This window comes from Mya arenaria, chromosome 13 (genome assembly GCF_026914265.1).
Source record: "Mya arenaria isolate MELC-2E11 chromosome 13, ASM2691426v1".
NCBI lineage: Eukaryota > Metazoa > Mollusca > Bivalvia > Myida > Myidae > Mya > Mya arenaria.
The window spans coordinates 61,455,239-61,599,417 of NC_069134.1; the positions used below are offsets into that span (position 1 = coordinate 61,455,239).

Consider the following 144,179-nt stretch of genomic DNA (forward strand, 5'->3'; position numbering starts at 1 on the left):
CGGTATATTTGATCGCGCTACATCCCTCTCTGGCCAAACAATTAATTGTTTCAAACATTCAGCTAAAATTGGTACCCATGTGTTGCAAATTGGAGGAACTGTTTTGAGTGATAAACCTTGAACTACTTACTAAATGATGTAGTTATGAAAAATATTCATAACTGATATCAAGACTGTAACCGTGTATTAAATATCTGAAAACGCAAAAATATTAAATGATTGGTGAGTGCTAAAAGATACATTGCGATCTACTTTTGTCTATTAAGGTACAAATCCCGTGTTTTCCGCAACTTTCTTTCAATTTCAACTCGGTATCCTTCATAATAACCATTGTTTTCGACATGCATTTATCTTTTTTTGGTATATTTAAACATTTATATTAGTTGTGGTAAATCTTATTTTGGAGTAAGAGTGCAACTTTAAGTTCATAGGGTTCTATCTGAGTATATATCCACAAACAAAATCACGTAAAAATGTCACCTTGGTGTTGTCTATATTGTCAAATGTTACTTTAGGATCTTTCTTTTTTCTGTATTGACTGCAATAGCCTTCTCATGCCTTCAATGTGTTTGTCTCCACAATGGGTATTTAGGAAATCTGTGCAAAGATATTCCCTTTTCTTTATTTTGTCTTTTTCCACACCCAACAACACAGCAACTATTAACCAAATCACCAATTTAACTTACAGAAAACATGTATAAACTGACCATACAAACACCAATGTATTGAATTTACTACTGGGGGCTTATCAGCAGCAGAGCGTTCTTGCCCCTACTAAATAGTTCATGAGCTGCTCAGTCAGCCATGGTCTTAGTGAAATCCATCTATAAGATACTGACAGTGCTTGTCGAGATTAATATGGATTGAAAAACCATGGCCAGAGATTTGTTCGAACTATTGCTGTGCTGTCTTGAAAAGTATTTATTTTAATTGTCTTGTGTTATTTTGTTTGCTTTTATTTGAAATGTAGAGAATTTGCCGGATGGGTTTGTCCCCGTAGATTTAATATAACTATTTTCGCAATTATCGTTAAAGTGCGGTTCAGAAATCACTAACATAATATGTCTCTTAGAGATTTAATACAAATGGAACTCTCTTTTCGGGATCAGTTTCGCTTCGGGATAGAAGCAAATTTAACTGTTATCAATAACATTGTTAAACTGCAGATCGTTCGAGCAAAGATTATGTTGACAATATGCAAGATATGTTTACTACATTAATTCGTTAGTATTTATGATACATTTCTTACTTAAAAGGTTACTATAAGGATGAAGTATGATTTAAAAACTGTACAATTATTGACAATATATGGTTTGGCCATTAATGAACTAATGCAAAAAGCTTGACTTTAAAGGCAAAGTTACTTAATAATGACAAAACAAATGCAAACAGGCGTTTTTTTTTCTGTGGCCGAAAAAAAACACTTTTAAGATTATTGTTCGAAAAAAGAAAAATGAGGATTACAGAAAATTAATAACATATATTGAGAACATGAGCAAACTTAGACCTAGCGAGTCTTGGAATATATTCTTATCATCTTAAGACCACTTGCTTGAAACTCAAGATGTGGTCTTTGTTTCAATACCATTGAACTGGAAGATGAATTTCACCTTAATAGTGTTTGCATTTCTATTTACAATAGACGAAACAAATGAAGTAAAGAAATTAATTACGTCAGACTATCTGTGTTTAAGCATTAACATGTTTTACAAATGATAGTAATGAACTTCTAATACAATGCCTGTTTGTTAAGGATTTTCTAAAAGAAAGATGTAGGAACGATATTGTGTTTCAATTATTCAACCTCTGATTTGAAAAAAAGATATTAAAACAAATACAAAAATTTGATAAGCCGCATGCATTTGCAATATTTTGTATATGTCGTGTCTTGTATTTTGTTTTGTTATTTTGCATGTATACGTTGACGTAATTTATTGTAAACATACGTGTTGTAGACGATGGACATTGTACGAGGCAAACATAAATTATATGTCTGTCTGTCTGTCTGACTCACCATAAATCACGTGATTATTTCGATAAAATATATGATCTTCCCACGTATTTTTTTTTTCTTTTGAATTGCAATAACATAGTAAGGTTTAGTTTTGTTAGTTTGCGATAGTAACCGATAGGAACAATTCCACTAGCTATGTTTTAACAAGTACAAGGTTTCAAGGCACAACGCTAAGGCACTAAAGACACTAAACGAGTAACACACGACGTAAGTGGGAGGATATCTGGATCGGAAAATCAATAGAAGGGTGTTTAGCGGCGCCACAATTCAAAACTAACCAACAAAGTGCAGCGAGAAATCACATCATTCTCTAAAGAATAAGCTTAATTTCAGTGCATGTACACTGAACACTGAGCGTATGCTAAAATGCGCATATGACATATGGTTGTAACCTTATCGTTTTCATCATTCGCCAAACATAGTGTTCAGTGCAAAACGGTGTCATAAGTCATATGTTACCCTTTTCAACCAATATATTTTATGTGTCATATCACATGTAGATATAATGTATCTGTTTTAAATACGCCAAAGTTCTTTTTTGGTTAGTTGGCACCTTTCTGGACTTAACGGGTGGAAATTCCTTTGTTTATGTATTTTTCATCTAGTTGAATCTGATTTCTCTGAGTAAATTACAATTATCAAAAGACAATTTCAATACCACACTAAATACATAAAAGTGTTTCTTGTGCAATTTGTCAGCTGCAGAAGGCTCAGTATTTCCGTCCTGATTAAGGCCCGTTTGTCTTTAGTATCCATCTTAATACTGTCTTCCTGTGAGATGATTTGCCGTTAGATCCCTCCGTAGCAGTCATTCAAACATATGCTAAACATCTTTTGAGAGGTATGTTCAAATAAATGCCCTGTGTGAAACCGCTTAACATTTGGTTAAATGAATTTTAACTGTGAACGATGCACCTAGTAAGTTGTTTGCTACAAGTAATCAAGCCACTCAGCGTAATACTCAAACCACAAATGTGCATTTTTGGACGATTCAATTAAGGAATGAATTGCGGGCGTGTTGTCATTATCGGGGTATGAACACAATTGGGCTGGTCAAAGTGTGTGGAGTCCGAAGGACTCAACGAGTACTTTGACCAGCCCAATTGCGTTCATATCCCCGATAATGACATCAAGCCCGCAATTCATTACTTATATTTACACCAATAGTTCATTATTTTATTCAAGAAAAAAAACTTAAAAAACTTTCAGTAACCCATTCCTACCCATTCTGTAAATAGAACGACCCGAAAGCATTTTTAATGACGTCACAATATCGCGGGAAAAGATCAACCACTTGAAATCACTTTTAAACGTAAAATTCAAACAGTTATGGCAACTATACATTTAAAATTTATATTTTACGGGACCTTCTGACACAATACAAACAATAACAAGATAAATATGTTTCATGTGTATTGTTATGCAATGAATTGCGATCCGAACATATCCGAAGATGTTGCGTTCATCGATCGATGAACGCAATTGCCGAAATGACGTTCATTTAAGGAATGGAAGTTGAGGTGTAAATATCAACAAATACACAGGTTTGAATGCATTTTCTTACCTGTTCCTTAAAGCAACGGTATCCGAAATCGAACACCTCATGGCAGGTAATTTCATGAGGTGTCTCCGTCAAGATCTATTTATCTGTTAACGCATCATTTGATCCTATCATTGCATCTCCTGATGTTGGTGCTGTAACATAACCTGCGTTTAGGTCGTCAGTTCATATGAATGATCGCTTCAAGTAGACGGTGGTAATTTGAATTTACTTTGATGATGGAGGACGCCATTACGAAAACAATGTCAAAAACTGCACCCTACTGTACAAAAGTTTAAAAGTTTATTTATACGCTTTATGCAAACAGAGTTAACAAACATAAGGAAATAATAACTACTAAGTAAAACTGGGCTTTATGCAGGTTCATTATGAATACAGATATGAAAACAAAGTATTCATTGAGATTAAAATTGTCTGAAAGGAATCATAAATTGAGCTTCAAATGCTGTCAAATAACAAATATAATATTGACATTATCAATAACAAGAATTTTAATTATGGCAATATGAATCATTCTAATACAGATTATGCCAATTATCAAAATTCTCCGGAAGAGAATGAATATATCATATGTAAGTAAATAGCAGGTGAGAGTTCTCCATTTTTAATACGCAAAAAAAACCGAGTGATAAACAGTTACATAATAAACAGTAGTTAACACTTATTGGTAAATGATTTTTAAAAAAGAACTGACAATAATTTTAACGTCAGCCTGTTTGCGCTTTTTGTATTATATTTTATTTTTTTCGAGTTTAAAAGACAATTTCGCGGCGGATCCGATAACCAATTTATTAAACAAAAAGACCTTAAATGCAATCATTTATATATAAAACGGTTTATAGGTCCGTGTCGCAATATAACACTATTCTACAAAATTGTTATCCAAATGTGAGCTAGTGTTTCTAAAAATATAATGACAAATATCTGGGTCATGGTACCACAACGCGCCCTGACACATTTAAAACTTAGTGATTATCTTGCATTGCGGACATAATTATTGCTTCAAAACTCATATTTGCTGAGTTTAAATTGGTTCGATTGAATGTCACATTTCAGGTTGAACTTCAAATCTTTGTTAACTGCACAAACATTCATGAAAATTAACTTCCTGCAAACAATGGTGTAGCTACATGCGGTTAGGAAGTTTATCATCTTCGTATGTAAATTCTTGAATTAAACTTATGTCATTACAAGCCATCTATACAGTCAATCGCACGCGGTGTTTTGTCATCAAAATACTTGAAATTCGCATAACCCTGCATTTGACCCTCACGTTCCCGAAAGTCCTTCCATTAATACGCAGGTGCTGATGTATAACTCAGGACGTCTTGAAACATATTGTCTTTTCAAACATACATTTCGGATAGAAAATTACCTTTATGATGTAAAAGATTCAAAATTTAGAAAAGCAATGTCAAAATTTAGAGTTTCATCACATAATCTACAAATTGAACGTGGTAGATACGTTAATACACCTAGATCTCAAAGATTATGCATCTACTGCAACCAAAGAATGATTGAAAATGAATATCACTTTTTACTAATATGTCCGAAATACGCAGACTTAAGAGCCAAATATATCAAAAGATATTACTACACGTGGCCAACAAAGCAAAAGTTTATTAATTTGTTATCTAACAATTCAAATAAATCTCTAATTAATCTATCAAAATTTATATACTATGCAAACATCTTAAGAAACTAATAAGTATGTTGTTATTTGTTTCCATAAACAAATGTTCTGCTCTTCTGTTAAAACAATTTGTGTCTAAATCCATGCTTTGCACATGTATTTATTTTGTATTTGCTATAAACATGTCTGATATGTTTAATGCAATAAAATGTTGAATTGAATTGAATTGAATTGTATAAATATTCAAATGTTAATCTTGTAGTGGCAGATACTCGTCGCGTTTTCGAAATGTCGCTCTCCGGGAACTGTTGGCCAGTCCAAAGAACATAATGAGAGCTTGTATTTTATTAACTCGTTTTTTTTTAAATTAAAAACACTGTCTACTTGAAAACTTATACAGTTCAAGCTTAAGAGCAAATTCCCTTTCATGGTCAAAATCTTCCTTGTTTCTGTTTATTCACAGTGGAAGAATACGTATCAGTCGAGTGTTGAGGAAACGTGTGACCGATGAACTAGAAATTGAAATACCAATTGTAGACATACAGTTTGAAGCGACAATTCTGGATTATATTTTTATGGTAATGTATTTGTGTTATTAAGTGAAATTCCTAACCTTCATAATGTATTTTCATTGCTAATAAGAACTAAGATTTCAAACTATAATATAAAGATGATGTTTTATTCCGTGTATTAACTTTAATGTCGGATATTGTATTAATAAAATGTAACTTGATAACGTTTTAATTGAGCTATATATTTATGGAACACTTACTTTTGCAGGACATTATTTAAAGCACCCCAATTTATGCACCCCAAATGACAAGTAGGGAAGAAGAGAGAATTCGTCGTGAACGAAAACTTATCTGCGATTGGAACTTCGAAAAACAAGCCATGACATGGGCAATATGGTCTCTCTTCTTGTTATACTCGGTCCAATTCGCAAATGCATCCGGTGATGTAAGAATTACGGACGTGTCAGAAAAAGATCGAGATATTTTGAAAAAAAGCAATTTACCTGAATGCAACTTCTCTGTGTCTAATTCTTCAATTGAGTACTTCCGGTCAAAGTTGAAAGTGTTCGAATCAGAGTTCATAAGATTTCGAATCTCCTTTAAAAATTTGACAGTCGTGAAGAACACGTCACCCGGGGTATTTCAGCCTGACCTATGGGTGTGGACCGTTCGTTCTCCGCATGGAAACTATTCCTACCTCAGCTGGAACTTAGAGTATGGAATTCTGAGCTTTTCGCTTCTGGAAACTAAAGTATACGTAATACGGTATGTTGACCTTGTGACGAATCAAATCGAATGTTCAGTCCAATTTGGGAGTGACGCAACAACAAGGAGTATTTCAAAAGCTCTTATGCAAATCATCGACATGATTAAAGAAGGGGTTCCTAAGTACGAAAGAAATTACATGTGTTACCTTTCCGAAGTGCCAGGTATCAGAACTACCGTCTCCTACACAGCCGCGCTATACTTAAGCTTTCCGGTCACATTCATTAATTACAAGTGTTGTATGTACGTGTACTCATTTGCCAAAGGACGTTTTCGTCCGTTTAATTGTAATCGGTTTGTCGAGAAGTGGAAACTGCTTACGCATGGTCCATATTTTCTTGGAGTAATTATTCTGTTGTTTTTTCCTATTGTTCTGTTTGGCATTGGTGCATGCATTTCTAAAGGCGACCAATTGCTTTCAAGAGATATTCAAATAGAGTCGCTTTTACCAAACGAAACACCCAAGCACGATTATTGGGTTTACCTTGATGGAAACTCGCCTATTACCGTCTTAAACGTTTTGTCACAGCCACTCGATTGCTTAAGACGTAATCATCCAATCTTAAATTCACGTCTCCGACGTTTGATTTGCGTATGTTTTGCACCTATGCTTATATATTTACAGTTGTATATGTTCAAAGATGGGTATGTTCATTCATATAATGAACCCTTAACGACTATTTCCGTCAGAGATCTGGTTAAAATTGGTAAACCTTTAGGGTTTCTTGCTCTGTATGGCGATATGTCAGACATGAGTAAAACATTTGTGCCTATTCTAGGTGGTCCAATTGGTGTCATCATACTGTACTTTTCACTTGCCCTGGTTTTTATAGTATGTCCTAAAAGTTTAAAGGAAATCGTACATAAAGGCTTACCGCGACAAAGCGATGTTTCACCCTTGTTTGACGGCCTTGGGGAGATGCCGAGGTCGGGAGTGTGTTATCGTGCCCTGGACACAGGGTATGAAAGAGCATCAGAAATATGCAAGCAGAGAGTTTACTTTCTATTTTCTCCTTCTCAATGGAGAAAAGTCATCAGAATTCAAAGAAAACGATTTGAAATCAACTCAGTTCACACGAGTTTAATGAGAACTAAAATAAATCCACTGATGTTTTTATTTAAACTAATTTTATGTACGATTGAGGTTTTTATTTACGTTCCATATTTCCTTTGTCCGTTTTTCTCGTTTTGCGCAATACTTTTAAAAGGAACTGTTGTAAAAATAATGGATACTAGAAATTCATTCAAACGATTTGGGAAGATAGTCAGTAGCCCTGTAGTTTGGTTATTCGGTACAGTCTTAATTTTAGGAGCCATTGTTGTTTTTGGTTATTGTGTCTGTCTAGTATTTCTTGAAAGCTTTATTTACCTGGCTCAGATTGCTATATACTGTTTTGCTGCACTCATACTGTTTCCTACCATAGCATTTGGCTATCTATTCTTCTTTGTGACCCTCGTATACTACTTGGCGCATCTAGTAAGAGATTTTGGGGATGGGTATTCGCGACTGTTGGAGATCGCTGTGAACAAATCTATTGAATTAGAACAAGCTGTAAATGTTGTGATTGACAAAGATAAAACTTTGCAGGTTATGAATGTCAATCAACACTTTGAAACTGTACGTGTGAACGGAGAAGAAATCGCTGTTCTTACCGAAACACAAATTAAAATCCAATCACGATTTCAACGTAAACAAATGGTTAGGCACAATAAATTTGCTCCCGGAATTCCACGGGAACTGTTCAACAACATTGTTAATGAAAAACGCCAAGTATATGCGGAGATGGTTAACTTACTTATCCACCTTACTGTTATTATGACTTTGATATCAGTGACATTGACTTTAGTGTACACGTTCAACTCGGAGTTTAATACAGATGAATCTGAGGTGCTACACATTGTATTCACTGTGATTGTTGGATTCATACCCAAACTGGTAGAAATGTTTCTTAAAGGAGGGAGTGACGCTGGAAGAAAGGAGATCGAGGAAAAGGAGATCGGCGAAATCGTTGAATATTACTGGAAAAATAGAGATTGAACCTTGAGAATATTCTGTTTCATGAAGATCCATACCCCGACTATTTGAGTAGATTTAAGGTTCTTAATTTCATTTAAACGAGCTACTGCGTGGCTGTGCTCACCTGAACGTAACGTTCTTTGAACAGGCGGGTTCTGAGAGTGTCATTCTATCAGTTTCTCTTTGCGCGCTTAGCAGGATAGTAAATTCTTGTTTAAATTCACACCAAGTTTCTCTTCATGTATTGTTTCATTTTTGTTGTTGTTGTTTTATGATGATGCTCAGGACGATTATATCCATTCATGCATTCATTAATTCATTTTTGTTTTATGATTTACTATTAATTTGTTATGTGTTGTTATGCTATTAAATATGCTTGTTTATCAGTTACTTTCAATTGTCAATTACTTATCTGGGTTTCTTATATTGTTATTATGTGCGCGCTTACTCTTACTTAGTTTAGAGCTGTAGATAGCTGTAGAAGTAATAAAGCTCTCAGTACTTCTCATATGTTTAGTGATTTTGTGTTTTATGCTGTTGTTGCATGTTTCTTGTTTGTGATATTTTGTATTTGTGCTCTATGTCTTTGGCATTTACCTTGTGCTATTAAACAGGGTTTATGTTTAAAGATGCATTTTACTCCCGAATAAGATTTACCACAATTAATACAATTGTTTAAATATACCAGAAGGATAAATAAATGTCGAAAACAATGGTTCTTATGAAGGATTCCGAGTTTAATTTGAATGAATTATGCAGAAAACAGGGTATTCCTACCTTATGAGACTGTAGTAAAGCACAGTAAATCTATTAGCATTCACCAATCAATTTATTTTTTTTCAGCTATTAAATACACTGTTACAACCTTGTTATCAGTAATGAATATTTTCCATAAATGCATTATTTAGTAAGTTGTTCAAGATTTGTCACCGAAAATTTATGATTGTTAAACATGTGTATATACTGATTTTGAATAAGAGTGTCACTTTAAACTTTTGGCTACTGGGCTTGTTTCTGTAGTTTTTCACGTAAGTATTGGAATTACCAGGCTGATGCAAATGCCTCATTTATAACTGTGTTTATTTAAATGCAATCTGTGCGGCTTATCTTGTTGTGATGTGTATCTTTAAAGCTGCACTCTCACAGATTTACCAGTTTTACAACTTTATTATGTTTTGTCATGGAAAGAGCATTTATTGCGTAAATATATGTAAACCAATGATATAAGATTGCTCACAAAAATCGAATTGTAGATTTTCATCCTAAACCGTTCGTAGTGGTTTAAGAAAAATGAATAAAACCTCAATTTTGAACTTAAATATAAAAGTCTGCGATCTAACTTTTTGTCAGCTGTCTAATTTAACTGGTTTTCACTGATTTTCGCAAAAAAAATGACCCGTTCAAGACAAAAAAATAAATAAATAAAGTTGTCAAAATGTTCAAACTGTGAGAGAGCAGCTTGAAAGCGTGTACATAAGCTTATACATGCTCGCACTCGGGCCTTACCCATTCGGCGAGAGCTCCGTTAAGTTGTTTGTCATTTTTAGGTTGTTGGAGCATAGTGCACAGACAGAATGTAACCCTGGTTAGAGCACCCCTGGTTCTTTAACGTGCACCAGTGTAAACCACTGTCACACGGGAGCTACCCTGGTTCTTTAACGTGTACCAGTGTAAACCACTGTCACAGGGGAGCTACCATGGTTCTTTAACGTGCACCAGTGTAAACCACTGTCACACGGGAGCCCCATTTAACGTCCTTCCCGGAAGACGATTAGTGATGCGACGGGGAATCGAACCTGCGTTCCCTGGATTGATAATCAAGTGTGTTACCACTAGACCATGGATCCGCCACCTTTAAGGCGTATGCTGGGAGTTGTGCTTTTGAACAAGTTCATTGACAACAAGACTGTTGGACCGTTATTGATGAAACATCTTAAGTAATTTCTTACCTTAAGTTGATTTCCTGAACTTTTCAAAGGCAAGTTTTAAGAAAAGTTTTAGAGATCTAACATAAAGTATGTTTAATACATAATATTAATTGAAGTAAATGATTATAGATCTTATTTAGTTAGTTAGGGTAGGTAGGCTTATTATTTTTTATTAGGCTTTATATAAGAATGTCATTTTCATCATTGGTGTTAAAGTTATCTTCTGTATATGCACTTGAGGTTGTTGTTTTTTTTTGTTTTTTTTTAAAACTGACTATAAAAATGGTAGGGTCGGCGCCTATTCTTTAAGCCTTAGTTAAGATGTTTTATGAATATCAGGGATGGTGGGTGGTGTAAGTAGTTTATACTCCGGGTCCCGGCGTGATCACATTGAAGGGTCACAGAGTGGCACACTTATCTAAGCAGACTATCAGGCGGATAACCAGTACAAGGTGCCTTCACCTCTGCAAAAAACTGACAACTTCTGTACATGCCAGGGGCAGTGGTACAATGCAAATGTTCGTAGAAAGGATTTCATAACCTATCACAACAAAAGTAACATTAACCTGAACCCGGGTTGTCCGATTCACAGTCCAACGCTCTACCGATTGAGTGGTCATACATCATTGACTTCATTAACTCTATTGATCAGTTATAACAAGTAATAACAAGTAATCCGATGAACTAAATCGTTCTTATATCCAATTAAGACAAATATTGAATACCAGTCCAGCCCAGGCTACAATTTTTCGAAACTTCTTAAGCTTAACAGGCTTAAATAGCTTATTTCAATTAGCCAAAATACGTACTTAAATAGGATTTTGATTGGTAAATGGTTAATCTTGAAGATAATTCCTATCTTACGTGTAAAATTCTTAAAAAAGTTAATATTACGCAAATAATTGAAAGACAAAAATAGTGAGCTTAGCTTAATCCTGTTATAAGTTTCGAGAAATTTGGCCCAGGACTAGCTCAGCTGTATTACGGTTTTAGCATGCATACAAATGAAGTGACACTGGTCAGTGTAAATATACATATGAAATAAAATAAGAATGAATTTGTCTTGCATAGCACTTTATTGTAAGTAAATGTATGAAAACCGACAAGGGATGTGACAAAAGTACATTTACATCGATGAATAAATAACATATGAACAATACGTGATATATAACATTCATTAAGCGTTTACCAACAAATTAATAACAATTTCATACAAGCACATTCTACTTAAATTACTTAACATCTATGGTTCATTTACAGAAACCAAACAAATAAACTTTTAAAGTACTTAGAAAAGGATGTTACATCTTTCAATGTCTTTCTCCGCAATGTGTTATGGAGTGGTATTTAAACTTCATACGCATTATTTGTATTAAAATTTACCAGTTGGTTTTAGAAATATCTCACTTGAAAAAAGCAGTACGAAAACTTAAACTTCACGCAAATATAAATCAAAACAATAAGCAACACTATGTTTGGTCAAGTGTTCTGTTAATAAAGATGACGTGGCCTGTCAGTCGAACTAGCCGGTCGATACCCGACTGACCTAAACGCGCGTCCAGATTAGGCGGGGCTTATCAGTTGCCCTTTGCTATCCGCCACGACCGCAGACAATCGGCACTTATCAGCAGTAGTGTATTTACGCTCTTTTCTATATATTTTACACAAAATAATATCTTATAACTGAGAGAAAGTTAAGACAATTAAGGAAATCCCAAATACGGACATTTTCCCTTAATGCTGCTCAAATTATGCATTGGTTTTGCAATATTTCGATAACAAAGTGACCTTTCAGAAGACTATTTTAACCTTCCAAATGCCTTAATGTAACCGTACATAATATACGTATATCTTCCGTTAGTCTTAAAACAATAACTATCATTATGACTGTAAGTGTATATTACATGAATATTGACGATATTTTGCGATTTATTTTTATTTTGAAATATGTCTCCTTCATGTGCGAAAAGTTTTAAATCTGAAGCATAATATACAATTGGTTTCAAGCTTGTTTGGAAATATTGTTAGTGAAAATGACAACTCAGCTAATTTGAGTCACATTTGTTTTTAATTTAGATAAAATATCTAATATCATATAACTAAAGGTCACAAAAATGATTTACGACGTAACAAAATTATCTTCGTAAATGACCCAAATCAAAGTATAAACCTGTGCATTTATAATGACTATGATCATTTGTATTATATACCCATCATAAATCCACACTCAATTCATGTCGCAAAAACATTAGTCCGTATTCCACTCCAGTGCAATACGGCCGTATTCCACTCTCGTGACGTCACGTCATAACAAGTATCGTTGCGCGATGTTTAAATGACGTCATAAAACAAAATAGTGCTTCGTTTAAATGACTTTTATTATGAAAACATGTGGCTTTTAAGTGATCTAACAAGTAAAGTATATATTAAAAGGGTTATTAGTACCGCGTTTTGATCCGGAATGTCACATTAAACTCTCGTGGATTTTTGCAGATTTTGATTTCACTCGGCTTGCGCCTCTTGAAATCCGATTCTGCAAAAATCCACTGGAGTCGAATACAACCTCCCGGATCAATACGTAGTACTAATAACCCTATTTTATCTCCTATGCTGCTTATTAGAACAAGTTTGCATTTCATTTAATGAGAGGAAAGTTATATCAATAATAATAACTCGTTAAACTTGTATAAAACAGGTGATTCTTCAAGATGCACTCTTACTCCCAAATAAGATTTACCACAATTAATTGCTTAAATATACCAAAAAGGGTGTATAAATGTTGAAAACATTGGTTCTTAATAATTATACCGAGTTTAATTTGAAAGGTTGGTGCAGAAAACACGGTATTTCTACCTTATGGTATGGTAGTATATCGCAGTAAATATTTTAGCACTCACCAATCATTTAATATTTATGTGTTTCCAGCTATCAAATACACGGTTACAATCCTGTTATGAGAAATTATTATTATCCTTTAATGCATTATTAAGTAAGAAGTTAAAGTTTTATCATTTAAAATATATGTTTGTAATATATGTGTATGTATTGATTTTGAAAAAGAGTGTCACTTTAATGGATTAAGGAAGACAAACAGCAACATACATTGTGTTTTGACATTTCATCTAAACAAACGTCGTTTTTTTTGTTGACTTTCGTAAAGGAAATTAATACTTGTTTTGTTTTCCTTAATGTGGGAGCTTGTGTCCACCTAGTCAATAAAGACATGGGTGTTTTTATACATGGGATCTTTTGTCCTACATTCTCACAATAGGTTTACACTGATTATAAGGTTCATAACTTTCTATCAGTTCAACGAAGCACTCTGGTACAAAATCAAAATGAAATATCTTTTTTATCAATAACTGATTATATGCTTTCAGGAACATGCAAAAAAACAAATTCTAAATATTTTAATACTAATTTTGATTCTATTCACCATCTGAGAATCATAGCACAGCATGGAAGTGGATATGATCGTATGATGAAACAACAGTCGAACCCCGTTGGCTCGAAGTCGCTTGGCTCGAATTCTTCGATGGCTCGAATTGGCTGTAAATGGCCGATTTCTTTAAACTTAAGATAGTAATTTTAGCTTGGCTCGAAATTTCCGAGTCTCGATGTATTTTCGACGGTCCCTGGGAGTTCGAGTCAACGGGGTTCCACTGTAGACTATTTGTGCAACCAAATATAAATTGTTCCAGGATTTACTAGTCAACCTCAGTTTCGGCGTATTGCCTTCACACCGCCTCCATTTCACTGTCAAGAGTCTCATTAATCAGCGTGGGTGCCACGATGCTGGGTGTGTCAGCATTGTCTTTGTTAATATAGTCCAACACGATCTCGTGGCAATACCGATACTGTTCCTATAAAATAGAGAAATATAATTTATATGTTTGACCTTACTATTCAGCAACACTACATAATTGCGGAAGAGTTAAAGAAGTTGTCTTATGATTAAACATTTTATTTCAAGTATGCATTGTTAATACGCAAGGATCCCTATGCTTGCTATAGAGGACCGTAAACAATGCTAGAAAGAGAGGTCTTATTGCCTCAATGCTTTCATTAGGCATCCTCGGCACCGAGCGTATTCATAACCCATGTGATATCATATACAGTCGAATCTCAATGGCTCGAGCACTTAGGGACCGGTGAAAAAACCTCGAGCCTCAAATATTCGAGCCAAGCGGGAATGCTTACATACAGTATAAAGAAATCGGCCTTTTTAATCTAGTTCGAGCCAACGAGGAATTCGAGCCAAGCTCATTCGAGCCAACGGGGTTCGACTGTAGGTTATAAATACGCTGGGATGCCGAGGATGTCATTAGGGAGCCTAGTGTATAAAAGTTTGAGTTATGATTAAATAAAACATAGTTGTCAGACTTACTAGGTTATCGACGAGATGTGGCCTACACTGACGCAGTTGTTTTACCGTCTGAAAGACGTCTATCTCCTTCTCCAGTTTTAAACGTTCCACCAGAACGCTAACGGCAACGTACAAGCCACTACGGCTGGCTCCGTTCCTGGCAAAACATGACAAGTATATAAAGCGTAAAAAGTCGTCATGCAAGTCTTCTAAAGTGCTTTATTTAGTACTGTAAAATTGACAGTGAGCCATGTACGCATACTGCAAACTTTTGCTGATTTTTTGTCACATTGCACATGTCATACCCAGTGTCATAACCTTGCCGATGGATTATTTCTATCCTGCTGTGAATACGCCGCGGGGTGGGCCATAAAACCATTATCGTACAGTTGAATACACAATTTTCTACAAGTTTTACATAAATATTCTAAAAGGACCAAAAGATATTTCAAAAATCATTAATTTGAAAAGTGCATTTGAAAGAGTGAAAAATTCTGCATCATAATCCGCTGGAAGCTAAGCGATCGGATGTCTATAATAACTTTAAATAGCAAAACAATTCTAAGCTCCTTCTTATTTCAATGTAACTTTTAATGACCAACAAAACCCTTAAAAAGGACCAAAATGTAAAAAGCATACAATAAATTCAAACCATCATCTTCGAGGGCAATAATTATCCTAACATATATGTAAGAAGTAAGTAGATCGGTTGAAAGACTAAGTCGTGAGAACTGTTTAACCATATTTTCCCTATATAACTCTATAGGCACTTTCGCTTCCGCGGATTTCTTCAAAGTTGGCAATGAATCATGCGGACTCAGTCGGGTACTCGCGCATAGGCAGCTACCTAGTGCTGTAGACGACTCTTCATTATTAAGTACATTGATATAACTGCACATGCGCATATACCCACACCTACTGTTTTATATGCAAATGCGTATCTTTAGTGTCAACGCAAATTTAAATGACGTCACAATATATTGGGGGAGGTGGCCATGCAATGGTCAACAGGTCTTTTTGACTGGCACACGGCATAGTTTTAAAGCTGATGCAATTCGGAAGGGGCTAATACTAAGTCGATTATAATTTATTAAGTTATTTCTTCCTGAAAAAAGAAACCAGGGTCGCTTCGCTGCGTCCGGCTTAAATACTTAAGAAAGATTACTGAGAAATTACTTAATGAACCTATACTTGGAAACCACAGGGACATGCCCAGACGCTTAACAATTAACAAGTCCCTGTGTAGGGGACAATTGATACGGCCTAACGGAAGCTGAAGGAGATATACATAACAGACAGACCACTTCACTGGATAATTATCAATATAGCCATATATATTATCTTCTGCTAAACACGGTAATTGTTTTGTTCTCTGAAATGGCAGTTAAGTATTAACGGGCATTAAGGAAGATAATATCAATTACAGTCGTTGCCGGTCCACTTCGAAAAGCTCTTAGAGACCAATAAAGGAAGAAAAAGACTAAAGGAATGCGTTTAAATCTGAATAATTGCAACCCTTATTTGATGAGTCACACACATTGTATATTGTGGTTGCTTCTTACATGCAGTGTACAAGAACAGGTTGGTCCCCGGCCTGCTTCTGACTCTTGTCCACCATGTCTATGAGCTCAAACAACGCTAGTTTAGAGCTGGGAACCGGCGAACCGGAACTCCATCGGTGAAACTGGAACTGCCTGACGACCTTTGGCACCACTTGGGGCTGCGGAAAAAGGACAATAAAGGTGACACACACTGTTCCATATCATGTCCAAGAGTGTGGTAGGTACCAGGTTCTCAATATAATATAAAAATAAGTGTTGTCGATATAAAGTCGACGAGTACCTACTTAGAAGTAGTTACTATCTGATCTTAATGAAGAACTATGTACAGTTTTACAGGACCCCATCATTATATGATCTTTGTGTGCGGTATGCTCAAGTCAAAAACTGCCAATTTTATACCGAAAATGATCCTACAAAATAGTGAACGACTGTTCCACATGCGAATGTAGACAATTTTTATGCAACTTAAGCCGCATTATACTAAAGATGATAGCATTAAATACTTTTTTTCACTTGTAAAAAAATGTCGTCTAAACTTCACTTGTCTAAGATTTATAATGAAAAAGTGTAATGTATGTTACTTACAACGAATGCAATATTATATAATGAATCTTAACAGCTCATGGTTGTTTTTAAAGTAAAGTCGAACACCATTGGCTTAAAAACGATTGATTCGAAGTCCTCGTTGGCTCGAACTGAATGTAATGAACCGACTTTACACTGAAGGTAAGCCTTCCCGCTTCGCTCGAATTCTCCGAGACTCGAGGTAAATTCGCCGGTCCTAAGAATTGCGAGTTCGAGCCAACGGGTTTCGACCGTGATTGAAATAGCATCTCATTGAGAATAATTTTGCAGGACTACAGTGTCGTTGTCTTTGCCATGCAGCAACTTTATCTACATATTTGCTAAAGAGTTAAAAACTTACAAGATATGTGTTGGTGATGGTGAAATCTCGGATTGTGATGCTGGGGTCGGAGATGATCTCGGCGGTCGTCTCCACGATGAATGGGCCGTACTTTTCGCCCGTTGAGGAGAGACTCCAATACTGACATACAGTCTGAAAAATAACAAATTGATGGGATAAGAAACTTTGAATAAGAAACTTCGCAATAAATATGAACCGAAATGACATGTCAGGAGTCAGCGGTATTCAATATTATCATACATCATTGACTTCATTCACTTCATTGGTCAGTTATTAATAACAAGTAATCCGATTAGCTACATCGTTCTTAGATTCAATAAAGACCAATATTGCATACCAGGGACCATATTCAATAGAGGTATTATCCTTACCCTTAGACATGCATCATTGATAACATTCATTCTATTGGTCATCTATTCTATTTAGACATGCATCATTGATAACATTCATTCTATTGGTCATCTATTCTATTTAGACATGCATCATTGATAACATTCATTCTATTGGTCATCTATTCTATTTAGACATGCATCATTGATAACATTCATTCTATTGGTCATCTATTCTATTTAGACATGCATCATTGATAACATTCATTCTATTGGTCATCTATTCTATTTAGACATGCATCATTGATAACATTCATTCTATTGGTCATCTATTTTTACGGTCCAATCAAGGGCGTGTATTCTGATCTTAAATTTAAGTTAAACTTGTTTGATTTTGAATATGATCTCAGGGTAAGAGACTATGTTTGCGGTGGCGTCCACGATAAAGGTGTCGTATATTTCTCCTAAAGAGGACATTTTCTTCCAATACTGTGTCAGACATATCTTCGTTTACCCATGCACTGGTAGACGGTATTAGAAACATTTCATTTTTTTCTACAATTTTCATATTGCAAAATATTTACTCGAACTAAGTTAACTATCCTCAGACAAGAAATACAGACGATAGACAAACATGCCTAAATGATTTAGTAACAGCTTTCACATTAAATTTTGAGTGGGGGGTGGTGGCTTGATGCTTGAACAAACTGTACCACGCGGCGTAAGTCAATATGATTCCTGGTCCGGTATTTACAACAAGAACCCTCCTGGAAAACGCTTTCCATTTATAAACAAAGAACCAAGCCAAAAGCCAGAAAAATAATTCAAGCGTTAATGGAATAATTGGCAGTGTCTAAAAACAAATACCAGAGTGAAATAGCCCCTTTATGGCTAAACATTAAAGCAACATTAAAATGCATCCGTTCATAATACGTACACTTAGTTATTTAAATCCAAAAGGTCTGAAATTTTCATTTTCTGATAGTTACATAAAACCCAGGGACCCGTTTCAATGCGATATCTTAGTCTTTAACATTACGCTGCTAAAGAGTGCACACTACAAATGTTATTTGTAGACAAAACGCAGTTTACGCCAAAACGGGTTACGCCGTGGAAAAATAGGTCCTAAGCCTTATGATCTGTATTAATCGGGGCACAGGTCAGCTTTTCTTTCATGTTTTCTATACAAGGCACATACAATAAAAATAATGCTAAACGGGAATGTTGGAATCTTTGGCAAGGAAAGCAATGGAAATTACATAGACAAGTCCAGGGGTGGTATTCAATATTAATCTTAATTGAATCTAAGACCGATGTAGCTGATCGGATTTCTTGTTATTAATAATTGACCAATAAAGTCAATGATGTATGGCCATAATATACTCTTAACATGAATATTGAATACCACCCTAGGGCCACGTTTTCACTTATAAGATCGTGTGAATCTCAGCATTCTTAAGCAGATTAAGGTTTTCGACTTACATATCTTATTGAAACGGGGTGCAATAGCCTTAACATTAAAGGAGACCCTGATTAAAGACGAAACAGATCAAACGAATACCAAATAAGAGACACCGCGCTAAAAGAAAACTTCTTCCAATGGTAGATTTCCCGTGAAAAAGATCCAAAGAAAGCACCAACCTCATCCTGCGGTTCAAGGTCGTTGAGCATCACGATTGCAGAGACGCAATGGTCGTACACGAGCCTCCAGAAGTCGATTACGGTGTTAGGTAGGGGCATCTGTGTCAGGATGAACCCGTCACGTAACGTGTAGCTCTGAAATAAAACATTTACAGACTGTGTAAACAATCCATATTAATAATATTTATATAGACGCAATGGTCGTAAATAGTCCGCCAAAAGTCGAGAGTTGGGTAATGGCATCTGAAGCAGGGTGAACCTGTCACGTAACGTATATAGCAAAAAGACACGTGTAAAGAACGTGTTAACAACAAAGTGATGTTTTATAGGGTAAGACATCGAAAACAATAAGTAATTTGATGTGAAATATAATAAAATGGTTGTTACAATAAGCATTACCATCAGTCTGAATATACGCTCATTTGTTAAAAAATATTTGAACGTGACAGAAAATGCTAAATTTAGCCGAAAAAACATTAGTAACGCTAATGAAAAACTATTGAATTTAGGTTTTCAAATAAGTACCTGCCAGGAGCTGTTCTTTTTTTTAAAGTGAGTAAAATATCTCATTTTGAACAAATTGAAAAACATATTGCCAGCACGATATCTGGGAACGAGACCCTTACATAATGCTTCTAATTATAAAACGCAACAACAAAGCACAATAATGACTGATAAAAATACTGGAGGCGCTTTTAATTTGCTGTTAAGTATTACTTACATTTGTGAATACTGCGTTGATATAGTCATTGCATCCCTCGTACGGCGTCATTAAAAATGGCCGGTACCGGTTCGCTGAAGAAAAACAAAAACAAGTTAATAATTATGTAAAAAGCTACAGAAACAAGCTCAGTAGCCAAAAGTTTAAACATAAACCCCGTTTAGTGACACAGGGTAAACGCCAAAGACATAGAACACAAAAACAAAAAAATCACAAACAAGAAATATAGCCGGTACCGGTTCGCTGAAGAAAAACAACAAGAGGCCCAAAAGGGCATATGCTCTACTGGCTGGGTTTGTGTGGTCAACATCACGGTTTTCGAAAAGAACCAACCACTTATGGATATCTGAATACTGTAAGGTTCATCGAGATACAATCAAAACTGAAGACTGTATCATGTTCGCAAGCACTTTTTACACAATAGCATTTTTTTATACTTTCAAGGCCCATAATCTAATCATTTTAAGGCCCATAATATAGGCATGCATTGGCAGATCTAGCTGGTTTTCTAAAGGAATCGAGCTCTAATGAATATCCAAATTACTCTACAAGTTTCATCGAGATACAATCAAAACTGAAGGCTGTATCGTGTTAACAAGGAATATTTTACAGACGCACTGATTTTTTATACTATCAAGGCCCATAATCTAGGCATGCATGGGCGGATCTGGCTGGTTTTCAAAAGGAACCAAGCTCTAATGGATATGTAGATACTGTACAAGTTTCATCGAGATACAATCAAAACTGAAGGCTGTATGGTGTTAACAAGGAATTGTTTACAGACGCACGGACGCACATACTACGTACACATTACCATCGCATAAGCTCTTCTGGCCTTTGGCCAGTAGAGCTAAAAACAGGCACAGTGTCAAGTCATCAAATCTACTTATGAAAACAACACCTCTTTCCTCATATATACGAACATATTTAAATAGTAAATTCTGAATGAGAGATTCATATTAAAGGAAGTCAAAAATACATCCAAAAGCTGAAAATAGCGTCCAAGGTGTACATTGACAGTAATGATGAATATGTTTAAAATTTGTAAACGCGATGATAATGTTGTCTAATGGTTTTTGAACATGTTTAAACTCTCTTCCTCTGAGATACAATAAGGGCAAGATGTTTTTCCATCAGTTTTGAACATGTTTAAAATGTATGTCTTCTTATATACAAACCCGGCAAGATGTTTTTGTTCCATTAATATACTATTTGTATTCTGAGATGTGTTTATATTTGTTTTGAACATGTTTAATTGCTCTGATTTCTGAGATACATTCCGTGCAAGATCTTTTTACATCTGGTTCTGAACATCTTTTATCTGTCTTCGGAGATAATACATACCGGGCAAGATGTTTTTACATCTGTTCTTGAACATGTTTTCTGGCTTGTTCGCCACTGTACTGTCCTTCCTTTCCAACGAAGTCGTGATTAGGCGCAGAATCTACAAAAGTTGAGAACATGATAAGGTTACAGGAAGGCTACGGAAAGAAGAAGCCAACTGATGGGTCAATGCATGAAGCCTAAGATATCGTATGACAAAAAACACACTCAATAGAAATGTTAAATGAATACAACAACGCATATATATGAAAGGTAAAGGTTATTAGTATGCATTTCCCAAAATAAATAGGCATGGAGTGCCGCGGACACTCAGCCCTTTTATGTTATAAATGTATACTAATAACTCTTTAACCAGCTTGGGTTTGACATTATATTTTGTCTACTGACCCAGTCTCTGTTTAAATCTACCGATTCACCTTATTCAAATCAAAAACGACTGACTGCTGATTTATCAAAATAAAAATGCGGTAGATTTAAAAAATACATCCCATTTGACAAAATATAATTTCAAACACCACTCTTTGATGCTCTTGTTTACCAGTATAACCAGAACAGAACGTACATTATACTGCTCATGTAATTGTCCAATCTGGATGCTGTTGTCAAACTGACACATTTCCGCAAGAAGCTCCTTGTAATCGGAGTCAAAACATTTCTTTACGGTAAAACTCACTTGCATATAATGTTAAATAGAACATATACGGTACTCACATCAAACTGCTCCTCTAGTCGAGTTTTCTGGATGTTGTTGTCAAACTGACACATGTCCGCCAGCAACTCCTTGTACTCGGTAGCAAGCATGAGAGTGTCGCCGCTGATCAGGGCCTCTAACAGGCAGTCGTATACAAATATGTATTGGTCCTGAAAAATACGGAATAGTAATGTATACATTTTTATTAACACTATAGTAAGGTCAACATGGCATTGTTCTGAAAACTTAATTTAGGGGTATTTTGCCGAGTGATTATTGCTTATCTAAGATTTTGCGATGAATCGTAAACTTTTTTTATTAGTCACTCAATGAAATTAATCGCGCCATATAACACACCAGCGGATCCCCCTTAAATTGTCAAGTGAACTTTTTACGCCAATATCGTAGAACAATTATGCGTATAATACACAAAAATACACCATTTTAAAGATATATTAACCATTTTTGTGCAAGTACCACGCCCCCGCCCCCACCATTAACAGAAGAGTGCCCACTCTCAGCTGCGCCCCAAGTTACGCCCCCTCCCTCCATAGACACAAATAATGGATTCTCCCTGGTTTCGTGTTACTAACACGTATACTAGTACTAATAACTAGTATGAGGGCGTATCCTACCAGAGTTTGAACCATGTTGATCCTCTGCGTCCTCATAAGCTGCACAAAGTTGTGAACATCCACCTTGCCCTCCGTCTTGGCTCGCTCGAGCTCGACGTCTATGGCAATATAGGAACCCGTTCGCCCCACCCCCGCACTGTATCAAAAAGAAAACATTTAGAGGATAATAAGTTCAGTTAAATGTCGCAGTGATTTTCATCGAGGAAGCACTATTAATAAACTCTGCATGCACAATGCAAAATGATTGAAATTGAACGGGAAAAGATGTTGAGTTGAATTTTTCTCATAGACTTAAGCGTAACCAAACAGATGCTTCACTGTTTGTGTAATTTAATGCAGAGATTATGTTTCGACATTTTAACTTCTAAAACATCGATTACAAATCAAACTGTAAATGTTGGTAATGGCAAAGGGAATTCTTATTATCTTCACCAGCGTACCTGCAATGTATGACCTGAGGCCCGGCCTCCAGATTGTCATGAGATCTTATCTTCTGCCGGAGAAGCAGCAGGGAGTTGCTGAAGGCCGGCACTCCGTGGTCGGGCCACGCTGTATAATGGAACTGCTTGACCAACCGGACCTCCTTTTCCTGATGGAAATAAAATTTATATTTTAATAAAAGTACATGGCAACCGGAAATATCTTTTTTGTAATTCATTACATACCAACCGGCTTAAAGCTGTATTGATGCGCATAGGAAGGCTGTCATCTTAACCGCAAGTTGAACACCACGGCTATTTTCTATAGAAAATAACTTCGGATGTATTCCGGTGTATTAGTAAAAGTTGTTCGTGAAAATAATTATAATAATAATATAAATCAGATTATTGTGTTTTTAGCGTGTACATTTTATTACAAAGTTCAAATTGATTTCCAATGAAGTGTTTATTGCATAAATAAATGCGATTGAAAAAAGTAAATTTCTTAGGCATAACTGCTTAATTGAATTACTATGATCTACTTGCAGCCTAGATAAATAGAGATAATTCTGACAGTGTGGAACGTCCATATACATTCGAGGCTGTTTTTGATGGAAAATGGACGAGGTCCTCCGATTGACCCAAACAGGTCACGTGTACTTACGTTTTGGCCGTGTAAACACAACACGAACACATTATCATAATGGAATACAAATACATCTACACAATGCCAATTTTGTTTTATTTTGTATAGCTCGTTGGCTCGAACTCGCTTGGCTCGATTTCCTCGTTGACTCAAACTGGATGGCAAGGACCGACTTTTTCAACTGAATGTTACAATTCACAATTTTCCTGAGGGTCGAAGTATATTCGCCGCCCCCTGAGAGGTCGGGCCAAAGGGGTTCGACTGTATGTTACCTTTGTGAGTTTGAATGTCCTGGTTGTGAAGTCTGGGAGATGATAAGTGCTCATGTGTTCCACTGTAATATCATGGTAGTTTTCTGTATCGTCATTTGGCCAGTAAGACTCGCACTTTTTCTGAAAAGTATTATTGTTGTTGTTTTTTCATTTCACTCATTTAATTTCATAAACATACCGATCTACAGAATGTTGTTAGTGTTTGCAATATTCATTTGATTTTGAATTAAACAAAAATATTCTTTAATCATGACTCAACGCAAGGGGTACGTGGGAAATACTAACACCTCGCCAGTCGTTTTCATCGAAGGAAGATTAAGGGAGTGAATAAATGCAAATATAATCCGGGTCTGGGGATGGGGTGAACATATTTGCCCTCGCCTTCGGGTCCGATTCATTCAGGACTGTGTCATATAATTGTCTTTCCTAACAAATTCGCTGTTGAGTTTTGGTGAGCACACCATTGTTTTGGTATTTTTCTTGCCACACTTTGCGTCATATGCTAATGTCCTTCGAAGGAGATAGGGGATAGGACGGCAATTGATAAAGACGGGGCAGGAGTGATTAGGGACATGTCACACACATACATACGTACCTTTCCCGTCTCTGTGGGATTGGTCAGCATAATAATGGTCCGGGATTTCTCCTGCCACACCATCCGCCATATGTCCTTTAACGTCTCCTTAGTAGGACCTGGGGAGGAGCATATATTAAAAGTGAGACTTTTTGATGACGTCATGTATGACGTAATCATGTTAAGGAAAGCAAGATAAATTGAAAAAAGCAAGAAAACACTGTTTTTCTGGCTTTTTCAGATTTCGCTTTAAGATAAGGGAGAAGAAGTATTTTCTAACATTTTTAGAATTGCCGGTTTCTTAAACTTTGCAATAACACTACTGAAACGTTGTCTGTCAGAATCTTGCAAGTTTACAATTTAGATGTTCAAAAGAACTCACCCTGTGCTGCTATGTAAGCGGCTTCTTTTGAATATCCCTAAAAAAACAGAAGGGTTGTGTTACATTCATACCTACAATCTAGTTGATGTGAATGTATGTTTACGTCAATTTTATAAATATTTACAAACGAAAATGCCACGAAGATATATGATGAATGCGATTAAAAATAAGGAATTTCATATCAAGAAAACATTGGATCTTTAACACCGATTATTATGTAACCTACTGATAACCTGTTCGTAATGTCAAAAGTTAAGATTTATCATATAACTTGAACTGATACAAGTGACATATCGTCTGCTCCTGTGTCAAGTTTGATCAAAGTCGTCTGCTGAATATTCGTGCGTAAGCATAAGTAGGTGTTAATGATTTTTTTTATAAAATCATTTGAGCACCCAAAGTTCAATCTACACCAAATCTTTGAAATCTTGTAGATAATTATACTTCGTCATAGTAAAAAAGAGGCCCATGTGGCCCTATGCTCTACTGGCATGGTTGTATGATTAGGTAATAGGCAACATATTGATAGTTCACTTTGAACAATTTGTGTTTGGGTAAGCTGAAAACAAAATTGTTTTCGGACGCACAGATGGATGCACAGACAACACGCCATCGCATAAGCTTTTCTGGCCTTTGGCCAGTTTAGTAAACATCTGGTTATAAATAGACTACTCATCAAATATCAATAAAACCTCTTTAACAAAGGCAAGGGAGTAACCCATCTGTACTCTCTGAGTACAGGTTGTGTTCCTTAATGTTCAAATTGCTCGTGAGTTTGGACCAAAAAGTAGTTATATTTATTCCAAAAATGCATCTGAAAGCACTCATTTCTAAAAAATGTACTCTTTGATACCGAAAGTGAAAAAACAATACAGATCAAGCATAAAAAATATTCTTGTTTTAACAGAGAGTGAGCCCACGCTACAGTCAAGAAAAAATAGATTACCGAAAGTTAATTACTATGCCACAAGGACTTATACATCAAATGGATATTCTATCCTTAGTTTAAGTCATTCAATGGTAACATTACGTGATCAAGTGTTCAACCAATCACGCAACAATCCTGTGGCGAATCGCTAAGCTAACGTTTTTCAAATAGTGGATTTCAAAGACAACATTTGAGCAAGTACCGACATTTGTTGAACGGTTTCAACTATCAGAATCCTATTTTAAACACTCCTTATGATATGCCACACTTTATGGACGAGATGCTTCAACAATACAAGGGAGATTACAACAACAACCACTGCACTCTTTGAAAACAGGTTGTCTCTCTTAGACTGTAATTATTCATTTGGCTACAATAGCAATTTTGATAATTGCAAAGGCACATATCCAGACTTGTATGGCTGGTTTGAGAACCGAGCTCTCATGGATTTATATAACTACTGTACAAGTTTGATCAAGATACAATCAAAACTGAAGACTAAATCGCGTTCACACGCAATTGTTTACGGACGCACGGACGAAGGACACCACGTCATGGCATAAGATGTTCTGGCCTTTGGCCAGTAGAGCTTTATGAATCAGTGAGATGTAGCACTTACGTCAATATAGTTTGCATTGATATAGTCTTCGTGTTTTTCTTCAATATCGTGTAGAACTACTCTCGTATGGTCATCTGAAATAATTTAAAAAGAAGTTCGTTACAAGAGCGCCACGGAGCGAACGCTTTTCTGTTGTTTCCAATCGAATATAGGACAAAAAACGATGTTATTATTCTAGCCATAGTTATAGACTTTGATTTACATGTGTGCACCAAGTTTTGTTTAAATATTTTGAAATGTAATATAATTATGGCCAAGGTTAAAGATGTCGCACAAGGCATTTGCAGACGACGAGGACATCGAGGATATACAATACCTCGACTTTTTTCACCTTATAACAGACGACCAAAATACGCATCGAAACTGTATGATAATATTAAGGCCAGAGTTTTTTTATCTTTAGATTTACGGGAGATTTTTCAAAAAGTTGGGTAAGGAGGAGGAAATAAAAATAAAAATAAAATGCATAAAATGTCCCAAAGGAGAAATAAATAAAAATAAAACGGATTTTTCTCCGATTTTTTTTATTTTTTAAATCTTCTTATATCATGAAGACAAAACACACCTTACTTGTGTCAGCTATTTCATAGGCTGAAAAAAGGGTGATAGATCACCATAAAGTTTCAAAAGCATAATTAAAAGATCCTTTTAATGACTGAAAATATTGACCTCAACACTGTGAGTTCAAGCGCTCATTGAAATTAATTGTATATATTTGTTTGAATGCATCTATGCATATGAGGTGCATATATTATCAACACATGGATTTTATGAAACATGTCAGTGTAATAAAGAAGTTTAAATGGCCAATTCTAACCTTTTGCCCACAATATAAGCATATCCTTTCCATTGTGAAGTAATCAAACATTGAACACAGTTTCAGACACGGTATAATAAGGAGGTCAAATGTGTTTTTCTGTCTTTTACGAAATAGCACCATGACAATTTACCGTGATGTGGTTTTTATATAGAAAATATAACCAAAAAAGTAGAGGCCCTGATGGAAATTCCTCTTCACTTCAAAGTTTGACAGGGCTTACGGATACACAGACAGTCAAAATCTACATTTATGTACTTCACCAAAGAAAATTCGGGAGCATTAAGATAAATTTTACAAGTGTTATATGTTTCAAAAAACCAGGTCTAAGAACTGATTTTAGAATCAGTCCTGAAAAATATCCTTCTAATAGTCGTAGCCCGGAATTATAGCTATTCTGGTTTTTCCGACCTAATCCTCCGGTACAAACAAAATTAAACCGTTGAAATATACACATGTTACTTAGAAACAATAGAGTCATTGGACTGTTACACGAATTTCAATAGCTCAAAATTCACCTTTTATTTGTACCGGCATGGGAAAACCCTGTTATGTTAATTCCGGGCTATATGTATTCCAGCTATGCCCGTTGGCAATAAGCAACGGATAAGTTTGACTTCTTGCACTGACTGCCAGATATCTTATGTTCAGATTGTTTTCTGTTTTATCGGAAACACACACTATGTTATTATTACATCATTTTCAGTATTCTATAACGATTTAAATTCTAAATCATTATTAAACTAATTTACAACTACGAATATCACGATACCTTGTGTTTTTCTCTTCAAATATGTGATCGTGAAGCAGTGTTTCAATGCTCCCCAGAGTCAAATTCAGAAAAAATATCCATTTTGACTATGATGAACAAGATATCATTTTGCAGTTTGTGTTTGTCCGAAGCTATACATTTTTGCGCTGTAATCCAATTCATCCTTGTTAATATACGACGTGCGCCAACGACTTTTAATAGACAATACAACCCACGAATTTCTGTCTCCTTATTTTGACTGGAAGTTTCGCAATTATTCCACGAAACGCTAACAACATACTGAATCTACAAAAAAAATCACAATAAACACGCTCTAAGTTCACCACGGTTTGATTTAAATAATGAAACATAAACATCGGAACTTTTTTGTAGTAAAACATTTATATATAGCTGCAGAAATTGTGAGAAATAAGGGGTATGACAAAAAGTACTTTCACTTTTGACAGGACGTTGTTATGGTAACGGGTACCTGTTCTGTTTCCCCGCGTATTTCCGACTGGTTTACGTGGTTTGTGCAGTAAAAAGACCGATAATGAATGACAATTGGTACACCAGTTGGTTCTGAGATATGGGTTATAGAACACTAATTTTATTTTTTTCTTAACATTGGAGCAACGTTCGTCGGAAAAAATAAAAATAAAACTACGAAAATGAATTTTATTTTTATTTGGGTTTTGCAATATTTAGGTACGGCGCTCCCGTAAATCTAAAGATATAAAAACTCTGGCCTAAGGTTGTTTGGTCGCATGCAACACATAGACGCAGGGTTTAATCTCAAACAAGTTATAAATGTTTCAAACAAATTTACAATCCAGGTACTTAATCTAATGATTGTATCTAAACATATCGTCTTCTGAGAACGAGGTCTCAAATCGTAAGGAATGATAAGGATGCGATCATAATTTTTTAAAAACACGTAACTTAAAAAATAAGTTAGGTGTTTTGAGTAAATGATTAGCCTTATTTGATACCTAATACAAAAACTGCACTAAATCATACACATTAAAATTACTTACATGCAACGATATTTCCGTATCTGTTTTTGCTTTTATTCTCGTCTTTTCTCGCCGCCTCACACAAGGCCGTGACGCCACATGGAATTAACTGTAAAGTAATGTACAGAATTGAACCAACAATCAATCGTTTAATTTTTGGGCATGCCGTTATGAGGGGCATTTTTGAGTTGCTCTTAACTCCGAAAGGATGAAAGTAAGAATGACCAGCACACAATTGACGGAGGTATCAAGGTTCATACATGAATATATTATTCGTTATTTGAAATAATGCAACTGTTAAAAGTTATGCAAGACGACTTCAACGCTGTAACTGATTACAACGATCATCCAATCAAATTACTTCAACTTTTATTTCAAATCAAAAGTGCAGGCGAAGATAAGAAAGGGTCATTTAAAACAGTTATAAACATTCCAGAAAATCATCACGCTTTTCAAGTTATTTGCACAGATTTTATCTGGACTCAGTCACTGACTAGTATGATAGTAATGCGTCAAGCCTTCAGTACTTTCAGCGGTTTGATTTTACCTTATATTCCCGCTTGAATCCCTCACAGTCGTTACACTTGTTGTTCTTCACATAGTCCCACAGGTCCTCCACACGTACCGAAAGTATCTCGAACCCGATGTTACCGTACACCGGCTCCGAATCTGTGTCCGACACGTGACCGCCGCCGCCGCTCCGTGCTGCCCCTAGAAGCGGATCCACATCCATCGTATCTGTACGTAGGTTGGTTTATTAATGTTTTATATATAAATGAAAATTACAATATGAATCAATCAATCAATAAACCCAACGATTCATCCAGTTTCCGAAACCAGTCGCCTCCACCAGTATGTAACTGTGTACATGCCAGGGAAAAGGCTCTTCTTACCTAGGCTTTGAAGCTGCATGGAGATTACCCTGAATTCCGGTTACGGTAGAATTGCCGGTCGGAGGTTCAGAATCCCCGATCTACGTGTAGTAGTGGCGATATCCCCTACTTGTTTATAAGAATGCAAGGCCAGACCTACCTATAGGCGTAGAGGGCGGCGTAAGTTCTGGTTCCGGTATGATTGTCGGCCCGAAATTAGGCATCTCCGCTTTCTCTCGTTCTGACTGCAGTTTCTTTTTCCTGGGATTTAAAGAATGTATTTCTTTATTTGAGCGCATTTGTCAAGACACTTACAAGACATTTTAAGCAATCCCTCCCGAGTTCGATTCTTTGGAAGAAAACAGCAGGCGCTTTCTTTTTGAGAGGCTAGGAGAGCATGTCCCTTGTTGGGCTTAAACCCATCACCTTTTGGGTGTGAGTCAGACACCTAGAACACTAGAACAGGGTTATCCTTAGGCAGGCCGCAGAAATTGTGTTGTGATTTGAGAGGGCACTTTGTCTTTCTGTTTGAGTTCTCGATTGCTCAGTTTCGAGCGCTATTGACTACTGTCCCGTCGTTAAAGCTGCAATCTCACAGATTGACCATTTTAACAACTTATTTTACTTTTTGTCTTGGAAAGAGCAATTTTTTACGTACATATCTGCAAACCAATGATATAAGTAAGATTGGTGACAAAAAATCAGATCGTAGATTTTCATATTTCCGTTCGAAAATTAATGTTTTATGGCTTAAACCGTTACTAAAGGTTTAAGAAAAGTGCATAAATCATCAATTTTTGGACTTAAATATAAAAATCTGTGATTTTTGTCAGCAGTCTTATGTAACTGGTTTCCAATTTTTGCAAAAATTGGCTCGTTCCAAGACAAAAAAAATAAAAAAAGTTGTCAAAACGTTCAATCTGTGAGAGTGCAGCTTCAAGGATCGAACCTAACCATAAAATTAAGAGAGTATCTGTCACTTCGTCATCTGATTTAAAATGTATCCTTAGTTATATCTTATTCATTTTACATGTTATGGACAAGCCGAAATTACGGAAGTCATTGTCACTCGACGTTTTTAACTGCATTATTTCCCTTACATCATAACAAGAGATTTTGATATTAAGAGAGAACTGGTGCTGTTATTTGTTTCAAATAAACTTAAATTGTAGGATTAAAACTGAACTGTCTTCGTCTTGGAATGAGCGAATTGTTGAGCAAATATGTCTGGAAATCATTGATATAAGACTGCTGACAAAAGATCAGATCACAGATGTTCATATTTACGTTCGAAAATTGATGTTTTACTAGCGCTTTAAGAGAAATGTCGTTTTCGGCAGTTTTCCAAGAATTTGAGATCTTTCTTACATGACTGGATTGAAGACATTAATGTCAAAATCAGCTGATTCTGAGACAAGAAGTAAAATAAATGTCAAAATTGTCAATCTGTGAGTGTGCAGTTTTTAATTATTCGTAAAGAGCACCAAGAACTTTCAAAATATACTATCTTAGCTATTCTAATGGAAAAGGTCCCCAGCAAGGCTGCACTTGTCAGATGCTATGGCCGGTTTTGGATAATCTCTATCAAAAATCTTCGCTACCAACAAAACGGCGCAACAACGCACCAAAAAATGGTGCCACATATTAAACTGAAAAACACAAGTAGCGCAATCTTACCTCCAGACAAAGAGTAGCAACGCCACCACAAGGATCATCACGATAAACACGATAAGAACGCCGACGATCACTGGAACGTGGTTTGACGTGGGTGCTGCCGTCGGTACACCGCGTTCTGCAACAGATACTTGACGTCATAACAAGAATTTTACGTTATTCGAGTAGCACGAACGCTACAGTATATAACACACGTGGCCGTAATTGTAAAAAATAATCCTTTGTTAACATTAAAATGATGTGCAAAAAATAATACAGTCGAGCCCCGTTGGCTCGAACTCGCTTGACTCGATTTCTTCGTTGGCTCGAACTGAATGTAAATGACCGATTTCTTCCTACTGAAGGTAAGCATTCTTGCTTGGCTCGAATTTCCCGAGGCTCGAGGTATTTTCGGCGGTCTCTTGAAGTTCGAGTCAATGGGGCTCGACTGTAATATTTGTTTGTGCTCCATAAAGGTTCATTACAATACAGATTGAAAGATGGATTTGTAAAAACAAATCAATACTTTGTAGAAGGAACAGTATTTGTGCTATGTAGGTTCAGCGATGAGCGAAATATGTATTGATAACAATATGTACGTTGGGTGTGTATACCACGTGATAAATTATGTCATATATGCTACTTCGGAAGGCAACATTTTGCTTAAATGAAGACTTAAATCAAAGATAACTTTTCTTTTACAACACAATTTCAAATGAATTAAAGGGCAGTCTATGCCGCTTAAAGAGCCCCGCATTTGTTTTATAACCGAAATTTGATAACGTCATTAGTTTCATCAAACACTTCGACAAACCTGTTTCCAAAATCATGTCTTGGCAGTGCTCCGTCAGACGGCCGTATTGTGAAAAGGATTGTCGAAGTGTTTAAAGAAACTAAACTCTCAATCAAACTCTGGTAAAGAACGAAGGCAGGGCTCGGTAAGCGATGTAGACTGCGCTTTGTTTCATTTAAAATGGAGAAGAAATAGTGAACTTATCTTTGTTTAAAGTATTTTTTAGATCAACATATTGCCTTCCGACGTAGCATTTAGGACGCAATTTATCACGTTGTATTCACACACTGTGTACGCTATGTGTAGCTCGCTGAGTAACATTGTTAAGTATTCGCTACATTTCTTATTACTGCAGTTCCTTTTATATTAACATTATCAGCTCTTTTTACAGCAAAATCACACATTTATGTATAACAAACACACTAACCTACTGCACCTTTAACTGCTTTAGTGGTAGATTTCCGAATACCCTGAAAAACAACAAAGTTTAAATGTCTAAGTCTAAAATCGATCATTCTTGATGTTGTAAAATGAACCGTCTTTTAATATGATCTTTTTATGCACGTTATACGTTAACGTAAAATCTAATTACATGTCTTAGAATACAAGATTCGTTCATTCCCGCTTATTTTTGTCCAAATTCACCACTGAATTATTTCACTCGTAAAAAGATCGATCTTGGCGATAAGAAGACGCATAACATTTCTTTTGCCTCTATCAAGTATTTTAAGATAAAGCTGTGTTTTACCGTGTCCGTCTCCGCGAACGCACACAGCCAGATATCGTATTCAACATCACTCTCAAGAGGGACATTCGTAAATCCGCCATACGTCCGGTTATCGCCGACGACAAACGTGCCGACGACCGCTGTATCCGTCAGCTGAGCGGCGACGTACATCGACAGGCCTTCGCGCGTCGCCGTGTAATAGTCCACAGATGTACTCGTGACGTCATCGTCCTGGACGCTCCGTCGTGACCGCTCCGAGAGGCTTTCGACGATTATTCTATAATAACTGGATATGAGAAAGTAGATATGTAAATAGGATTAGAGGGACTCGCTCAAAGATTTTATGTTGGTGATCGTTTTTTGTTTTTTTTAAACTGTTTAGATATTGAACTATTTTACATTTAACGTATGAAAGTACACCAAACAGCTAACGAGTAAAGACAGATACTCATTTAAACATAGTTTTGAAAATCCAAGCCAAATAATCATTCATTTTTCAATAGCATTATTAACGCTCTTCGGCAAAATAGAGCCGATTTCAGTCACGTATTTTAAAAATACTACCAACAGATCTCTATTAAAATAAGCATTTTGTTTACTTTTCACACGAGTATAGATATTATTGTTTATGTTTGACCCTACTCAACGTAAAAGAAACCTTTGCATTTAACATAATGATGTCGAAATAGGTATATTACAGTCGAAACCATGCGGAATTGCTTACAAAGACTAAAACGAAATCGATCTTTAACATCTAATTCGAGCCAAAGAGGAAATCGAGCCAAGCGATATCGAGCCAACGGTATATTCGAAGCTATAACATGTTTGGTTCTAGATGCATGTTCGTGTTCAATCTGAGCGACCCAAACTCAACTTTAAGCAACTCCACTCAATCTATCCTCAGCTTACCTGACAGTCTCGTCATCGTGGGGTTTTATCTCCAAGGTGACGGTGGTCTCGGATCGGCCAAGGATCGTGGGGGCGGGCGGATCGCTCGGGTCTAGGGTAAAAACAAGTGTGGTTAAATTCGAGCAACTTCACTGAGTATATGTTTACATTCAAATTCTAAATCTGTAACAAAAATCATGATTACAACAATGATTCGAAGGGATTACTTATAAGGGTGTTTTTGTTGATACCAAACTAGTTTCAGTTTTGTTTTCAAGGGTTTCGGTGGTTTGGAAACCTGGTCCGTAAGTTTTGCTGGAAGTTATGCATGGTTTTGTGTACAGCTTCAACAACATGGTGGAGCTTCTGCATGTAGCCAATATTTCCACTATTTCTTCAACACAATGATACCGCAGATGGTCGTTTGCCAGTAGTAACAAAATGGCTTTTCAACACACGTGTTGGATGACTGTTCGCCGTGATGTGTTTTTTTTTTAATTTCGGGTGGAACGAACCGACGAAGCCGCCTCCGAAGGGGGTCTTCATAACGTTTAAAAACAAGTTTCGGTTTTCTTTAATCGAGCGATAAAATTGGTTTTCATTTTATTTGAAACTGTCACAACAAATACATTGTTTGTGAAACCAAAATAAAACCAAACTTGTTTATTACCACCAAAAACGAACTTAGTTTTAAACTAAGTTTCTTTTAAAGTATCAAGCTCGTATAGCTCGTTTTTTTTTTCTTTAATGCTAAGTTTTCAATGTTTGATGCAGAAGTTCAATGATCATAATTTTGGCGCACTTCGTGAGGCCCTTTAATGCTTAACTTGTTTAAGTCAAAGTATATCCAAAGCCAAATACAATTAAATCTTGATAAAACAACTGATATGGCCTCATATAAGAAAAGCAGTGAATGAATAATTGCAGCTAATCCATAAAGACGTCCTAGTTCATTGTAACAATGTTGCGGTTTGTATTAAGTAATAGTTAGATGATGTGAATTAAAATCTAAATAGTTAAGAATGGGCGGAGTGATGGTAGCGAGCAAGCCATTTTTAATCAATAATATTTAATTCAGGTCATCTAATTGACTTAGAATACAACTTCACTGACTGACACATTGTCAATATAAAATCTGACGCAGGGATTGTGTATCGGCTGATAGGCAGTGGGCGGACATATGCGAAAGTTGAAATATAGCCTAGTATTTAATGATTGCCTATCTGCAATTTCATTAGCTGTAAATGTAGGATGTATTCTAAACCTACTCAAAACTTAAGCTCATAGCAGTTGATGGCCCCTTACCGACAGACAGGGTCCACATGAGGAGGTAGGAGGTGGGGCCAGTTCCGGTGCTCGTGCTCGCGTTGATCGTGCACTTGTATTGTAGGGAAGGCCGCAGCCCCGTGTAGTTGAATGACGTCATCTTGCTAGGGATCCGGAACGGCTCCGTGTCCGGCGCCAGCAGCTTCCGGACGTTCACACAGTGAACCTGGGCATGATTTAAAAGTGGTTTTATTTATTGGTGTCGGTAAAACATAAACATTTTCACCAGAGGCAAAGATTTAGAACAGTTTCAAGAATTAGTTCAGACACATGTGGCAAAAGTGCAAATCTTCATTTTATTGTAACTTTCTTTCTAGATGATTTTTTATGATAACATTTGCTGATTTTTTTTTTTTTTATTATTTTTCTTTTCAAATTATACAATTTATATACAATAATCACATTTATTTTTGTTAAAAGGAATGGAATAGATATGATACTTTGTCATTTATTATTGAAGTGCTTTTTGGAGTCTGAGCCTAGAGTTAGACTTAGGACTGTAAGTAATCAAGGTCCCTGTTCTTCTGTTGTTGTTTTCTTGAGAGGTTGTGAGAAAGTACCCCTGGTTGGGAATGGAAACCGGTCTTTCTTTGTAGTCGAGTAGTTGTGATGAAATTTGATGAATGTTATTATTATTTGAAGCTGACATTTAATTTTGTAGAACGAATGAAATAAGATGGTTCTTTGTAATTTACTAAAAGTGTTTTTCTGAGTCTGAATCTGAAATCAGACTGTTCATGACCACGGCCTCAGACAACAGATTAAACTGTGACTTGAATTAAATTTCACTTTGAACATCACTATAAAATCACAAATCAACAACAACTCCAAATATGCATTCTCATTGCTCATCGCTCAAAACTAGCCAATCAGAGCCAAGTATTTCGTGCACTTTATTTTGGTTATTGCCCTACGTGACTGAGTCGATTCATATATTGGACAGTGACGTCATACTTAAGTATATAATATATACCTGTAACTATAAGCAGATATAAGTTCACGTTTTCCAAATTTAATGAATATGTTCAATAGTCGCTTTCTCTTCCTTGGAATTAATCAAATTTGTTATGCATAAACTATAAAATATGCATGTAAGTGCACAATTTGTCAGTTTAAGTTATAGTTAGATGGCACGAATTAAACTCGTATTGATAAAGAATGGGCAGAGTAAGCGTAGGTTGTAGAATATATCCTCATTGGCTGACACATTGTCAACGCAAAATCTAACGCAGGAATTGTGTATCGGGTGAGTGGCATTGGGCGGACCTTTAAACACCAGCGAAAGTTGAAATTCTTAATGATTAAGCCTAGTACTTAATGATTGCCTGTCTGCAATTTCATTGTCTGTAAATGTAAGTTGTATTCTTATATAAGCTATTGCAACCGTTCTTTTGGCGTCAATCGTATAGGAGAATCAAATTAGTTGATATTCATAGTAGTATATGAATGAACTTACATAATAGAAGAGAATCTGTACGGCGGAGTCTTCAGGTTCGTCCCACTTGAGCATCACTGACGTCAGAGTGCGCGAGATGTTCCGAAAACGCGTCACCATCCCCGGCCCTAAAACCGAAAATGGACTTAAACACAAAGGAATTACGTACATGATCTGGAAACATTATGATATCATAGTATCTCTATCTTAGATGCATGCAATACGGCAATTGAAATTGCAGACTTAATGAACAAAGAGAGCCTAGAGACATTTTCATTTCGGAAGATACAAAAAGAATATCAATAAGTATGTGGCTTAGGATAGACAGTCACGTTCCATTCATTTTGGATCCTGGTTTCACCTTTTTAGAACCATTGTTGTAATGGGCACATCTCAGATCCAGAAGCGGTTGCAGTACAGAAACGTGTACATTAAAGTAGTCAAAACTCGAAATGTTGAAGTCCATGGATTTTTCGGAGATTCTTCGAGATAACGATTTTTCGACATAACCGAAATACAAAAATTGTCTTAATAAACCCAACACATTCGAAAACAGTTTGACACAACCAGAACATTGGTATAACATAGTTGGAAAATGGTGACTTCCGATTGAATGTATATACTACATTATCAAAATACTGTGAAAGCGACTGGACTTACGTTCTCTTCCAGTTGATGTGGTCAGTATGGTACTGTACTCCCCTGCCCCCGCACTGTTGACGGCCTGAATCTGGATGTTATAACTCGTATCCGCCTCCAGGCCGCCAAGTGTGTATTCTACTTCCGCCTCGGCCGACTCCCATTCGAGCCCTTTCTTTGTTGAGAGTTCCCTGTAAATGCCAATCAGTGTACTGAATCCTGCAGGTGTAAGCTAGTATTCACCTCCAAACTGCTGTATATTTATATATGTGTATATTCTACCTCTGGTCCCGCAGATATCCACTCCATCCTTTTGTTTTAAGTCAAAACCTTGTAAATAACAAAGGAGTCACCCAAAATGAACAAAGGCACTGTAGACGGTTGTTTGCGCTCGGCCGTTTTCTTGGATGTTAATGGACACAAATTAAAGAATTATTTATAGCAGAGTTATTCAACTTGGTATGCAGTCGAACCTCGTCGGCTCGAACTCCTTTGGTCCGGCGAAAATACCTTGAGCCTCGGAAAATTCGAGCCAAGAGGGAATTCTTACCTTCTGTCAGTATAAAGAAATCAGCCCTTTACATACAGTTCGAGTAAACGATAAGTTCGAGCCAAACGAGTTCGAGCCAACGTGGTTCAAAGCATGAGTCCGCCAAGGCTATGGTGCCCAGGTTATTATGATACAAGTACAACGCTACTTGGACTTACTTTCTTTGAAAACAAACGATGATGATGATGATGATGATGATGATGATGATGATGATGATGATGATGATGATGATAATGATGATGATGATGATGATGATGATGATGATGATGATGATGATGATGATTATGATGATTATGATGATGATGATGATGATGATGCAGCTGCTACTACTGCTACAGCTAAATAATAAACAACTAAACATTTCAGATTAAACACAAATGAGGAGTTACCTGACGAATCCCTTCCAGTAGATGATCGTGTAGGTGGTCAAGTTAACGCGGGTGTCCTGCGGTCGCTCCCAGGTAAAGGTCAACGACTCGCTGGTTCGCCGCGTCATCCGGAGGTTCCTCGGTGCCGACAACACTGCGATATGGATAAATAAATAATATTGCCAAAATAGTACTGACTTCGGTCCACTGGAGGGATTTCGCATGTTATCGTCATGTATTTAACGCAATTGCAACCTGTCACTTTATTATTAAAGCTGAGACGTAATTTCAAAGTTGAGACAGTTGTTCAAAACTGACTCTTAACGCCTGAGAGTTTACTTTAATATATCAGACTATTTATTCTTACTACCCGAGCGGTTTGCCTTCTATAACGGAGACTTTACTTTTAAAACTGTCAATTTACTTCATGGTTGATATTCAATATACGTATGCAAATCTTATGGTCATGCGTTATTTACGTTTTAACGCTATTGGTCAGTTATTATTAAATAGTAATCCGATTAGCTACATCGTTCTAACATCCATTAATACCAATATTGAACACCAGCCCAGAACTGATTCTTTACTATTAAAGCCGGGACAAATTCTTACTTTCAAAACCGACACTGTATTATAAAAAATGAGACATGAAAAGCAAAAGTGTGACTCGGCTATTAATTTCAAAGCCGTGACTTAAAGGGCAAATTACACGAATTCGGATGTGCCTACTCATTGTTACATGCCTTATTTCTTTAAGTAAACACACTACCGTGAATCAAAGCATGGTAATACTATCTAAAACAATTGACTTCCTTTCATATTTATAGGTTTTGGTTTGTGATCTCAAAAAACAGGCTGAACATGTTGGATCTACTGGATCTACTTGTTCTTGTTTATATTTTCACCGCATTGTTTGTACACAAACACCGGATGTGGTCACTTTATCAAATACACAGTGGTTACGCCCAACTAATTTTTTTTTTTTTTTACTTACAAGAAACGTAACTTTTTTCTTACGTCGTTTAAACTTCAGTACACATGTGGATTGTCTTACCACTATATGGTGTTTGGGTCGTGAAGCACTATAAATCCGTGTTATTTTGCGTTCAAATTGTTAAATTGTCTATATAATATAGAGGTTTCTTATTTAGTAGCCTGTAACCTTTAAAACTATGACAGACCTGTGGCAGGCGTGGTGACACATTTCATTGGTGAAGCCGGGCTGAAGTGACCGCCATTGTTCTCATACTTGACCCTTACACAGTAGCTGGTACCCGGTTCAAGATCCCTAATGTAAAACTCCTTGTGCGCGCGTCCCGCGACGTGCGTTACTAACGTTGACGGCTCGTCGCCGCTGGATACAAGAATCTGAAAACCAAAATAAAACCTTGTTGTGTTTCAAAATCACTTTTGAAACTTGTGCAAATAGACTGATAAATTCAACTTTACCTTAACTCGAAATGGTCAGAAACACATCTTAGACAAATGGTATGTTTAAGTTATTGTTGTGTTAATATTTAATTTCAATAATACATAGGGTCTCACAAATATGAATAGAATTAATATTAATATACCCCCCCCCCCCGAAAAAAAACAATAAATAAAAAAATAATAAAAAAAATATGTCGCCAGTTTTACCATCTTGCAGCAGAGTTTGACACGAGCTGTTACAAATAATAGTTATTAATTGCAAAGTTCACCTGGTATCGGCGGATGTTGTCACATCCCCACGTGACCGCCAGCGAGTCCTGCCACTCGACAAGCAGCCGGGTAAGAGGGTAGGTCTTGTTCACCTGGTAACCGCCGTCCACAGATATGATCGTAGGACCCTCCGTCGGCTCTGTGGGAATATATCATTTACATGATCAGAAATGGGGAAACTTAGTAACTATACAGGTCATAAGGTTGTATACGGCGTGGTATTTTGACAGTCGTGTCATCAGTACCGAAATTTAAGGACATTATCCTCTCAGATTATAATTACAATGTACGATGTCTGATTGCTGCAATTGAGTTTTATTGTATTTTGTCGTAAAATACGAATTAACGACAAAACGACAATACGCAAAATTGACGTGGCAAAGATGGCCACATGGCGGACCAAAAATATGCCATAATCCGACGTATACTCGCCCCGCCATTTGGTCTTTTTAGTATTTAAACTCCATATTACGAAATGGCAGGTATAAACTACCATATCAACATTGTGATTATGTAAAAAATACGTTTTGTACGCGTTTTAAACACTGTGTATGAACACCGTGCACAAGTTTCAGAACGTCTTTGTCAGCCGAAACGCAGAAAAAGAAATGACGTCACATAAATCATTAGCGAAAAAAATAATGGCGTTAAAAACAAAATAGAACAAGTTTCTGACCTGCGCACTTCGTTTTCACGTTCGCCATTGGGCTTGCCGGACCGTCAGTTGTGTCACCTTGACGCCGGACGCTCACGTAAATGACGTAATTGGTGTTCGGTGTGAGGTCAAGTAAAGTGTAATTACACATCGTGTTCTCGTGACACTTCACTTCCGGTACAACACTAGCCATACTGAAAGAAAAATAGCACTGTACTTTTCTCTTTTGGATAAGAAGCATGACTTTAAACTGCAAGACATCGACGACGACGCCTTATAAGGCGGCCCCAAGCAACACAAAAGTCATGGCACTTCTTTGATCTTTATAGTTTTATTTATAAATAATTGTAATTTCTGTGAAAAATGTCTTCTACAACAACTGGATGTTGTTATGCTTAAGATAATGATATTGGAAGTAGAGCCCTTCACTTACCGGAATTCCGTTTCTTCGCCGCCCTTAGCGAAAACGCTATACCACATGACCGGCCCGTCGCCCGAGTCCCCGCGGTGGCGGCTCCAGGGCGGCCACGTAAGAGGAACTTCCGTTGCGCCTATCTCCTCCTTCAGCACGGTTGGTGGGCTTATCAGCATTGGACGGCCTGGAATTGTACGAAATACTTTAGTTACTCAATAGAAACATTTTAAAGAATAAATTGTTTGAAAGTTTCTGTTATAAAATTACTGATCTTATAACAATAACATTTAAATTATTTCGTATATCTTGACTGTAGTATGAAGGTGACCTACATCTTTATAAAATGACTGAGGGCAATTGAAGATTCGTTTATAAATTTTTGTATTGCTATAGTCACCCTTTTTCATTTATATTTAGATACAAAAGATCAGATTTTATAAATTGTGAACAACTTTAACTATTCGAACATTTTGAGCGGTCCGCGCGCCGCTTGATTACTCGTAAGGACCTTTAAGTCAACACTCATGGGGAACTACATTTATAACAAACGATGTGGGTTATTTCATTAAATCAAGCAATCCAAACTATATCAATATTGCGCAATAATAAATCAAATTTATCTAAACAATGCCGTATGCTTTCCTTTTCTCCCCCTCTATCCGGTTGCAATATTCAATGAAGCTCAAGCTATCATTTCATTTCATGTCATTCAAATAGGGATATTTGTGTTTCTCCATCAATCTAGAAAATGCAATTTGTACAGACTATTAAAATGTTGCACAAGGTCAATCCGGCGTGATTAGTTGAGATTGGGATCGTGATGCGGAAACCTTTACAACCTACGCATTCGTTGAAATTGAATTTGAGCGTTTTTTGCCTTTTTTAAAATTCGTATCACATATGGTGAGAATTATCAACATGCACAATTAAATTTAGCCGAAGCGTCTAATCTCCAGCAACGCCAATGTTACGGTTTAATTGAATTGTGCGTATTCCTGTGTTTTGTGTGGGCCCTGAGGCGTGTGTGTAGCGGGCGTGAATTTTGCTTTGAATGTTTAAGGTTAAAACTGCACAGTCACAGATAAGAAAATTGGACCTTTTTGATTTTATTTGTCTCTGCATAAGCTGAGTTTGGCACCAATGTCTTCAATTCAGTCATAAAAGATAACTCACAATAAAACAGATCTTAAATAATTGTTAGAAAAACTGCAGGAAATTTACTTTTTCTTATATCGTTAGTAACCTAATATTTTGTCCACGTTCATAAATCACTGGTTGCCAGTCAATTACGGAAAAAATGGCTTATTCCAAGGCAATAATTTTCGAACGGAAAAATGAAAATCTGCGATCTGATCTATTGTCAGCAGTCTTTTATCACTGGTTTGCAGATATTTTCGCACAAATTTGCTCATTTAAAGACCATAAAAATGTAAAAACGGTAAATCTGTCAGAGTGCAGTTTTAAAATCTAAAATGAGGGGTACCTCACACAAAAATTACATTAAAAGGTAATTAAGGGTTAGAAAGAACACCTTTGACAAAGGCAGGGAGCTTTTGTTCAGAAAAGGGCGGGCTTCTGGGGCATAGTTTTGAATTCATATCATTGTACTCGTATGTCGCACTTAAATTCATTGTATTCATATAGCTAAGCCGTTTTAGACAAGATCCTTTACATAATTACTTTCATATATACTGTCCACTGAATGAATAAGTACTCGGAGAATGGTTATAGGATTAATCTGTACTTACGAAACAAGTCAGCTGCCCGGGTAATGGACGTCTCCCCGGCCACCGCCCGCACCACACAGCTGAACCGTTCGTCCGCCTGTACGTCCGTCACCTAACAAACACAAAATTTGCTCATGCGATATTGGTTGGTTGTCGTCAAGATGGGAACCATTATTCCAACGACGTAGCGCGGAAACAAATAGGTAATTTGAACATGTACCCGTTCCAAGAAGCGGTTCGGTCGAAAAAACAAATTATTTTGACTTCTGCATCTATAATGGCTGAACATGTCTCGAAAACAAACTTGTGTATGCTTAAAAGCCAATTTTATTCCTGTGTCTTTATATCTTCGAACATGTAACAATTGTGTTTAATTAAATAGACAGATAATATTCCAATTAACTGCCAGCGCTCGGTCTTTTTATAGAGAGTGTCTCCGACAAAACCCCTCTTCCAGACAAAATCCGCTTCCATTCTTGACAAAGACGGGCATAACGCCCCCATCCCCAATTTGTACAGTTTCGTACAACGCACATATACCTGTATGACGTAGCGCACAAAAATGGTTCACGTCTACACGTAACTGTACAAGTAGCGTTTTGCAACCTTTCCTGTATATTTAAGTTTTATATTATCACAGAATATAACGTTCTATGTGGTTCAGTAGTAATTAAAGACTATAAGTATCTTCCATGGCCGGGAGTGTAAGATAGGTTCATTCCGACCCGAGCGTAGGGTGTTTTGCGGAAACGAGGTTTAACGAGTTTCCACAAAACACCCTGCGCGAGGGTCGGGATGAACCTATCTTACACGAGAGGCTATGGTAGATGCTTTTTCTCCCACCTCAGTTAAACAAAATTAAGTAAAAATGCATTTTTGCTGGAACTCTTTCTTGCTTAGTGAAAATAATTGCGTATGGATATGCGATAGCACGTGGTTGTCATGGATATACGCGCAGTGATCCAGTTAATGTTAATAGTCAAATCGGTCTTTTTAAATAGTTCTAAGGAGAATGAAGCATTATTTCTTGGATGGTGCCTGAAAACTGTTTTATGGTGACATTTGAAGCGAGAAATAATTAATTAGCGTTCAAAATATTACCGTAAGACAAGATTTCCTTGATGCTACTGACGACAGTCTTCAACAAGGGAGGTAATTATAATGTGGTAAAAGGAGTTCCATACGGGCATTTTATCTTCGCCCGTGGGCAAGATAAGAATATCTAGCATGGTTAAATTATTGGATCTACTTATCTGAGGTGGGAGAAATACACCTCTCAGCCGTAAGGTTTCGATCCCCAGAAAGGAGAGTCTTATAAGTGTCGAAGACTGCTATACAGCGAAACATTTCGGTAATGTGTTTGATTCGAAAACAAATATGATCTGAAGGTGAAACGATAATAATATATGGCTGAACCCTTATTTTAGTGTTTACGCTCATGTTTTTGCCAATCAAATCGCCGAACGGATTATAATTTATATATTTAGAAAGCTGCTGATAAAAACGACGGCCAAGTTTCGATGTTGTAATTAGTGGGCTATCGCGGTTCGAACATATCCTAGTTAAAAGAATATCGAGCAGTCATAAGGCAGTTATTGTTTAGTTTTGCTTTATTATCAAAACGATTAAATTGACAGTTCAATTTGTAAAATCGACCTTCCCATTCCTGAATATTCTTTTAAAAAAACAAATCGTTTTAAATGTCAAGTGAGCACTAACTAAGACAGTTTAATTTACTTTACATTGAAATTGAACCAAGCTAACAAAAAAGCAATTTAATTTAAGACAATTCCAACACTTTCTTTAAAATGGTCTTACTCAAACGCCTACTGGGAATTCATATCCATTTCGCTGTCTAGATTTTTATTTAGATACAATCCGAGAAAGGGGAAACTTATAGAATTAACCCGTCGTAAATCAAATTATTTTGTCTTCTGGATTTTTGTAATGGATGAATTTGTCTCCAAAAACAAAGATTTTGCGTGCTTCAATACCAGCAGTTTTTTCTATGTTCTGAAATCTTTGAACACGAAACAGCTGTGTAAAAACCGAGCTAAGTGCCAAGCACATGCCAGCCCTTAGCCTTGTTTTAGTGAGTTTGCAGAAAAATGCCCCTCCGGGATAAAATACCCTCCCCCCTTTCAAGACAATTTGAAGATTATATGGGTGTGATCTTTGTCAAACTTATCGTTTCGCGGTTAGTCGAGGAACATTCAAATGATGTTTTAGGGACTTTAAGTGAAATAATTGCTTCTTATATGCCCATTGGCATTCTACGAGTACATGTGAACCAAGTTCCATGCCTTAACGGTGTTTGTATTAAAGGGACTAGACACCAGATGGCCCATGAATTGGCAAATAAAGCATTACCTCAAAACAAGCCTAAAATTGTCAATGCAAGCTAGTGATAGGCCGATAATGCATCATTTTACATGATCAAACGAATAGACGCAACAATCATGTTGCTGTTTCATCTGAGTTTCCCCGTTTAAAAATAGCGCTTAATGGTTCCCCAGTTTAAATCATACCTTTTTATGAGTACAGATAAATATACCGACGCTATTTTTAAAATTACTGGGATTTACCTAGTAGACAACCCCAGTATAAATTAAATTGGAAAAAATGCGCAAGGCGATGTGACATATCTGTAAGTATGATTTATGGCGTGGTAAACAACGTTGTCAAATTAAAGTATGTTTTTGACAATTTTCCTGCAATTGTATCATCTGGTGTCTAGTCCCTTTAAAGTAAAAGTCACTCATGGCAGTTACCATTAAAGTCCGGTATAAACACATAAATTGTACAGTTTCTACGCAATGCTACCTACCGCCTTAAACAAAACGATAATGTTTGTTCAGAACGGAATCTGAAATAAATTACAAGTCATGAACCCATTTGCATAAATAATCCTGCTTACCAGCGTTTAAGAGATCCAGCCCACAAATAAACGTTTGGTTCTCTGACAGCTTCGTTAAGCCTTATGTTAGATTTTGATGAAGCCTGGAAGACCCATACAATGTTGGTATCATTAGAAAGGTACATGCTTGCTGGTTAGTTTAGCGTGTACTGGAGCCCATTTTAAGAGGCAATGATCCCAAGGTGGGGATCGAAAAATCATGAGTGAGTGGCGGACAACGGTACCACTTCTTCCAGCTCAACTTTGAGAGGATAGACCCAAAAACCTATTTGGTGGGTGGCGGACACCTATACCACTAGACCTCTTTTGCCCTTGTAGGGATCGACCACCTTTATAAGGCAAACATTTACACCACCCCAACCACTAGACAACTCTCAGCGTTTTGAGGATTGAAACCACAACCTCTTTGGTGAGAGGCGGACAGCTAATCCACTAAACTACTCTCACCCTGGTGGGGATCAAACCCATAACCTCTTGGTTGAGGTTCAAACACCTATTCCAGTAGACAATACTCATCCTGGTGGGGATCAAACCCATAACCTCTTGGTTGAGAGGCAAACACCTATTCCAGTAGACTATACTCATCCTGGTGGGGATCAAACCCATAACCTCTTGGTTGAGAGGCAAACACCTATTCCAGTAGACTATACTTATCCTAATGGGAATCAAACTCATAACCTCTTGAATGAAAAGCAGACACATATTCCACTAGACCACTCTTACCTTGGTTGGGATCGATCACCTTTGTCAAGATCGAACAAACAACCTCTTGGGTGAGAGGCAAACACCTACACAACTAGACCACTCTCATTCTAGTGGTGGTCGAACCCACTACCTATTTGATGAGAGGCGGACAGAATTCCACTAGACCACTCTTACCTCGGTTGGGACCGATCGCCTTTGTGAAGATCGAACCCACAACCTCTTGGGTCAGAGGCAAACACCTATACGACTAGACCACTCTCATCCTAGTGGGGATCTAAACCACAACCTCTTGTGAAAATGGCGGACACTTACGCCACTGGCACATTCTTATCCGAGTAGGCATTCAACACTCAACCTCTTGGTGAGAGGCAAACACCTATACTACTAGACAACTCCCACCCTAGTGGGTATCAAAACCACAACTTTTTGATGAACGGATGACACCTATACCTCTTGAACACTCTCGCCCTGGTGGGGCTTGAACCCTCATCCTCTTGGGTGAAACGCGGACATCTTTACCACTAAACCACTAAACCACTGTCACCCTGGTGAGGATCGAACCACAACTGATTGGGTGAGAGAAAGACACCTATTCCATTTGACCACTCTCAGCCATCTTTGGGATCGAACAATACCCTCTTGGGTGAGATGCTGACGACTCGTATACCCATAGACCACTCTCACCCTGCTTGGGATCAAACCACAACCTCTTGGGTGAAAGCCGTACACCTAAACCATAAGGCCACTCTAATCGACTTTCGGATTACTAATATGTATAAAATAATGACCGAAAGTACGTTACCGTTCATTGAGTTATTGTTTTGATATAACATTCGGTAAAAAAACATGCATTTTACACCATTTGAAATTATACCAAAGTAATATTGGGTCACCATGAATCCAAAATTCACAAATTGTGGGTTGGATACCTTAATAGCATCCTTGAAAACCTTCTGCAAAACATTTTTATGGCATTCCCAGTGTTAGGAGTGTTATGAATTCAAGGCCAATGGTTTTATTGGTCTCAATATTGTGCAGCTGCGTAAAATTATTTCATAACAAAGCAACAACCTTGAAAAACACCCTACAATAAACATTTAGATGATGTGAATTATGCATTGGCGCTTTATGTTGGAAACAAACATTGCGCATGGCGAAAGTGCCAAATAATATTTGACTTGTAGACATCTGATAGAAGAGAAACAACTTTGAGCATTGTTACCATTTCAACCGTATTTATAATAATTTTTATAATTTGTCCACAAATATGGTCTAAACTCGCAAAGAAGTTGTCAGGATTTACTCAATATGAACTATTATACTATATCAATCTTGGGCCATCTTAGTGACCATTTTCAACTTCGTGGAAAATTTCTTTGTTGAATAAAAAGAAAACTGTAGTAACAATATTTGAACACCAAAAAATGAAAAATAGCCAAATTGTCTTAAAATTATATTCCTATATTATAGAAATTTGATGAAAAGAAGGAGGGTAATGAAAAAAGTTGAAAATATTCACTTAAATCCTTTTGTATTGGACACAAATCTTTGAGTCTTTTCCCCCCATTTATTTTAATTTTGAATGCGCGTTCACCTTGGGTGGTATTCAGTACTGATCTTAATTGGATCAAAGAACGATATAGCTAATCGGATTCTATATAAATAACTGTCCTATACAGTGAATGGAGTCAATGATGTGTGAACATAAGATTGACTTAAATTGCATATTGAATACCACCCCTTGAGTAAGCCGCGCATTTTACAATACGCGCTTTGCTTTTCCTCAGATTTTTCAGATCAATATTTCAGTCAGTAAAATAATTGTGGTTGTCTTAAAATCGCATAAAAATACCTGTGCACATGGAAAACGTGTACAATTTGGATAGGCTTATAGAAAAATATCAATACTCATTCCACTGTTAAACTGAACATGTATTTGCACAAAGAAATCGTAAATTTGCAGCTATGTTGCCAATACTAATTATAATGAAACGCTCATAATAAAGTTACAAAGCTGTAATTATTAGAGTGTTAAGCTTGGTAAGATAAATAATAAAAGTAGTTTCGCTTTAGAAAATTATTTCCAACTCGAAATGAACGCGGTTATAAGACTTACAAAATGTTTTTGTTTTAAGTACAAAACTTATGCCTTAAAGGCCTAGTTTAATCCTTCTATAAGTTACCCCCCCCCCCCCCCCCTTCCCTAAAAACGACAAAAAAAACGTGTATAGTAAACAACCGCTGAGTATCCTGCTGTGCAGTTTGGGAGGTTTTATAATCAAAATGGCCTTGAACCAATAAAAGAATACACAGGAAATTGCCCCCTACTGTGACATCAATGCAATGAGCAGGAGATGCACAGCAGGGGATTTTCATGCCAAATATGCCTAAAAATAGGCCTTTAAATATACATCAAGCTGCGACAAATAGTATACAACTGAAGAAATTGTTCTGAGTTCATTTTGAATAGTTTGCACAGAAGTAGAAGTTCGATTGGTCAACAGTTATTAGTTGATAAATATTGACCAATCAATAAACATTTAGCTAACTTTAACCAAACCAAGGTAATAGCAAGATTAATACATTAAGGTGCAAAACATTGCAAATCTTAAACAGATAAAGGAAAAATATACAAAAGAAGAGGTTACCAGAAAAAGACTAGACCGCGTGTAGCCATCGTGTACGTTAGACTGTATGAGCGTCACATGTTTTCCCGAGGGTGTCACGAGGCGGATTTCGTCGTCCCGGGGGGTGGGGAAGGCCGCTACGGAGCAGTTGAACACCGAAGATTGTCCTTGGTTAACCTGTTCGTTGGTGAAACCTAGGATTCGCGGGGGCGTCACTGGAGTGGAGGGAACACATGGGAGATGTCAGTACCAATATTAAAGATATTTCATATGACACGAGTTCATGCACGCATTTTTTAAGAGGGATGATTGTACCCTGATGGTGTTTTCAAATACGAAGGATCAGCTGTTCTTGGGGTTTAGAAATGCGCCTCTAATTTACCACATTTTAGCCTAAAATGTTATAATTATGGGAACTACTTTTGGGAACAGTCACCCATAGTCGCTTAGGTGTTAATCCGATCTAGTCATTGTTCAGTTTAATTTCGTCCCGTCCAGACGTCCAGTAATTGACTTAAAAAACTTTCATGTATTATTAAATGCCTTGTTGAATGTATTACGGGCATTTGGCCGCGACGTATTATTATTTCTGTCTAAAGACTTACTTGCATACTATTTATATTACTGGCGTCGCGGCCATTCTCGGCAAATTATTATTTATTTGTTAAATATTATATAATGTCTTGTCTTTGTCTTTTGGAGTAACGATTAATTAACATTATTCAAAGCCCAAACTCAATCAAATACATTTTCTTCGACATGATAGCATCAAAGACATTTTGACAAAACAGAGATAAGATTGATACGTATAAGCCTTTTTATCATAAATTTATAAAAGTTGGTGCCATATACCTGGTTCGCAGTAAGGAGCGTTGAAATATCCCTGGCGGCAGCGACACCTATCGGTTGGTCCTGTAAACCGATCACAGTGTAGCGGATCCTGACAGTAACACTGTTCACTGCATTCCCAACCGAACAGATTGCCAGGGCAGGACTGGGCTGAAATAAAAGATTGAAACGCATAAATAATTTACGAGAAATTTTGAAAGGATCATAGCACTGCCGTTTCTGTTACAAACCACCTATATTACCAATCAGACACATATGTTTGGTCCACAAATAGTTATACAATGGATATATTGAAAAAATAATAAGAATTCAGTTTTCTGAGTCTGGGTCTGAACGCAGACTCACCACGTTATTGAATATGAATTATATTTGGGCGTAGCTATAGTTCGCCGAAATCCCAAACATGTAAGCTTACGAAATTAACAATAAGGAGAAGTAAAATGACAGCAACGACGACGACTACAACGAAAAAACGATGATGATGATGATGATGATGATGATGATGATGATGATGATGATGATGATGATGATGATGAAACACAAATTAGTCATATCAGGGTAGAAGTGCAATTCAGCAGCAAAATAAGATTGGAATTTGGAATTTTCTTAACACTTCAGCACTTGATTTTTTCTTTCTTTTTCATGTTGATTTTAAAAGGCTCCAAAAATTCTCCCCTTGTCTCTTTATTGTTTTCTTTTCCAAGTGTTACAGTTTCAATAGCAACATTAAAACAAGATTCGCACCACCACAGAACTAGACAAATTCTCTCATAAACAGTGCATCTGCTGATAACTTCATGTGGATATTGGAATATTTTGCCAGATTTACGATCGGAACAGTTGCCAGAAATTTGCATTTTGTAATTAAGTTTAAATCCATTAAGCAAAAATTCCAGCATAAAGATATAACCTGCATGAGCAAGCCTCTAAATATTGCAATGGGTTTGATAAAAGATAGAATGTTAAGTACAAAATCTTTCAAAATCTTCTGATTCAGAAACAATCCTCTTCAGATCTGATTTTTGTTTGTGAAAATAATAGACTTTAATCGCTTAAAGTCAATTTGTTTGTGGGCGAATGATTCAAGTGAAAAGCAAATCCCTACCAAACTAGAGCTGTCACAGGAGTGACGAATACCCCCAAATGCCGCCTGGACACAGGAATGGCAAACCATTCCTTTGAAAAGAGGCCATAACTCCAAGGTTACTGCACACTGCATCTTCTTTTATCATGCATGTATTGTTTGTCCGGAAACCGTTTTTCTATTTTCGTAACAGTGCACAAAAACCTTTACTCCACTGGCTCCATTTTCAATCACAAGCATTGTCTTCACAGAGGCTGCCTATACAGCAAGTTTCATCACAATATCTCATGCCCAATTAAAGTTATGAAGCAGAAACCATTTTTCTATTTTTAGTAACAGTGACCTTGACCTTGGCCCCACCAGCCCCAATATCGAACTTGACCTGTATCTTCTGAAATGTACACCTGTGTACCAAAAAATGTTCAAATCTGTCAAGCCTTTCATGAGTTATCGTCCGGAAACCATATTTCTATTTTTAGTAACAGTGACCTTGACCCCACCAGCCCCAATATCGAACTTGATCTGTATCTTCTTATGTTACACCTGTGTACCAAAAATTGTTCAAATCCGTTTAGCCTTTCATGAGTTATCTTCCAGAAACCGTTTTTCTATTTTTAGTAACAGTGACCTTGACCTTGGCCCCACCAGCCCCAATATCGAACTTGACCTGTATCTTCTGATGTTACACCTGTGTACCAATTTTTTTTCAAATCTGTCAAGCCTTTCATGAGTTATCGTCCGGAAACCGTTTTTCTATTTTGAGTAACAGTGACCTTGACCTTGGCCCCACCAGCCCCAATATCGAACTTGACCTGTATCTTCTGATGTTAGACCTGTGTACCCAAATTTTTTCAAATCTGTCAAGCCTTTCATGAGTTATCGTCCGGAAACCGTTTTTCTATTTTTAGTAACAGTGACCTTGACCTTGGCCCCACCAGCCCCAATATCGAACTTGATCTGTATCTTCTGATGTTACACCTGTGTACCAAATTTTTTTGAAATCTGTCTAGCCTTTCATGAGTTATCGTCCGGAAACCGTTTTTCTATTTTTAGTAACAGTGACCTTGACCTTGGCCCCACCAGCCCCAATATCGAACTTGACCTGTACCTTCTGATGTTACATCTGTGTACCAAATTTTTTTCAAATCTGTCAAGCCTTTCATGAGTTATCGTCCGGAAACCGTTTTTCTATTTTGAGTAACAGTGACCTTGACCTTGGCCCCACCAGCCCCAATATCGAACTTGACCTGTATCTTCTGATGTTACACCTGTGTACCAAAAATTTTTCAAATCTGTCAAGACTTTCATGAGTTATCGTCCGGAAACCATGAAAACCGACCGACCGACCGACCGACAGACAGACCGACCGACCGACCGACAAGCTCACTCCTATATACCCCCTCAAACTTCGTTTGTGCGGGTATAAAAAAGATTTTTCTTTAAAGGAAATATATGATGTAATTGAGATATATACCCAAATCTTCTTTGAAAGCTTTTTAAATAAAGTGATTCAAAATAACTGGAGTTGTTTATAAATTTATTTCCTACACTCCGTCTTATATACCGAAAAACAAGAACATGAAATACTTGGGACAGCACCAAGGGGACATCTAATCTTCGCACATATCGAATGATTGCTTTTTCAATTCAATTTCTTTGGTTGTTAAAATATCAATTTTAAAATTGATGTTTTCAAGTTTTGTGTTATTACCTCCCTTATATACATCATATTATAATTGTGGCGTCATAATTGTGTTTTTTTTAAACTGTAAATAATATATAATGGGTAATCACGATAAACTAAACATCGAACAATCTCAATGTTAATATCTAAAATGCACTCGCACATCTTTGCATCATAATGATGGATGGCTTACTTAAACGCACGCACAAATATTTGCATCCAAGTGCCGGAGAGCTTACTTTAAAGGACTATCACATCTTTGCATCCCAGTGCCGCAGAGCTTACCTTTATGCACTATCACATCTTTGCATACTTATACGCCCTAGTGACGGATAGATTACCTTTATGCACTATCACATCTTTGCATACTGATATACCCTAGTGACGGATGACTTACCTTTATGCACTATCACATCTTTGCATACTGATATACCCTAGTGACGGATGACTTACCTTTATGCACTATCACATCTTTGCATACTGATATACCCTAGTGACGGATGACTTACCTTTATGCACAATCATATCTTTGCATACTTATACGCCTAGTGACGGATGACTTAGCTTTATGTACTATCACATCTTTGCATACTGATATACCCTAGTGACGGATGACTTACCTTTATGTACTATCACATCTTTGCATACTGATATACCCTAGTGACGGATGACTTACCTTTATGCACAATCACATCTTTGCATACTGATATACCCTAGTGACGGATGACTTACCTTTATGCACAATCACATCTTTGCATACTGCTATACCCTAGTGACGGATAGATTACCTTTATGCACTATCACATCTTTGCATACTAATATACCCTAGTGACGGATGACTTACCTTTATGCACAATCACATCTTTGCATACTGATATACCCTAGTGACGGATGACTTACCTTTATGCACAATCACATCTTTGCATACTGATATACCCTAGTGACGGATGACTTACCTTTATGCACAATCACATCTTTGCATACTAATATACCCTAGTGACGGATGACTTACCTTTATGCACTATCACATCTTTGCATACTGATATACCCTAGTGACGGATGACTTACCTTTATGCACTATCACATCTTTGCATACTTATACGCCCTAGTGACGGATGACTTACCTTTATGCACTATCACATCTTTGCATACTAATATACCCTAGTGACGGATGACTTACCTTTATGCACTATCACATCTTTGCATACTAATATACCCTAGTGACGGATGACTTACCTTTATGCACTATCACATCTTTGCATACTGATATACCCTAGTGACGGATGACTTACCTGTATGTACTATCACATCTTTGCATACTGATATACCCTAGTGACGGATAGCTTACCTTTATGCACTATCACATCTTTGCATACTGATATACCCTAGTGACGGATGACTTACCTTTATGCACTATCACATCTTTGCATACTAATATACTCTAGTGACGGATGACTTACCTTTATGCACAATCACATCTTTGCATACTAATATACCCTAGTGACGGATAGCTTACCTTTATGCACTATCACATCTTTGCATACTGATATACCCTAGTGACGGATAGCTAACCTTTATGCACTATCACATCTTTGCATACTAATATACCCTAGTGACGGATGACTTACCTTTATGCACTATCACATCTTTGCATACTTATACGCCCTAGTGACGGATGACTTACCTTTATGCACTATCACATCTTTGCATACTGATATACCCTAGTGACGGATAGCTTACCTTTATGCACTATCACATCTTTGCATACTGATATACCCTAGTGACGGATGACTTACCTTTATGCACTATCACATCTTTGCATACTGATATACCCTAGTGACGGATAGCTTACCTTTATGCACTATCACATCTTTGCATACTAATATACCCTTGTGACGGATAGCTTACCGTTATGCCAATCACATCTTTGCATACTAATATACCCTAGTGACGGATGACTTACCTTTATGCACTATCACATCTTTGCATACTGATATACCCTAGTGACGGATGACTTACCTTTATGCACTATCACATCTTTGCATACTGATATACCCTAGTGACGGATGACTTACCTTTATGTACTATCACATCTTTGCATACTGATATACCCTAGTGACGGATAGCTTACCTTTATGCACTATCACATCTTTGCATACTAATATACCCTAGTGACGGATGACTTACCTTTATGCACTATCACATCTTTGCATACTAATATACCCTAGTGACGGATAGCTTACTTTTATGCACAATGACATCTTTGCATACTAATATACCCTAGTGACGGGTGACTTACCTTTATGCACTATCACATCTTTGCATACTGATATACCCTAGTGACGGATGACTTACCTTTATGCACTATCACATCTTTGCATACTAATATACCCTAGTGACGGATGACTTACCTTTATGCACTATCACATCTTTGCATACTTATATACCCTAGTGACGGATGACTTACCTTTATGCACTATCACATCTTTGCATACTAATATACCCTAGTGACGGATGACATACCTTTATGCACAATCACATCTTTGCATACTGATATACCCTAGTGACGGATAGCTTACCTTTATGCACTATCACATCTTTGCATACTAATATACCCTAGTGACGGATGACTTACCTTTATGCACTATCACATCCTTGTAACTTATACGCCCTAGTGACGGATGACTTACCTTTATGCACTATCACATCTTTGGATACTAATACACCCTAATAATAGATTGCTTACCTTAATGCATTTTGCATCTTTATGCATCCTTATGATGGATGGTTTACCTTAATGCACTAACACATATTTGCATTCTAATGATTGTTAGCTTACCTTAATGTAATTACACATCTTTACATTCTAATGACGCATGGCGTACCTTAACTGAACGTTTTGAGTAGTTCGCTCGTTTATAAGATGGCTTTAAGGAGTGTTTTATTCTCTCTCACTGCTTAATACCAGTACATCGTATAAGGTGCAGCAAACCGACTGCAAACATAACAACCCATATACATCTTAAAATAATCATCATAACTTACGTGTTTGACAGTCGAAGCCCGTCCAACCCGGGCCGCACTTGGTTTTGCAGATGCCCATTATGGAGTCACACCGCTCCCCTTGGTCCCGACAGTGGCACTCGCGCTCACAGTTGTCCCCGAACCGACCCGCCGGACAATCTATGGGAGAAAAACGTACATTTACAGAGTGAATTCTGCTCGTTCAGTTGTGAAGTCATTTGGTGGATCCTCTAACCGGTTTAAAAATGCACTCTTTCTCCAAAATAATATAAACCACAATTAATACAATTGCTTTAATATACTAAAAAAAATGAATAAGTGTCGAAATCAATGATTGTTATGAAGGATACCGAGTTAAGTTTGAAAGAAAGGTGCAATTAATACGGTATTTCTACGTTATAGTTAGGATACGATAGTAGATCGCAATATATCTTTTAGCACTCACCAATCATTTAATATTTTTGCGTGTTCAGCTATTAAATACACGGTTACAATCTTGCAATCAGTAATTATTTTTTCCATAAATTCAATAAAAGTAAGTAGTTTATGGTTTATCAAAAGAAATTAATGTTTGGTACAAAAGTGTATTTAAGGATTTTGAATAAGAGTGTCACTTTAATTGATAGCTTAAGTCTGGTGGTACTTTTTTAAAATGTCAGTCTTTTTTGCCTTTGCTTAGTGCTTTTAAACAGGGGTTTTGTTTATGTGTTGGCTACGGCATTAGCTTGTCCTTGTAGTTACCATTATATTGTTGCTTTGATATGACATGCGATCGACACAGTTGCCTTTTTATGCTAATAAATATTAATACCTCAGCCATTTCCGCCATACAACGAGCTGCGTATGTTTGCCGACGCATCAATTAAAGTAGTTCGTAATATTAATAATAAAAATATTAATTAATTGAAGTGATCTTTATTACTATGCTTAAATTTATTCCCAGTGAAGTGTATCATTGCATTAATTATGAAGACTGTTTAGAGTAAAGTGTCCTTAAGCTTAACTGCTTAACTGAAATTACTATGCGATCTCCATGCAGCGTAGTTTAATGTAAATATTTCTGATACATTTAATCATCCAAATACATCTGAGGTCTTTTTCAACGGAAAATGGCCGAGATGCTCCGATTGAAGCTAATAGATAATCATCACTGATATGAAAGAGTAATAATAATTAGTATTACTAAAATTGATTGAAAACGAGTGCGTGTATTAACGACACTATCAATATGTTGCCATTTAAACTCACTGCAGTTGTTCACTTGACAGTTATCCCAGCGCTTTCTGTGGTCTGTCGTGTAGCACCAGGGTTTGGAAGAGTCTTTTGTGGTCCGACAGAAGTTCTCCGGAACCAAGCCATCAGGAAAGTCCACAGCGCTGAAGGTTATATACCACTTATTATTTTGTAAAACGGATGTTAAATATTGGGTGTAAACTATTTGACGAAACAAATCATTCTTTACATTGAGAGCTCTTGAACGGTTTTCGGATTTTATTACTAGTTTGAATATACTTTTACCTCATAAAGTATGTAAGATTATATAATAGTCGTACGGAGTGATAATGATAATAAGATATGGGAAACATAATCAAAATTTTAACGTGATTTTTATGCAATTAAGCGATTATCAAATAGCTTAAAATAATGACTGTTTTAATAGGTCTAACTGAAAACTATTTAAATTAATTTAAATAATTCAAACATGACATCATCATCAGAGATTGACGTCGTAATGCACGCACCCATATGAGTGACGGTGCGGAATCTGGGCGTCCCAGCGTTGACATGCAAACAGATTCTTGGTGGAGTTTACGCGGCCGGCGTAGTGGTGCGGCTGGCCGTTGTAGAAACACATGTTTGCTGGAAAAAAGAAAAATCAAGATTACAATTATTAATTTTCACAGCGATAATCGAAAAAAAAGTGTATAGGATTGTACAAGTTCGCTACAATTGGGTCTAGGTTTTTTTCTAGGTAATAATCGTCTTGTTTTGTTAGTTCGTCATTGTACTGTTTCGTATTGTTCTGTCGTAGGATAGTTTTGTCATTGTTTCGTCTTTGTTAATCTTAGTAAGTTTTCTCATGGCGTTAATTGTTAAGATGGCACATTGCGCCCTTTCTGAAAGAACCCCTAATAGGTACTCTTAATATGGCAAGGTGGGTTGGAGATACCATCTCCCGCGAATAAATTTGCTAATTTTAGTATTAAATGGTGCATTTCGGTTTAATTTATCCATTTTCTTTCTATTAGGGTTGGTGTAACCCTGTTCCAAGAACGATTATTCTAACAACTAGTCTAAAATGGTTAATTTAGGTGAAATGTATGCATACTTGTACCAAGACGTAAGAAGTTCACACGGGATCCGCTAATGTCTTGAACATGACCTTTCCGTGCAATCAGTGCTTTGATTTCAATTTAAAAATACGAATATGAAAATACTTGTATCATGTTTACAACTACGATATCCTATATAGAGAATATAATATTTTCTGATTTCTATCAGATACCAAATGTACAATTAAATAGCCCGAATACCAAAAGGGTTAAGATAATTACGGGGAAATGTGATTGAATTAAAAACACGTTGAATTATAATTTTAAAACAAAACATGCTTCATAATGATATGCGTTTTCTTAAATTTCAGAAAGAAGATGAATCTTGTATCCGATCGCACAAATGAGCATGCGTGTTCGACATAGGAGCTGGGATTAACAGAAACACTTAAAGCGATCCTAGTACTGCTACTGGCATTAATTGTACAAATTAGCAGAAATATTGTGATGGTAACTATGGTTGTTCCATAAATGCGGCCTAACTGTGCGGATCTTGTACCAATAAACATCCATAACGCACAATTACCTTGTCTTGTTTAAGCAAAAACCGCTTGATTTATTGTTTATCCAGCATGGTTCCCCAGAAGTTTGCTAATGAAATTAACAATGATCTATGGCGTCGGAATTATCACAATTTTTTTCTTTCGAAATCCATTGGAATTACCCCTAGACAGTAAGTACAGGGAAAATAAGATGGCAAAAAATATATTAAGCTATCTAAAAAGGGCAGATTGGCGGACTATCGGATCCGAACGCATCATGTCAGTATGGCAGAGAAGTTATGAATTGATTACAGCAAAGTGCACCGTTTTAGACAACATTCCCAAACAGAAATCGTGGGGGAGAACCCTCCCATGTTATGTTTAGCGCATTTTTCGGGGATTCTATTGGGTGCACGCACCATGTTTTGCATCATAAAGACATCCTCGTTACCCCAGCTTTTCTATAACATCATAATTTTATGTTGTATGCTAGGGTTTCGTGGATGCATAAAGTGCCACCGCCTCTCTAACGTCAAAATCTTGACTCGCCTCTGCAGACGTACGGAGGGACGCCAGGTTGAACCACAAACAGACATACGAAGAGATGATGATAAGTACAAAAGGGAAGTGGAAAGAAAGGATGGTGGAGTCATAGCATACATTTAGCTACCCACAAAATACAGGTGAAACTGACCTCTGTCACTGTCACGTTGCTGAACATAGAACACACGACATAAGAACAGACAGATGAACAGACGGACGTCTTAATCAGACACTGTTGGGGAACGGGGGCGGATAGACTTCGACCACACCCCGAATCGTAAGTTACCTTTTTAAGAATCGTAATGTGAGACCGAACGGACAGCGGGAGTAGGAAACACATAAGACCATATGGGCGGTCTAAACACTGAAGGTTGTGTACAAGAGATATTTAAACCCAAACAAACATACTGTCCGATCGACCGACATACAGACAGACGGACGGACGGACGGACGGACGGACGGACAAGACAAGACAAGACAAGACAAGACAGACAGACAGACAGACAGACAGACAGACAGACAGACAGACAGACAGACAGACAGACAGACAGACAAACAGACAGACAGACAGACAAGACAGCTAGACAGCTAGACAGACAGACAGAAATCTTTAATGACATGAACTGTACAGTTTGTTGACAAATAACTGTATGAGTAATATAAATAATATTATATTTATTATGCATGACATTGGTATGATCATATTACATGTATTTATTTTTTTACAAACTCCACGTGGCGTTAATATGGAAGTAAACATTTAAAACCCATTGTTTATCAAAGCGGGCATTATTTTTGAACAATTGTATCAATCTGTGTTAATTTTCACATAAAAGAGAATTGCTCATGTAATTACTGTTTACAAACTCTGCGTGGCTTTAATATGGAAGAAAACATTTAAAACCCATTGTTTATCAAAGCGGGCATTAATTTTGAACAATTATATCAATCTGCGTTAATCTCCACATTAAAGAGAATTGCTTATGAATATTTGATGATGTACTAATTTTCAAATGAAATACAACACACCCATGGATGCGTCAATCATTGTTGGATAATCTGCGCATGCGCTTTAATGCTCCCAAGGCGACAGTATTTTTTTATTCGCCACAATTCTGTAATGGTATTTATTTCCCATGGTGGATCATTTTATGTTCAGATATTTTTTATAATTGCTTTTTTTTTGTCAAATCGTGAACTTTGCGTCGAAATAAATAAAAATCCAAAATCATGTTTTTAGAAAGTTATGCTAAACGACCCAACTAATTTATGCGCTACATAAAATGGAGAACCATCACAGCATAAATCTAAATACTTTAGGCATAAAATTATGTACATTTAAGGAATGAGTTGTGGGGTTGATGTCATTATCGGGGTATGAACGCAATTGGGTTGGTCAATGTGTGTGGAGTACCCAATTGCGTTCATATCCCGATAATGACATCAACCTCGCAATTCATTCCTTATATTTACACCAATAGTTCATTATTCATTCAAGAATTGTTAAAAGCTACTTCATTTCATTTAAGAAAACCTTTCAGTAATCCGTTCTTACCCATTCTGTAAATAGAAGAACCCGACTATAACCGGAAACATTTTTTCAAATGACGTCACAATAACGCGGGAAAAGATCAACAACTTGAAATCACTTTAAAACGTAAAAAATGAAACACCTCTAACACCAATATATTTAAAATATAATAAACTAACACTTTCTAAAATGTTAATCTATATTTTACAGAACCTGCTGACACAATACAACCAATAACAAGATCAATAGCTTTCATGTATATTGTTATGCAATGAATTACGATCCGAACATATCCGAAGATGTTGCGTTCATCGATTGATGAACGCAATTGCAGCAAGGCAGTTCATTTAAGAAGTGGAAGTTGAGGTGTAAATATTAAAATGAAGAAAACACTATACGTTCTTTTTAACTGTTTGAACTTAGTCCATTTATGAGTTGAACAATAAAATGAAAATTACAGGGACAAGCCCAGTAGTCGAAATTTCAAAAATAAACCATGTTTAGGGGCACAAGTAAAGGGACCAGACGGCAATGAACTATAGTCACAAACATACTAAAATACCTTTCACACATACAAACACAAAAAAACAACTTTAAACACATACACAAATACAAACAACGAGACAGTCTTTCATCAAAATTGGAATGGCCAGTTAAAAATGGTAGTCACCTGAACTGAAGGCATGGAAATAGTATACACTTTTGTTAAAAAAGGACTATAAATAATTCCACTGAAAAGAGAGGGCTGGTATGGTTGAGGAGTCGGTATACGGAGGTATGGAGAGGTGAGGGGGTAAGGGTCGTCGTCGCGATCATATGGCAGTGACTACAGAGGTGTTTATGTTTTGAGAAATATCTTTCTCTCCAGATTTCAGTGTGATTTAGCGAATTTTAAAAAAACAACAACGCATACATGTTAAGTTATAAGCGCAGATAAACAGTTTCGAGACGTATATTCGTTAAGATCACATATTCTCTGTTTCGTGACATATAGAGAGCTCGGAATCACCTTTAATATGCAAATTTGGGTCGAAAGCTTTAGGGAAATCAATTAGAAAATGTGATAACACGTTTAACAAAGAAATTGCCTCGAAGCAAAGTTCAAAAATTGTGTTAAGTGATTCAATATAGTCGTTTTGTTTCAATTATATTTCTCTAAAAAATGTTCCACTATGATTGCTTCCCAGCGACGTTATGTTATGAGCTATTATCTTTCGGCACCGCTTATGGAAATAAAATGCAGCAATATGAAATATGCCATATATCTTAATCTGAGCATGGCACGACGATATTGATTGGGCATTTACCGGGCGGAAATTGTATTTGCTGCTATTGAAGTCTGATAACTAGCTCAGGCGGGACATGTCGGGACTGATATGAAGTATTTCTGATGGATGTTACAATTTATTACCTATAACCATACCAAGACGTTATCTTAGATGCGTTCAGATTCATTGTGAGTCCATTATTTCTCTGTATAGCTCATGACAATGTCGGTGTTTTTTTTTATTTTCATTTTTTGAAAATAAAATGACATTGCCTTGCCGTTGATGTTATCGTCGTCGGCAAACTCCAAACAGTGGCTACAACACTTTGCTGTTTAGTAATCATTTCTGCTCGGCAAGGGAGATCACTGCGTATGAGTTTGCGCCATCAAGTGCATAGTCACGATATAATTTAAATGATTTTTTAATTTTCATCATTTGTTTAGACAGCTGCTATATCGTAATCGTTTGATGAGTTGTGCCTATTCAGGAGTAAAATGAGTAAAACCAGACAGCGCTGCTCTCCCCAGGGGTGTCATGCAACACTGCTCTTGTCTTTTATTTCTGGTGTGCATATTGACTCAGATATTTGCCTGCCGGTAGTCGGCCAGTCCATGCAAAGCTGGATAAATGTTCTGGCATATTTCATTTTGTATTTCGCTACTTTAATGCACTGTAAAAAAAATGAGTCATTCAGGTAACATCAAGTTCACTTACAAAGCTGACATCCTGGCCCCCAGAAGCCCGGTGCGCAGCCGTTGTAGCAACTTCCGGAGAACTTGTCACATGGCTCATCATCGCGACAACGGCACCGGAATTTGCATTTGTATCCGAATGATCCGTCAGGACATCGGTGCATCAGGTCCCGTAACTCGCCTAAAATAATAAAAACAACAGCATTGATATTTATATACTCATGAAAAACGGAGAATTTCAACTTTGATAATATAATGTATGTGTTCCATGCAAACGATACATATATATCGATGTTGGCAGAATATATATAATATGCATGTGCAGAGATCTTGATGTTACAAAACCATTTGCCAGATCGGACAAAACCCAACAGAAACTCATAAATGACACGTTCTATAAGGCTTTTTGTTACGTGGCTCAGAAGTTTTCAATTTGACTTATCTAATCATTATAACATAATCCTGTTTAATAGATTGCATATATGTAGTTTCACTTACAATATATCCACATTATCGGATACAGTGTAATTTGCTAAACTTAGGACTAGGGTCACTATCAAATCAAGAAAAGTATTCATATACGAGAAAAAACAAACTCCATAAAGAAATTCTTCATCTTAAACTCAGCCCAATCGTTGTAGCATGGCGTAAAAAAGAACATTTATTTTTTAAGGTAAATTTCCGTCAGCTTTTTAAGCGTATATTTTATTCTCAGCAAACCTAGAGTGTGTCCCTATTAAACTAAGAAAATTCAATTGTCTCCGTCTGGCTCATTACGTTGTCCTTACTAGTAGTTCTAGTTTAACCAATTTATGGTACAAATCCTCCTGTGTATTGTAAGCCGGCAGAAAATGGACAGAAAATGCAATTAGCGGATTGATTCCAGTGAAAATACGTACAGACAAAAACTTCACTTGGGACAAGTAATTACTACAATACCTCGCTAGTTTTCTTGTACAAGAGTTTGTGCGAGTATGTCCTAACTTGAAAGTATTGGTATTTTTTCACGTTGCGACCGACTTTGTTTTTTATGGCTGTCTTTTGTAGCAAGAGTTATAGAATTTACTCACTGTTAAAGATGCACTCTTACTCCCAAAAAAGATAGAGCACAACGAATACAATTCACGTTTTTAACTAACCGAAAAGGATGAATAAATATCGAAAACAATGGTTCTTCTGAAGGAAACCGTGTGTAATTTGAAAGAAAGTTGCAGAAACACGATATTTCTACCTTATGAGACGATAATTGATCACTGAATATCTTTTAGGACCCACCAGTCATTTAATATTTGTGCGTTTTCAGCTATTAAATACATGGTTACAATCTTGTTATCCGTTATTATTCATGTGTTTGAATTAATTTTAAATACGAGTGTTACTTTGATATGATTTGGTTTGTTTTGTCGTTCTTTCATTCAGTGAATAAGTCTCTTTTAATTCTTAAAGAAAGCTATTTTGTTCCCGTTGTACTTTCAATCAATGTTGATAAAACTCAATGTTTTCAACTTGTCACTTCAAGCTGTAGTGGAGGGACCGTTTCTTGACATGACATGCGCTTCCGAATCCGAATGTGCACTGCATGCAAGTACTATAAGGTGGCAAACAGATACACTCAACAATTCCAAAACCGCACGAAACAATCTGACAACCACAGAAATGTAATGTGTGCTTGTCCACTATTTTGTACTCCGCAAAAGGTCTGTCAGAATAGAATAAAGCCTGAACAGCCAAGACAAATATTAACCAAGCTCTCCAAATCTGGAACCCGAGTAACTTGTTAGTCATAAATATCCCTCATTTCCTTGTTCGCAGAAAATAAATGGGCTCCGAGAGAAAGGGTCGTTGCTAATGTCAGATGTCCATAATCGCCGCCACAAATCTAAATTTCCTTTGAGTATTCTTATAATAATATAATAAGATCTAGCGGGACACTTTATTGCGAAAAGCATGCAAGAGAAGACTTTTTTTCTCAGACATATGGATAATATTAATTTGGAAATTCTGACATCGCCCGCATATTTTACTCACTCGAGGGTAACACTGTCACAGAAATTACGATGATCGTAATCTTAATTATTTGTTTCAGAATACGGTAAATCAAATCTTCAAATCCTGAAGACGGGGTTGCTTTTTCCTCGGGCTTGAGCTATTGTTTTATAAAGAATATAAACGACAACAACAAGATGTTATTTGTCATTATAACTTTCATTTCGTAAACAGAACAGAACTGAACAGAACAAAACAAACACTATTTCGATGGTGTACTTTCATGTAAGTAATGGTTTGTGTTCGTGTAAGGAATGATCTGTATTAAATCACCCGTAAACATATCGGTAGTATGCATTCCTTATCCAAGTTACAGTCACATTTTGAAAAGGAAACACCAACAGTTGCCCATTTTCGGAAGAAATGACCACATCGTACCATTCAAAGAAGAATGATGAACAAGATTGCCGCTGATCGAACACTAACACTTTTATTCATTGTTTTTCAAAGTCAACAAATATGAAAGCCAGAGTTATAAAGCCTTGCTATACATGTGCTCATTTTATCCTGTGATAATACATCTGCTCATTTTATCCTGTGATAATACATCTGCTCATTTTATCCTGTGATAATACACGTGCTCATTTTATCCTGCGATAATACATGTGCGCATTTTATCCTGCGATAATACATGTGCGCATTTTATCCTGCGATAATACATGTGCGCATAGTTTTATATGAAGATCGTTAAAGAAATTACATTTGTGGCTTAGGTTAAAATGTATGCCCTACGACGACGACGATAACACTGATAACAACGACACAAAGGCTATAACAACACCTCGATGTTATTTTTTCGAAAAACAGAACCAAAATTATTTAAAAAAATAGCATAAATACTAATAAATGCAACATTACAAAACCAGACGACCTGTAAAACCACTAACAAGAACACACTGGTTTTTCATCCTATAACATATTGATATTTCTAACCTTAAATTCCGTCTCAGGAGCACGTCAAATAAGGCCAACTAACAAATAATTACGGGTCATGACATGGCAAGCGTTGCTATGTATTAGCCCTCGGCAAAATTGGACACTGGACAATAATTGGCCAGACCAAAACTAAATAACGTGGAAGTTCGGCAGACGATGCGAGATCGGTGAGGTCCTTTAGGCAGGCTACGTTGTTTTTAAATATCTATTGAGACAATTATTTTACCATACTCGCATTTTCTTTCATAATATCTTTAAGACGCCCTACTTTTCAGAATTCCTAGAGCCTTTTGTACTTTAAACTGATCTTTTTCTCCTTATTCAGACATCGTGGAAGTATGTCAATGTTGAATCAGTAAATAATAATGCAGAACTAAGCGCTGAATATTAATTCAAACAAATTTAAAAACATAACAGTACTCTAATCTCTAGCTCGAATTTCAGTATTAAGCAAGTTGTCTTCTAAGTTTAGAACGGTCAAACCAATATTCATAGTAATTAAACCTCTTTGACATTAGCCATAAAGCCTAAGACAGTTTATACCATCTACATAAGTAGCCTCAAATATCTGTAAGTGTCATACGTTTCTAGAAAAATCCTCGCTGCATAAGCCATGTGATGAATTTAATTCTGGATATCAATTCTATGTCTGGCCGGAAAAGCTGTCTTTTGCCAGCTGTTCCGGCAGGTCACATTTAAAGATCCTTGCTGGCTAAAACAGCAACGTGTCGACACAACATGAAAGATATAAATGCGAATCAGTATAACAAGTTGTGTAATGTTTGTTGTCTTGTAGCGTTTGTGTTTTTTGTTTCTTTGATCGATATTGTGCTAATCTGCACTTGAGTATTTTGGCAAAGCCATAATAATGTTACATGCCGATATATCTTCGCACAATAGTATTCAAATGGAGTTACATTGACAATTTATGTCCAAACCTGTCAAATGGAGTTACATGGATAGTTTACGTCCATCACCAATAAAAAAGAGTTACATGGATAAAACTTGTCCAGCACCAATCAAATGGAATTTCATGGATAATTTATATCCAGTACCAATCAAATTGAGTAACATGGATATTTCATGTCCCGCACCAATCAAATGAGGTTACATGGATAATTTATATCCAGTACCAATCAAATTGAGTCACATGGATCATTTATGCATAGTAGCAATCATATGGAATTACATAAATAATGTATGATCATGTGTTTAGTTACATGGATATTTTATTACCACTTCCAATCAAATGTGTCTTTTAATCTTAACACATAAGCACTAAGTCTTCGTGTTACTCCTAAGCGAGGCTAAGGCTATTGGTCTGCCATTGAACATATCCCTGCAAAATCTTTCTTTCTTTTTTTAAAGTTTAATTTACGATTTCCACAAAGTGGGAAATGGGCAATAGAGAGAACAATAACATCATAAAGTGTAAAATTTCTGAATAAAGTTGTTTCTTCCTGTATGATGCAGTCTTTAATTCAGCATCTTTCAGAGCTGTTTCCCTATCAACAACTCAATTCATCACATGTCAGTTCTTTTTCCAACCGCCTAACAAACGCAATAAGTGATAATGACATTCACACCATTGTTGCCTCTGACAGTGAGCCATGCATCTGGGATTTGCAAAGAGCTATCCATTTGTGCCTTGCTTATTTAATTTCAAGAAGTCACAGATCAAAGCTGCCGATAATCTAGGGGAACGATTTCATCTTTTAACTCTGCTATCAAACGTACTCGTTTGAACTTAATTTGCTTTGTTGTAGCAGCATGTTTTAATTATAGAATGATTATTTGATAATAGTTAAATATGACCTTGAAAAAAAATGAGAATGAGCAGTTTTTGTTTGTACCGCTAAACTGGTATTCATAAACTATCTTAAGTCATTTCTTAACTGGTCTATGTCGATTTGTTTTTAATTTTCATTGACAAATTAAAAGAAAAGTACAAGGGTTTTTAAACTTAAAAGTGTGTATTTTGAAATCAACATTTTTAAAGTATTCCAGATATTATGAAGTGATTTATTTATATGACAAGTGAGATGCTTAGCTTAGGAAAATGACTAATTTAGAAAAAGACTTAAGATACTTTATGAACACCGCCCCTTTTCTCTTTTGGTCATATGGCAATGATAAAACTAAACCAGTCTTAATTTAACAAGCCAATCAAAACACTAAGATCTGAAATTAAAGTTGGATCTAAGTCGCTAACTGAATACAAACCCAGAAAACCAGAGACTGACTAAATTAGTCATGATATATGAACTCTGAAGAGTTTATTTGAAGAACAATACCTACAACAACAACAACAACAACATCAACATCAATATTGATATTAACAACACACCACTTGTTTCGTTTATTTTTAGAACTGGTGTGAGTCCTAAATACCAGAGAAATATTTTCCATCAGGAAGCGACTCCAAAAAAGCTTTTGAGAAACTTCGTTATTTCATGACTCCCTCTCCCACCATTAAATCACTTGAATGAACTCATGAATAAAGTATGGGTATTGGTGTGAAACAAAACTATTTGCCACGCGTTGATGTGTAAAACCGGTGAAAAAGTGGGAGAATTTTTACCTAGAATTGGTGTGTTTTTTGTGATTACGTTTTATTGGAAGTGCAAGCAGTAATTTACGTTGCAGAACCATATAAATAACATATGCAAACATATCGATCTCAGACTCAACTCATATTACCACATTTAATGAAAAGTAATTAAAAATCGTTTATGATTCTACGTCTTTTAAAAGCGCATAAGGTATTTGAATATGTTCATCACAACCGTTTGTCTAGATTCCATGGGGAACATATTTTGCCAAACATGTATAATTAAGTTAATTTTATTTGTATTTTGACAATTACTCAAGAATGTTTTTGCTCTAGAATTAGATTTCTTTGAAATATTGACAAAATCTTTTTATCAAAACAATCTATGAGAAAATACGTTTAGAAAAGAATAAAAACTTAATATTTTGAATCATTCTATGCTTTTATGAGGTAAAATGATTTGTGGTTGAGAATTGACTTGAGTATTTTTGTGATATTGGGGCCAGCTTCCCTCGTAAACGTCAATCATTCATCCAGCCATGATTTAATCATATCTGCACATATTCTTTAATCTCCGAATAAACAATCGTCAACGGAGGAAATATATGACAATCAATTTCAGGAGCATAGGAATGCGCCACATCGCTTGTCCAAATTCATTTCTACTCGAGGATGATACATATGGTCACTAGAGGACAGTAAATCACCTAGAAGTGATAGATGGAAGTGAGGAAAGGATCAGGGGAAATTAAGGGGGCATTCCCTATCAGAACTGTTTTCGAAACACCCGCGGACACAAGGCTGGTGATAAGTGATAACGGAGACACCTTTAAGTAAGCTGTTGACCGTTTGAACTCATTCCTGTTGACACTTCTTGGATGGTGACATTTCTTGAATGGAGAATGTATTTTGATGAAAGTGCACACCGATATGAATAGTTATATGAAAAAATACAGAAACACGCTCACTAGCCAAAATTTTAAACGTAAAAAAATGATTTCTTTAGAAGTCTTTTTATCAGTCCAGTCGGGGCTGTTCAATTTTAAAGTGTGTTGTGGCAAAGTTTGGTTTCATCTTCATCCATTAATTCGTCGATTTCATCGATTTCCATAGTAAAATTGAAGAAATCGTACAAGTGATTTTAACATAAATATATGTATATTACAAATGTACATTTAATACATCAACATAAAGAATTAAAGATTTTATTAAATTATTATATCATATTACCAATGGGATACTTTGGTTAGTAAATGACTTAAGATGTTTAATGAATATTGGACTTGAAATGCAGTGCATTAACACTTTTGTTTAAATTCTGTACATAAGATACAACTGTTGTATCTACATGGTAAGAAACTCGAAACCGTGGCAAACGATCAAGAGGAATAGAAACAAAGAAGTGACTCAAAGCAAGAGAAGAAGAGAAAGCAAAAATGGCGTAAATGGCATTAATCAAAGAAAAAGATAGAAAACTTCCTGTAAATAGATGGTCGATGGAATAACCAACAATTAACTAAACTTAATAGCACCAGGCCACAAATTGAAATCCGCCGAAAGCATCTGCGGTTTTATCTATCCCCCGGTGGTGGTCAATAGTTTGCCCCAAGTCCTTCACTAGCAATCAAACACAAACACCTGATCCCTTAAACCATCGGGTTTTAGATGAATGCTACATTTCCCACAGTGGCCGAGTGTCAGCTATTATTGAGAAGTAGAAGTTAATTATACTACATTATGATTTCTTTTCCAGAGGGTCTATAGTGAAAAGAAGAAGACCACAAAACAAAGCAGAACCAATGATATATCAAAATAATGAATGAGGTAGGATCCTTCATGTGCAAGTAAGCAACTTCATACGCGTACATAAAGATAAAGAAAATGTTTACAACGATGACAATAAAAACATTTTTAAATAGTGACACGCTGTCATGTTTTTATTTGATTTGTTAATGCTAATGAACACATTGCGCGATGAAGTTGCACACAATAACGAGAATTCTACTGAAGAACCGAACACAAGACCGTTCCAAGTTAGTCTAATCATTACACAGACAAAAACAACATCTAAAATTTGAGTTCATTTTTTTCTGTGAAAATCAAATGTCACAAGAAATTTGCATCCAAAGCTTTTTCCGACCGGGAATGACAGATGGGCGTTCTTGTACGATCATTATCAAGAACTTTTCCCATTTTAATGATTGTAAATAATTTAACGGAAAAATACCGATGTCAGAATTATTGGCAAGAAATCTCATGTTCAAAACCCCTCAGGGAGTTTGAAATCATATATAGCGACTTTCGCAGTGATTCATTAAAAGTAATCCAATAAATATGTAAGTTTTATGTGACGTTATAATTATTATCTGAGTCTACATTTGATTTAAAGGTAGCTTCAAACGATGTTTTAATGATTTCTTTGCTTTTAATACTTTACACAGTCTATGATTAAAGTTTTAAGGGCCTTGTTACAACATTTCTTTATGGTTTGAACGCGCCCAATGTACGCCAAGGAGAAAAGCACATACTACCGTAAAAACCGATCAGGAAACAGTGGACGGTCAAATGGTATTTTGAACAACTTAAAAAAGCGTTTATGTAGGGCAGTTTGCGTTATTGTCAAATCAATATGTTACAATAATAACTGATTATGTCGTAAACCGTGTTCATTTACATGTGTTTCCCCAAAACCACAGATTTCCTTTTGCACTGAAAATAAATATGGCGAGTGTATTTCAATTACAACTTTTTTCATTGCATTATTTTACAAAAATGTGTTAAATGTCATTGTATTCTCAAAATGTCTTGCATAACCTGTGAAACAGCCACCATATTTCTCTCTGCAACCAGAATAAGTTGTTAGTACGTTAAGTAATATCAATACATCATTAGATCTAGAAACCATTTTTCCGAGGAGTATTCAACCTAACGTAACGCATGTATTGCTTGACACTTTAATGGTCGCTTTGGAAAGCTGATAGAGAAAAATGAGTAGGGGAGATATCAAGAGAAGCGATGGATGATCCCTCATGGAAAACATCAATAAGGTCGAACTACTAGGTGTCATCCATAACCTAATTAAACATATACGGCGATGAATGGCGAGAAAAAGACATCGCGTAAAAGAGCAACTCTGAAATAAAGTTCCTCACGGACTTTTTGAGGTGAATTATTTATCAGTTACATGGAACAAATCGTTGATAAAAACAAAAAGGTTGTAGATGATAATGTATATCAAACGGTAAAAGTAACATGTCCATGGTCTCTATGGACAAAGAAAGGACAATGGTCGGGGTTTGAAGCTTTGTCCGAATGTCACATCCGTCCGGATATCAATTCTTATTATATTTTTGTGGAATAATTATTATATTATTAGGGAATAATGAGAGATATTGTCATCGGAGAATTGCGAAAGGTCACTTGAGACCGTGGTCAAAATACGGGTCATAGTCTTCATTAGCATTTCCCTTGGTCAATTAGACGATAACTTTGCTGATACATCTGGTGGTAATTGACGATGATAAGAAATCATCTGCCTGAATAAATAATATATGACAACACTTTTTTGGTATTGTGACATATACCATGACTACGTACAATCAAAGCCAAAGGGCTTCAAAATTGCTTCTGATAACATTTCGTTGTTTGTTAACACAGTACCTTAATGACATGTGTATGTTTCATTCAATTACGATAAAAATAATCCCATCGTAAATGAAATTCTTTCTATAAAAGATCTATTGACGATAAAACAGCATCCACATACTACATTTAATGGTAGACCGCTCTGCACGCAAAGACTTGGTCTAAGTACTTAATGATACCCATGGTATTGGGCCAATGATTTAAGCTATCATTAGAGATAATAACGAGTTAAGGTCAGTTCCATGCCGCTATCATTACCCCCACAGCACTGGAAAGATAAGCATTTGTAATCACTATATGCCTCAAGAAATTCAGGTCAATGAAACTAAATCATGCTTATTCTGCAAGTTAACCAATTATGCCGTGCAAGGGTCACCAAGCTGGATGCGTGTTCTTGACAGACAAGCATAAAGTATATTATATTCAATAGCATGAAATCATACATGTACATGTACGACATGTATTTTCACCCCTTCTTCTGAAAATATTTGTAAACATATCACTTCGATGTCAATGTGCTCTAATGGTCAGATTCCTTGCTTCAATGGCTTCATTGGCAAGACAATTTATTAATACCACTACTGTACGAGCATTAATAGTGTTACTCAATAATATTTCGTGGACTTAAAGCCAGAAGGCCCCAAATGACATTACAATATAGAAGGCTTTGAGACTCTATGGCATTACCCCACGAATATTACATGTTTTGTTATTGGTGCCTTTCGAGAGTTTCTTTGAGTGTGTAGTTCATTTTGAAATAAATTGATAAAAGCGCTACGTAACATTATGGGTATATGATTGAGAAGCCCGACATAAATTGATACTGAACGTGTTTTGATGAAGTGTGTCTCATGCTCACTGTCTATTAGGCTTTCATCATTGTGTCTTGAAACAAGCTCAGAACATTTTTAGCATCAGGATTAGCACCTTTGTAGAATTCATTGTATTGCATAAAAGTTTTGTTATTTAAAAAACGTTTTGACAACACATTTTAACAACATACAAGGGGACAGATATTGATAAAGGGGAATGGATTGCACCTTATTCTGGATTGCAGCTGATGGTCTGAAACCTGGCAAATTTATCCGGTATATTGTTTGAAAGACATTGGTATTGATATTAACAGATGGCTCTTCGCATTTATATAGAGCAGCGATTTAAGACGGACAAACGCGAAAATATATTATTTTCCTTTATATTTTCCCTATAATTTTTCGTCATGCAATATAATAAAAAAATAAAGGAACAAGCCCAGTGCCCTTGAAATGTTACCTAGTTATCGGTTGAGAACATAAAGATCAAGGTCAAATAAACTGAACAGCATGCTGCAAAAACGCCGATACACCCTTTTTTTTAAATTGTCGAATGTCTTTAGCAACCAAAGAACTTGTTTTTAATCTCATAAAAATTCATAAATATGATGAGCTCTTCCGATAAATGATTGAAATCGGCAAAATGATTCTTTCCAAAGTTAAGCGGAAATTGCGGATGTCTGCCAGTCTAGCGATCTGTTACGCGAGGAACTTCTTACTGTGAGAAAACATTCCCTAACTTGATGTGTTAAATATATATCCCTAACAGTTGGTGCATGGGGTCTATCAAGCTTTACATCACCAACCGAATGCAAATACCAGTAAGTATGACCATATGTTTTGAGCATGTGTTTGAAATGTGATCGGCAAGTGTGTTATTGCTACAACAGGTTTTAGAGGTTAAATAAGGTGTAAGTTGTTCTCTTAGAACAGTGTAAGTGCATTTTCAGGCGGAAAAGTTTTTTAATTCAGCAACAATAACGCAGCTATTTTCATTGCAAAATAAGGTTTAATTTGGTTATATCAGGACCTGTATGATTTATATGTTGGCAATGATTAAAATAAGTGGTTGTTTTCATTATCTGGCAGTGAGCTTTTTCTGCCCCGATTTGAGCCCCGAAATTAATCTCATTTCCAGTGCAAAACATCCATTGCAAAAATGATTTATTAATCACCAATATCAATAGAAAAAACATCATTAAATATTCGAACCCCCAACCCGTTTTTATATGATAACGCTTATGTATTCCTAAAGAAACAAACGGTATCATATTATTTGATATTTTTTTCTTTTTTTTCAGCATTAATATTAATTTCTTGGAAAAAAAGGTATTCTAAAATTTAGTTACAATGATGCATGGTTCCCAATCCTCAATCATAAAATGGTTAGAGAGAAAACACTCTCCGATATAGCGCAAAAGAAACGTTTCAGATAAATGTTAAGAATGCAATTAAAGGTACTAAATAGGAGAAACGTAGCTGCCATATATATAATTGGTTATAAGAAGGCGGTCATTATAAAGGTTAGTGTCATGAATACTATTAAATAACGTACCGCCTCGGAATCCCTAGAATATAATTGGTTCTTGAGCCCTCAACCGAACACTTTCCCCAACTCATATCATGTCCCTAATCCGATGCTTTTGTTTTGCATAATTGCTTGTTCTGTTTTGTTAGGTTATCATCAATGAATAAAGTTAAAACATGAAAGGCAATAATTTAGTTTCAAGAGAGTAATGTGCAATTGTTAATAATTGGCCAAAAACACACTGAAATTGTGTTTTACGACATTTGAATGAACAATACAAACAACATCGCAGAGGCAAGGTCCCCATTTTACAAACATCTTTATAAATGTCATCTCAACTCATTTTGCACACAGTATCAAAAGTAATTCAAAATCGTATATGTTTTAACACTTTTTAAAAGCGCATTCTCTCAAAGTCTTTGCTGATTGGTCAAGATCCTAAAGAAAAAATGTTTTTGAGGCCTACTCATTGCTATAAATAAAAATCCCTTGCCTTGAAATATTCATGTACACCAAAAGAAGGACATATATCTTTTAGTTACGTAGATTAAATGAAACTTACAGAAAGTTGTTATCTATTTTCTAATCCTTTCTGAAATAGAATACCACCAACCCCGTTGCTATTGGGCGTTGATATGGCTGCACCTACTGTGATTTTCAGGAACTATGTTCCCACTGGTAATTTTAAATATTCTTTCTGTTTAAAGGAGCACTCACTTTAGAAGTGAATTTATAAACATGGCAGACTCGCTAGTTTTTCTGTTGAGAAAACGATGGCTGATAAAACCACAATTCGGCGAATTAATTAAACCATTTATTTGTAATGGCAACTCCAACCATTACAATTTGATAATCCCACATGTTGGCTCTGAAATGAATTACTGTGTTGTCAGAGTCAATGTACAGCTCAACAAAGAGTTCCAAGCAACGGTATGTGATAATATTTTCTTTATTTCTCCGACTGCGATTCATTAGCATGTGACTAGATGTGCTTGTTATGACAATATTGTGTGTGACTTGCACGAAAAAAGGATAATAATATTCAAGTGTTTACACTATTGATGTTCCCCACATTCATTCCAATAAACATTTTTATTCACTGAAGTTTTTAGTTCGCAATATTGAATCAAATCAAATCTGAAAAAATTGGTTAGCTAGAATACCACTAGTGCCGTTTTGCTTTAATTGGTATTTCTGGTCTGCTCGGCTGGACACTCTCAGACCAGGTTAAAGTGTGTTCTAAGTGCATATGATCTTAGTACACACTTAACAGTGTAGCCATGCTTTTATGTGATAAAATGAGTTTATATTGAGATTTGATTTTATGTTTAAACATATGACTACTGTGCTTGTTTTTGTAGTTTTAATATACATTGTGAATTGTTAATATTGGGCCTGATCTGAAACTGTGGCTCTTAAGGCAAAATACGACACACAGAACACACACCATGTAGTACACGACTGGCATTTTGCGTCTGCGCGACTTTGAATATATACATCTCAATATCATCCAACATAGCCTAAAATTGGCATATGAACGACCATAATTGAACTGAACTTTTTATGTTATTATTGTATGTGAATATATATTTAAAAGCCTTGCACTCTTTATCACCATTCTCATCAGGGGGTGTCGTTGCTCATCTAAAATTTACGTCTACAGTTTATTTTTCTGTGAATATCACATGGCACAATAAATTCTTACCCTAAGGATTGTTAAACGGAAATGACATATGGGCGTTCTTGCATGATCATTTTCAAGATCATTCCGCCATTTTAATGACTGTTAATAATTTAAGCGGAAAATACCAGTGCTAGAATTACAAGAATGTACCGGGAAGAATCCTCCTCTTCGAAGAGAAGTTTAATATGACGTTACGATTCTAATCAGATTCCAGATTTGATTCTAACGCTTGCTATTTACACAAGCTTCAAACCATGTGTTTTAATGACGTCTTTGCTATTCAATTTGTAATAAGAGGTTTACTAATTGCGTCAGTATCTTGCCTACATCGAGTTGAGAAAATAAGCCTCATAATCAGATCAGTAACCGGCTTTGAAGCATTGAAAATCATCTCATTACTCAAGTTCAAGACCCTTCTAAAATGTATATATATATAAAAAATGCCTGATTCAATTCAACATTTATCATTTTAAAATTAGTTATGTCATTAATGCTATATTTTGAACAGATTATAAATTGTATCCAACGTCTTTGGTTTCAAAACAGCATCGTCTTTGAAACAACTTCCAGATTTCCTTCCGCACATAAAATACATTTTGTGAGCATGTTGGGTAATATCAATCCATCATTTTCTGTCAGTAGATCTGGAAACTAAATTTCCGAGGAGTGTTCAACCTAACGAAATGCATATGTAGCTTGGCAATTTAATGATCCCTCTGGAAAGCTAGATAGAGGAAAATAAGTAAGGGAGATATCTCGTTGAGAGAAATAGATGATCCTTAATAGAAAACATCAATTAGGGATAACAACGAGGTGTCATCCATACCATGATTTAACATATACGGCGATGAATGGCGAGAAAAGGGCTTCGCGTAAAAGAGAAACCCCGAAATTAAGTACATCACGGAATTCGTATAGTGAGTTATTATCAGATACATTGAACAAATCATTGATGATAAACAAAGAGTGACCGGTATAAATGATAATGTATATGACCCGGTATAAGTAACATGTCCATGGTCTCTTAGGACAGAACAAGGACATTGTTCGGGGTTTTGACGTTTTGTCCGAATATCACTGCCGTCCGGCTATCAGTTCTAATCATCAGTTTTCTGTGGTATATGTATTATATTAGTAAGGAATAATGAGAAGTTCTGACATTGTGAAATAGTGATAGGTTATTTGAGACCGTAGTCAGAAGACAGGTCATGGTCTTCATCAACATTTCTCTTGGTCTATTTGAATATTACTTTCAACTGATAAATATGGTGAAAGTTGACAATAATATTATGTTTTCTATCGGAATAATAACAAATGAATACACGTAATTTGCATTGTGACAGATACCATTGTTCTTTTACAATCAAATTCAAATTGCTGCAGAATCGAACAAAAAGAGTCAAGATTCGATTCATCTTTTAAATGTTCACAATTTACAATATGCAGGGTCTGTTACCAGCATAATGGAATAACGAAGAGTCTCATTTTTATGCATCCGAAATAGTATATATCTATACATAACAGATGCCTTTTGATGACATTTCAGTGTTGGAAAATGCATTTTCTAATTGATAAGTGTATGCAAATAAGTGGCATCTATGCATTTTCTACTTGACAAGTGTATGCAAATATGTGGCATCTAAGTCAATAATGACGGTAAAATGAATCCCATTGTAGCATCGTATATTTTTCAGCACGAAACGAACGTTCGATGACTTGGTCTAAGCACTTAATGATATCCTAGGTATAGGACCAATGATATAAGCTATCATTAGAGATAATCACAAGTGAAGGTCAGATACATGCCGCTATCATTACCCTCACAGCACTGGAAAGATAAGCATGTGTAATCACTACATGCTCCAGGAGAAGCAGGCCAATCCAAGTTAATCATGTTTATTCTTGCAAGTAATCCAATAATTGCATATCAATTGGTCACCAAGCTCCAGGGTGTTCTGAGAAGACAATTTATGTGTATTTATATTCAATAACATACGATACATATATAGCATGTATTTTAACTCTCCTTCTGAAATATTTTGTCGCTCTTATGATCCAAAACATAGCTTCATTGGCAATAAGATTAAAAATATTACTACTGTAACCAACAGTTATTATGTAGAATTGAACAATAATTCGTGGGATTAACGCCATAATGTATAGAGATATAGGAGGCTAAGTACCATCTTGAATTAAATCCACGTGTTTCTTTGCGTGTGTAAGTCATATTGAATTATATTGATAGGATCGCTACGTCACATTACAGTGTATATGATTGCAAACCCTTATATATTTAGTCATACCAATGGCATTATGTTGTGTGTCTTTCGCTAGGACTAGTTGTCTGTTGGGCTTTGCTCCTTGCCTCTTTAAACAACCGCCTCGCCTTCTGGACTCGCTCTTGTAGTACTTGTCATTGTATTGTATATAAAGGTCTACATGAGAATAGGATTGATAAGGGGGAATGGAGTGAACATTATTCTGCATTGCAGTTGGTGGTCTGAAACCTGCTTTGTGACGGTTATATCCGGTAAATTTGACAGAAGGTATCAAAATATTGATATTTACGGATGGCTCTGCATTTTTATAGAACAGCGATTGAAAACGGCCGAACGCAGGCATATATTAATGCTTTTCTCAATGCAAAAATAAGAAATAAAATCAAATAAAAAAAAACAATAATACAATGACAACTTCATGAACAAGAAGTCGAAAATTTAAAAATAACTCTGTTTAGAGGCTCAATGCAATTAGCAATGAGCTGGTGACTTATAAACACCACAAACACGAAAATAAACACCTCATAAAGTCCACACAAAATGAATTTAGCGCAAGCCCAGTACCCTAAAGTGTTATCCTATAATCCTGTTTCAAAGTATACATATCTATGACTTACACTCTCAACAGTTAGATGCTTAATCGCCGATACGCAAACATTATACTTATTTTGCAGAATTTCTTTAACAGCTAAAACCTTTTTGTTCAATCAAGTTATTATTTGTTTCTCTCGTAAGTATTATGAGTTTTTTCTATAATTGATTGCAAACGACAAAATGTGTTTTCCAAAGAGAAGCGGAAATTGCGGGTGTCAGCAAGCCTAGTGATCTGTTAAGCGAGTAACTCCTAACTGTGAGAAAAACATTCCCTTACACACCGTCTCGATGTGGTTAAAGTGTGTTATGTCCCCAACAGTTGTTGCATTAGGTCTAGTTATCCGAATGCATATACCAGTAAATAAAACCATATGTTTAGCGCATGAGTTTTAAATGTGAATGATAAGTGTGTTATTGCTACAGCAGGTTATAGAGATTAAGTGGGGTGCGAGTTTCTCTCTTAGAGCAATGTAAGTGCATTTTCAGGCAGAGACGTTCATTTATTCAGCAGGAATTGCTTGACGTTTTTATTGCCCATTTTTGCTAAAAAACGCAGCTGTTTACACTGCAAGAAAACCTTTAATTTGGTGAGTTCATGAGTTTAGATATTTTTCTGTATGTTTTATAGGTTGTCAATGATTTTAATAAGCGGCTATTTTCATCATCTGACTGTGAGATTTCTTTTGCTCAATTTTCACATATGTCAAAATGAAATTCCCTATTTAGGATACATGTACTATAGGTCTATATAATATAAGCTGGACAAATATAGGTTGATTCAATATGATCACATTGCAAGAATTCAATTTAAAGGTACTGAACAGGGGGATACCGGCTGCTATAACTATGCTATGCTCTTCATTGGTTGTGGAAAAGGTAAATACACACACTCTAGACAAAACGGTCATTAAAAATAGTTGTGTCATGATTACTATCAAATAACGTACGGCCTTGAAAACCATAGAATATAATTGGTTTTGAACGCTCAGCCAGCCTGATTTTCCCTAACTAAGAACATGTCCCTGATCCGATGATATTGTTTTGCATAATTACTTGTTCAGTTTCGTTAGTTTATCATGAATAAATGAAGTTTTAACAGGAATGGCAATAATTCAGTTTTTAGAGATTAAAGTACATTTGTTGATAACCGGTCGAAATCACACTAAAACTCGTGTTTTATGACAAATGAGCGAACAATACAAACAACATCGCGGAGGCATGGTCGCAATTTCAAAAACATTTGTTGTCAATTCTCAATACATAATATCAATAGTTATTCCAAATTGTATATATTTTACATGAGAGAATAAAATCATAAATGGTCTTGAATCATACTATGTTTTCTGTGGTAAATGAATTAAAATTGAGATTGAGATCCGACTTCAGTATTTTTGTGATATTGGGCCCTGGCCTTGTCGGTTGCAATAAAATATTAATGACTTTGATGACATAAAATAATAAATTATCTTGGAAATAAGGTATGCCTTATTTAGATGTGCTAACATAACACGTGCTTATTAATTAATCACATACGTGTCAAAAGAACGCAGTATCAATATCTTAAACACCGTTTATTACGTTAATTTTATTATTTACGGGATGCATTTTGAATAGACAAGTCTGTTTTCTATTCAAAATATGTTTGTTTCTCATTTGCTCATTATAATTGTTTTTAAATGTATCATTACAAATGGAATCAAAATCCGAAAATAATAACGAAGCTAATGGAAATACTCATTTTACACATAAAATAAGTACACCAAAAAAGGAGACTTACATCTTTAAATGATGAAGATTTGATGAAAGAAAAAGAGCCGGGTAAATCATTTTCTAGTCCCTTCTGGATCATTGAATATCACTTCTAGTGATCCATGTAAATAGAATACCGCTTACATTACCCGAACCTACCTACGAAACAGGCACCGACACTACCGTTGTCATAGTCATTTGGTAAAAAAGTATTCTTTTCTTTTAAGTGCGTGTTTTAAGTCTAATTTGGTTTTAAACCTACTTATCCTACCATTTTTGAAAAGGATGTCACCCTAACCAAACCATTTTTCGGCCTTAATGCATTTCTAGCTGGGGTTGACAGGGTGCAGCTACTTTAACCCTTAAGCTGCTGATGGCAAATTTAAAGGCTTTGAAAACAGCTTGGAACCCGACCAGACGCCGAGTAACTCGGCGCCTGGTCAGGTTCCAAGCTGTTTGCCACTCAGTCAATATATCCCCAAAGTTTTAAGTAAATTGAAAGAAATTTAGAATAAACCGGACGAAATTTTTGAGCAGACGACAATTTACCCAGCATGCAAAGGGTTAATTGTCAAGAACAATGTTCACAGTGGTACTTCTGAAGAATCTCCCTGTTCTAAAGAGGCATTCACTATAGAAACAAATTTATGAACATGACAGACTGGCTAGTTCTACTGTTGAGGAAACAATGCCTGATAAAACCAAAATTCGTCTACGATTTCGACAGCATTGAGCAATTTAATTAAACCATCGATTTATAACTGAAACACCAAACATTACAATTTGATAATCCCACATGTTGGCTCTGAACTGAATTACTGTGTTGTCAGAGTCAATGTACAGCTCAACAAAGAGTTCCAAACAAGGGTATGTGATTAGAAGAATGTTTTCTTTTATTCCTTTAACTTCGAATTCAATTTTAGACCTCCTCCAGAAACTGCAAATGAACCACTTCTGTGAAATACATACATTTGTCATGTGACTACTGTTATGTGACTGTCGTGTGACTATCGTGTACCTGTTATGAAAATTAAGTTTGTACCTTGCTCAAAAAAATGAAAATAGTATAACAAAAGACACAAGTACAGTTCTGATCAAACGGGATCTGCTAGACTCCTCTCATAACAGGTAAAAGATGTACAGAAAAAAATGAGAGCACATAATTGAATTATATTCATCTGCTGTATTGCATGTAACTAATTGGATCGGACGTACATTTAGTTAACGATATGTTGACAAAAATCTTTTTTATTTATTCGTGAGGTTAGGGCCGCTACTTCTTGAAAAAAAATGGAGTCATATCAGTTGATTTTACCTTATTATAACAAGATGAATGCTTTAAAAACGTGTATTGTTTCACTTTTTTTCAAAAGTGCATTCTCTCATAGAAGATGTTGATAAAAAAAACAGTATTCAAAGAAAAAATATTCTTAAGCTAAAACTGTGATCAAGTCCAATTCATTGGTTTTGATAATTGCTCAAATCCATTTTATGCTCTAGAATTAAGTTCATATAAAACATTAACCAAATGTATTTATCAACATGTTCTATGAGAAAATAAGCCATTGAAAAGAGGACAACCAAACAAGAGTTTGAATCAAGCCATGCATTTCTGAGCTAAAACAAGTTGAGATTGATATGCAAGGACCTGATCTGAAACGGCGGTGCTTTAAGCAATATATTACAAACAAACAAACACACTGTAGAACAGAACTGGCATGTCGCATCCGCACGACTTTAAATTAATACAATATCAATATCATCGAGGTAACTAAAACCTATCCATGCTAGTATTATAATTATGTAAATATACAGTTAAGTGCTTGCAATCTTTATCACCATACCCATTAGGAGAATACCCTTGCAGTAGTAAAAAACAAGTGAAAAAAACGCATGATCATATCAAGCCCGTATCCAGTTTGACCAATCATTATAGATAAAACCCATAAAAAAAATTAACTAAGAACTATTTTCCTGTGTAAATCGAATGACACAATACATTTGCATCCAAAGGTTTTGTTGAACAAAATGCCACATTGGCGTACTTGTATGATCGATTTCGAAGTTATTACGCCATTTTGATAGCAGTAAATAATTCAACGGGAAAATACCGATGTCCTAATTACAATTTTGCAACTGCAAGATGTCTCACTTTCAAATGGAAGATTGAAACATGTATTAAGCAATGCTTTTATTCAACATAGGTTTTATCGGCGTTATGTTTATAATCCTATTCGATTCCGGATTTGATATATGAGCTGGCTTCAAAACCATGTGTTAAGTGATTTATGTTCTTGTTAAAGCTGCACTCAGAGTTTTAAGTTTGGCGTCAGTATGATGCATACAAAAAGTTGAGAAATATAAACCTTCTATCAGAACAGTTGGCGGCTTTGAAATATTTCAAATCTTCCCATTACATATCAACTGAAAGACCCTTCTAAAATATTATAAAACGTTTATGCCTAATTGAGTATGTATCCTTTTATAATTGATTCTGTCTTTAAAGCTGAGTGTTGTACAGCAGATGATATATTGTATTTAACGTCTTTGTTTCATTGTCTTTAAAACAACTAACACATTTCCATCTGCACCGAGAATAACTTTTTGGGAGTTGTTGTGTAATATCATTTTAACGTTTACTGTCAGTAGATCTTGAAACGATGTTTCGGATGAGTATTTAACTTAAGGTAATGCTTATTGCTTGGTACTTTAATGGTCCCTCCGGAGAGCGGAAAAAGAAAAGAGGAATAGGGAGAATTGATTATCCTCAATAAAAAAAATGGCCGAGGTGTTCTACATGTATAAAACATCAATGAGGAGTAATAACTAGGTGTATCCATAACCTAATTAAACATATCGTGATGATTAGTGAGAAAAAGGCTTCGCATAAAAGAGCAACCCCGGAATTTAGTATAACAAGGAACCATGTGGTGAATTATTTATCAGATACATGGAACAACTCAGTGATAAAACAAAGGGTGTGTATATGATGAAGTATTGCAGTGGGCAAAGTGAAATGTCCGGGGTCTTTTGGGAGTACGGATGGACAATGGTCGAGGTTTAGAAGCTTTGTCCGCATGCCTCAAACGTCAGTCTATCAGTTCCTATCATCGTTTTGCAGAATATTTATTATATCAATAAGGACTAATGAGAAAGGCTGTCATTGGAGAATTTGGAAAGGTCACATGAGACCGTGGTCAGATGACATGTTATGGTCTCCTGTAACATTTCGAGACATCATTTCCAATGGTTTATTAGACAATTGCTTTGGTGATAAATTTGGTGAAAATGGATGATGACAATACGTCATCTGCCCGATTAATAATAAATGACAACGCGTATTTTGCTTTTTATTCGACAGATTACTATTTTTTAAATCTTAGCTGCAATATGCAAGGTAATGCTACTTTCTTTGTGGGATAGCATTCAGTCCTATTATCTATGCATCAAAAGTTCTGATACATAAAATAATTTGTTGGCGAATGCTTTCCGAAACAACAGGTGCAGCTGAGAAAGCGGCATAACAGCCAATTATGGTATAAGTAATCCCATCCTACATGCCTGTTTCTTCCTTGAATGTTGTTTTGGCAATACAATACACAATACCATTCACAAGCTAAAGTGGGTATATCTTTTTGCACGAAACGACCGTGCGGTGACTTGGTCTACGCACTTAATGATTTCCTCGATGTTGGATCAATGATACAAGGCTGTAATACACTAATTATTTTCCTGATATATTTCAATGTAAAAAGGCAAACTTCACGTTTGGCGTATAATGATAATCTCGAGTAAAGGTCAGTCCTTTGCCGCTATAACTGGAAATATAAGCACGTTTAATCACTACATGCTCCAAGATTTTCAGGTCAATCCAACTTAATCATGCTTATTCTGCAAAGTTACATTTAATCCAGTAGTTGTCTAACAATTGCCATACCGCTTCATTGGGTTCTTCGAAGACAGTTATTTTGTATATGTATTTATTTCACTGTTCAAATAGCATTTAATATTTTTATGATATATGTAATTTACTCCATTATCTGAAATATGGTGTATTGCTTCATTTAGAGTTCGTCGTTTTGTCAAGACGCTTTAACTGAGACTTAATTAAATAAAATTTTCCTTCCATCATCGTTTGTTTAACAAAACGCTTATTTAATTCCACCGAATGAGGATGGTCTAGTGGTATAGGTATCCGGCGCTGTACTTTGAAATGTGTATTAAGTATTTGGAAACACACGGGATATCTTGTTTTTCGTGAATGTCTTACTTGTAGGTTTGCATGTTTTTTATATATAGTATGTATGCACTGTGCTGCTTGTGGAGTTTTGTGCTGCTCTTCCACGTGATTTTGTTTGTGATTTTATGTTATATGTCTTTGGCGTTTACCCAGTGCCATTAAACCGGGTTTATGTTTAAACTTTTTGCTACTGAGCTTGTTTCTGTAGCTTTTTGCATATATATTGCACCTAGAAGTGTAGTTAATTTTCAATTTTATTGATATCAACTCTACATAACATAACGTTGTATTTAAAGAAAATATACTAACATTTGTTGATAACTATAGTGTCATACTAGATTGCCATGTGATAAAGTTTGTCTCCAAACGAGTTTCTGTTAGGCTTTGAACCTTGTGCCGCTAGCCAAGCTCATAGTACACTTTTAGCTGTATCATTGTATTGTATTAAGGGTTTGTCTCCAGCCCAGTGTGTATTCTGTTTTGAACGCTTTGCCTCTATATTAAACCAAGCTGTAAAACATTTTGGCTGCTAGCTTCTATTGAATGTGTTTTAGCCGAGTGTCTGTTAAACGTTTGACCTTGTGCCGCTAACAAAGGGCATATCATATTTTGGCTGCTAGCTTCTATTGAATGTGTTTTAGCCGAGTGTCTGTTAGACGTTTGACCTTGTGCCGCTAACCCAGGGCATATCATATTTTGGCTGCTAGCTTCTATTGAATGTGTTTAAGTCGAGTGTCTGTTAGACGTTTGACCTTGTGCCACTAACCCAGGGCATATCATATTTTGGCTGCTAGCTTCTATTGAATGTGTTTTAGTCGAGTGTCTGTTAGACGTTTGACCTTGTGCCGCTAACAAAGGGCATATCATATTTTGGCTGCTAGCTTCTATTGAATGTGTTTTAGTCGAGTGTCTGTAAGACGTTTGACCTTGTGCCGCTTACAAAGGGCATATCATATTTTGGCTGCTAGCTTCTATTGAATGTGTTTTAGTCGAGTGTCTGTTAGACGTTTGACCTTGTGCCGCTAACCCAGGGCATATCATATTTTGGCTGCTAGCTTCTATTGAATGTGTTTTAGCCGAGTGTCTGTTAGACGTTTGACCTTGTGCCGCTAACCCAGGGCATATCATATTTTGGCTGCTAGCTTCTATTGAATGTGTTTTAGCCGAGTGTCTGTTAAACGTTTGACCTTGTGCCGGTAACCCAGGGCATATCATATTTTGGCTGCTAGCTTCTATTGAATGTGTTTAAGCCGAGTGTCTGTTAGACGTTTGACCTTGTGCCGCTAACAAAGGGCATATCATATTTTGGCTATTAGACTTCATTGTATTGTATATAAGGTACGTGTTTCCAGCCAATTGTCTGTTAGCCTTTTAACCTTGTGCCGCTTGTGCCAAGCTCACAATACATTTTTGGTTGTTAGTTTACTTGTTATTGTATAATAGGTGTGTATTTCTAGCCAAGTGTGTGTAAGGCTTTTAAACGTTTGCCTCTAACCATGTTAATAGTACATTTTGGGCTGTTGGATTCCATTGCATAAAGGGCGCGTTTTTTCTAGCCGAGACAGGTGTGCGCCAGGCTATGATACATGTGCCTCTTACCAATCACATTTTGGCTGCTAGTTAACAGTGTATCAAATAAAGGGTGTATTTTTCTAGTCGAGTGTGGGACAAATTATGAAACATTTGCCTCAAACCAAGCACATTATAGCTGTTTGTTTACATTTAATTTATATGTATAAAGTGATCGTGTTCTTAGCCAAGTGTGGGTCAGGCTACGAACCATGTGCCTTTAACCGAGTACATTTTGGCTGTTAGTTTTCATTGTATTGTATAAAAGGGTATTAATAACAACAGACATTAGAGCATAGGTTGGTGAAAAGGGTAACGTTTGTCTGGATCAATGTGTTCTGTATTGTTGTAAATGGTGTGAAGGCTGTAAAATCTGCGGTGGTTATCAAGCACATTTCCGGAATTACATTTTATATAAACTGATCGATCTTAGAATCAACGTAATAACTTGAATGTACAGTATGCATCCGCTGAAATGCATCATACGTTAGAAAGAATATGAATCAGTAAACTTGCGGGTCTCAGATTACGAACAGAAATCACCAATAAATGTTTCAGCGATATTTTAGAATTAATTTATTAAGAGTGTGTTCTTTAAAAAAAATTCAAACAGCTTAAACGCTTAGTACCCACTGGGACAATTATTTATTTAATTCTTTAGTAGCTTCCAAAGCAAAAGTTTCAAACAGTTATTATTTATCTCTCTGAAATACTTGTTAGAATGATGAGCTCCTCCGATAATTGATTGTGAACGACAAAATGATTTTTGTTCCAAAGAGAAGCGGAAATTGCGAGTGTCTGCAAGTGTAGCGATCAGTTTAACAAGGAACTTCAAACTGTGAGAAATCATTTTCTATCGCCCCGTTTTTTATGTTATAAGTGTTAATATCCGCCGACAGTTGGTGCATGGGAGCTAGGTAGCGCTATCTCACTATCACATAATGAAATTAAATCCGGAATGTTATATGTTTTAAAAGTTGTGTAAATTCAAGAAATATTGTAAGCAAAGCTTCAAACACAATGAACTCCACTTTACGCTATGATATTTACAATTTTATATGCTTAAAATTCATTTTCAATGTCTTATTTTTATATGCATAATATATTTATTGCTATTCTTATTTTGTTATGAATATATGGCATGCGTTTAATGGATAAACCTGTAAATAAAGCCAAATGTTTTAGATTTGAACGGTAAGAATGCTCCTTAGCGGTTAAGGATGACTTAAGTTCCTCTACTTCAACAAACACCGCGCTGTTATTTTAAAAGATCGTAGATTTTTATGAGATTACGTTTCAATTACAATAAAAGAAATATCACTAAATGTATTTGATAATTTCTGATTTCAAACATAGTTCCTTCTTAAACTCTTCAGTTCTTTATGTGTGCTGGTTGAGCTATTTACATAGTGCAATGCAAACTACGGGGAAAAGCTTAGTAGCCCAACAATTAACGATGACCCTTCGTGGTCAAAGCACAATGTTAAAGCCCAACATTCACTAATTGAGAGAGACACATAACGTACTCATGACTACTATATGCAACTTTTATCACAATCGACAATGCAATGTATGCAACAGGAACACGCCCCAAAGACAAAGACTATGATCTTATTTAATGGAGAAAAAGAGTGAGCCCAATAAGAAACTATATATATATCAATATAATTTAATGTTTGGGACGGTCAGCAAAGCGCTGATGAGTTGATCTAGAAGTTCAGGTGGGGTGTAAACTATTTATGAGCCTTCAACCTCACAGCCGAACGAAAACATATTCCAAGCAGAGAAAAATGTAACCATGTATCGTGCATAGTCATTTTTTTGGTCAAAACAACACAGATTATATCTTTGTTGGACTCGCACTAATGACTGATGTTTAAGCATGATAAACAATGATGGCAAACAGGGTTCTAGAGAGGCAAGCATACGTGTTGTAAATAATTTATCGAATTGGTGTTTTACTGCAGATAAACCAGCGATACAAACCACATCGTATTGTCTTGTTGTGTGTAATAAAACTGCTATCACTAAATGTAGCTCTTCGAAGAATGACATTAAATAAAAAAACTCCTTTTACTGAAATGAAGGTAACAAGTAAAAACATAAGTGTCAAATGATTGCAAATATGTTTATATTTAGAACATCTGAACGAATCTATCAATCAATGCACCTGGCTTTGTTGTAAAAAAGACGTATTATATTTATGATGATAAAATGACTTTTTTTCTTTAACCTTTAAATTTATCAATACGACATAGAATACATTGTAATAAAAGCTTTTTTTATTTTTATACTTATCCTTGTTATAATGTTTTCCTCGCCTGGAAACTATTTGGAAGCACTTATTGAACTAATTTGAGACGTTTAAATGGAATTTGCGTGTAAACCATGGATAAGAAGGGTTTGTTCTATCCTCTAGAGTGTACGTATTTATCATTTGGTGCGATAGCTGGGGGGTCGGGGTGGCGTAGACATTAAGTGAGAAAATTGTTCGAACAAAATGGCGGATAAGTAAGGAAAAGTACCGATTCTGGTACCAACTTTTGCCTGGTAAGTGGACTTTCACTTTAAGTTTGGAAAAATATTTGCATCCAGTATGTGGCGATAAACAAATTATTCGATCGGCATTTTAGTTTGGTATTATAACTTTAAAGCAAAATAATTAGTGAACAGACTGTTTGATTCATGCACACAGAATACCAGATAAGACGGGCGTTCACAGTGATCTTCTTTTATTTTCAACGAAAAGTCGCACTAAAACAAAGACTGATTTGTTCTTAATTTGGACGTAGTTTGTACTTTCGAATGATATCTCTTCGAGAACATATTCACAATCTGTAATTGACAGACTGGTGGGTCGTTCTGCTGGGAACATGAAGCCTGATATAACAATATCCGTCTGCGTTATCAGCTTGCAGTTCAATTTAACTATAGCCTAGGCTAATAAAGGCAAATCCAATCATTTTTATTTCATCCTTTCCGAAAGTTTTTTTTAAAACATAACGATGGATAATAGCTTGATGAACTCATCGGTTCATCTAGTGAATTTATCGAAATATAATTCCATTGTTATTCTCATAATAGCCCTTTTCACTATACAAAACGGATGTTAACGCACGCAGAGATTTGGATAAAATAAATGACGTCACTCCCCAATAATTTAAATGAATTTTAAAAGTGTTTCCTTTCAGCGATTTTATTTCAAGACCTCTAGTCAATTTGTAAGAGCGAAACTTCCTGGAATCTTAAGTTGTTCTGAGATAAAAAAGATATAAAAAAATATTAAAAAATGCACTTGGTGCAATGCATCTAGTGCGTTAATATTTCTTCATTCCGTGTTCGACAAAAAATATGAAATGTGCAAAAATGTTCTCACAACTTAAGTGGTGGTTCACGATATTAAGAAATTAATCTTCTCCGATTAAAACGTTTAATAGTGTCTGATTTATTGCACACGATTCCTGAACACAGAATTAAATTGAAAAATACTGGTACACACAGTTTGATTCAATCAGGAATTATTGAATGCGCTGCTAGACACCAGTGCAGCTCTGATTACATCAGGACTGCTGGTATGCTCGACTAGACAACTTTGTAGCTCTGTCTTAGAAAACAGAAAGGTTTTCTGTGTTGCATAATTTCATTTAATAGCACTAATTGTGTTTCTGTTGTTCTTCATATGACCAATAGGACTGGTCGTACACAGTTAGTCATATTTAGGCAAGGACGCTATATCACGAATCTGAGATGTCAAGTGAACATACATTAGTTGTGGCACAATAAATAGACAAATTAGTATATGACTAAAGGACCATCAATCTTTTATTTGGAATATTATTATCCGTCAAATGAATAACTGCGGTGTTTAAAGCAAATGATAACATACAAACAGACATACCGTTCAAAACTCAATGTTAGCATGTCGCATTCGCACGACTTTTCATAAAGCTAATCGGTCGTTTAGTTTAGCCGGCACTTGTAAATGTCAAAATAATTACATCAATAAAAAAAGAATAAAATAAAATATAGTAATTATTCAATTTTATTACAGTCGAAACTCTTTGGTTCGATTTCGCTTGGCTCGTATTCCTCGTTGTCTCAAACTTGATGGAAATTTAGGACCGATTTGTTAATACATTTTCTAAGCATTCCCGGTTGGCTCGAATTTTTAGAGGTTCGAGGTACTTTTGCCGGTGCGGTTGGGGCCAACGAGGTTTAACTGTAGATATTCATTAATGTTCTATCTTATTAACATAATCATTAGAAGAATGCCAACAATGTAGATGATGATAAACAATTTGAAAAACTCCAATTTATCTAATCGTTATAGATAAAAAACATATGATATTTAAAACCCAGAGTTATATTTTGTGTGAAAATCAAATGTCACAAAAACACTTGCCTCACAGGGTTTGCCGGGCGAAAATTGACAGATGGGCGTTCTTTTTCAAGATCATTCCGCCATTTTAATGTCTTAAATAATTTAACAGGAAAACACCGACGTCAAAATAACAATCTTGTATTGGCAAAAATTCACCCCCTCCTTCAGAAGGAAATTTGAAACGCATATTTAGCGTTTTTGCAGTTAATCATTAATCATACGTTCCAACAGGAACGCACGTCTCATTTAACATTATGATTATAATTTATCAGATCCCCTGGTTTTGCTCTCATATTTGTTAGAAGAGCTCACTTCAAAACCATATATTAGTGCCTTCTTTGCTTGTTAAAGCTGTATATAGAGTTTTATGAATTGCAGAATAATGTAGCCTACAAAAAGTTAATATACTCCTCAAATCAGTTTCTTTGATGTATTTAAAATCGTCTAATTACGTATCATGTTAAATATATATATCAATTTACAATTCATTTTAGTCTGAAACCTTAAATTTACAAATGTATTGGATCAAAAGTGTTCTTTTTTCTCGTGATCACAACCAAAGGCATCCATGTGCACGGAGAATAACTCTTGTAAGAGAACGTTGAGTGATATCAATATATCGTTTTGTGTCAGTAGGTCTGGAAACGAAGTCTAACAATATAATGCAAAACATATATTGCTTGACACTATAATGGTCCCCCAGGAAGCTAGATAGAGAACATGAGTGGGAAGGATATATAGTTGAGCAAAGAACGATCATACATAGAAAATACCAAAAGGATCAGAAGCAACTAGGTGTCAATCATAACCTAATCTAACATATTCCACGATGAATTTCGAGAAGAATAGTTTCTACTAAAAGAGCAACTCCGGAATTAAGAATAACGAGCAATTCGTGATGAATTCGTGTGGTAAATTATTTGTCAAATTCATTGTTCTGATCCTTGATAAAACAAAGAGGATTTCGATGGTTTGTATGGCAAACAGAAAAGTGAAAAGTATGTGGTCTTTTGGGAGTAAGTTGTACGGATGGACCCAGGTCGAGGTATGGACATTTTCCCGTAAAAGAGCAACCCCGAAAGTAAGTATAACAAGGAATTCGTGCGGTGAATTATTAATCAAATTCATTGTACTGATCCTTGATAAAACAAAGAGGATGTCGATGATGATGTATTGCAAACGGCAAAGGGAAAGGGCTGTTGTCTTTTGGGAGTTAGGATGGACAATAGTCGAGGTTTGGAAGCTTTGTCCGCATGCTTCTACCGTCAGGCTATCAGTTCCTATCAATTTGTTGCAGAACATTTATTATATTAATAAGGAATCATGAGAAATGCTGTCATTGGAGAATTGTCGAAGGTCACTTGAGACCGTGGTCGATGTGACAAGTCATGGTCTTCGTTAATAATTGGAGTAACCCATTTCCCTTGGTCTATTAGATAATTGCGTTGATGATAAATTTGGTGATGATGGGCGATGGCAACACCTTATCTGCCTGAATAATACCAATTGACAACGCGTATTTTGCATTGTAGTAAAAACCATGGCTATTTACAATAACATTTTTATAGTTTTCAAAAAGATGATAATTTCTATCTTTAAAATGCCTCATTATGCAACGTATTATTCGCATGCCTCTAAATTGATAACATCCATTACCAATGCCTGGAGCTGACTTTTCGCTGTTGAATGTTGAAATGCATTGCCTATACACGGCAGGTTTATTCGAGAACGCATCATTTAAGCAAAACAAGGTAAAATAACGCCCATCGCATAGAATTTTACTAGATTTTTTTTTATTGGCGATCAAATGAAATCCACAAACTTGAGTTATATTTGTTTTTTGCATGAAACGACCGTACGGTGACTTGATATTAGCACTGAATGATTTCCTTTATCTTGAATTAATACATTCGGCTATAATACTCTTATCATTTCCGTATATATTTCAATGTTAACTGGCAAACTCCACGGTTTCACGTATACTGACAACTGTTCTTTCCTTAAAATTCAGTTATCATGCAGTTTAATTTAACAATAAACAAGAGGGCTATGGTGGCCCTAAAGCGCTTACCTGAGTAAAAAAGTTTAACCTTTGTAATCAATATAGCTTGATATTTGTTCTCAAAGAATATTGAAAAACATACTGGTCAAACATGTTGCCTGGATACTCACTGACAGGACTTGTCAGAGTTCCCTGCAAACTTACTGGACTTGTCACAGTTTCCTGCACACTGACAGGACTTGTCGATTGACTGAACACTGACAGGATTTTGTATACTTGCCTGCATACTGACAGGACTTGATGATTGACTGTACACTAACAGAATTTGATTCTCATACCTGCACACTAACAGAATTTGATTCTCATACCTGCACACTGACAGGACTTTGTTCAGTTGCCTGCACACTGACAGAACTTGATAATTGACTGTACACTGACAGCACTTGGTACAGATACCTGCACACTGACAGGACTTTTTTCAGTTGCCTGCACACTGACAGGACTTCATTCAATTGCCGGCACACTGACAAAACTATGTTCAATTGCTTGCACACTAAATCACTTTTAGTATAGATACACAAACAACAAACATTGCACCATCCAATATAATCATTAATCTGTCTTAAGCTCTAAAAATCAATGCACAGTACACATTCATATTTTCTATTATTGCTTCTTCCATCTAGGACAACATCACCATCCTTCAAATAATGTTAATCATTTTTTTTCTGTCATTTTTTTCTGTGTAAGGCTTATTCACTATCCACACAGAATCTACATGAAGTATACAATAATATACATGAAGTTCAATGGAAAAGTCTGATTATTAAACTAATCATTAAGTAAAAATGAAATTTCTTCTAAGGAATAGAGTGTATAATAATTATTAATCTATGATCCTAAAACAAGAACAATAATTACCTTATACGTGACTATGTTGAAGACTTAATAGACTTTAAAATCTATTCCCTTGTTACTAAACACAGAAAGTAGTGGAATCTCCAACAAAAAGGGAGACCATATAGCTAGATTTGCTGCCCTTGTTTCAAGGTTAAACTTTACATAACTATCAATTTTTAACAAAATGTATTTATAATGAACTTATAACCCATTGAGTGATGCCAATTTTTCTTCAGGGGCATAATATAAATAAACATGGTAGGTAACCAATAGACAATGTAACACACCAAATATTTAAGCACTATGCCTAATAGTATTTGCCAAAAAAAGTTTTGTATTTTTGTCCTTTAGGTTGCCATGGCAACTTGAGTTCTGCGTGGAATTCATTTCTTTGAACAATTTTGAAAAAGCACCAACCAATGATCATTCCTATGAAGTTTTATCAAAATTGTCCAAAGGGTTTAGGAGAAGAAAATGATTATAACCTATTGTTGACATTTTCCTTTAGGTTACCATGGCAACCAGAGTTCTGCATGGAATTCATTTCTTTGAACAAATTTGAAAAAGCACCAACCAAGGATCATTCCTATCAGGTTTCATCAAAATTGTCCAAGCGGTTTAGGAGAAGAAGATGATAATAACCTATTGTTGACATTTCCTTTAGGTTACCATGGCAACCAGAGTTCTGCATGAAATTCATTTCTTTGAACAATTTTGCAAAAGCACCAACCAAGGATCATTCCTATGAAGTTTCATCAAAATTGTCCAGGGGGTTTAGGAGAAGAAGATGATTATAACCAATTGTTAACATTTTCCTTTAGGTTGCCATTGCAACCACAGTTCTGCATGGAATTCATTTCTTTGGACGAATTTGAAAAAACACCAACCAAGGATCATTCCTATGAAGTTTCATCAAAATTGTCCAACCGGTTTAGGAGAAGAAGATGATTATAACCAATTGTTGACATTTTCCTTTAGGTTTCCATGGCAACCAGAGTTCTGCATGGAATTAATTTCTTTGAACAATTTTGAAAAAGCACCAACCAAGGATCATTCCTATGAAGTTTCATCAAAATTGTCTAAGCAGTTAAGGAGAAGAAGATGATTATAGCCAATTGTTGACGACAGACGACAGACGCCGGACATAGACTAATCACAATAGCTCACCTTGAGCACTTTGTGCTCAGGTGAGCTAAAAAGTAAGTCATTGAAACTATCAAAAGTTGGTTCTTTTTCTCACTATCTGTACTATAAATAACTCTTGTGAGAGAATGTTAAGTGATATCAATATAACGTTTTCTGTCAGTAGGTTTGGAAACGAAGTTTCCGAGGTCTAACAATATAATGCAAAGCATAAATTGCTTCTTACTGTAATGGTCCCTCAGGAAGCTAGATAGAGGAAAAATGAGCCGGAGAGATATATAGTTGAGCAATGAATGATCATACATAAAAGTATCAAAAGGATCAATGGCAACTAGGTGTCAACCATAACCTAATTTAACATATTCCGCGATGAATTTCGAGAAGGAGAGTTTCTCCTAAAAGAGCAACTCCGGAATTAAGAATAACGAGCAATTCGTGTGGTAAATTATTTGTCAAATTCATTGTTCTGATCCTTGATAAAACAAAGAGGATTTCGATGGTATGCATGGCAAACAGAAAAGTGAAAAGTCTGTGGTCTTTTGGGAGTAAGTTGTACGGATGGACCATGGTCGAGGTATGGGAAATTTCCCGTAAAAGAGCAACCCCGGAATTAAGTGTAACAAGAAATTCGTGCGGTGAATTATTTATCAAATTCATTGTACTTATCCTTGATAAAACAATGAGGATGTCGATAATGATGCATTGCAAACAGAAAAGTGAAGTCTGGGGTCTTTGGGGACTAATGATGGACAATGGAAAAGTAAAAATTATGTGGTCTTCAGGGAGTAAAATGGACAGTGGTCGAGGCTTGAATGCTGTCAGCTGAATTCTTTATCAAATTCATTATACTGATCCTTGATAAAACAAAGAGGATGTCGATGATGATGCATTGCAAACAGAAAAGGGAAAAGTATGTTGTCTTTTAGGAGTAAGGATGGACAATAGTCGAGGTTTCGAAGCTTTGTCCGCATGCCCTACCGTCATGCTATTCGTTCATATCATCGTTTTGCTGAGTATTTATTATATTAATAAGGAATAATGATGAATGCTGCCATCAGAAAATTGTCAAAGGTCACTAGAGACCGTGGCCGGTAGACAGGTCATGGTCTTCGTTAATATTTGGAGTCACCCATTTCCCTTGGTCTATTAGACAATTGCTTTGGTGATAAATTTAGCGATGATCGACGATGACAATACGTCATCTGCTTGAATAATAACAAATGACAAAGCGTATTCTGTATTGTGGCAACAACCATTGTTATTTGCATTCAAATGGTTTCAAAACTTCAAAAAGAAAAATTTATTTAGTTTTCTCTTTTAAATGCTTTAATCTGCAAGGTATTATTCACATGCATCAGAATTGATGATATGCACATACACAATGACTGGCACTGTCTTTTTGCTGTTGAAAATGCATTTTTAAATTTTCGCTGTTGAAAATGAATTTCTTAACCGGCAGCGGCAAGTACATCCAAGAACGCGTCATTTAAGCAAATAACAGTAAAAAAAATCTCATTTAATGGATGTACTTGCCGCTGCCGGTTAAGAAATTCATTTTCAACAGCGAAAATTTAAAAATGCATTTTCAACAGCAAAAAGACAGTGCCAGTCATTGTGTATGTGCATATCATAAAATATAAAGGATTTTTTTCTAGAAAGGATTTCCTGGTGATCAAATCTCATCTATTAGCTATAGTTCTATATTTTAGCACGACATGACCGAAATGTTACTTGATCTTAGCACTTAATGATTTCCACGATGTTGAAACACTGATATGAGGTGATACTTATAATACACTTAATAGTTTTCTTATATATTACAATGTCAACAGGCAAACCTCGGACCATTTTAAGTTTCACGTATACTGACATCCGTTTATTTCCAAAAATTCAGTTAAACACCAGTTGAATTAAAGAACAAAAGGGTAAGTCATGTTTTCTCTCATTTTGAAGTTGAGAATCGTAATGTTATTTTAGATATTCCATTTGCATTGAGCCAGATTCTCTCAAAAATCTAATAAGCAGAAAATATATTAACCTTTCTGAATTCATGAGATTTTTCTTTTTGATTGCAGGTATTAGACTTTTGCAAAGGATAATAACTATTTATTATTGAACAAAACATTTACCTAAAGTAGAATTCCCGTTCTTAAATATAGAGACACTTCTTGGCACTTAACATTTAGCTTCAACCTACATTAAACTATCATTAGAAATAATAACGAGAAAAGATCAGTTCCATGGCGCTATCATTACCAGCACAGCACTGGAAAGATAAGCATGTATAATGCACCAGTCAATTGTAACTACGACTCCCATGTCCGGAGAATAGCGGGGACTTTGACTTTCGGTCCAACCAATCCCGGGTAAAATACAGACAAACTGCTTGTAAAATCCCCGCAAAAACCCAAACCCCGGGATACCTAGGTAAGGCCCCTACCCCGCTATTTTCGTAGCGAAAACAAAACTACCGCATTCACTCGGCACTGCGAGGCCACCTGAAAGGTAAAAACCCGGCCAATTTCCCCCGCTATCCCCGGTATACCTCCAGCCCTGGGGGAGGGGGGGGGGGGGGGGGGGCATGGTTACAATTGACTGGTGCAAAATCACTACATGCTCCAACAATTTCAGGTCAATCCAACCAAATCATGCTTATTATTCAATTACAGTAATTCCAAAGTAAATATTTGTCTAGAAATGGTCAATGCGCTACATGGAGCCAACCGTTGGGTGACACAGTAACCTGCCCGTGAGTATTACGAACTAAATCAATGACAAATGTTGCAGCGATTCAAGAAGGCTCGACACGTAAATATATTAAGTTTTCTTTCTCTCAATTAACTCAAAATTTGTCAATTGGGAGGCTTTAACCATTCAATTTTGTAGAATTATTTCAGAATCTGCAGAAAGCAAAACTTTCAATTATGTTTTATTTTTCTTCCATAAAAGCTGATAAACGTGATGAGTTCTCCCGATAATTTGATTGAACGACAAAATTCTTATTTTTTTCTACAGAGAAGCGGAAGTTTCGTGTGTCTTCCATTCTCGAGGAACTCCCAACTGTGAGAAAAACATTCCCTGACGCCTCGTTTCCGTGTTTAAAGTGTTTTATATCCCCTAACAGTTGGTGCATGGGGTCTAGTTAGCCGAATGCAAATACCCGTAAATAAAACCATATGTTTTGCGCATGTGTTTTAAATGTGAAAGGTAAGTATGTTAATGTTTCAGCAGGTCTTAAAGGTTAAGGATGCCTTAAACTTCAGACGCTCTGTAATATCAAAAGCTCGCAGATTTGGTTTCAATTACCAGAAAATGTTTATACCTAAAAAGAGTTTTATTTGATATAATCCAGGTTTTTTTCAAAACAATAAGAATCTTTCTTGAACCTCGGTCGCGGTAGTGATAGTTGATAGGGGGCTCTCCAAGCACTCCACCCCCTTCCCCCTCCACCCCACTTTAATTGTCCAAGCGAACACATGATGACAATATTGAAAAATTATGCATAACTTGTAAAATGAATTTGCTTAGGCAGATTTGCTGGGCTGGCACAAATGAATGAGGTTTTAACATGATAGACAATAATGCAGACTCAGTGTTATAGAGGGCAGAGTACAATTGTTTTAAATAATTGATAAAAAAACACACTGAACTTGGTGTTTTACTGCAAATAAACCAACAATACAAACCGTCCTGGCCTTGTTGTTCGCAATGAAACATCCCATCAACCTGGTTTATGAAGCATTAAGCTTTTATCTAAGAAGGACATAAAATAATAAATAAATTCTCCTAGAATTGAGCTTTGTTTCGAATAGCTTACTATATTTAGCTGTACATTAATACACACCAGAATATAGGTGTCAATTGAACGTTATCTTTATATTTAGAACATCATTACTTATTTTCAATACCTTTTATATGTCTATATTTTAAATAAAACTTTCTTTTCAACACAAGTTTGCTTTTCTCTCTTAAACTCGGAATTAATGTATCTTTAGAAAATCAGTGTGAAGCATTTGTGCATAAAAAGAGTTCATATATCGTTGTTTTAGAAGAAAAGACGTGTATAGATGCCTTGAAATAGGAAATCATATTAGGCCGCTATGCCGACTACTTTAAAAAAATGTTGATGACCGTTTAAGAAGGATACTTTGTGAATAAAAACAGTAAATACATCATTGTTTAAGAACAGCAGGCTTGTTTACATGCTTTGAAAAAGCTGACTGCTTGATTGACTTTTTTGAAAAGAAATGTTAATAATAGCTTCAGAGTAATAATTTGTACATAAAAAGAGTTGATATATCATTGTTTTGGAAGTTTATGAAATAGGATACCATTTTAAGCCGCTAGGCCGCTAAATTCCCGCCATTAGGCCGCTGAGGTGCTTGGTCGACTTTTTTGAAAAAAATGTTGAAATGGGGAAAAAAAAGATCGCTAGGCCTTTTGGCCGCCAAGTTCACGCCACTTGGCCGCTAGGCCACTAACTTCACACCGCTAGGCCGCTAAGTTCATGCCGCTAGGCCGCTTACTTCACGTACATCAAAACTAGATCATTGTTACTCGTTTTATTTTAACCATAAACATCGCTTAGTGTTCGAAATTATATTTTTCCAAATTGAATGGCAATATATTTCTATTTCGACGTAAATTTCATTTGGTAAATAAGCATTCAGCCGTTATTGTTTTAACCATATACATCGATTGGTTTTAACAAATACTGGGTCAGTAGACACAAAATAATTTCGAACATTGAGACGGTTACTTCGCGTTACTAACATGCAATAATAAAGTAAAATTGGTCGTCCGACTGCGCCAGTTATGATCACGTTAACATTGATAAAATCGGCTGTCCGGTTAGCGCAGTGGTTAGCGCACTCGCTTCTCACCAAGGCGACCCGGGTTCGATTCTCGGCCTGGGCGCATGTGAGTTTGGTTAGTGGTCACCAAGGACAAGTGGGTTTTCTCCGGGTACTCCGGTTTCCCCCACAACACAAGACCACACTCTCGCGCAACATCGTGCCAACGAATGTGACTTAGTATAAGCTATCATAGCTTCACAATCGTTGTAAAATATATAATGGTTAAAGTAACATTGATAAATTCGAATTAGCAAACACTAACCTATACTGAATTAAAATTGCATGTTTGAATGGGGCATGGATATTTGTCGAAGACCTTTACGAGAGACAGAACTCTGAAACTGACAGACTGGAAAGCCCATCTGCTGAGAAAACAAAGCCTGATAAAACAAAATTCGCCTGCGGTATTGACTGGCAATTCAATTAAACTATCGGCTAATAACGGCGAGTCAAAAATGGTCATAAAGGCAAATCCAATCATAACAATGCTATAATCCCACCTATTGAATCTGCGCAGTGCAATTATGCGGTTGGAGCTAATGTGCAATTCTCCAAAGAGATCCAAACACGGTTGAGAGTGCTTCAAAAGAATTTTATATTTCTTTCATTGCTGCGATTTTATTTCAAAGCCTCTTGCGGAGACGTAAAAGGGCCACTTCCGTCAATTTACAAGTGGTTGTGAAATTGTTTGTTAAAGAAAAAATGTGTGCATTACGCTCAGGTCGATGTAAAATAACATTCAAGATTTCACACGATTAATTTCACTTTCGTGCAGAAATTTCCATTCTTCCAAGACCGACAAAAAGCGGGGAAAATGTAGAGGTTTTGACCACTAAAGTAGGTGCTCCTAATATCAAGACATTTCAAATCTAAAATCATCTTTCTTGATATTGTGTTGCTTAAAAAAGTGCGTTATTATCTGATTTCCAGAACACGAATTCCGTATCAAAAACTCGTTAGAATTACAGAGAAATAACCGTTTGATTCATTCAGGAATTCTGTTCGAGAGGTCTAGACACCTGCGCAAATATGAATAACTTGGTCCAGGTAAAAATCATTTGTTGAATAATAACCCGTGGGTTTATTGTCAGAAAGTACCAATCGACATTAAAATATAAACCTTCTGGCAGCAATATCACAAAAATACTTAAATCTCAATCTCAATCTCAGAATCAACACATTTGACCACATAAGAGAATGACTTGATTTAAAATTGTGTATGATTTTACTCTTTTTAATAGCGTGTTTTCTCATAGAACGTGATGAGAATTACCGTTTTCAGAAAATAGAGCGGAGTAATTAAGTATTTGCTCAAAAGAAATGAATTGTGCTCAAGAATATTAACCAAAGTTTATTATTAACATATTCTATAAGATAGAGCATAGAGCATAAAAAAGATTTTGCATCATTTTATGCTGTTTAAGTTTCAATGCGTTGAGATTGAAATTGCTAAATAACTATAGTGCATGGGCGAACCAAGACTCGCCGCCAAAGAGGGCGTTACGTAGGAGCATAAACTTTTGTCTTACGACCATGCCTCAGTAATTTATTTCGTTTAAAGTGTTGACAGGGGTGTGTGGGGGTATTCCCCCCCCCCCCCAAAAAAAAAAAAATTAATAATAATAATAATAAAATAAATAATATAGATAGCAAAATCTAGTACGAAATGGTGTTTTAGGGCGTATGAAATTAAAAAAATTCTCATGTATTAAAATAAAAGTTAACTTGGACGACTTTTGGTAAGGGGGCGTGGCGGTTGCCCCCTTTCCCCGGTCCGCTAGTGTTGAGTATTTTCGTGATATAGCGGCCTGGCAATGACCTCACAAATTACATGGGTCAAACAAATAATGTTAAAACATATGTCAAGATTTTGAAGATATACGCGGGTATCCGACCTAAACGCAGACAGCCTGAGTAGATTAACGTGTGTATAAAGATATCTACAGGATAGGCAAATATAACACATACATAACTCCTACATCTGATAAGCCCGTAATCTCGGGATCGTACTTGATTTTGTCGTTTTGTAAGCAGTGTTTGTTGAGTTCAGAAAAACCACTACGAGAATGCATTTATTTTGGTCAAAGATTTTTGCAAATGACGTTTTTAATACGGCAAAAGTTGTGTATACCATTTTCATTAGAGATTGATAAACATTCCATAGCGTAATATAATACACTATGTCAACTATGGTTTATAAGTGAATAGTTTAATTATAAATAATTTATTCGAGTCTTAATATTCGAGATAACCGGAGTCGATATACATTGTGACCTTCTAAAAGAAGAAGAATGTCAACGAGTTACAGAAAAAGACAAGTATTATACTTAAGTACAGGTCCAATTCCTAATAACTTGGCAAACTCAAGTAGAGCTCTCATCTTATATATATATATAAAAATAAAAATATCCCCGATCATTAAGCAAATTGTTTGGCACATTGCCGTTCGTTAATGTTTTTGTTTTATCTCCCGAGTTATCATAAGCCTTGATTCTAAATATAACTTTTACCAGGTTGCATAACTCACCAAATTCAAGAACCTTTTCAACGATAGGCCTATCCCACATACAAAGTATATTATCATAGATGTATGAACGTTTCTTACCTGCATCGGCTTTGTGAACTAATTCCAAAACAATGGTCAGTAATATCACAATATATCCATTTATCATACATGTAAGATGCATAGTTAAACACCAAAAATGATTATCTACATCCAAAGGTCACATATTTGTAGATAAAACATATTTCCACTAGAAAACTTTTTTCTCGTCTGCTTTGTTACTTAGAACTTTTCGCGCATGCGCATTGGAACTATCCGGCATTCACATATAGGTGTGCAGTGTTTTTGGTGGAAATGCTTGGTAATGAATGCCAGGCATCTGTTTGATTTTACTGGGAAATGGAGCGTGCTATCGGAATAACGGAACTGGCGTATTCAGCATCCGAGACGAGCGCTCGCTCAAATGTTATTCTACGAGTATCGTCTGCTCCTAAAGCGGTTTGTTCCAATGTTGTTCCACGTGCCGGAAAAGTGTCGCTTGCTGCGTTCTATCGCCGGAGGTATTTCCCGAACGTGCATTTAATTAATAGTTAATAAATGAGCTGTGATCATACGCCGATTAATAAATCTACTTATTGAAGGTTATCGTATGGGGAAATATGAAATTCTTTGTTGTCAATAAATTAAAAACATGCTTTTTCATAAATAGTAATTAATGCATTAATGACCTCGTAACTCAAACGGGAGAAAACGAACGATGGAATAAAAGGGTTATAATTTAAATAAAAACAATATATAAACCTTGTAATTTAAATAAAAAATGTTTAAAAATGTAACTCGACAATGGGACTTTATTTCTCACAAGTAATGTTTAAACAGTCATAGAAATTTCGGTGGTAACCCTTTCACTCAATGTATGTATCTGTCTGATATATTTGATTAATATATTTCAAAGAACTGCACGCGTCCGCCTTTCTGGTGTAATGTTCACAAACAATTGAATGGAATTATACTTGGCACTTTAATCAACCCCGGCAAAGACATCGACGCCTTGAAACAATAACAAAAGTTAATTTGTTTGCTTTAAAACTGATGCGCTTTTACTGGAGGGGTATGGCAGAGATGTAGCAGTCTTTTTAGCGTGTTAGTATATTCTTTGATCCGGCTTTTGTTGTCTGGGATGCCCTCATATGGTCATGATGCTGGCTAGCGGGAGCCGGGCAAAACATCCCATGGACAAAACCTCCCATTCCATATCCCAGATCATTTTGACATGGTGGACAAAACATCCCATCTTGGACATTAAATCCCGAAAATAATTGTCAGTATGGACACACTTTTTACACCACAACAAAGGTGTTGGGTTTATTTTTTTGCAAATTATTAAATGTTAACTTATTATTAATTTGCCTTGAGTGTCAAAATTGTCGGGATGTTTTGTGCATCATGTCAAAATGATGTGGGATGGTTTTGTCCATATGAGGTTTGTTCCATGGGAGGCTTTATCCATGGGAGGCTCCGTCTATTAGAGGTTTTGTCCATGTGAGGTTTGTTCTATGGGAGATTTTGTCCGTGGGAGGTTTTGTCCATTAGAGGTTTTTCCCATGTGAGGTTTGTTCCATGGGAGATTTTGTCCGTGGGAGGTTTTGTCCATTAGAGGTTTTGTCCATGTGAGGTTTGTTCTATGGGAGATTTTGTCCGTGGGAGGTTTTGTCCATTAGAGGTTTTGCCCATGTGAGGTTTGTTCCATGGGAGATTTTATCCATGGGACGTTTTGTCCATGTGAGGTTTGTTCCATGGGAGGCTTTATCCATGGGAGGTTTTGTCCATGTGAGGTTTGTTCCATGGGAGGCTTTATCCATGGGAAGTTTTGTCCATGTGAGGTTTGTTCCATGGGAGGCTTTATCCATGGGAGGTTTTGTCCATTAGAGGTTTTGTCCATGTGAGGTTTGTTCCATGGGAGGCTTTATCCATGGGAGGTTTCGTCCATTAGAGGTTATGTCCATGTGAGGTTTGTTCCATGGGAGATTTTGTCCGTGGGAGGTTTTGTCCATTAGAGGTTTTGCCCATGTAGGTTTGCTCCATGGGAGATTTTATCCATGGGAAGTTTTGTCCATGTGAGGTTTGTTCCATGGGAGGCTTTATCCATGGGAGGTTTTGTCCATTAGAGGTTTTGTCCATGTGAGGTTTGTTCAATGGGAGGCTTTATCCATGGGAGGTTTTGTCCATTAGAGGTTTTGTCCATGTGAGGTTTGCTCCATAGGAAATCTTGTCCGTGTGAGGTTTTGTCCATTAGAGGTTTTGTTCATGTGAGGTTTGTTCCATGGGAGATTTTGTCCGTGGGAGGTTTTGTCCATAAGAGATTTTGTCCATGTAGGTTTGTTCTATGGGAGGTTTTGTCCATGTAGGTTTGTTCCATGGGAGGTTTTGTCCATGGCGGGTTATGTTTTGTCCATGGGAGGTTTCGTTCTACATTCCTGGCTAGCTCTTATTGTTACAATTTAAGCCCCAATGACTTGTTTGAATATATTTTGTTTCATCTTTGTATTGAGTATTGAGCAAAGGCAGATGATTCCAAATATGACAGAAATATTTTTCCAGGCAAATACCAGTATTCCCGAATGTTTCTAAAATTCGAAAATTGCCTATTACAGCAGAAGGGCTGAACCACTCGATTTGGATATTATATTAAGATCGGTCTGTAAATATGGAAAGATAATCAACAATGACATCCGAGTGTCCTGGGAGTTTATTCTGTCAGCCCGCCGAATTCAACACCGGGCCTGCAAATTGTCGGTTTATTCACTTTATTAATGTTGTCATGGCAACGAATATCAATTTTATGCAAAACTTGTTGACAGGTGTCAAATTTTATGAAATCGCTTGATCGGATGTCTGTGCCGTTAATTTTGCCGGAAGCGATTACTAAATGCGTGTTGTTGATAGTTTAAACTGTCAGAAATTTGTTCTTGAAATTCTATTTTGCGTAGAATTTTGTTGATAATCACGAATGTAGCGACAGAACTGAAATCAACAATAAATCAACAGGAAACGGTACAGTAGCAAATAAAACGAAGGTAAAATAGAAGATGGCGGTTGTAGTGGTGTTGATGATGCTGATGCTGCTGTTGCTGCTGCTGCTGCTGCTGCTGCTGCTGATGATGATGATGATAATGATGATGATGATGATGATGATGATGATGACAACGACTTCGACGACGACGATGGTGATGACAACGACGATGATGATGCAGCTGCTGTTGCTGCTGATGTTGATGATGATGATGATGACAACGACGATGATGATGCAGCTGCTGTTGCTGCTGATGTTGATGATGATGATGATGATGATGATGATGATGATGATGATGATGATGATGATGATGATGATGATGATGATGATGATGATGATGATGATGATGATGATGATGATGATGATGATGATGATGATGATGATGATGATGATGAATCTTATTCGAAAAATCATTTCTTAAAATCGATTTCCTGCAGATTAACTATCAGCAGTTGCTATTAGAAATGACCTATTCTCTTCAATATTGGCTCCCAGTGCTGGCCCTACAATATTGACTAACTCCTCTAGTTATTTGTGCTACAAGGAAAGGGCCGATGGAAATGTCATGTCAGTGATTATTTATTAACCAAATTTAATTAAATATTGATGCTTTGCAGACTGATTCATGCTGCCTTTGTGTATTTTATTTACGCCTTGTTGACTAGATGCTAGCTCTTATAAATCATTAAGAATACAAACATTCGGAATGTGAGGGAAATCGGTGAACCGGGAAACCCTGGCGTCATTAGCGTTGACGTTTCACTTATTGCTGTTCGGGAACGAGATGATTCAGTGTCCCTAGATCCATGTATTTTAGACTCCAGGGGCGGTTCCATGATTTGAGGTTAGAGGGGGTGGGGGGCACTTTGTAGGGCGCAACTGAAGACGTGCACCCTCACCCTGGTTAGGGCGGCTGTACCCCAAAGAACATTTGCGATATGTCAGCTTAAAATGGTGTACCGTCCAAACCCGTTCGCTCGAACTCGCTTGGCTCGAAGTCCTCGTTGGCTCAAACTAGATGTAAATACCGATTTGTTTCGACTGACGGAACAAATCACGCTTAGTTCGAATTTCTCGAGGCTCGAGGTACTTCCGCCGGTCCCTGGGAGTTCGAGCAAACGGGTTTCAACTGTATTCCCTACATTCGCTAGTGTACTCAAAGATGGCCGTTTCTCTGATCGAAATACATTCCGGAAGAGTGATATTTATGAAGCACATATGCATACAATGTATGAAAATCAACAGTTAAGGTTTGATTTAAGGTGCTCGTTTGAGTAATTGTATAGTATTAACTACAAATGTAAGTGCACCATTATCAAATCCATCCTGACTCCAGCCTTAAGGGAATCCTACTCTTTAGAATCATTAAGATACATTCAATGATGCCGAAGGCCCAGAACATAAATTACTACTTTGTGGGTGCAGTGTGGGGCGAAAATTCCAGCCGATGACTAAAAGTAGATATACGGTGTTCAGCTAGAGCCATGGTGTTTTTGCCTTTCCGTTAAGGAGCGAAGACGCGACGGGACGGCGACGAAGACAGGAAAGTACGAAAGTACGAAGGCAAAAGAGAGAAGGAACGAAGACGAAGGCGCGAAGGAACGAAGACGAATAAGCGAAGGGACGAAGACGAAGAAGCGAAGGGACGAAGACTAATGGAGCGATGGTACGAAGACAAAGGAGCGAAGGGACGAAGACGAAGGATCGATGGTACGAAGACGAAGGAGCGAAGGGACGAAGACGAAGGAGCGAAGGAACGAAGACGAAGGAGCGATGGTACGAAGACGAAGGAGCGAAGGGACGAAGACGAAGGAGCGAAGGAACGAAGACGAAGGAGCGATGGTACGAAGACGAAGGAGCGAAGGAACGAAGACGAGGGAGCGAAGGGACGAAGACGAAGGAGCGAAGAGACGAAGACGAAGCAGCGGTGGTACGAAGACGAAGGAGCGAAGGGATGAAGATGAAGGAGCGAAAGGACGAAGGAGAAGGAGCTCAGTTACTATAGCGTAAGAACGAAGGCACAATTGACCTAGCGGAACACAGTATAGATGAGTACAGTTTTGTGTGAGTGGGTTTTAACAGAGGCTTGGCAAGCAGAACAAATATAATCTCAAACACAAAGTTCCTTGCCACATTGCAGCCCCTTTTTTGGTTATTGCATACCATAACCATTATATAAAATATTTGAGAAAAAAATCTGGTTTTAAGATCCTTCCTTCCTTCCTTCCTTCCTTCCTTCCTTCCTTCCTTCCTTCCTTCCTTCCTTCCTTCCTTCCTTCCTTCCTTCCTTCCTTCCTTCCTTCCTTCCTTCCTTCCTTCCTTCCTTCCTTCCTTCCTTCCTTCTTGTTGTCGAAGGGGTTACAGACAATTTTCACTGTTAAAATTGCGTAAAAAAATGGATTTCTGGTAAAAGATAATGGATATGAGATCTGTTAGCGCCTTGTTTTTAAAGCCCGACACTCATTTATCAATGTCTTCTATGTTAGTGCTGCATGCTGCTTTCATAATTATTTGTTCAAAGATGCCCTATAACTGAAATTTAATTGCATCGGTTTCCAGTGAAATCCGATATAATGAGACTTCTATTTATAATTAAATTAGTTATTAATGGCTTAGCCGCAAATTATTTCGATCAATTATTAATTATGGGCCTTATTCTGCATCGGATCCCCCTGATTCATCCTGACCCTGAAAGAATTTAACTTCATTCAGGTCACACAAGAGGCAGTCGTTAGAAGATTAGGTGTCAATTTGTATAAACGTCAATATGTTATAGAACTACAGAGAACAGAACAGAACAGAACCTTTGTTGTCAACTTTCACAAATCATTGTTACAATAACATAAAACACATTGCATTGTGAAATATCAGATTTATATATTCCACTGTTTAAATTTTAGCCCACTGTCACTTCAAAATCAAACGTCAGTGCGCACTGGACTGTGACGACATTTGTCAACGAAGTTCACTACATCTCTCGTGCAAACATAGCTCTTTGTGCTCGCTCAGTGAAATATATAAGGATCTTACACGGAAATTTCAAAATAAACATAACAGTATGTTAAAAATAAGCAGATGGTTGGGGGTCATACCATTTGATAAAACACTGAATTAATATGCAGACGACAAACTGAATACATCAACAACTTGCATTTTTATGAAATCATATTTTGTGTTGTTAACACATATCATGCAGACGACACACTTTATGAGCCTGCATTATTATTAATGTATTATTTTTGTTTATGGCGGATATTGTGCAGACGACACACCGAATATATTACTTATCTCCATTATTATGAACATAAAATTTCTATTAATAACTGTCAGTGCAGACGACACCCTCAATTCATTATGCTCCTGCATTGGTTTGAAAATAGTCTTCTGTCAAAGATTTAATTTGAGCAGTCCCAAAAACCTCACCAACACTGAAGCAGACGACAAAATGGTGAATGAATTGACAGACGGACGGACGGTCGAAACAATGTACGTTGAACAAAACTGTTTTGTGTAATAATTTGTCATAAAACCATTGTGATTTAGATGACTTTTTATGTTGTTTGTTTAGATATTATAAATATATTTCTAGGGTTTCAGTCAGTAATCCATTTTGTAAGTTATCAAGCTTCCCTTATTTGATCACAGACCAATGTCGCCAAAACAGACCTTAATTAATGAAACAATATCCTCCCAGGAAATGGCCCTCTTTCACCCCCACCATTGTAACTCTTGACTGATGATGTTAGCATTGGAAAAAAGGGTCTTTCGGGAGATAGAGGTCGTAAATATAAATGTACACGGGCGCAACCGTCTGACAGACGCTGAGCACAATGCGCACGTGCATTTAAGTGCTATTATTGAATTTATTGATGTGATTAATGAATTGAGGTCCCTTAAATGACAAGACTGGGGAAGTTATGCAATCAATAATAGGCAATCTATTAAATGAAACAGAAATAAAATGTTTGACGGCAATCGGCTCATTTACATGCGGACATTGTGTGTGCACGGGACATGACATGGGTGATCGCAGATTATTTTTTTCGAGACGCGTGGCAATTAATCGATCTTCTTAATTACATAACTTGCAATATTGTTTTGCCCGGATATTGTATTAGTCATTCACAGCAGGAATACGTGTGAAATGTGGGGCCCTTTTACTACAGCGGAAAGAAAATGAGCCAAAAGTCATCTACGAGTTATACATGTATATATATTTTTATATATTAAAAAAATAATTAGTATACGTAAAAGAAAAGATGACTTTCGGTTCATTTCCGTAGTATTTGAATTAGATTATTTCGTAAATGTAGTCTATACTAGGTGAGAACATTGGATTAAATAACTGATTGAGGGAATAAACATCATTTCAATATGAGGTCGAACCCCGTTGGCTCGAACTCCCATTCCCCGGCGAAAATACCTCGAGCCTCTGAAATTCGAGCCAAGCGGGAGTATCAACTGTCAGTACAAAGAAATTGGTCCTTTAAAGCTAGTTCGAGCCAACGATGAGTTCAAGCAAAACGATTTCGAGCCAACGGGGTTCGACTGTATTGTTGATCCAAATTTGCATAAGACGGGCACGTTGAGAAAAATATCCAAGAGGGACAACTCTAACTTGAGAAGTTTGCGATAGAGCGGTAACAGTTATACCGCTTAGTCGTAATAATAAGTCTGCAAAGGTCGCATATTTGAAATGAACTAGGGATGGCAATGTAATTATCTATTTTAGCTTTGGCTGTAAGACCAATCTGTCTATAATGTTGTAGAAATAATCGTCTAGATGGCATCATACACACGAAATAATAAAAAAGAAAGGCCCTCCTCAAAATTACGGAACTTTTTCAGAAATCCTCGATTGTTAAGCGAATTTTTTATACTACGTAAACAAAAAAAATACTTTTATTCCTTACATAATTTGCACAACATAAATACCAAATCGACGGATTGGGAGGAAACAATTATTACCGTTCACCCCGGTGCTCCATGAACTTATATCATTAAAAAGACACATCATGCTATCTTCCTTACATAAACACCACATTGTAAAAAGGGCGATGTCGGGAATGGAACGGAGATCGGCTTCTTTAAAGACCACCATTCTTAACTTAAAACCAACTAGGCTCCTTATATTTCCCTAAGCAAGACACATTATACGATAGTCATGGCATCAACTACATACTGGCAATTTAAAAATGTGCGTCGGCTGGGAATCGAACCCGGATCGACTGCTTGGAAGGCAACCATGCTAAACCTTAAACAACCGAAGCAGTATAATTATCTATACTAATTAGTTAGAAAGGCTTTAAAGTACAATTTTTTTCCTTTACAGCACTAAACATTTTTGATGGGTTAAGTACCTGAAGGTGCATGAAAACCAAATCAGCATTGACTCAGCATTGAGTAGTTATCATCTGTGCACACACTACAAGTACAAAGCATGGGAACAGACCAAACTTCAAATGTTGAAGAGTGAAGAATTATTGTGAAAAAAAACTAATTGTTAGAATACCAATGACAAAATAAAACAGATATACATCAAATTACCCACAGAGATTGTTTACATGTTATAATATTAAAAAAAAAACATTAGTTGAGAATTTTCACTCTGATATTTTTGGAGGGGCGAGCCCACTTAGTGTTCTTGTTTCTTCACATATTTTAGTTTAAAAGTACACTAATTTGTTTTAAACTCTGTATTTTGAGTTAGTATCATAAGTAAAATTCATTTATTTGAAAGAGTACATTTTATGAATAAGTCCAATTAAGCTTTATAATTTTTAACAAGAAAAAGGTTGATTTTTAAGCATTTTATTAGCTATAAAAATGTATGGTAACATGACATTATGTATATTTTCTTCAAAACTGGACGGTAGACTATCATAAATTGTCTTTTAAATTGTTCAATAGACATCATAGATAATATCTAAAATGATTTCAGCAGCTTGCCTTATAGTTAACTATTTTTTATGAATTTTATAAAACTGCTATATATTTTCAAACATCGAAAAACTGCTCTTTTCCGAAGAATCATAAGATCAATCAAAATGATTTGTTCCATGTGTATCAATAATGTGTTCGTTTGAACTTAAGTTTTCTTTTAACTGAAGTTTATTTTACCAGAAACTGTTGTGTTTATTTCATAATCTCTGATAATGCGAAAAAAATTCAAATATAGACAAAATATTTACTTGTCGCTCTTTGTAGCCCTTGGAGTTTGGGGGTGGGTGTAATGAAACATAAATAACTTATTTAATTCACGGTAAAAAATCTTCAAAATTTGGATAAAAGTCCCATAGTGTACCGTGATTATAACTATGTTGTCGGTTAAAGCTTTTAAAAAAGTGTGTATTACGCGGCTAATACCTTAAACCGTAGTCAGCCTTAAATGTTGTTTAAAAGCAGCACACTCATTTTATTGTCCACTTTTAAAGGAAAATTATTCAGATATGAAAACATATTTCAGTTTGCCGCTGTCCACTTGGAAAAAATCTATTGAAGATACTTGTTGAATTTCGGTAAAAGAAATGCGAAATCATAAAAAGCAACACTTTCACGCGTGGCGCAGCCTCAGTTTGGTCACATTATATCAAACATGTTAAACCCGGCACAGTGATCTTTACATTTGTCTGGTTTTCTAAGCGCGATATTAATGGTTTCAAAGATAACTATAATAAACTATTATTACGAACATTCTTAGTACTACACGGCTTTTTAAAATTTCCTCGACGGTTATGCACGTTTTATAAAATTTCTTTTGTACACTACATATTCTTAATATACACTTATTTCTTCCACATTATAAATCACAGATCGACGGATTGGAAAGAATAAATTCTAACTGTTCATCCCGGCGCTCAAGGTAGTTTTATCCTTTATAAGAAACATTATGCGATATTCTCGACATAAACACCACATTGTAAAGGTAAGCGTCGTCGGGAATCGAACGCGGATCGAGTCCTTTGAAGGCAACCATGCTAAACTTGAAACCACCGAAGCTCCCTATTATCACTTAGCAAGACTCTTATACGATACTCATGGCATAAATTACATACAAGCAATTTAATAATGTGCGTCGGCCAGGAATCGAACCCGGATCGAACCATCAACCATGCTAACCGTTACACCACCGACACCTCTTCTTACATGATTCGGCCAAAATATCATTTTGTGCGCAGAATGCGCGTAAACAAAGGGAATAGTTGTGCTGAAATTAAGCGACCTATAGTTAACCGATAGACCGCCTTAATTGTTGTTTAATTACAGCAAAATTATCATTACCTTTATGTCAAGGTGTACTTACCTTTACCGGTGTTGAGAAGGTGTGTGAGCGGTCCGGTAGCTCAGTCGGTAATGCTACGTTTACACTATGTTCCCGGTGGCCACGGCAGCCCCGTTTGCCCGAAACGTATTTCGCCGTGGGATTTTGGCCATTTTTGTCTCCATTAAAAAGTTTTGTAAGGTTGTGCTAAGTTTCCTCACGTTTTATCAAGGTAACCGTGACAAGCCGTAGGGGCGAAAAAGTGGTTCGTCCAAGGCGCACTAAGGTCCGGGCGCGGTCTACCAGGGATGCATGTACGTTGCGTCCCGGTCCGATACGTTCTGATAGGATCCCTCACGTGTTCACGTCTTCATCTAGGTCTGATGCGTTTTCCACATTTTGTCAAGGCCTCCTATGCATCGAACGCGAACACCGCAGAGCTTTGGATTACGTTTGTGTCCACGGTATAAAGAAAATCTCCCAGGCAACAGCAATCACTGTATCAGAATACTTCGACAAGTAAACATGAATTCCAAAGATGAAGAAGATTTTGTGTTTTCACCGCAAATGAAACGTAAAGAAACGGCTATCGTCCACCCTCGCTTGCCGTGAAAACCGTGACAAAACGAAGCACAACGTGATAAAACTAGAAAGGAACTTCAGATGCCGGGGATTACATATTCCCGCCCCCCTATGGACGATTTATAAGTTGTGTAACGGCCTATTACGTACTGTCACGTACTGTCACGTGTCATTGCGTTTACCCCGTTTTACTACGACCTACTACGTTTCTCATCCACACCGTGGCTGCCGTGGCAATTTTTTTGACAGTGTAAAATTCTGGCCCGGCATGCACGGCAATAACGGTCTGTCACGTTTGCATATCCCGTTCCCCCGCGCTGTCTAACGTTTATCCCGTTTTCTCCACGGTTGTCTGAAACGGGGCTGCCGTGGCCACCGGGAACATAGTGTAAACGTAGCATAAGGCAATTGCCCTGTCAGCGATGTGTCACCGGCTCGAACCCCGGTCTGGCGTTACGTTTTTACTCACCTTGTGATAAAAGGCGCCAAACGAGAGGCTGTGTATGTATATATACTCAATGTCATATCCGTTGTTTCGTCGAGAACATGTTAACCTTGTTCTTATTCCTGTTAATTCGGGGACAAATTCCAACTTGGAGAGGGAAATATGTCACGGTATACTTACCTATACATGTGCTGAGAAGGAGTGTAAGCGGTCCGTGTCTCAGTCGGTAAAACACTCCTCCTGTCAGCGAGGGTTCCCGGGTTCGAGCCCCAGTCTGGGTGCACATTTTTCTCGTCTGAGACATTGATATGGTCAAATTTCAAAGAAAAAGCCTGCAATAATAAATACATTTTTCAATTGTCTGAACAAAGGCCTTGGTTTTCTATGCGCGATATTACTCTAATAAACCATTATTCCGAACATTCCAAATTTATACACGACTTATTAAATATTCCTCGACGGTTAAGCGCGTTATATAACATTTGTTTCTTACGCTATGTATTCTTAAAATACTCTTATTCCTTAGAATATTTACACATTATAAATCACAGATCGACGGACTGGGAGGAAACAATTCTAATCGTTCACCCCGGCGCCCCATGTACTTAACACAGTATGTGGATTTCTTTACATAAACACCACATTGTAAAAATTGGCGTTGTTGGGAATGGAACGCAGATCGACTTCTTTGAAAACAACCATGCTAAACTTTAATCTATCGAAGCTCCCTTTATATTCCTAACAAGCAATTTAAAAATGTGCGTCGGCCGGGAATCGAACCCGGATCGACTGCTTGGAAGGCAACCATGCTAACCTTTACACCACCGACGCTTCTTCTACACGAAACGGCCCCAAAAATATTGTTTTGTGTGCAGTATGCGCATATAAAAACAAATATCTGTGCTGAAATTAATATGCGACCTATATTTAAACGAAAGACCGCCTTAAATGTTGTTTAATTACAGCACAAACATTGCATTTATGTTACGGTAAACTTACCTTTACCAATGTTAAGAATGTGTGTGAGCGGTCCGGTAGCTTAGTCTGTAAAGCAATCACCCTGTCAGCGAGGTGTCCCCAGCTCGAGCCCTGGTCTGGCTGCACGTTTTTGCGACCCTGTGACAAATGGCGCCAAAAGTGGGGCCGTGTCTGTATATATACTCAATGTCATACCCGTGGTTTCATCGAGATCATGTTAACCTTTTTCTCACTCCTGTTAATTCGGGGACGAATTCCAAATTGGCGGGGGAGTATGTCGCGGTATACGTACCTTTACAGGTTTTGAGAAGGTGTTTCAGCGGTCCGGTAGCTCAGTCGGTAAAGCACTCTCCCTGTCAACAAGGGGTCCCCGATCAAGGCCCCGGTCTGGCTGCACGTTTTTCTCACCCTGTGACAAATGGCGCCAAACGAGGGACAGTGTCTGTATATATATATATATACTCAATATTCTATCCGTGGTTTCGTCGAGATTATGTTAACCTTGTTCTTATTCCGGTTAATTCGGGAACGAATTCCAACGTGGCAGGTAAGTATGTCACGGTATACTTACCTTTACAGTTGTTGAAAAGTTGTGTAAGCGGTCCGGTACCTCAGTCAGCGAGGGGTACCGGGTTCGAGCCCCGGTCTGGCTGCACGTTTTTCTCACCCTATGACATGGATATGGTCCAATTTCAAAGGAAGAATCTGCATTGATAAATGCATATATCAGTTTGTCGCAGCCCTGTTGGTAAAAAACCATGGAGGATATTTGTTGACTTTTGGTGTTATATAAGAGTGATCATAAAAAGCAATGTTTTTATGAGTGGCGCAGCCTCTAAGGTTGGCCACATCATTTCAACGTTGTTAAACCCGGCACAGTAATCGTTTCGATTGTTTCAATATAGGCCTTGGTTTTTTAAGCGCGATATTGATGGGTTTAAAGATAACTATAATAATTCATTATTCCGAGCATTCTTAAGTAATACATAGCTTTTTAAAAAATATTCGAAGGTTATGCGCATTTTATAACGGTTGTTTTATACACTACTTATTCTAATAATACTCTTCTTTCTGAGATTATCTACACATTATAAATCACAGATAGACGGATTGGCTGGAAACAATTCTAACCGCTCACCCCGGCGCACCATGTACTAATGTCCATAAAAAGACACAGAATGCGATATTCTTACATTAAGACCACATTAAAAAATAGGCGTTGTCGGGATTCGAACGCAGATCGAGTTCTTGAAGGCAACCATACAAAACTATATAACGCTGAAGCTCCCTGTATATTCCTATGCAAGACACATATGACGATATTCATGACATAAACTACACAATATAAAAATGTGCGTCGGCCGGGAATCGAAGCCGGATCGACTGCTTGGAAGGCAACCATGCTAACCTTTACACCACCGACGCCTTTTACTACAGAGTAAAGCCCAAAAACATATCTGTGTCCGTGAGGTACGCGCTTATAAAGAGGGAATAAATTGTGTTGAATTTATGCGACCTATACTTAACCGATAGTACGCCCTAAATGTTGTTTAAAAACAGCACAATCATTGTATTGAAACTGTCCATTTTTCAATAAAATGGTCTGCAGAAATAATTACATATTTCTGTTTGAAATTGTCCTCTAGAAAACAAATCATAAAGCATATTTGTTCAATTCCGGTGTAAGATAAGAGTGATCTTATAAAGCAATATTATCACGAGTTGCGCATTCTCAGTTAGGTCACATCATTTTAAACATGTTAAACCCGGCACAGTGATCTTTTCGTCTGTCTGAACAAAGGCCATGGTTATTATCGCGCGATATTGACGGTTTTAGAGATAACTATATCAAACCATTTTTCCGAGCATTCTTAAGTTATACACGGCTTTTTGAATATTCCTCGACGATCATACACGTTTTTTAACATTTGCTTTGTACATTACGTATTCTAAAAAATATTTCATTTCTTACAATATCTGCACATTATATATCACAGATCGACGGATTGGAGGGAAAAAATTCTAACCGTTCATCCCGGTTCTCCATGTATATAGTTATATCCTTAAAAAGACACAGTATTCGATGTTCTTTACAAAAACAAAACACATTGTAAAAATAGGCGTCGTCGGGAATGGAACGCAGATCGAATTTTTTGAAGGCAACCATTCTTATCTTTGGACCGTCGAAGCTCCCTTTTTATTCCTAAGCAAGACATATTTTACGATATCCTGGGCTTAAATAACATACATGTAATATTAAAATGTGCGTCGGCCGGGAATCGAACCCGGATCGACTGCTTGGAAGGCAACCATGCTAACCTTTACACCACCGACGCCTGTTGTTATTCACCACGGCCAAAAATTGATTTATTTCCAGTAAGCTTTATAAAAAGGGAATATTTGTCCTGAAAGTATGCGACCTTTATTTAAACCATAGTCAGCCTTAATTGTTGTTTATAAGCAGCAGAATCATTATGTTGATATGGTCCAATTTCAAAGGAAATTTATTCAGATATGAATACATATTTCAGTTTGCCGCTTTCCACTTTGAAAAAAATCCATGGAGGATATTTGTTGAATTTTGGTGTAAGATAAGAGTGATCATGAAATGCAGATTTCACGAGTGGTGCAGCCTCAGTTTGGTCACATCATTTCAAACATGTTCAACTTGGCACAATGATCTTTTCGTTTGTCTGAACACAGGCCTTGGTTATAATTGAGCGATATTGACGGTTTTAAAGATAACAATAATAACCCATTATTCCGCACATTCTTAAGTAATACACGGCTTTTTTTAAAAATCCTCTATGATTGTACGCGTTGTATTACATTTGTTGTACATCACGTATTCTTATTTATTTCAATATATACACATTATAAATCACACGGATTGGGAGGAAACATTTCTAACAGTTCATTCCGACGCTCCATGTAAGGCCCCCATATATCCCTAAGTAAGACACAGTATACGATATTCATGGCATAAAGAACATACAAGTATATCAAAATGTGCGTCGGCCGGGAATCGAGCCCATATCGACTGCTTGGAAGGCAACCATGCTAACCTTTACACCACCGACGCCTCTTATTATACGGTACGGACCAAAAATATTGTTTTGTGTGCAGTACGAGTACATGTGTATAAAATATGCTTAAATGATGTGACCTATATTTAAGCGAAAGTCCGCCTTAAATGTCGTTTATAAACAGCACAATTATTATATTGATATGATCCAATATAAAAGGAAACGTCTGCAGAAATAAATATTTATTTCAGTTTGGCACTGTCCTCTTGAAAACATTTCATAGATGATATTTGTTGAATTCGTTGTAAGATAAGAATGATCATGAAAAGCAATATTTTCACGAGTGGAACAGCCTCAGTTTGGTCACATCATTTTAATCATGTTAAACCCGACACAGTGATCTTTTGGAGATCGGAAACACATGATGTATATTATATAATATTATTTTATAAACGTCCAAAATGTTTTTTTTTCATTTAACTCCATGCATAGTGCACACTTTCTCAGGTCATTTTGTAATAAATAGAAGCGACGGTGGTGTAGAGGTTAGAATGGTTGCCTTCCATGCAGTCGATCCGGGTTCGATTACCAGTCGACGCATATTCGGACTCCACACGCTTTAACCAGCCCAACTGCGTTCATAATCTGATACTGACATCAATCTCGCAATTCATTATTTACATTTGCACCAATAATTCATTGTTTTATTCAAGAATTGTTAAAAAATACTACATTCTTTCTCATCCATTCTGTAAAAGGAATAACATGACTATAACCGGAAACAGTTTATGAAATTACGTAACAATAACGCGGGTAAAAAAAACACACTCACTATAGATCACTTTTAAACGTAAAACATGTTGAAACACTAATGACAACAATACATTTAACATATAATAAATTAACACTTTCTTGCATGTTCATACACGTTTTTCGGGAACTGCTGACAAATTATAAACAATATCAGGATAAACAAATTTCAATTTACATACAAATGTATATATATATATATATCCCCTTTTATCCGATGATTCACGATCCGATCATATCCGGAGAAGTTGCGTTTATCGGTAAATATTCGCAATTGCCGAAAGGCAGTTCATTTAAATAAGTAAAGTTGAGGTGCAAATATATAATGTGTTTTTCAAAAACATAATTGCCTTGAGCGTCTGTTGAACAAAAATCTTTCAAGCAGTCGATCCGGGTTCAATTTCCGGCCGACGCATATTTTATAATGCGTAGAATATGCAGGGAATAAGGATATTTCTTTATTAAAGTGATACTCTTATTCAAAATAAATGCATACACATGTATAACAAACGTCAATTTTGAGTGATAAATCTTTTAGTACTTACAAAATATTGCATTTATGGAGAATATTAATTACTGATAACAAGATTGTAACCGTGTATTTAATAGCAGAAAGCGCAAAAATATTAAATGATTGGTGAATGATGAATGATTTTCTGTGATCTACTATAGTCTCATACGGTAGAATTAACGTGTTTAATGCTCATTTCTTTCTAATTAAACTCGGCATCCTTAATCAGAACCATTGTTTCGACATTTATTAATGCATCCCTTTTATTTAAACAATATTATTAATTGTGGTAAATCTTATTTGGGCGTAAGAGTGCGTCTTTAACCGACGCGCACATTTTAAAAAATGCAATTATTTGGAGAAGAGGCTCTATTTTATTTTCATAATTTCGAGTTTAAGCGCATTTTTACAAAAGTAAAACTAAACACTATTTGGCCATACGAAGTAATTTTGAATACTAAAAAAATAATAATAAATATCACATGGCCTTGTTCTTAATCCTAGTTTACGTTATATTGGCGACCTTTGCAAGGATAATAACACTACAGGTTTACCAAGCGGTATAACTGATAGGACCATATTGGACACATTTCATTTTGGAGTTGTCCTTCTTGCCTATTATGGTATTAACTCTGTATACTATAACATTCGGAACTCCTCGGTCATTTTCCATAGAAAACAGCTTCGGCTGTATATGGATGGTTTACAATGTCAGAATACATTACATTTACTCTTTTTCAAGCAGATTGTGTAGTTATTACAACTTAGCAGTTAAAAGTTATGATTCTATTTTTGAGAATTTGAATTATTTATGCAAATAAAAACTTCTCTGGCAATCATTTTAAACTGAGACATACACATACAGGTTTAAACACTACTATTTATAAATACTATTATAATTCTTAGCCGAACTACTTCTACTCATGCACCGGCATACATCCGAGGTTGTTTTCGATGGAAAATGGCCGAGGAGTTCCGAATGATGCTACAATTGTTTAAAAACAATATTAGCACCCCTTTTATATAGGCTTTTTTATTCATCCCAAACTAATTTTGGTTTCTGCGGTTTGGAAACCTTTTTCAAAAGTTTTGTTTGAAGTTACAAATGCATGGTTTTATGTACAATTTAAACAACATGATGGAGCTTCTGCATGTAGCCATTACTTCTGAATTTCTTCAAAACAATGATATCGCAGATGGTCAATTGCTTGTTTTAACTAAATGGTGTTCCGGCGCGTGTTGGATCACTGACCGCCATGTTGTTTTTTTCAAATTGAACTAGTTTATAAATAGAACAACCGACGGAAGTGCCTCTGGAGGGGGTTTCGATGTTTCGAAAACCAGTTTCGGTTTGCGTAAAACAAACGATGAAACTGGTTCTCATTTTATTTGAAACTGTAACAACAAATACACAGTTCGGGAAACCGATTTTAAAACCAAAACTAGTTTATTACAAATAAAAACGCCCTAATTGAACTGCAATTGGAAACAACTCTTTCATTTTCTATTTAAAACAACCGCGGATGTAGGTAAAGAAACACCACTTCGGAAATGCCTACTTTTTGTACGTATTGTTACACGCCTTATTACTTTTAAATAACACATGACAGAAATCAAACACTGGCGTAGCAATACCCCGCATTATAAACAAATAGATCCCCCTCCCCGCTAGCAAACTGGGCCTCCCCTCCCCCTCCCCCCGCTTGCGAACCGGGCCTCCCCTCTCTCTGCTAGCAAACTGGGCCTGCACATCAATTCTGGGCTAGCTACGTCCTTGTTAACGTATGGTTTTACCATCTCGGTTCATTGCCTAACAATTAGCTGAGTGGTTTTTACTTTCAAAACAAACTGAACATGCTGGATCTACTTGATCTAATTTTTATTGTTTTCATTTTCACGGTATCGTTTGTTCTCGTTCATCAGATATGGTCATTTTTCCGAATACACAAGTGGAGATTTCTATCCATATATGGTCTTTGGGGTCATGATGCACTAAAAATGTGTGTTATCTTGAATGCAATTCGGTCAATTGTCAGACTAGTGATTATTAAGGATACTTAATTAGTGGAGTCTGCCCTTAAAGAGTCAACCCGGGGTTACCATAAATACCATCCTCGGCACCCCAGTGTATACTGGGGTGCCTCGTATAGGTTATGATACACTGGTGTGCCGAGGATGCATAAATACCAAATTGTATGTGCTTTAACCATGTTGACTCCCAAAAATAGAATTATGACATTTAAAGATGCACTATTACTCCCAAAGAAGATTTGCCATAGTTTAAACACGTGGGTTTTTTTTACCAAGAGAGAAGAATAAAATGTCGTAAATAATGGATCGTATGAAGGATTCCGAGTTTAATTTAAAAAGGTGCAGAAAACACGGTATATCTACCTTTTGTGACTATAGTAGATCACAGTAAATATTTTAGCACTCACCAATCATTTCATAATTTTGCGTTTTCAGCTATTAAGTACACGGTTATAAACTTGTTATCAGTAATTAATATTTTCCATAAATGCATGATTTAGTAAGTTAAAGTTTTATCCCTCTAAATCTATGTTTGTTATGCATGTGTATGTATTGATTTTGAATAAGAGTGTCACGTTAAACGTTTCCAGCGTTCAATTGTCAAAAAAAAAATGTGGATTTTGTAATGTTCTATAAAAAAATATATTAATATAAACGAAAAATAAAGAGTTATCTTAAAGGGCAAATGACACCAGTTCGGAATTGCCTACTTCTTTTTAAGATTTCAATCGATTGCAATCGAACGTCGTATGTCACAAGGCTACTGCACAGTTTTCACTTATTATGTCCAACATGTGTGGATGAGGCGTCGGTGGTGTAAAGGTTAGCATGGTTGCCTTCCAAGCAGTCGATCCGGGTTCGATTCCCGGCCGACGCACATTTTTTAAATTGTGTAGTTTATGTAATTAATTAATTTCTTTGGTGTAATAGCAAATTTGCCTACCAAGATGACGACCTTGGATCGATTCAAGGACGACGCATTTTTACAAGGTTATGTTTATGATAGGGATATCGTAAAATGTGTCTTTTTAGGTATATAATTACATGGAGCATCGGTGTCCTAAAGTAAAGAATACTTCCAAAATCGATTAATTTTTTATTTCCGACGGACGCATATGTGAAATAAAGTGTAAATTATAGAAGAAATAAGATTTCTTTATGAATATAGGGTAGCGTGTAAAAAATCTAATTATTTAAAAAAGGGTTCATTTTTTTATTATTTCGAGTTCAACACGACATATAGAAGCGCATTTCTACAATAGTAAAAAAACTGATTGATCAAACCACGTAATTCAAAATTAATAATGTTATTACATTGCCTGTAACGATTGACAACAAGCGGTACAACTCATACCAGCATATTGCAGACATCTGATTTTGGAGTTGTCTTTCTTGCAAATATTGGCATTACTGAGTATGATATAATTGTTCAAAAAACAACATTAGCTTCCCCTTTAATGTATGTATACTCGCGCCAACAATAACCTAAACACTGATAAAAACTGGCGTACTCTTACGAAAGAATCTTTACGTAATAAACACATTCCACAAGATTTCGCCCTTGAATAATTTACAAACAAGTAGACTGTTTCATAATACCCACACAATTGTTCCGATACGAAAGTGCAAATATGAAAGGAGGAGGGGGAGGAATTAACAAAAGTTTGCTAAACTTGATTTCCTATCCTATATTCTTTATTGTATTTTTTACCCCAATTTAAACAACACCAACAACAAACAAATATATAAAAAATAAATAAATATTCCCAGGCTTATTAATAATGATGGGGGAACTGTTACTAGTAATAACTATCAAGAATTATACATTTTATAGACTAGTACAAAGGTTATAGAATAATAGGATAATATGTATAATTCTTGTTAGCTATTACAATTTACAGTTCCCCCATCATATAAGTAAGCCTGGGGATTTTTATTCATTCTTATACATCTATTTTTTATGTATATATATATATATATATATATATATATATATATATATATATATATATATATATATATATATATATATATATATATATATTTGGGGGGTGGGGGGGGGCGTGGCTTATAGGGTGTGGCTTAAAAACGCATCCTGCCCCTAGGTATAAGATGCCTAAAATCTGGTACTAATTAACGTTCCACGGGTAACGAAGAGCCCCAGAAACAAAGTATGACCCAATTGAAATTCGGTATCTAATTGCATCAGCCGCCCTTTGAAAGTCAGATGACAGCAAGTCAAATTATTAAGTATATCAATATTACTTATAACGTGGCCTCCACGCTGGCGAGACCATCATGGATTTGGCCTTGGAAAACGTTTATCTAACGTAATATCTAAAAATAGAATTCTAGCTAAACAGGTCCGGGCTCGGCTTCCCGGGATAGAAAGCTTCGTAACACAACGTTGTGCAATAACTTCAACGATTTCGCTACGTTTCTGATTTTGGAAATTCCCACGATCACGTGACCTACAAGGTTGGGAGAATTTGACCTACCGCATGACATTTTTCACATTTATATGACCTTTTTCATCGGTTATTCCAAGTTTTCTTTTACATATGGCTAAAGGAATCCACAATGAATCTTATTTAGTGTCTAAAATCAAAATCATTCCTGTGAACGTATAATGCAATACGGAATTCCACAATTTTACATCAGTGAATTGCGCAGGTGTTAAGCCAATCAGAGCTGAGGTCAAGGTGTTTCCCGGCCGACAAGTTTTTACACGCAATAGGGGAAGTCCTGATTACCGATAGAAACCATGTGAGTGTGCTTTAATCTGACATTCCAAAGTCTTATTGCAAACAGTTAGGACGTATAGTTACCAACAGTTTATTTTTGTGATTAAAGCAGTGTTTTAACAAATTTTGGACTAAAAATGACGCTACCAGATCACGAAGAAATCAGCATGCCAGAGAAAAAGTAAGTTTCTACTTTTTTTCTTCTTTTTGTCGCATTATTTGTATATATAATTTATTCCACGTGTCCTATTGATCGACTAAGGTGGTCTTAAAGCTTTTGATGATAATAGTATTGCACAACTGGTTACCTGCGTTTCCTGGGAAACAACGCTTGAGTTGCATGTTATAATTAGTATTGTGTATATATAATATATATTATATATGGAAATGTCTAATTAAGGTGTTTATCCACCCTCTCCGGGGGGGGGGGAGGTGTCACCACTATTAAAGTTACACTTTCTCTCTAGTAGCACTGATATGAATTTATTTTGATGTGCTATAAACATATAAGTATTTAAATGAAGTATGTAATATATCAAATTCTAACATTTATTTTTTATTATTCCAGAATTGAGAAGTCTTCAGGCCAATGCCTGTGTAAGGTCCTAGTGAGAGCGAGGGACGACGGAAGGCTTGTTTGTGGTGTGTTCGATAGTGCCAGCCGTCTCACCACGCGACCGGAAGAGGTTATGGTGTGCGTGCTACCGGAAACGGCGCCTGCGGACATCACAACGTCCATGCAACACAAGCTCATTGAAGCGTACTGCCTTGAAAACGACATACAAGTCATCAAGGTACGGTTTTGTAGCTTGCCAAATAGTCATCGTGGTGAAAAAGTTAGTATTTGCATTTATTTAAATTAATTCAACTTTGTACACTCATTTAGATTCGTATCTACAATGAAAACGTGACTTGTTCCTTTTTAACCGAGAGTAGTCGTTCTTTGCAATGTTAATTACGTAAATTTATGAAGTTAAAAATCAGGATGAGTTGAATGCAAGCCACTACAAAGGTTAAATGTTATTATTTATCACGCTTTGTGTGCATTTGATAAAGGTTCATTTAACGAAGTGTTGTATGATATTACATTTTTAACTTAGGAAGTAAAACTCGGTTTCCGCGTATTAGGCCTACTGGTGTTTCCCCGTGTAGACATTTAACTTCCTAGAACATGATGGGATTAAAGTACACGAAGTCTAGATCATTAACGACGCACATGTTTTCTGTACTCCTTCCGAGAAATTCAGAGCGATTACGGATGTTGGCCATGTCAATATAATCACGTCCTCGAACAGTTCTGGGAGCGCAAAATTAATTTTAAGTAAACACATGCGTTTTGTTTCTTTGAAAAAATACTTAAAACTTGAAATTTTGACTATTGGGCTTGTCCCTGTCATGAGCGGATCCAGGGAGAGGGCGCCCCCCCCCAAAAAAAAAATATCGACCTAGTTTGTTTTAATCTAGGAGTAAACAAAAACGCCTCTAAATGCATTCTTTTGGATTAGAGATTGTTAAAATGTGCTCCGAATCCCCCTTCCATCACTATAAACCAAATGAATTTTTGTTCTTGGGAAGGGGCGCAAGGCTAAGGTAACGCCCTTCAGTAGCGCCCCCTTAAACGTCAAATCCTGGATCTGTCCCTGTAATGTTCATTTAAGGAATGAATTGCGGGGTTGATGTCATTATCGGGGTATGAACGCAAATGAGCTGGTCAAAATGTGTGGAGTCCGAAGTAGATTTTAAGCGTTTATGATGGGCAATTTAATGGGACACGTGGTTGATATATTGTTTGCTAATTTTGTTTTGGTCTCTAACATCTGTATTTCTTCTTTTCCAGATCAAAAACAGCGAGAAGATGGGAATCCTGTTGAACAAGGATGCCCAGTTAAAGAGCGAGATGGACAACCCTGTGACCACGCCCACTCTTGACACTTCCTGTGTGTTGGTCGAGTGGCCGCCCAAGCCTCACATCAATAAGCACGAGCATCGATTGCTGGATTTCATCTGGTCTAAACAAGTCACGCAGTTAGACCTGCCTATTTGAAGAGAGTTTACAGAAGGTCATTCACCATTAGTAGGTATGTAATAACTGTGAAATGTTACCATTTTATACTTGTTAGCGGCTTACAAACAATCGGGAAAATGATAAAAAATGGTTTACAAAAACGGGGGAAATGGGTCATTGTTTTCTGTAATGAAGATGTCTGCTAATTGTTTGCTAATTGTTTTTGTTCCGTGACGCAAGCATTTGATGTATGAGTAACTTTCCATTATGGTTCTGAGCTATGATTCTTTAAGTGCATGTTAAAATACTACCTCCCAGTTACTTAAACTGTTCAATGTTCTGTTTCGTTTGGTAGGACAAAATCTGGAACGGACTCATGCATTGATCTATATTTTATTTTTAAAGTTATTCTCGTGACGTAACAGTCAAAATCTAGTATGCATTTTGGAAATGAGAGTGCATATCAATTATCATGTCATGATTTAAATTCCGTTTTAGATGGGGTCTCATTTTTATTTTTCAGGAAAATACCAATAAAAAGGTTAAAATCCGAAACATGAAGAAAAAAAGAGGTTCAGAACCCGTTGAGTGTATATAACCCTGCAGCCAATGCCGCGAAACTCGGTCATCCGTATCAAATGGACGACCGGCGAAACTCAGTCATCCGTATCACTTGGACGACCACCAAAAAAAATGCACGTGGAACGGAAAAAGGACCATCAAGAATGGAATATGGAACATTTGTTTGGAAAGAAGAAACTGATGTTATGGATTATCATGACACTAGAATCATAATCTAGGACGAAGCTATCCCCTTTGGGAACACACATTGTGTAACTAAAACTGTGTTACGTTCCTTGATTGTGCCTATAAATAACTTCGTCCAATGACGATATGGAGCATTCTAGAAGAACTAATCAGATTGATCGATTACAATGTGTTTTGCTTAAAGCATAATTATGATATTGTTTATCCGCATCAGTTTAAATAAAAGCTGTTGCATAAACGTGGGGTGTTTCAGGAAGTTCCCTATTTCGATGAACTGATTATGATGCTATTGGATGTATAACTTGCTCTACACCTTTACTTTAATTGAGACTTTGCAGCTGCTCTGTTTAGTGCACTGTTGTTTTAATTGTTGAGGGTCATTAAAGGGGTCATACATTAGGGGTCATTGGTCATTGTACATTGTCATTTTGTATAAAATTGACATTTTGTTCATAGAGGACATTGTAAAGAGGAGGGAGGAGAGAAAAAATAGTATAACCAGCATATAACCTTCCCTGCGTTCACTAAGGGTGTTTGTAGCTAATACGTTTGTGAATTGGTTCCCTGCTCGCAGTAAATGGCTGTGATGCAGCAGGGATACACAATATTAAGTGTGAGCTAACGTAAGCTACTGTTAGCCATAACTGAATCCCAGGGCTGGGGTCATATGCAAGAAGTATTTTAAGTTGTTCATGTATTTGTTAACGCCAATTTGGTTATAATTTTTTGAATGTATATGAGATGTACTTTTATCAGTTATTAAGATGTACTTATATCAGTTATAAAACACTGCACTTTCTTGGCTGTTTTTTGTGTATTATAATTCATTATATAGGTGTGTTTAAAAACATTATTTAAATCCTGTTATAGGCAAAAAACTCTCTTGTTTACAATTCATTATGCAAACTATATCCAAGAAAACAACATGGTTTAAGTTTCTGGTATTTCCCAGATGTGGTTTGAAACAAAACAGTTATATTTTCAAAATGAAGTATGAATCAGTTGCCTTTATAATGAATTCAAATTAGCATTGTGATTTATTATTCTATTTTTCAGTTATGAAGATAAACACTTGCTGTTAATTATTTTTAAGGTTATGGTTATATCAAATGGGCGTATAATGTGAAAAATTGGTGTTTGTAAATAAATATATATGAAAAATTAAAACATGAATCCTTGTTTATGAATTTTTCCCCGAAAAACGAATGCATGATCTGAACGTTCACGATGTTGTTGTGTTTTTTTTCATGCAATTAGCAACACTTTGCGAAACAATTATAACTATTAGATTAGTATCTTTCACAGCAAGAGAAAGAGTCAAGAGTAAGCTGTTAGGTTATAGTTTTCTTCGATAATATCTTTTAAGGAAAAAGCAGCTTAGATGCTATCGATTATATCGGTTTAAGGAAAATAATGACGTCATGTTTACGTGAAACCTAGTGGTAAATATGGCTTGTTCAACTTTATCATTTAATCTGCACGATGAGTATCTGATCTTATTTAATTGTTTGTGCAGAGTTGAAATAAACAGAAATATTAGCTGCACGAACATATTTAAGATTCTTCACATCACAAATATTTGTGACTTCTTTCTTAAAGGCACGGAATATAGCTCGATGCCAAAAAGGTTCATTATTATTTAAATGCATTATGATGTTAATCTCTTTTCACTTTAATGATTTAAACAAAAAACAAAACATATTATTTATATACAGATAAATAAATATCAGCGATATTTTGGCGCTGTTTTAACTGAAGAATGTGTGACTACATTGCTAATGATAAAAAACCCATATTATTCAAGTACAGATAAATTAATATCAGCGATATTTTGGCGCTTCTTTAACTGAAAAATGTGTGGTCACGTAGCTAAAAATTAAAAAAAAAACATTTATACAGGTTAATAATTTTTGTCTATAACTAAATCATGTGCTTTATTGTTTTAATCATTAATTCAAATGGGCTCAACATAAAAATGCATACAAATAAAGAGATATAATTATATTGTTTGCATCAAACTTTTTAGTGCGAGTTTTATAACAAACAACTTAACGCAATCGTCTGCCCTGGTTTACAGATGGTCTTTAAGACAATTAGACAATTATTTGGCGGATAATCAGAGCGATAACAGAAGCGTCATAAATCTTCTAGCACATGTTTTGATCTGGAACTCAAACAAATTGCTTGAGAAATGTGGTGCACTAGTTCTGGGCAGTCACGTTTCTTCTGAGACAAATAACAGGGTGATATCAAGTACGATTGGAAAGCATACGCACATGGACACTTAAAAAAACAATAACAACAACACAACAAAGAAGACGAAAGCTTTTCAGTAACAACGAATACATTTATGTAAGCGAAGATATGCACTAGCGGCTCCAGCAGGGAGGAGGAGGGGGGGGGGGGGGCAGCCGGCGCCCTCTCCCCTAAGAACGTTCAAGATTACGTTTTACTTTTAATTACAATATCAATGTAAAAAGTAATAAAATACGCACAAGATGCACCATTTCGGAAAAGAAATTGTTATTTTTTGTCTGGGGGAGTACCAATCCCCCCCCCCATGCCAACACTTTAAATTAAACAATTAAAATATCGATGAAAAAAGTATTAAGATACGCACAAGATGCACCATATTGGACTAGAAATTGTTAAAATTTTCTTTGGGGAGTATCCATCACATACCCCTGCCAACACTTTAAGTTTAATAAATTTCGGGTCTGAGGGAAGGGCGCAAGTCGAAAGCTTACGCCCCCTTAGGTTCAACCCCTAGGCCCGCCCCTGATATGCTGCTTAATATGGTGCTGTTTATGGTGATCATGGCGTGCATGGTGATGATGCATCCGTCCTTAAATTATTTTAAGATGGTCAGAGCGATGATGTAGGTTGACAGCGCGGACAGACAATGCACAATGTATATTTTAAATTCCCTCATTTAATTCGTCTCTTGTATTCGACTTATTGCAAAGTCACCATAAACCACTATAAAGGAAACTGCACTTACTGCGACATTTAAACCTCATAATACAACAAACCAGTATTTAGTCAAACATTGAATGAGACGCCGAAGTTATTCCGATACTTTGTTAGTCATTCATAGGTACAGATTATTTAAACTGTCCTTGATCAACCTAGCAGTGAACTAAGCCTTAGTACATATCCGATTCATCGCTGTTAGCTCGTACCAGGTCCTACCTATCGTCCATTTATTTATTTAGTTTCCTTCTTGTTCAATCAAAGCGGTGAGCTACGTAGTTGATACATGAATTTAGGGTCAGGGGCATAGCCAGCCCTTTGTTCATGTGTGCTCAGGGTGTTCAGGGGCATGTTCCCTCGGAAAAATTGAAAACCAAGGTGCAATCTGGTGCATTCTATGCGTTCTGAGGTGCCTAATTTAAGACTGGAAAATGGACAATTTTAGGAGCATGTAGTCAAGTACGCATACTGCAACTTTGGCTGATTTTTTGGATTTTTTTAGTCAGAATCATGTGAATTCAGCCGCGTATTCGCGTACAGGCAGCTACGCGCCTGAGGGTTAACATAAAGTCCATACGAGTTACGTACTCGGTACTTGGTACATGAATTAAGGGTAAGATTAAGTTCATACGAGATTTGCGTACCAAATTTTCCTTGAGTTGCGTCTTACCTATTTCAGTATACATATACTGTAACTGATATTGTCAATTCTAAGGTTGTTTGCATCATAATAATAATGACCTAGTTTTTAGTCTGTTTTGTTTGTTTGACTCATTTTCTTTCGTAATTCGTAAACCGGGTTAGCTTAGCTTTGTCATCTTGATAATGTTTTTAAATGAGGAACTGTTTTGATGGTCGTGTTTATGCGAGTACAAAGTCGATCGTCCCATATCTACAGTTCTACCGCGACCGAATTCTTCCAATACACGTATGTTTGTTCCAAAAACGTATATATCAATGGGGTTTAAAATCTGAAACCGACAAAAATTACATAACGCAAATAGCGTTCTTAAAGTCAAAACAAGTTGCTATAATTATAAATACATTCATAAACCGAATTAAATTCTACAAATATATTTAATATGTAAACTCATGAATGTCCCCACGACAAAGAACATTGAACTTATAATGAGTGTCCAGCCGGATTGGTCAACTGATAGAAATTCAAGTTTAAAGCAGTTGGTCCTATTTTCTCAAAACATATTAAAAAGTATACAGGCTAAAGTGTCTTATTTTATTTAGCCATATTATTTACTTAAATTTCTTTTTACATGAACAAACACTAACGAGCAGCCCTGCGGGGGCGCCCCCCCCCCCCCCCCCGACCCACCTTAAATCGTCCTAGTTTACTTTTTATTTGAACTGTACAATACGCCCAAAATCTCCTATTTCGGACTAGACTAGACATGTTAAAAGATTCTTCGGGGATAATCCCCACCACCCCTGCCAACACTTTACACCAAAGGATTCCGGTTTGGAGGAAGGGACGCAAGTCAAAAGGTTACGCCCCAAAAATACCGCGACAGATATCTGTCAGATACTTAGGCATTCCGAGATTATCTAACATTGTTAAACCACAGTTATTCATAGTTTTTTTGCTAGATCGTTAGAAAAAATAATAATTGACCCATTTGATAAATCTGCAGGATTTTTTTTTCAAAATATTAGGTTAAATGTCACTAAATTTTACGCCTCGTATGACACCAAAGCAGGAGTTCATTCCATTCAAACCACTGTGGGTAATAGCATTAAGATAAGAGGAGAATATCGCTATTAAACCAGTTCGTACCACATGCCAATGACCTATGACAATAAACTACAGTATGATCATTCAGTATCGGCTACATTCAGTTGCAACTTCAATTTACCATTCCCAAACTGAAAATGAAAGTCACACTGATATGACAAATGCATCGTGAATGCAGCGTCACTTTGAAATGATTATACAATATCTTCCCTTCTATGATTAACATATTAATGAAATTCGAATAATGTCAAACGACATGGGGAAACTAAAAAGAGGAAATACCAAAATGTTCGACATTAAAATACTTATAAACTATTATGAACTACAAATTTACATAGCTTCAGTAAATTTCTTCATACAATGTACATCAAATTTGCTAACCGGTACAAAGCAGGGTATTTTTCTAACTTGTAAAGCGTTATTTGATATTATGACTAAATAATATTTGAAATATTTCATTGATTTGATTATAAGTACATACCTTTATGTTAAAATCAATTTTCATTATTTATAATTGGACTATGAACATGTAAGAAAATGACTGGTGAAATATTTAATGAAAACTGGCCAAGAACGTCATGTATTACTTTTTGGAATGATATGATCGCTCATAAATTATAACTTAGAATAGTGTACATGACAAAGCATTTCCATGTAGGACTGAAGGTCGAACGGCAGCATTTATAGGTCGAATGGCAGCATTTCGATGTAAGACTGGAGGTCGAATGGCAGCATTTCCATGTCAGACTGGGGATCGAATGGCAGCATTTCTATGTCAGACTGGGGATCGAATGGCAGCATTTCCATGTTAGACTGGGGATCGAATGGCAGCATTTACATGTCAGACTGGGGATCGAATGGCAGCATTTCCATGTCAGACTGGGGATCGAATGGCAGCATTTCCATGTCAGACTGAGGATCGAATGGCAGCATTTCCGTGTCAGACTGAAGGTCGAATATCAGCATTTCCATGTAAGACTAGAGGTCGAATGGCAACATCTGAATGTAAGACTAAAGGTCGAATGGCATTATTTGCACTTAAGACTGGAGGTCGAAGAACGTCATGTATTACTTTTTGGAATGATATGATCGCTTATAAATTATAACTTAGAATAGTGTACATGACAAAGCATTTCCATGTAGGACTGAAGGTCGAACGGCAGCATTTATAGGTCGAATGGCAGCATTTCGATGTAAGACTGGAGGTCGAATGGCAGCATTTCCATGTCAGACTGGGGATCGAATGGCAGCATTTCTATGTCAGACTGGGGATCGAATGGAAGCATTTCCATGTCAAACTGGGGATCGAATGGCAGCATTTCTATGTCAGACTGGGGATCGAATGGCAGCATTTCCATGTTAGACCGGGGATCGAATGGCAGCATTTACATGTCAGACTGGGGATCGGATGGCAGCATTTCCATGTCAGACTGAGGATCGAATGGCAGCATTTCCATGTCAAACTGGGGATCGAATGGCAGCATTTCCATGTCAGACTGAGGATCGAATGGCAGCATTTCCGTGTCAGACTGAAGGTCGAATATCAGCATTTCCATGTAAGACTAGAGGTCGAATGGCAACATCTGAATGTAAGACTAAAGGTCGAATGGCATTATTTGCACTTAAGACTGGAGGTCGAATTGCAGCATTTGTATGCAAGACTGTATGTCTAATCGCAGCATTTGGATGTTAAACAAATTTTTTAATGTCTAAAATACGATTTAAACATAAAATATGGAAACCGGAAAGTTTTCCGTATTTTACACTGTTTTTTATTTTTTATTTCCGCAACACATAGTAGATAGTGTGCATGGACAAATCTACTCATGGTGTTTCTTTTTACAAAGAAAACCTTGTTATTTTTAATTTTAAATATTCTTTAAAAGTAAGCTATTATATGTTAGTCCGTTGAGTCGCTATTGCCTAAAAGCATCCCAGTCGACCTACGGTCTCGTGAGAAAGGGGTTCGACTGAAAGATGTCCCTCTTAAACAATTCAACAACCCCATGGTCAGAATGTCCGTGACATTCGCATGCAAAATATTCAGAATCCAAGCAAACTGACCACAGGCAAGAATTATCAGAGCAGACGATAATATTTAACTCTTTTTATGATACAACCTCCCGTCAAGATGGTGAACTTTGAAATGACCAATACTAGCCAACGCAAAGCTCCTGTAAAGCACGGGGAATTCATTCACCCCATAGGTTGAATCACCGCAATAAACTATGTGCACAACTCCATGTCAAATGTAGACCTACCATTGAGGTACACTCACGATTTTGAAGGTGCCACCCTATACACCGATAATTTAATCACCCGATCTCCTCCATACCATATACTGAGCTTTTCTTAATGGGTTGAGTGCGTTCCTTTAAAGGTATACTGGCTGCCTAGATTAACATTAGAAATTGAAGTTAAAAACTAAACCTTAAAACTACGTCAGATATGAAGAGTCACAATGGGTTAAAGACAAAACTGTCACAGGTGTCAAACTGTATATGCTCTAGCTTAAAACCAATGTCTATAACTGCACGAATCAATACGTTGCTAAATATGGATCGTATTGTATTGCCGTCTTTGTATGCATGCAGAGCAAGCAAGAACTAAAAAAACTGGAAGACCGCCTGGGCGTTGACACCCGCACTCAAACGCCTCCATGAAAATTAAACTAGATTGCAAGAGACGGAGGCAGGACCACAAACTCTGGGAGAGCGCTTGGGCGTTGACTGTCCCGTACTCTAAACACCTCCATGGGAAGTAAAACTTGTTTGCAAGAGACAGAGGCAGAACTAACCTGGAAGACCGCCTGGGCGTTGACTCTCGTCCTCTCAGAACACCACCATGGAAAGTAAAACTAGCTTACAAGAGACAGAGGCAGAAATAAAAAATCTGGGAGAGCGCTTGGGCGTTAACTCTCGCACTCTGAACACCACCATGAAAAGTAAAACAATCTTGCAAGAGTCAGACGCAACTAAAAATCTGGGAGAGCGCCTGGGCGTTGACTCTTGTCCTCGCCGAACACCTCCATGAAAAAAGAAACGTTTGCGTTTGCCTAGCCTGCAAGAGACAATGAACACCTCGCTGCAAAGCAAGACTATGAAATAACAAAGAAGATAAGGACCTTTGTCACCCCCGGCCCCCTCCCTGGCCCCTCGGAGCTTCCCCATCTTTAACGACGTCCTGGTTAAGATAACGGCTACTAGTATTAAATAATAAGGTATTTTGATAAATGTAGCATAGCTTACATCCGTGTTGTAAACTTTCCTGTCCTTTATAATATCCCAAAACGCAAAAGTAAAAGATAAAACAAACAAAACCCTCTTAGCTTGACAATATTGTTTACTGCAACGGTCCTGGCCAAATCAACATGTCACTGACGTGATTAAAACATAAATTTTCCACTCATTGGCTTCAATCGAATTAACTTAGTATGTGTCAATTATATCTTATCAAATGTTAATTAAGAGACCTGTTTCAAAGAAAACAATAAGTTGCATTTCACGCAGTCATAACACGATCATTAATGTTGAAGTATATATGCAAGTTTTTAAGGATTTAACTGTAATATTTGGTAAGCAAAACAAAGATAAAGCTTCGAAGAAGAGAACGTTGCGGAGGTCAACTGCCTTCGTAAATCAGTTCAAAGTACGCTTAGCGCGAGACACACCAAGGAAGACTCAGCGCCTGACTGTTTACATCGATCGACCAATCAGCGCTCGCCTTGCGGTAGAACTAGATCAGTCGTATAAAAGCGGCTCGTTTTCGCTATTATTAAATAGTCGAACGATATTGTTCATACAGACAACGTAGAAAGATATAGTGGAAAAGGATTAATCATGAAATATTATGCAAGGAATACTTCTGTAGATTCAGTGTGCGATTCAAGTGATAGTGAAATGTAAGTATTTGATATTTTGTTTCTGTTTTTGTATTTAGTTTAGCTTTTGTTTGAAACGCTGAAAGCATGTTAAACTTTCTGGAAAGTTCGGGGTTAATAAGTATTGATAATTGTGATAATTGCGTTATAAATATGCTTAATATTCAGAACAAAATGTTAAAGTCGATTTAAAATGTGTTCCATATTCTGGGAATGCATAATCGCATGGAGATGATCGCGCTTAAACCCACATACCTCGCATAGCAATGCACAATGATAATGTAAACTAGTGCAGACTAATCGAATATTTGTACTAGCCGACTCAGATATTCTCATGGTTTATGTATCTGTTATTACAGGTCTTGTGACGAAGGTATGCAGGAAATAGAGGACAGCCTTTACCAAGCCCTGAAAGAAGATAGGCTTGTTCAGGGTGTGTTCCCGTGTGCACGCATCCTCGAACAGTGAGTACATTTTTTAAATTACATAATCACTTGGTATGTGCCAGGAAAGAAAAGCGTACTTCTCGAATATAATACGGGTTTATTCGTGCTAGAATTCTAACTTTATTTTGTTGTCTGTCCTGTGGTTTTATTTTATACTTGGAAATGTTTCGGCTCTTGTATCAACTTACAATCTTCCATTCTTGTTATTTCAGGACCCCCGAGGTGGTTACCCTATGTGCGATACCTGAAGAGCAGTGCAAAAACATCTCCGCCCATATCCAGCAAAAACTGATTGAAGCATACTGCTGGGAGAATGGCATCCGAGTTATTAACGTTGAAGAAAGCACGCTTCAGAATCTGGCCAAACAGAGCAAGTCAAAGAGTGACAGTAAATCCGTTGACTTCTACTGTGTACTGGTGACCAGCTCATCTGATGAGCACAGCCAGATTGATGAACAGACAGAGACAACTGCGGACAACTTCGGTTGACTGTAAACGTGCTTCATCTAAGTAAATAATGGTAGGTTGATAACTTTTCAATTGGCCTTTATATTTATAGAATATATAATATGAATGATATTGAACCACTACGTGTGGGTCTTCAAAGGATTGGGAAACAAGGCTTGTAATAATAAGAAAAATGGGATACCATAAATATATTGTGTACCAATATCAATGTCACAACGATGTGCTAACCATCACCTTTCATATTTTCTTTCAGGGAAGCCAATCCCATTCCATAAACACCATACAAAACCATGGACTACCCGAAGCTCGATTACTCGGATTCCAGACGTATGCTATAAAGAGGCACTGTCCAGTGGGCGTGGCGAGCAAAAAGCATGGTACTTCGCACCGCGCGCCGTTCTATCTAAGCCCCGCCCGATGGGGCTAGGTGATGCATGCAAGAGAACATAATAGTGTCATTATTCATTCATGGACTCATCCGTTTTGGGATGCAACGCCCTTTCAGACACTTTGTGAAACACTGCAGCCTGAACTGCCCATAGTAGATCCTAAGGTTGTGCATTTAGTTTCAAATGCGCTTAAGGAGATCAAGAATTTTGGTGACATTTGGAACATGATATGACCAAACTCATATACCATCCAGTCAAGTGATTAACCATGTGCCTTTTGCAGTAAGGGTTACTGGTCATATGTGAACCGTGTAACCATATGACAGATAACAATATGACTTAAAACAGTGAGCGGATAAGCGGGAAGTCATATGAGTCACACTTAAACACACGTGGTTTTAAGTGATGAAGTAAAGTACGGGACACTACCGACAATGTATAACAATCATTACAGGGTAATAAGAGATTAAAGGCATGTTACTACATGCCGACATGCTGATAACATGTGATATAGTTTTAATAGAGGCAGCCAGTGAAGGTTACAATTGTACTACACTGTAAAGATATCACACGAATAATTGGATACATTATTTCATCGTCTTTGTAAAATTTATTATACAAATTTTGTTTTTATTTTCTTATACTTTTCCTTTGAAGTAATGACGTGCATGTAAATTCGTTGTCATTCTAATATCACAAATAAACAGATATTGTTGATGCTGATGTCAAAGACGGCGTAAAAAGAGCATGTAATTTGATATTTAATTATGTATTTGCGTGCAATTTACCGTCATACTTATTGAGAACTATTCAAACTATATTGTTCACATGTTTTGTTCAACTGCTATGTTTATTAATAAAAGCTATTGAATACTTTATGAAGACTTCGTACTTTGTTTTCATCATATATTGACAGTCACATGTAAGGGAAGAAGAAACACACCCTTCGCAATGTGATCAGTTTTTGAAACCGATATGTTTCATAAATATGTTGATTTGAAACTTGTTTCCCCCTCAAAAAAATTGCACGTTGACAAGGCACATCTCTTTCTTGTAAACAGCGATTCAATTTATGTTTCGGTTCGTTGAACTTCATGGCCACAAAGGCGTTTTAAACGCCTACGCAGGTCAAATGCAGAGCAACAATATCGTGAATGATTTAAAGTGACACTCTTATTCAAAATCAATTCATACATATGTCCAACAAACATAAATTTAGACTGATAAACTTTTAACAACTTACTAAATCATACATTAATGGAAAATATGAGCTACTGACAACAAGTTTATAACCATGTCATGATTTAATAGCAGAAAACGCAAAAATATTAAATGATTGGTGAATGCTAAAAGATTTACTGTGATCTACTATAGTCTCATAAAGTAGAAATACCGTGTTTTACGCACATTTCTTTCAAATTAAACTCGGTATCCTTCATATGAACCATTGTTTTCGACAGTTATTCATTCTTTTTGGAGTATTAAAACACTTTTATTACTTGTGGTAAATCTTATTAAGAAGTAAGAGTGCATCTTTAAATGAACTAAACAGGAAAAACTCTAAAGTACTTACAGAGAGGCAAGAAATGCTAGAAATAATTGGTATTCATATGAAATGTAAGTTTAATAAAATAATGAGGAAGAAAAATCACTGCTGTGGTTTCTGTGAAAGAGTTATGGAAGCCATTTCCTTCTTGTCCTTATATAGACCAGCCTTTTGAATTCTTGGAATTAAATACCAAAGACTTTCGAAGGTATCGTTATGATTAAAGCCAATAACGGGATTATAAGAGCGTTCATAATTTACATAGTGGGCAGTTGAAACCTAATATTACTGCAATTAAACTCAATTCCTTCCATTTTGTGTCTTTTTAATATTGATAATCGACATAATTGTCCCTCTTTTGCAGCATTCTGTCCTGTTCTAAAACCCTTACTGCAATATTTATTGACACTAAATTACGTCGTCTTGGCGTCCTGCATCAGCCTTAGATAACGCATTTATTAATCACGCTTAAAAGTACTTTTGGATCGGGTTACCCGACGCTATCAACGAAATTGGCGCAGACCCTAGTCCGTTTTTTATATTTGAAGTGCGTGCTTTAATGTGTACTATTTAACACTTATAAGATTTATACAAAAGATAACTTAAATGCCATTCCCCAATAATGACAAGTATGTTCTTGCATAACGCTTATTAAACAATAATATGAAACACCTTTCTATACCCATCCTGTTTTGGAAAAGGATGTAACCATAACCACATCATTCTTGGCCTTGAATGTAGTTATGAATGCGCTGATATAATTATGGTTGTACCCAAATGTATTGAAATAGATGTGGGGTGGTATTCAATATACATCTTAAGTAAATTTTATAGTCATACGTCATTAACTCTATTGATCAGTAATTAATAACAATAAATCCGGTTAGCTACATCGTTCTTATATCCAGTTAAGACCAATATTGAATACAGCCCAGGATTGAGCGATAAATTACTGATGCCATGTAGGGAATGCGGCTGCAAACATTCAAACGGGTTCGAACAAAACTCTTGTGTAACCATTCTTTGCTTTAAACTCGAAACGGACATATGCAATGTAGGAAATATACTGGCCAGGGGCGGCTTCAGGATCGTAATTTCGGGGGGGGGGGGGGGGGTGCGTAACTTTTGATATGCGCTCCCTCCATTTTAATTGCAATATAAATGATGCATCTTTATTTTATTTGTATTTGTTTTCATTTTTTTCGTGAGTGTGTGTGTGGGGGGGGGACGGGTCTTTACCAGCTCGTGCTTTGCAGTTGGCTGCTGATCTTGGTCCTGCAAAACTCGACAAAGCACAAAGCTGAAAATCATTATAGAAACTCAAATGTTAAAATCGCCTTGCATGCGTCAATCCAGTCAACACCTCGTCACAAAGCACGTACAACAATTCCTTTCGAGGCGAGGCTATTGAGAATTTTCCGACTATAGCTGGTTTCACAATCTATATAAACTATCTGCATACAACCTTGCTTCAACTGGTTAGGGAGTTTCCAATGGTAACAGATATTCCCTTTAGGAAATACATTAGCGCTTTTTTCTTTCATTTGTTTTTATTTGCTGTGTTTTTTTACTCAAGCTGAAATAACTATAAAGTTCCGACAAAATGATAAATATATCGAATGCATTATCGATGACACAAAATATACGGTTAGAGGCAAACTTCGATTCAAATCTCATCACGAACTGTCTATTTTTATGCCTTTAAAAAACAGCCAAACACGAACATGATTATCAATCGGGATTCCAATTGTCAATAAATAAACACAACCCGGTTTGACAACTAAAGTTTTATATGTTCAAATTATTTGAACGGATGGGCAGACACAGGTGTATCAACTATCAAATACAAGTGTATACGATGGAAAACAAAACACCTACAGGTACTTGTATTTTGTTTTCAATAAGCTCTTCAATATTGGTATTATTTATGTAGCTAATCGGATTGTATGGTACGTACAGCGAACGAAGTCCATCATTATTTATGAGCCTAAAAAGTTGAATATTAAAAAACACGTAGGCCTGAATTTATCGAAAAAGACTACCATTCAATGAGTGAAGTTACTTAACCCTTTTACAAAAACGTGTTATACCGTGATTACCACAAAGACAATTTCCTCAAAAGTCTCTGAAATCTTAAATATAAAAATTAAATACTAATTACTAACAAAACAAAATAGTGAGCTTAGCTTTGTCTTGTTATAAAGGACTTAAGATTGTTAAATCAATTGGGCCCAGGGATAAACATATACATTGCGCCGATTGCTCAGAGCTTTGTTAAAGTTAACAACGAGATTTCAGAGATTGTTGTTAACTTTTTAACGTGAATAAGTTGATTATATGTTAATATATTTAAATAAAACGTGTTAAAAGTTGTCTAAAACATGTTAGAAATTCTGCAGATCACAAGAATATCTATTAGAATTCCATATCAATAGCGATTTAAAGGTCAACAATGGTTAAGTTAACAACGTTGTTAACTTTAAGATAAATCATTTTAGAAATACTGCAGAGCACAAATATATCAATTAAAGTTCCCGATCAATAGCGAATTAAAAGTTAACAATGATTTAGTTTTCAACGTTGTTTACTTTAACAACGTTCTGAACAGTCCGCCCAATGGAAATTGAAATCGAGCCGTTAATATTTGTATTCATTTCTTTTAATGCGACAAATGTCTCAGTTACATTAAGATTGAACGATTTCCATTTCATTAACAATTAGGGCTTGTCCCGATAATTTTCATTGCTTTATTGGACATGAAATGAAGCAAGTCTATATGAAAGAAATATTCCACGTGACAGCGGCTACACACGTTGGGATGATATTAAAACTTTTCCATGACCACTGGCTGAGTAGGGGCGTTTGTCACACGATTCTCTCTCGCAATAAAGCAAGGATATTAAACTGTTGTTATATAAGTATTAAGTATCCAAGCAACGTGTGTGGAGCATGTTATTTTCCTGTTTGATCACGTTTCAAGACATTGGTTTGGTAGTTAAAACATTTCTTTCACCATTATGTATCATTATTATTATAAAACACATCCTTGAATGTCTCAGAAACTTTTGAAACACAGACTACATACAATTAATGCATAAAATGAAAAAAAAAACATGTGCCGATTTATAAGATGTGTAATTTACTGATGCAATTAATTTAGAAGACGCGCTTTTAAACAAATTGAATGTTTATAATAAAAAGGACCGGAGCCCAGTAGCCAAACAAATTACGATGACTCTGTTGAAGGCACAAGGTGACTACCCAACAAACAATAAACGAGAGACACAAACTTACACATACATTCCATTTAGAAACGCAACATACAAAACACCACATACATACCACATGCATACAACATACAAAACACCACATACATACCACATGCATACGACATACAAAACACCACATATATACCACATGCATACAACATACAAAACACCACATATATACCACATACATACGACATACAAAACACCACATACATACCACATGCATACAACATACAAAACACCACATACATACCACATGCATACAACATACAAAACACCACATACATACCACATGCATACAACATACAAACACCACATACATACCACATGCATACGACATACAAAACACCACATACATACCACATGCATACAACATACAAAACACCACATACATACGACATGCATACAACATACAAAACACCACATACATACCACACGCATACAACATACAAAACACCACATACATACCACATGCATACAACATACAAAACACCACATACATACCACATGCATACAACATACAAAACACCACATACATACCGCACGCATACAACATACAAAACACCACATACATACCTCGTACAAAGCACCTCAAACATGGCAGTTATGCTGGATTTGTTCATATAGTTTTAATTTGATTTTGTACATTATTAATATGGTATACATTATACCATAATATATATTAGAGCAATATAACCCCTTATTGCTGAACCAATGTTTGTTGAAAAAAAAGGTTATTAAATAGAGAGTTAAGCGACAGTAAATTAGCTTTGACGCACATAATGTATATTTGGAATTCCATTATTTGAAAAAGCCATAACCATATGTGGCAATGACGGTGATGGATGGTAAAGAATTTCAATATGTAAATATATTTTAATTATCATACTTATAACGTATATATGTAATTGCATATTTTTTACCATCCTTGAAGAATAATTCACCCCGGCTTTGATAATAGTCCGTTAATTTCTTAGATGACACAGGTATGACACCATCATTACGTCAACTGCATCTCCGATTTGTGAAAAAAGACTCAATAAAAATGTTGTGTATGAGTGATAAGCATTTTTTCACATGCTCTATACAATGAAAAAATAACATGTTCCTGAAACTTTAATATCTTGAGTATCTATCTATTCTTGCTTGATTAGTCTTTGAAGAGAGTAGAGACTAAAGCATTAACAGCTGCCCTAAAGTTGAAAGGTCATTTTGAAAGAACTGTCATGGCGGACTGTGCAATTTTAGAGTTTGTTATTTAAGTAGAGAGATTTTTCTTAAGAAAAACTTGATTCCCCTTTTTATTGGCTCTGGATGTAATTAAAAGCTTGTACTTAAAGAATATACATGGTTATCATAGTCTGCATTCGCTCGAAATGCCTTTAAATCACGGTTGTCTAAAAATGATCATTTCACATTGAATTATAGAGTAAATGATAATGGTTGTGTGTAACCTATAGGGGTACACGCCCATTTATACAAGCAAATTAAGTTGTTTCATTTTTGGACACTTTTGCAAGAATAATAGTTTCTTGGATTAAAATCATAATGATACTCCTGAACATCGTATAAACAATTTGCTACAAACACATTGTTTTGTATGTAATACAGTCACGAGTGATATTCTTATGCACCAGTCAATTGTAACCACGCCCCCCCCCCCCCCGGTCCGGGGGTATACCGGGGATAGCCGGGGAAATGGGTCGTGTTTTTACCTTTCCGTTTGCTCCGCAGTGCCGGGTGAATGCGGTGGTTTTGTCTTCGCACTAAATATAGCGGGGAATAAGCCTTACCTAGGGTTCCCTGGGGTGCGGGGCCATTTGGCGGGGATTTTACTTCTATTTCGTCCCTGCAGGGCGGGGATTTTACCCGGGCTTGGCTGGACCGAAAGACAAAGTCCCCGCCATTCCCCGGACCTGGAGGGGCAGTGGTTACAATTGACTGGTCATAATATTGAACTACGTAAGTGTCAGGGTTATTATAAATGGACACGAAATAATAAATCATGGAAGTCGATCATATGTCATGTCACTAGGTCAGCAAAAACAATCTGTCATGCCTACATAAAACGTAAAGTCGTCCAAATTAATATGAAACAAAGGAGATTATTCTCTTTCACGAATACAATTATTATGGCAGGCGAACATCAGTCCTTGTTAGGTTTTCCTGGAATTCGATTGGAAACCGTTGCTATGTTACAGCAGACGTTTTCTTTTACTTTTTAGGTATTTTCGTTCCGGTGAATAATTATTATCGTATTGTTCATAAATATAAAATAGTAATAATAATTATGTTTTCCCCTCTATTTATCAACGCTGAGCAAGCAGAATGAAATCACTTTACTTGTTTTGTCTCACTTTATGTTTAGATGATCAAGTTCTTGCTTACTTGCTGCAAGTGATTTGGCAATGTAACATTTTCACTACCTGGAAAGGAAACACTGCAACTGCCATATTTCTGATGAAAGGGTTATGGGACCTTTTCGGGGCGGCGCATTGTGAGCCCCGAACCCGCAAAAGGACATATGCGTAGGTCTGTCACATAAAGTTACTCCGGCAAAGAAGAACGTGCAGCGCCATTTTGTTTACAATTTGTACTGAAGTAGAACAGAATAATATGAAATGTTAAATTTATTAATCGTATCTATCGAATTCATCAATAAAATTCAGTCACCTCAATCGCGTTTTTGTTGGTACCAAACTAGTTTCAGTTTTAGTTTCCAGGCTTTCGGTGGTTCGGAAACCTGTTTCGAAGGTTTTGCTTAAAGTAGCAAATACAGAGTTTGAACGAACTGATGGAGCTTCTGCAAGTAGACATTATTTCTAAGTTTCTTTAAAAGAATGATGGTCGTTGCCGGATTTCACCAAATGGTGTTACAGCATACGTGTTGGACCGCTGTGCGCCTTTCTTAAAACTGGTTAGTTTTCGGATATAACTAACAGACGAAACCGCCTTCGAATGGGGTTTCGATCATAATTTTCAAAAACCAGTTTCGGTTTTCGTAAAGCAAACGATAACACTTGTTTTCATTTGATTTTAAACTACAAATACACATTTCGGGAAACAAATATAAAACCAAAACTAGTTTATTACGAACCAAACGCCTATAGAATGTTCACAAATACATACAAAGTAAAGCACAAAATAAGTTCACAATGTTATTATGTTTTTGAATAACTAAATCATCTTTTTTATTGAGGACATATATGTGTGCATATACTTCTTAAATGTGATACAGAGTTTGACAAAATAT

At 36.4% G+C, this 144,179-nt stretch overlaps 5 protein-coding genes and 4 non-coding genes across 11 annotated transcripts; 5 read left to right on the forward strand and 4 right to left on the reverse strand.

Annotated features, from left to right (window-relative positions):
* Positions 1–5,688: 5,688 nt before the first annotated feature.
* Positions 5,689–8,888, forward strand: LOC128214366 (uncharacterized). The gene is made up of 2 exons (XM_052920789.1): positions 5,689–5,786; positions 5,989–8,888. The coding sequence occupies exon 2, from the start codon at positions 6,025–6,027 to the stop codon at positions 8,521–8,523; it is 2,499 nt and encodes an 832-aa protein (XP_052776749.1). The 5' UTR covers positions 5,689–5,786; positions 5,989–6,024; the 3' UTR covers positions 8,524–8,888.
* A 2,599-nt stretch (positions 8,889–11,487) lies between these two features.
* LOC128215554 (receptor-type tyrosine-protein phosphatase S-like) lies at positions 11,488–102,254 on the reverse strand. 2 transcript variants are annotated; one of them, XM_052922241.1, is made up of 37 exons: positions 102,077–102,254; positions 62,579–62,737; positions 57,450–57,567; positions 56,956–57,083; positions 55,729–55,866; positions 49,919–50,065; positions 49,088–49,281; positions 42,839–42,929; positions 41,109–41,274; positions 40,697–40,869; positions 40,020–40,159; positions 39,501–39,687; positions 38,341–38,473; positions 37,423–37,592; positions 36,784–36,890; positions 35,307–35,493; positions 34,023–34,113; positions 33,135–33,399; positions 32,814–32,856; positions 31,618–31,732; positions 30,101–30,201; positions 29,616–29,779; positions 29,090–29,177; positions 26,485–26,558; positions 24,938–24,974; positions 24,577–24,674; positions 23,982–24,101; positions 23,085–23,233; positions 22,645–22,780; positions 22,030–22,179; positions 21,319–21,418; positions 19,975–20,048; positions 19,254–19,388; positions 17,284–17,415; positions 16,359–16,516; positions 14,818–14,953; positions 11,488–14,293 (listed from the first exon to the last, which is right to left on the reverse strand). In XM_052922241.1, the coding sequence occupies exons 1-37, from the start codon at positions 102,156–102,158 to the stop codon at positions 14,168–14,170; spliced, it is 4,812 nt and encodes a 1,603-aa protein (XP_052778201.1). In that variant the 5' UTR covers positions 102,159–102,254; the 3' UTR covers positions 11,488–14,167. The 2 variants fall into 2 exon arrangements, with proteins under 2 accessions (XP_052778201.1, XP_052778200.1); XM_052922240.1 differs by having other exon boundaries at positions 29,616–29,806.
* A 183-nt stretch (positions 102,255–102,437) lies between these two features.
* On the forward strand, positions 102,438–107,005 carry LOC128215442 (uncharacterized). Its single transcript, XM_052922129.1, has 2 exons — positions 102,438–102,534; positions 106,557–107,005. The coding sequence occupies exons 1-2, from the start codon at positions 102,438–102,440 to the stop codon at positions 107,003–107,005; spliced, it is 546 nt and encodes a 181-aa protein (XP_052778089.1).
* A 7,089-nt stretch (positions 107,006–114,094) lies between these two features.
* Trnag-ucc (transfer RNA glycine (anticodon UCC)) lies at positions 114,095–114,166 on the reverse strand. The gene has a single exon. It is a non-coding gene; the product is annotated as a tRNA-Gly (tRNA).
* A 1,500-nt stretch (positions 114,167–115,666) lies between these two features.
* On the reverse strand, positions 115,667–115,738 carry Trnag-ucc (transfer RNA glycine (anticodon UCC)). Its single transcript has one exon. It is a non-coding gene; the product is annotated as a tRNA-Gly (tRNA).
* Positions 115,739–116,577: 839 nt separating this feature from the next.
* On the reverse strand, positions 116,578–116,649 carry Trnag-ucc (transfer RNA glycine (anticodon UCC)). Its single transcript has one exon. It is a non-coding gene; the product is annotated as a tRNA-Gly (tRNA).
* Positions 116,650–121,496: 4,847 nt separating this feature from the next.
* On the forward strand, positions 121,497–121,568 carry Trnag-ucc (transfer RNA glycine (anticodon UCC)). Its single transcript has one exon. It is a non-coding gene; the product is annotated as a tRNA-Gly (tRNA).
* A 1,887-nt stretch (positions 121,569–123,455) lies between these two features.
* On the forward strand, positions 123,456–127,369 carry LOC128213215 (growth arrest and DNA damage-inducible protein GADD45 alpha-like). 2 transcript variants are annotated; one of them, XM_052918773.1, is made up of 4 exons: positions 123,461–123,616; positions 124,004–124,229; positions 125,273–125,513; positions 125,964–127,369. In XM_052918773.1, the coding sequence occupies exons 1-3, from the start codon at positions 123,573–123,575 to the stop codon at positions 125,477–125,479; spliced, it is 477 nt and encodes a 158-aa protein (XP_052774733.1). In that variant the 5' UTR covers positions 123,461–123,572; the 3' UTR covers positions 125,480–125,513; positions 125,964–127,369. The 2 variants fall into 2 exon arrangements, with proteins under 2 accessions (XP_052774734.1, XP_052774733.1); XM_052918774.1 differs by lacking the exon at positions 125,964–127,369 and having other exon boundaries at positions 123,456–123,616; positions 125,273–125,514.
* A 7,345-nt stretch (positions 127,370–134,714) lies between these two features.
* On the forward strand, positions 134,715–136,989 carry LOC128214171 (uncharacterized). The gene is made up of 4 exons (XM_052920510.1): positions 134,715–134,829; positions 135,168–135,272; positions 135,467–135,774; positions 135,976–136,989. Exons 1-3 carry the CDS (start codon positions 134,768–134,770, stop codon positions 135,741–135,743), a joined length of 444 nt encoding a protein of 147 aa, XP_052776470.1. The 5' UTR covers positions 134,715–134,767; the 3' UTR covers positions 135,744–135,774; positions 135,976–136,989.
* Positions 136,990–144,179: the final 7,190 nt, after the last annotated feature.

Coding starts and splice junctions, on each gene's coding strand:
- LOC128215554 (XM_052922240.1), bottom strand. CDS start 102,158: ATGCATCTTACATGTATGATAAATGGATATATTGTGATATTACTGACC. Junction 24,102..24,576: donor ATCCCACAGAGACGGGAAAG/GTACGTATGTAT, acceptor AATACTTTTCAG/AAAAAGTGCGAGTCTTACTG. Junction 22,781..23,084: donor CCTCAGGTCATACATTGCAG/GTACGCTGGTGA, acceptor TTTTTGATACAG/TGCGGGGGTGGGGCGAACGG.
- LOC128213215 (XM_052918774.1), top strand. CDS start 123,573: ATGACGCTACCAGATCACGAAGAAATCAGCATGCCAGAGAAAAA. Junction 123,617..124,003: donor ATCAGCATGCCAGAGAAAAA/GTAAGTTTCTAC, acceptor TTATTATTCCAG/AATTGAGAAGTCTTCAGGCC. Junction 124,230..125,272: donor ACGACATACAAGTCATCAAG/GTACGGTTTTGT, acceptor CTTCTTTTCCAG/ATCAAAAACAGCGAGAAGAT.
- LOC128215442 (XM_052922129.1), top strand. CDS start 102,438: ATGTTATTCTACGAGTATCGTCTGCTCCTAAAGCGGTTTGTTCCAATG. Junction 102,535..106,556: donor GCTGCGTTCTATCGCCGGAG/GTATTTCCCGAA, acceptor CTTTCCGTTAAG/GAGCGAAGACGCGACGGGAC.
- LOC128214366 (XM_052920789.1), top strand. CDS start 6,025: ATGACAAGTAGGGAAGAAGAGAGAATTCGTCGTGAACGAAAACTTATC.
- LOC128214171 (XM_052920510.1), top strand. CDS start 134,768: ATGAAATATTATGCAAGGAATACTTCTGTAGATTCAGTGTGCGATTCA. Junction 134,830..135,167: donor GATTCAAGTGATAGTGAAAT/GTAAGTATTTGA, acceptor CTGTTATTACAG/GTCTTGTGACGAAGGTATGC. Junction 135,273..135,466: donor TGTGCACGCATCCTCGAACA/GTGAGTACATTT, acceptor TTGTTATTTCAG/GACCCCCGAGGTGGTTACCC.